This window comes from Conger conger, chromosome 4, assembly GCF_963514075.1.
Source record: "Conger conger chromosome 4, fConCon1.1, whole genome shotgun sequence".
NCBI lineage: Eukaryota > Metazoa > Chordata > Actinopteri > Anguilliformes > Congridae > Conger > Conger conger.
The window spans coordinates 11,936,280-12,078,887 of NC_083763.1; the positions used below are offsets into that span (position 1 = coordinate 11,936,280).

The 142,608-nt window shown below is 46.5% G+C and overlaps 7 protein-coding genes and 1 long non-coding RNA gene across 9 annotated transcripts in view; 6 read left to right on the top strand and 2 right to left on the bottom strand.

The window, feature by feature from the left end:
• The first annotated feature begins 5,914 nt into the window (after positions 1-5,914).
• On the top strand, positions 5,915-20,891 carry crlf1b (cytokine receptor-like factor 1b). 2 transcript variants are annotated; one of them, XM_061240129.1, is made up of 8 exons: positions 5,915-6,208; positions 8,893-9,171; positions 10,599-10,728; positions 11,210-11,379; positions 15,003-15,160; positions 16,972-17,140; positions 18,974-19,159; positions 20,479-20,891. In XM_061240129.1, exons 1-8 carry the CDS (start codon positions 6,151-6,153, stop codon positions 20,493-20,495), a joined length of 1,167 nt encoding a protein of 388 aa, XP_061096113.1. In that variant the 5' UTR covers positions 5,915-6,150; the 3' UTR covers positions 20,496-20,891. The 2 variants fall into 2 exon arrangements, with proteins under 2 accessions (XP_061096113.1, XP_061096112.1); XM_061240128.1 differs by having other exon boundaries at positions 18,974-19,155.
• Positions 20,892-21,707: 816 nt separating this feature from the next.
• rex1bd (required for excision 1-B domain containing) lies at positions 21,708-25,290 on the bottom strand. The gene is made up of 5 exons (XM_061240131.1): positions 25,064-25,290; positions 24,519-24,607; positions 24,188-24,392; positions 23,022-23,110; positions 21,708-22,282 (listed from the first exon to the last, which is right to left on the bottom strand). Exons 1-5 carry the CDS (start codon positions 25,064-25,066, stop codon positions 22,216-22,218), a joined length of 453 nt encoding a protein of 150 aa, XP_061096115.1. The 5' UTR covers positions 25,067-25,290; the 3' UTR covers positions 21,708-22,215.
• A 2,965-nt stretch (positions 25,291-28,255) lies between these two features.
• On the top strand, positions 28,256-33,647 carry sac3d1 (SAC3 domain containing 1). The gene is made up of 4 exons (XM_061240120.1): positions 28,256-28,364; positions 29,238-30,897; positions 31,632-31,914; positions 32,737-33,647. The coding sequence occupies exons 1-4, from the start codon at positions 28,339-28,341 to the stop codon at positions 33,198-33,200; spliced, it is 2,433 nt and encodes an 810-aa protein (XP_061096104.1). The 5' UTR covers positions 28,256-28,338; the 3' UTR covers positions 33,201-33,647.
• Positions 33,648-35,325: 1,678 nt separating this feature from the next.
• On the top strand, positions 35,326-98,464 carry cpamd8 (C3 and PZP like alpha-2-macroglobulin domain containing 8). The gene is made up of 43 exons (XM_061238710.1): positions 35,326-36,107; positions 39,617-39,768; positions 40,431-40,453; positions 41,160-41,325; positions 41,812-41,864; positions 42,612-42,629; positions 43,546-43,600; positions 43,704-43,817; positions 44,708-44,792; positions 45,017-45,125; positions 45,519-45,746; positions 47,381-47,551; positions 48,089-48,217; positions 49,003-49,195; positions 49,720-49,889; positions 50,848-50,997; positions 51,652-51,813; positions 52,838-52,980; positions 53,115-53,177; positions 55,057-55,288; positions 56,462-56,615; positions 58,014-58,153; positions 58,605-58,656; positions 59,342-59,640; positions 62,256-62,481; positions 63,166-63,342; positions 64,151-64,232; positions 70,211-70,367; positions 70,998-71,072; positions 73,842-74,007; positions 74,468-74,554; positions 75,154-75,290; positions 76,043-76,198; positions 77,418-77,480; positions 78,458-78,729; positions 80,382-80,469; positions 85,796-85,870; positions 86,303-86,408; positions 87,098-87,208; positions 90,822-91,034; positions 92,761-92,832; positions 96,581-96,767; positions 97,142-98,464. Coding segments are annotated over exons 1-43 (5,595 nt in total). The 5' UTR covers positions 35,326-36,024; the 3' UTR covers positions 97,143-98,464.
• A 1,987-nt stretch (positions 98,465-100,451) lies between these two features.
• Positions 100,452-104,920, top strand: cimap1d (CIMAP1 family member D). The gene is made up of 4 exons (XM_061237849.1): positions 100,452-100,491; positions 101,491-101,601; positions 102,493-102,606; positions 104,433-104,920. The coding sequence occupies exons 1-4, from the start codon at positions 100,452-100,454 to the stop codon at positions 104,918-104,920; spliced, it is 753 nt and encodes a 250-aa protein (XP_061093833.1).
• Positions 104,921-113,768: 8,848 nt separating this feature from the next.
• shc2 (SHC (Src homology 2 domain containing) transforming protein 2) lies at positions 113,769-133,743 on the top strand. Its single transcript, XM_061240103.1, has 13 exons — positions 113,769-114,503; positions 120,669-120,739; positions 123,764-123,824; positions 124,242-124,361; positions 125,068-125,121; positions 126,000-126,051; positions 126,598-126,724; positions 127,265-127,442; positions 128,557-128,653; positions 129,585-129,755; positions 130,390-130,682; positions 131,615-131,770; positions 132,390-133,743. Exons 1-12 carry the CDS (start codon positions 113,769-113,771, stop codon positions 131,741-131,743), a joined length of 2,088 nt encoding a protein of 695 aa, XP_061096087.1. The 3' UTR covers positions 131,744-131,770; positions 132,390-133,743.
• Positions 133,744-133,765: 22 nt separating this feature from the next.
• LOC133127317 (uncharacterized) lies at positions 133,766-134,903 on the top strand. The gene is made up of 2 exons (XR_009708613.1): positions 133,766-134,528; positions 134,625-134,903. It is a non-coding gene; the product is annotated as an uncharacterized LOC133127317 (long non-coding RNA).
• Positions 134,904-137,548: 2,645 nt separating this feature from the next.
• The window catches only part of ankrd24 (ankyrin repeat domain 24), a 24,130-nt gene continuing 19,070 nt past the window's right edge, over positions 137,549-142,608 (bottom strand). The window contains exons 19-21 of the mRNA XM_061237853.1: positions 142,003-142,143; positions 140,091-140,156; positions 137,549-139,486 (exon numbers count right to left, since the gene is read on the bottom strand). Coding sequence (XP_061093837.1) covers positions 139,412-139,486; positions 140,091-140,156; positions 142,003-142,143 — 282 coding nt within the window. The 3' untranslated portion in view covers positions 137,549-139,411. The remainder of the gene's footprint in view (positions 139,487-140,090; positions 140,157-142,002; positions 142,144-142,608) is intronic.

Genomic DNA, 142,608 nt, shown 5'->3' on the forward strand with positions numbered 1-142,608 from the left:
GGTATCCGTAGACGTACAGGGCAGTGTTTCAGTAGGATCCTTATCACAACAGCAAGGAATTGTTAAACGTGAGATAGCTACGTAAACATCAAACCAGAGGAGTGAGGAAACGCACCTGGCGGTTACGACATCTGTTCCGTGACGGACTGTCGCACGGATATTGCACAGATTTTACCCGCACACGTCCCAGAAATATTTCATTTGCGATAAACATTGTATCAAAATATTATTTTTTCGCTGGGAGTTACATTTCACATGGGTCTCAGTCAGGAACTACAGACATACTGTATGCTAATTCAAACCACATGATGTGGGCTGCTGGTTTCTGCCAGCTTTTTGAACTATAGTGCAGGAATCCCCACCACAGCAGCACTCACTAATGTGTTTTATGACACGATTTTACCCGTTTGCCCCCACAAATATCAAAATAACATAATAATGAAAATTGGGATCATCAACTGTACATATGACATGGTCAGGGAAACTGTTGTACGAAACTCTCTTACACAGTAAAATGTTCAGTGTTAAATTCACTCTTACAATGTGGTCCCTATTGGAGTCATGTAAACTCTGTTAGAGTTGAATTACCACATTTTAACACTGGGTTATTTTGACACTTGCACACACACACACACACACACTGCAGGGAAACCTTCCATTTCATAGCTATAAAAGCTCTGACCTTTCGTTGCAGGAACACGGCTAAAGTATAGTATTGGCTCTCTGTTCACACATATCAGCCATGGGTGCGTCCCAATACTCGAATCCTCCTTTCCTCCTCTCTAGGGGGACGGAGGGAGGAGACGGGTGGAGGAAGGGAGGATGCATAATTCGCGTATTGGGTAAATTAAAGTCCATGGTGGACAAGGTGCAGGCTGCCCTTCCCCACATGGCTACCCATGGTCTTCATCCCACTCCAGTACTGAGTAGAGAGTCGCAGCTTCAGAAGTTAAATGCACTACTTGCTTTGTTGCCACTTTCCTGCACAATGCAGCTGAATGTCTTACCATTAAAGTGACATTCATTCACATGTTATTGGTTATTTAGCTGACGCTTCTATCCACCGCAACTTACAGTTGATTAGACTATGCAGGGAATATTCCCCCCTGTAGCCAAGGCATTAAGGGGCCTTTTCCAAAGGCCAAACATCTGTGCAGATCTTATTATGGCTACAGCAGGGCTTGAACAAACCTTCCGGGTACCAGTCAAGTACCATAGCCACTAGGCTACAGCCTGCACTCATCCAGCTTAAAAGATGCAGTAAATCAGTGGTTCCCAAACCTCTCGCCTTTATCAGGGGTGCTTGAGACGGGGCACATCAAATACCTGGAATCCCCATGGGGGTCCCCGAGGAGAGGTTTGGGAATCTCGAACGGGGCTGGGTTCGATTCCACATTGTATGTTTTCTTCCTGACGTTCCCTTCCTGTGCTTCAAGGGGGGGGGGGGGATCCCCAAAATGCCAGGATGAAATATGGAGGCCACGCCAAGTAGGGTTTGGTTCCGAATTATGAATTATTGCTCCCTCTTTGTTCCTCCCTCCCACCAAGGGTGTAAAATGCAAGCTTCAAGGAAATCCCACAATGCAACATTCCATGCCTCAAGAAGAGGGGAGCGAATCAGTGCGCTTTCAAAATGAGATTTGAGAATAAATCATATCATGAGTGTATGTTGAGGAATGGGGGGGAGGGGCGATTAAGAACTGACAATGAACTGATCAGATACTATCTTTGTCAGATACTTTAGCCAACATGTTTCCGTTTCTGTTTTTGAGTGAGGTTTGTGTGTTTTTCTTATCACTAAAAATAAGCTAGAGTGGCTGTCATGAATTATTCATGAACATTCCAAAGCCAATCCGACGGAAAAATAAAATACTTGAGCAGGCAGCCGAGGTGACTTCCTAAATAGCAGCGCTACTCAAACTCCACGTCCAAATAGGAGCAAATACCAACAGTATGAGTAGCGCTGTTATATAGGTTGCAAGGCTGATTTGTTCATTGACTATCCTTCCTTGCAGAGCACCTGTTAAGTTCGCTTGTTGCACGTCACAAATTTAGTCAGGAAATACTAAAGCCAGGGAAGACAAAAAAAGAGAAAAGCTTTGAAATATTGCTGGTTATAGACACGTTTTCCAATGCCTGGACCTAGCTCGAGAAAAGCAAGGGAAGAGAATGTGCTGAAGTGGAATCGAACCCAACCATTAACACAGTGCAGTGGTCTCCAACACTGGTCCCGGAGAGCTACTGGGTCTGCTGGTGTTTGTTTTCACCTTAAAATCAGCACCCTGTTGAGGCCCAGGTAACCAGGTGAGGTGAGTTAACTGCCGATTAGATTTAGCAAATCATTAAATGGTAAATGGTTGGCATTTATATTGCGCCTTTATCCAAAGCACTGTACAATTGATGCTTCTCATTCACTCATTCATACACACACACACACCAACGGCGGTTGGCTGCCATGCAAGGCACCAACCAGCTCGTCAGGAGCATTTGGGGGTTAGGCGTCTTGCTCAGGGACACTTCGACACAGCCCGGGCGGGGGATCAAACCGGCAACCCTCCGACTGCCAGATGACTGCTCTTACTGCCTGAGCCATGTCACCCCCATAAATAAGAGCAGATCAAGTAGTTGTTTTTAATTTTAGCTACATTTCTTGAGATGTTCACAAAAGAATGAGTTGAGGACTGTTCCTGGGTCCCAAAATGAAACTTCTTATTTTGGAATAATCTGCGGTTAAACCAGCATAAGTGCATTCAGCTAATTCATTAATTTGACAAGTGTAATTGGTGACAACAAAAAGCTGTGTGCGGACACACACACACACACACACAAACACACACACACACACACACAGGTCCTGCAGGAACTGAATTGCCCAGAACAGTGGTCCTCACTCCTGGTCCTGGAGAGCCACAGGGTGTGCTGGCTTTTGTTGTTACTCAGCAGTTAATTGATCAATTAAACCCACCTCATGTGGCTCTTGGGTCTGAATTGGTTACTGAAATTAAGTCGAAAAACAAAAACTAGCACACCTTGTGGTTCTCCAGGACCAGAAATGAGGACCACTGCTTTAGAAGGTCTAACAATGTCCATGCCAGTTCTGTTTGTCTCCGAGTCCCATGGGGTGAGGCACAGAGGAAGGGGCTGGTTCTTCCCTGCCTAATTTTGAAGGCACGCCTCTCTTGGTTGATGCGATCACTCGCAGAGGTGTACAGTCCAGGGGTCAGAAAGTCCTGCCATGTGTTTCCTCCACCCGTAAATGCAGCCAAATGATTTCCACAATTAGTTCTACCTCCAGACTGAAGAATTGTGCTAATTAGGAAATCCACTTGATTGAAACAAAATACTGGGTATTAGGACTTTTAAATAGACTGCATTTATATAGCACTTTTTTTCCTGCAGCTGCTGCTACACAAAGTGCTCTGCGATCGATGCCTCTCATTCGCCCACCAAGAGCAGAAGGCAGCCATGCAAGCCACCAACCAGCTAATTGGGAGCAATTAGGGGTTAGGCGTCTTGATCGAGGGCATTTTCTGCCCTGAGAGCCAGGGGCTGAACCAGCAGCTCTTCGATTGTCATTCAACCGCTCCAACTCCTGCCCTAATGTCGTCCCGGAACCTGGCGGGTATATCATAAAGCTGGCTAACTCACTAAGCTTGACTTCTGCACTGAGTAAAAGCTGGAACCCTCTCAAATATGGAACGTGGACTAAAGTAAAACTAGCTGTTCAGGGTTTTACTCAGCGCAGAAGTCCGGCTTAGTGTTAGCCAGCTTTGTGAAATACCCCCCTGGATCACCTGTAGTTAGTCACTGCCAGCAGTGCCAGAAGCCAGGAGAAAGTTTGGGAGGTGATTAAAAAGTCAAACAAAATAAATTGTTGCAGTTGTCAACCAGTTTTACAAGTATGCCCCATGCTTCCTTTGACACCGCCATGGATAAAATATTGTACACTCTATGTAGACATTGAAAGTAAAAATCTGAATAATGAAACCTATAATTGCAGGAGCTTCATTCAGCAAGACCCTTAAGAGTGAGCATTAGAGTAGCTTGGAGCAAAGATGAGTCAAGCACTCCTTTTATGAAAACATGTGATGCACATTTGGAAGTGCAAGTTAAACACCATTTACCATAACATGACACAAATCATGTCACGATGCACTGAAGGTTTTCCAGGATGATTGACAGAGAAATAAAAACAAATCGTCATATTGTTCCAGTATGTTGATCGTGTTGATTATTTGATTCTCACTTTCAGTTGAATACTGAATTCCTATTCTTCTCCAGTTCAGCTGACAGAACTTGCGTGACAGTAATTCATCCGAAAACCGCAGGCCCGCACGTAACTGGGCCAAAGGGCTGCGAGAGCAACGGGCCGGGGCGACAGTTCAATGATGTCACTTGGTGATCTGGCAGATTCTTAAGGGTGAAAAATATCGACTCAGACGATGGAGACTTTCATATCCGGGCGAAGACAATCAGCCGGCGATCTGAATCATCCTTCTTGCCCACTCATCACAAGACGAGATGGACAGTAATGGCTTCCACCGGCTACAATGTCATCCACTATGCGACAAAGCCTGTCGTTGTTGTCCGGTCAACTCGGAGACCGAATGAGCATAATGGCTATTATATAAATATACACTTCCTCCACACTCACACTGGACCACAGTGACTAACTGGCCAAACTAGCAAATGAGAGTGGCCACATTGTTAGTAAAACATTAGTCACTGAGATCCGTTTTTTAGCCAGAGGCTTTTTTATCCTGAGCGAGAGCAGAATTGGGGGGCTTTGAACCTGAATAACAGACCTTCATTTATTTAGGTTTGGTGTCTAAGTATGAAACTCTGAGTCATCCCACATAATGTCAGAGTTCCCCACATGGAACTTGCTCATGTCTACATATCTCAGCTACTGTATGCATTGCACCATGGCCAGTGGAACATCTATCAGTGGGTTTATCGGAATTCATTTTTATTCCAGAGGCTTTGTACTGTTATACTGTTAAATGTGTCAGTGCCAAGTTTAAATGCACAAATGTAAGAATAAAAACTAAAAAATTAATGGTGGCAATTCGTATTGTCCATTAAACATTTTTAGCTGAAATATGGTTGGAATTGTATTACCTTATGACAATTGCATTAACCTGTCAATTTACTGTTCAATGTTTTAGTTTAAATTATTATAATTAAATAATTAGTGTGGAAAAAATTAGGAGGATGTAACTGGTCTGCATTCTTTCGTAAACTATTTTATTGAATTATTTTCCATGTAATGCAGGCCTAAAAACAGCTAATATGTGAATTGTTTTAATGAACTTATTCTGGAGACCTCGGTGATCTCATTAACACGTTGGGATATATTCGCAGGTTTCTTAGCGGGCAACCTTGGGTGCTGTTCATAGCATGCACGCTTGCTTGCAATTTACAGATGAAATCTGCGTTTCAATTTCGCAAAACTCGCTTAGGTTTGAATGATACGCTCAATCCCAATGAAGCAGAGATGTAATAAAACCGTATAGCCTTCGATGTCTCAACGTTGCCTCGGGCTAAAGATTTTTTTCATACAAAGAAAAAGAAAAGGAAAGATTACGCAATTTTATATTGTATGAAAGAACTTGCACTGTGGCTGTCAAACACCGCGCCGCACACTTTCGTGAAATATAATGACTCACGCGCCCACCAGGCAACATTGAAAATATTACTGGATTACGGAAAAATGCATAAATCAATGAGTCCTAAATTCATCCCGAGACGGAGAAGAAGGGAGGAACGAAGAATTAGACCAAATGAAAAGAAAGAGCAAAAAATGACTAGTGACTGTGTGGGAAGCTAGGGAGGGGCTTGAAAAGTATCAACTTGTATGTTTTAGCTGTTGAGGCGTGCACAAAAGCAAACCATTAGTTAGACCAAGGCTAGATAACAGCAAATTTACTAATACGTTAGCGAGGCAGCGATGATTTGAGGTGGGATAGACGTAGCCTAGCTCAATAAATACTCACCCGAGCGGCCAGACAGTTCACTTTCAAACAGGCTGTTGCACCAGCGCTGCTGGCAGAAGACTTTTTCCTGCAAGCGTGCGTAAAATTCTCAAGTCAGGGAGTAAGCAAGCAAGAGAAAAAAGACAGCGAAATTACTCTTAAAACTCCTTGAAATATGATCACCTTGTTTTTTCTCGTGATGTTTGTTCATCGTGTGCTATCTTCTTCGACACGTAAGTACGATAAATATTAATGCGTGATATTGATTATAGCCTACATGGCCGAGTACTGATTTTGCCGTATGTCTGTGTGTTTATGTCTGTGTCTTTTTTCGAGTTAATTATCGATATAGATTGTGCAAAAGTGAGCATCGCTTATGCAGAAAAGTCAACTAAACCTTTCTAGTTAACTAACGATAATGTGAAAATGATGATGGTAAGCTACAGATGGTATTATATAGGCTACTATGTCAGGCTATAATTACCTACACTACTGAATAATGCAGCAATACTAAACTTGAATATTCACACTATTTCTGAGAGATAATTAAGTAAATTCGATTCTCATTCAACTTTAATGAGCGACACATTAATTCAAACAACAGTATCAAACCACTTGATGGTTCCGACATCCAGGGGACCGTGGAGTACTGTTAGAACATGTTCATTAGGTACTTGGGACAATTAACACCTTAAAATATAGCCTGTTTCTATATGTGTTTGGACCACAACAATTTCAGGTAACGGAACTGTGATTTTTCATCCTGATTGTGCAAATAATTATGAAGTGAACAAAGTGGATAAATCATTTCAATACGGAAGGCTGGCAAACATTATTTTATTGATGGTTTTCCTACTGTAACATAGCGTTGCAATTCTATATGTCTTCAAATAAACAAATGAAAAGGAAAATAACTGTAACTCAAAATGTCTGGTAAATGAAGTACTGCTGTAAATGAAGTATTTGCGGAATATTTGGCGCATATAAAAATTATAAATCAAAACACAATACACCCTGTTTCTACGCTACTAGCCTACGTTTATTTCAACACAAATACCACGTTGTACTGTCACATCGTAGTGGGGTATATCTAAATATGAAGGTCTTTATTGGCTACTATATTATTAAAATGTCGATGATTATTTTTAATTACCCCCCTATTAAAGAGTATGTTAATTCACAAGTAACTTTATTTTAAGAAAAAGTGTTGTTGACTATATTATCACTATCTATGTATTTTACAGTTCTTAAGATTAGTAGGCAATTTTGTGTATGAGCTCAATCCAAATAACAGATGTTTTCTATATCACATTATATTATATCACATTTTGTCAATTCAACCGTTATTAGTGAAACAACGAGTAGGCTATAACATTATGTCAAAGCTTCAGTAACTCTTCCTCTCTTTGTTATTTCTTCCGGCCTATTCGCTACATTTGTATTTAAAAACATGCCACAGCCTCTGAATTTAAACTGCGGAACGACGATCTTTTTGTCCCTCCGACAAAGAAAATTTAGGTAGGCTTTTACTCCGAGGTGGAGGAGAACGCAGGATAAACAGAGTTGAGCAAACACAGAGATTAATGTCTTTCATCAGTCTCGGCAGACAGACAATACAAATAAGAGCAACTTTCACTTCATTTTCTTCACAGGACTGCTACACCGCAAAATGTTCAGGGTAGAATCAGCTCCAATGGAGCAGTACAATAAATCAAATAGCTTAGATGTGGTCCTTATTGGACCCACTCAAACTGTGTTAGAGTTGATTTAATACTGAGCATTCTTCAGTGTATCCAGTCATTTGGAATCTATTTTCGCGGTTCACATTATGTAGCCTACATTATATGTTTAACATATAATAAGTCAACCTATAGGTCTGCGATATTGTTATAAAGACACTATGTGTTAGCATACAATAAATATTTTTCCAGCTCACAAAGCAGTACATTTCTCAAGTTCAGCGATCCTTAAAAACCGCTAGGTTTTCCCCACCTGCTTCACCAAGGATCCAAACGATTCACACATTTAAACATTTCCTTTCCACCGGCTACAGCTAAATTGCTTGTTTCATTAAAACGTTTACTTTAAAAGCCTTGCTTATGTGTTACAGGCATTTTCAAAATAGCCTCTGGTTCTGACCACTTTGTTCTAATGACGATCTTTTTTTTTCTCTGTAATACAAGGGTCTGGCGTAGTTGCTCCTTTTGCTAGATTGCGTGCCATACAAGACTTGTTTGGAATAGTACAAGACTGCAAATTATTCTCAGCATTGACTTCAGTACATTTACAGGCCTGCATAGTGAACATAATCAGGCAATAGTTTGCCTCGTTCTTAGCTTGCTTATTATCTGTATAGTCATGAATTAATTATGAATATACAATACAAATACATACAAATATATGCGTATATATAATATATTATAAATATGACACATATTATATTTGCCATTTATTCATATATAACTATATATTATATACATATACCTGTATATCTTATTGCACAAACTCTGACCTGACCTCCGTCGGTCTATTGAAGCTAAATGCTGCATATTGGCCCATATGTTAGATAGCTTGTCCACCCACCCACCAAGAGTAAACTTAATAAACTTCCTCACATTAACCCTTAAGTCTTCCTGAAGGAACAAAGTGGTAACACATTACGAGGGTAATGTTTTTTCTGGGTGGGGGGGTGGGGGCTGGGGGGGGGCAGAGGGGTATTTCACATTAACATTAATCATACGGCGGACAGAGTTGAGAAAAGATCACGGTATGGTAAAGCGTTTATGAATTTGACAAACAACCTCACGCGACCTTTTAAAGTGATCTCCCAACTGTTTTAGCAGCGAAACCATAAATCCGCCCCGCATTACCGTGGGTCGTAAATATCGCCCCTCTTTCTGCTGGTCCTCCACTCCAGAGGTGGCGGCCATTTTCCCTCAGGACCCGTCGCAGCCAATCGGCTCCAGCCTGACAGCGACCTGCTCCGTCAGCGCCGACCTGGGGGTCCACGCCAGCACGCTGTACTGGACCCTCAATGGGAAGCGCCTTCCCAGCAGCACCTACAGCGTTCTGGGCCCCACGGCGCTGAGCGTCACCCTGGTCCACCTCAACGGCTCCCGGCAACAGTCCGGGGACAACCTCGTGTGTCACAACAGCGGGGGCCACGTCCTGGCGGGGTCCTGCCTCTACATTGGCAGTAAGTCTAAAACGAAATCTAAAATGCGGAAAAACATGAAATCTAAAATGGAAAATCTAAAATGCCAATCCGCTCTTCAAACATATTAACTTCTTATGGCCATCCTTTCAGTAATCTCTTGCTGATTGTCATGTACCACTAACTTAACTGCGCCTCTTTATGTGTTGCTTGCCTCTCTTAGTCACTGGTTGTTTGACTATCCTAGCTATGCTTGTGTGTTTTTTGCTGGTTACTCAGGTCGGTAGTGTAAGTATAATGATTATACTACTGGTTTTACAAGATAGTGGTTGCTTGTTTGATTCCCAGGTAGGGCTTTGCAGTGTAGTTTAGTAAGGTACTTAAGATGCTTCAGTGTATATCTAGATGTATAAGAGTATCTTATGTAAAAATGCCAAAGTGGAGTAAGTTGCTCTGGAGTGTGTCTGCTAAATGTCTGTTAGGGTTCATTATTAGCCTTTTTATTAATTGTTGGCTGTGGTGGTGAGGTCCTTCTGGTCCATGTCTACCTGCATCAGATCTGAACACAAAACCTGAGCACATTATTGGCGTGTCACCATTGTCGGAAAAGTCACAAGATAAATTTGTTTGTCGCTTTGTCTGAGCGCTGGTAGATTGGCCCGAAGACCATTCCAAACGACAGAGCTGTTAGTCAGTGACGTTAATGGGATTCAGAAAGCGCAGGCGGTATTGTAGGAAAGAAAGCAGAATAAACTGTGGTCCCCTTTCGAGAAGCTGCAGTATTTAATGTTTTCAAGGTGAACTCGGGATTACGCAAATGTTTTAGATCATTATCTGTGATGGCCGCCCTGCTCCTTTTCGGACTGCTGTGTGGTCCATTATGGTCTCAGTCACGAACACTGGAGGGTGACGAGCGTACAAGAGGGCAACTGTGCGACTGGAGCCTTTATACCCTGCGTCCTACGAATGGTGGCAAAATGAATAGCAAGGACACATGGGAAACATTTTTTAAGCAAACACTAAAGACTAAAGAGTTAGATGACTTCATTCTCCATTCAGAACGTAGAGGCGAAATCAGCGGGTCCTTTTGAAAAGCACAGTCACCGAAGCATCACTCGTGCATTACAGTAGTACACAATCAGCAAACTGACACCCTCGGTTAGCCTCTTTTTTTTCTCCCTCGTACATCTGTCTTCAATGGAAGGAATCTTGGAAAAGCTCCAGAAGTAAAATGAGGATGACAGCTGAAAACTCACGGCAGTGGTTTTTAAAGTTGAGGGTCAAAACATTATCCTCAGTGTAAATTTGGAGGAGGGGGCTACGGGCGTCTAATGTGGTCATATGGTTTCTGTCGTGGTTCGTAAATATTTGTAAATGGATTACTTTGGCAATGCATAGTAATAAATGAAAGCCTTGTCTTTTTTCGGCTGCCCCCCTCCTCCCACCCCCTGCCCCATCGCTGGTTGCAGTGCCTCCTGAGAAGCCGGTGAACCTCACCTGTTGGTCCCGAAACGCCAAAGACCTCACCTGCAGGTGGGCCCCAGGGGGCCAGGGAGAGACCTACATTAGAACCAAGTACACCTTGAAGTACAAACTCAAGTGAGTCCCGCGCATCTCCAGACAAAGCAGAGGATTGGCCCGTGTGGTTAAACCTCCATCCATTGTCCTACAGACCCTCATTTCAGCAGGAGTAGATACGACAATGCAGCCCTTAAATTTTATTTTACTTACATCCATTAAGCTTAACGAAAGCTCCACTAGCTGTCACCTCGTTAAATTAGATGTGTGCCCTGCAGAAGATTTAAGGTTGGATAGCCACATAGGGTGATTGTAGCAGCACTTTTCATCCAATTGTGAGCCTGAAGCAGCATGCACTCCGATGTCACTCGAGTCCACGTAACTTTAAGGGACATGCTTTTGAAAACAAACTAACGATCGGTTCTGAGATGGTCAGGTCACTTCTGAGAACTCTAGTGTAGAGAACATTGTGAGTCGAGACTAGGTGGTAGCAGCTGTTGGTTGAAGCTGCAGGGGTGAATTTTGGGGCGAAGGCTTGATTTGGGATTGGGTCGCCTCGCAGGTGGTACGGGAGAGAGAAGGAATGTGAGGACCAGAGCCTGGGCGAGCCCCACGCCTGCTACATCCCCCGCGACCTGGCCCTCTTCACGCCCTACGAGATCTGGGTGGAGGCCGTCAATCAGCTCGGGTCGGCCACCTCCGATGTGATCTCCCTGGACGTGCTGGATGTGTGTAAGTGAGGTGGAGCTGGCTCTGTCTCCACCTTTTTCTCCACTCTGTCTCTCCACTCCGTGTTTACCCTTTTCTCCACTCTGTTTCTCCACTCTGTCTACCCTTTTTCTCCACTCTGTTTCTCCACTCTGTCTACCCTTTTTCTCCACTCTGTTTCTCCACTCTGTCTACCCTTTTTCTCCACTCTGTTTCTCCACTCTGTATCCACCCTTTTCTCCACTCTGTTTCTCCACTCTCTGTCTACCCTTTTCTTCACTTCCTGTCTCACCTGGCGAGAACAAACAGGCCAGTGTGCAAACGGAGGTGCACTGAGACGACTGCGGCGGTCCCCGTCAGTCTAATTTACGGCTCCATCCTGCTAAGGAAATGATCCTTCTTTTCTTCATTAACAACTATCTCTCTCCCTCTCTCTTTTTCTCTCCCTCTCTCTCTCTGTTCGGTGTCTTTCTCACAGAGTGCGCCCGTGCCTCTGTGAGAACGAGATGAGAACTTTACGACCTCTCAGAAGATCCCGATAACATGAAACCCCCTTAAGCTAGCAATAGGTGGTTTAGGATTTTTGTCTGAGAAGGTCAGGCAAGTTGAAGGGCTATAAATTTCTTGAAAAGTGAAAAGCGGCAGTAACTCTCTGCCGTGTAGAATTACATAGGTGTGATGCAGTTTTTCCCTTCAGAGTTAATACCCAATTAACGTGATTTAAGAATGACTCACCAAAACAAAAGTACCGGCACCAAAGCAAATGGTTGACTTTTTTAACCCTTGTGTTCTGTTTATTTATTATTATTATTTATAATGAATTATTAAGCTGACACTTTTGCCCAAAGTGACTTGCAGTCTAAGCAGAGGAATATACGCCCTGGAGCAATGTGGGGTTAAGGGCCTTGCTCAAGGGCCCAACAGCTGTGCAGATCTTATTGAGGCTACACCAGGGATTAAGCCACCCACCTTTGAGGTCCCAGTCATTTACCTTAGCCACTAGGCTGCAGGCTGCCCCTTTAGGCTGCCCCTATTAGCACCTATGACACTGTTAGCATGGGCGAAGTATTGGGATTTCAAATGGGTTCAAATGTAGGACAGGTGGTTGATGTTTGGGAGTGTCTTGGGACGGCGGAAGAAAGTGTTGATGTAATACCCTCTGTAATCAGGCCAGCCACACCTTGGGTGGAGGTGGCAGTTTGGCAGGTAGGCAGGAACGCAGAGGTGGTAGAGACAGTGGAAGGTGTGAGCCTGACTCAACCCCGGACAAATGACGCACGCATCAGATGCTGCTATTTCACCACCTCCTGAGTAACGGAAATGTTACATTTTTGTGGGATTTTCCAATTTCCATTGGGTGTCCCCGGGGTCAAACCGAAAACAACCATCTGGGCAACCTGTAGCCTAGGGACTAAGGTACATGACTGGGACCCGTAAGGTTAGTGGTTCACGCCCCGGTGTAGCCACAGGAAGATCCACACATCTGTTGATCCCTTGAGCATGGCCCTTAACCCTGCATTGCGCCAGGGAAGGATTGTGCCCTATTTTGGATAAACGCTTCAGCTAAATATGAAATTAAAATTAAATAACCATCTATGTGCATCATCCCTAGGCTGGGAATGAAAACAGCGAATTGAGTGAGGAATAGATTGCAACACAGGATTTCACAAGTGGGCACTTTTAAGTTTTTAATGTGTCTCACCGTTGACTCCACCAACAGCACTTTGCTTCTTCATGAACCCTTTCGTTCTTTTGGAAAAGGGAAAACAAGAACACGTTTATTTTTTGTTCCATAGCAAAGTTAGACACGAGACTACATTCTTGGTAAAAGGGTGGTGCTCTTTCGAAGCTGATCTAATTACCCTTGTGGGACCGATAAACAGCATTAGGAGGGAGAGAGAGAGAGAGAGAGATGAAAGGCAGGGGAAAGGAGGTGTATACACTGTGAAATGAGAAAAGGAGGGAGACTCGCTGAGGCAAAAGGAAATTGCTCCGTCAGTCTGTCTCTCCGGTGCCCATTCAGCCAATGAAGACGCAGTGCACTAATCTGGCCCTCCATACCGAAGCCCAGGCTCAACATTCGTCATCATGTATTATTTAAGGATGTTGATGGTGGTGTCTAGAAATAGCAGCCCATTCTGCTTTTTACCGGGGGGGGGGGGGTTCTTTAAAAGCTGGACAGACGTCTCGGAGCAGTTTGAAGAGGTCACGGAGAGTGTGCCTGCATGTTTAAGCCTGAGAACGGGATGTTTTCACAGCAATACAGCGTGAGGCATGGTACAGGAAATCAAGTTGACACGTCCCTCGACACGCTCGCTGAACTTTTTCAGTTTTCTAATGAAATGTGACAGAAGCTAGACGGGATTAGCACCGTGTATAACAGAGACTATTATCAGAGGAAAATCATGCCAGAAACACGGCCGCATATTTAGGATTAATCACCAGGGGAGGGTTCAGTTGCGTTTTTAGCAGCTTATCCAGAGTGACATACAGGTATACATTTCTTAAATATAATCAATTCATACAGTTGAATATTTTACTGAAGCATTTAAGGTTAACCCTTTAACTATTTCTATGTGAGATCAGAAATGTGATTAGAATGTTCTGAACTGAACATTCTAATGACGATGTAATAATCACTACTGGTAATTGAAAGCAGCGGAGTTCTAGAACGCTGATGTAGAATTTTGAAGAAAAAAACATGGAAAAAAAAACTTCACTTCAAAGGGTTTGAAGTACCTTTCTCAAGAGTACAATGGTGATTCCTTGCCTTGAAATAAATCCTCAAACCTTTCAGTCATAAGCCATCTTTTGAGGTTGAGTGATTAGCAATATAATATACAACATTACAGAACTAGCTTGGTCACTATCTGCTCCCTTTCTGTCTGCTTCCTTGTGACCCTGTTAAAAGACAAGTGTGTTCTCTTACACTTAAAAGATTAGATGGATGCCCTAGTTATTTATAAACCAACCTGGTGAGGTGGCTCTGACTCGGAGCTTTAGCAACGTCCCCTGGGCAGTGCATCACAGCTACCTGAGGAAAGACTGTGGTTTCCACAGCAACAGCCTAACAGACTCCATCAGCACTCACTATGAGGTGGGCCAACTGCTTGCACAATTCAAGTGCAAGTAGACCTATGTAACATGGCCTACCATTTTTCACAACGGCGTCCACCAAATTTGGAGTCAAATTCCAGTCCAGTCCAAGTCAGTTCTGGAATACTGTATGGACAAACTGATAAAGGGCGGCCTGTAGTGTAGTGGTTAAGGTACATGACTGGGACACGCAAGGTCGGTGGTTTGATCCCCGGGGTAGCCTCAATAAGATCCGCACAGCCCTTGGGCCCTTGAGCAAGGCCCTTAACCCTGCATTGCTCCAGGGGAGGATTGTCTCCTGCTTAATCTAATCAAATGGATGTCATTCTGGATAAGAGCATCTGCCAAATGCCATTAATGTGATGCACTGAATTTTTAGTTCTGGTGTGTGGAGGACCAGAACTCAATTCAATGCAGGAAATGAAAGTCAACGTAATAACTCAAAAGATCATGGAAATCATGGACATTTTTTTCAAGCGGTGGACAGAATTTTAGTCCATTTCTGTTGTGGAATTGACCTCCGCTGCTCTGTCTCTCCGTCTGTCTCTCAGTGACCACGGACCCCCCCGCCGACGTGCACGTGAATCGCGTGGGCGACCTGGAGGACCAACTCAGCGTGCGCTGGGGCACGTCGTCCGCGCTCAAAGACGTCCTGTTCCAGACCAAGTACCAGATTCGCTACCGGCTGGAGGACAGCACGGACTGGAAGGTACTTACAGCGCCGTTAGCCGCTAACTACTTAGCTAGCTAATTAGCTGCTAATTCAGCTTATATGTGATACTTGCTACTTCAAAGCCGTCATAACCAGAGGATATGGCAGTGTGCTAATTTAACCATGTGTCACTTTACGTTTGGATAGATAGCAAGTTCCCATCCATTGCTTCTGTAGCTGTTGCCGTTAGCAGCGGTTTCAGCCACAACGGTAGAGAAATGTACAGCAATGTAAGAGGTTCCTTAGGTTTCCTTCGGTTTTGGAATGCAATACCCATCTCTATGTCTTTTTTATTGTGACATTTCAAAGCATAGACCCAATGGTATAACACAGGACATAGAATTGGAAAGTAATACAGAGGTGGGAAGTCCAGGGGTCAGGAAGTAAAAGTCCTACCATTAAAATAAGTTGTAAGCTACAAGAAGATCAGACCTTTGCAAATTATGCATTTGAAGTAATGTATCTCTTTTTAGGCTATTAAAGGTTGAAAGCCATCCTACAGGTCACTGACTTTCAATCTTCCTTAAAAAACAGTTTGACTAAACAAACTTCCAGACATATTAAAGATTCATTTTTCATTGTTCTGAATATTTGTATGAGATTTGAATAGTGTCTCTTAAATATATCCATAATCTGCTATGTTTTACTGGTGTCTAAAGGGTGAAAATAATTTGTCATGGTGCCTGGTAGCACAGCTCATGACTCTTGTAATTAAGGACACTTGAAATTGAATGTTGACAGCGATAGGCATGTATTTGAAATATAGATCTACATGTGTAACATTTTTTCTATGGTTTACACCTGGCTTATACCTCTGCACTGCCAACATTTTGATGGTGTAAAATCCAGCTGTGACCAGCTTGAAATTACTTGCTACCAGCTGTTTAAAAACATAGCAAGAATTGCTCACAAACCATGTTGAGTATGGAGTTGGTCTGAACTGGTCAACCAGCTACCAGCTGTTTCAAAACATAGCTTGAGCTGTTTTTTTCAGCAGGGTATAGTTTATAGATACAGAAGGCTGATGGTTTCCCACTGATACTGAATTAGAGAACATCTCCAATTTATTGCTTATGACGTATTTAGTCAATTGCACCTCCGAAGACAGTACTGACTGTACAGACAGATATTATTTTTAGATCTCCATACCGATTTCCCTGCAAATGGTGCACATTTCTATAAAAGCAGAAAATCACTGAAATGTAGAAAGGTATTAAAATTCCGGAGAACAGTAGCGTAACCTGGCCATCTGCCGCTTATAGCAATAAATTCTCATATGCTGTTATTTCTTTTTATTTGTTTATGAGATAGACTGAGTGATGTCGATGGTGGTGCCAAAAAGCTGTCTTGTGTTTGTGGACATGTGTGTCTACTGTTTATATTTCTGTCTGAAGGTAGCTTTTTTCTGTCTGAATTTGCATTAGATGCACGCGTGTGTGGCTCACAGCAGTTTTATTGCATTTTATGTTTGAGTATTTATTTTGGAGAATAACAGCCTCAATGATGTGCTTCTGAATGAGCGGTCTTGGTATCACAACCAATCACGGAAAGATGCCTATAAACACCGCAAACCTGGGCTGAATATGTAACTGTTTTGGATTCAAATACTTTTCTACACTTTACGGAGCTTGGTCTGGTGTATTGGAACCTATGAAATACTCAAAAAGTACAAACCCTGCCTTCAGGCCCTCTTGGTTGGCTCAACTGCACCAGGCAGGAACAATCGAGCACAGAAAAATATTTGAACCAGTAACAATTCCGTAAGTAACGCAGGTCTGATCCACTGGCCGGCCTTTGTATCCCTCCAGGTTGTGGATGACGTTGGCAACCAGACGTCCTGCAGGCTAGCCGGTCTCAGGTCGGGCACGGTTTACTTCGTCCAGGTGCGCTGCAATCCGGTGGGAATCTACGGATCCAGGAAGGCCGGGATCTGGAGCGACTGGAGCAACCCCACAGCTGCCTCCACTCCTCACAGTGGTGAGTGTAGGGCGGCGACATTTTGGGTAGGGGAACTTTCCAGGTCTAGACTACAACAACCTGGAACACACTCTCGCTTACTGGACATTTTGATTTGGTCAGATGGACTAGTTCATTAGGCTTATGGCGTTTCCTTCCAAATACCCATTTGGAATACTTTAGCCTTATTTATTACATATTTGTTTAATATTATTTCACATTAAAAACAAACATTTTTTGACATATGATTAGTAACATGTTCTGTTGGAAATTATCTGGGTTCTGCAGGAGTAATTTTATATTTATCTAGCGTTAAACTATTTACTATGCGCACTTGACCCAGGCCTGTTTCCTGCAGGAGCACTGAGCTAGGAAAACTGGCAAGAGTCTGGGAACAATGTGGACAACATGGACAGAATTTTAAAGGAACTATAAATACAATATTTGTACAATATGAAGATGAAAGCTTGTGCAAGTTAAACAAGCCTTTATTCTCCCTTACAGTGAGCCAGGTTCTCTGTGATCCTGTAAGCGAAAACATTATTTGGATTCCTTAATCTATTCTTAATTATTTCTAATGCTTCTAACATACAAGTTCTACTTGGTTGAAAGCAAAATGGCAATATGTTTTTGACTTAGCTACAACATCCTGTAAACATCAAACTTAATCCGCGTTTGACCCCAAAAAATAAGCAAACAAAACATCAAAAAAAAGAATGATTGTGATCTTTCATTAATGAATTATGAAGGACTTCGGCGTAATGGCAAAAAGGCTATGGGGGACATCTGATTGGGTTTCTTTGCCCTCAAATCTTCAAAGATTAATAAAGTTAACTGCAGCTGACTGACTACATTCACGTTGTGGTTGTCACCAGAGGACATGGGAGATAGAGTAGAAACAGACCCAGAAGTACTACACCCCATACTGGGTTACATGTTGTTTACTTGCGGGGAGGTATGCTTTACAAACTGCTGTTTTGCATGCATTCTTTGTTGCGTCAGCCCTGCAGTACGCTGGTTTCTCTTTCATGAGGGAGATAGAATAGATAGTCCTCCTCTGATCGGAGAGATACGCTATATTGCTTGCATATTTCCCGCTGGGTTTTTCCGCTGAAGTTATTCAGGTGCTGTGGTTTTGCTCAGGGGCCCGAGAGGATGCTTCATGCTAACTTTCGGCCCCTGTAACCTTCTCTGGTCCGAGTTCCTGCTCTGTGGCTGTGCTGCCTGGTCCATTCAGTTTGTATTATTTTGTCAGGCGACTTTTACAGAGAACTGTCAGAAAGACGCATTGCAGAGAAGCAGAAGGAAACTTAGGCAGAGACTGGGCTTGAACCCCCAAAAAGCAAGTGGGGTAGAAACTCCCCAGGGGTGAGAAGGACACTCAAGTGATGAGGAAATAAAAATCCCACGGCGAACTCTCGGGGGGAACTTGGTTAGAGAGAGGGAGTCCATCCACCACTGGCAAGCATGGCGTAAAGCAGGGCTCCTCAACCCCAGGTCCTGAGGGCCACAGTGTCTGCAGGTATCTCCAACCATGCACTACACCACCAGATTTCACTCATTATGTTACCTGCTTGGTTCAGGAAGTACGCGCATTGGTGAAATCGGGTGGTGTAGCGCATGGTTGGAGCCAATACCTGCAGACACCGCGGAGACCTGGAGCTGAGCAGCCTGGCTGTAAATAAAGGGTAGAATGGACAATAACAAATCTAGTATAAGGTGTCTATGAGGGTAAATAACCAAATGGGTTCCAGCAGGTTATAGTCTGAGATATGAAACTAGCTGGAACCAAACTGACCCCGTACCCCCGTACCCCCGTCCCCCGTCCCCCTCTCTCTCTCTCTCTCTCGACAGAGCGGCTCCTGAGCGGGACATGCGATCCAAAGTCGAGCGAGCAGAACTCTACGCTGCGGCGGGAGCTGAAGCAGTTCTTCGGCTGGGTGCGCAAACACGCCTACGGCTGCAGCGGCATGAGCATCAAGCTGTACGACCAGTGGAGGGTGTGGCTGCAGAAATCCCACAAAACGCGCAACCAGGTAGGTAAGGAGAACTTTCCCTCTATTCCTCCCCGTCCCCCGCCCCCCCGATGCCGCGCCCCGCCACCGGCCCCAAACACAGACGCAGACAGAACTTACCTCGCCGTTTAAATAAAATGCAAAATTCGGTGCACGCGCTTCGCTTGTTGTGGGTAGTGAACTCAACATGCACCCTGAGTCTCTGACCCCTCCGTTTCAATAGCCCCGCAGACTGAATTTAACGCAGCCATGATGTGGGAGAGGACATGCCTGTTTTCGGGAGGCATGCTAAACTAACTGTGCTGTTTTTATTTGCCTTGGCATGAAACAAAGTCGCATTCAGGTATTCAAGTGGTTTTCCGACTTTATTACCCCCGGAATACAGTTAAGAGTTCATTTCGGCCGTTTTCAAAGTCGCGCACTCGGCGTTTTTATTGCGTTTTTTTTCCAGCGGCGCAGAGATTTGCGATCTTCCGTCAATCACCACAACAAAGGGGAATAAGCATATAAACGTAATTAACGACCGCTTTAATGCGTTCCTGTTGTGCGCTGCGCGGCGCGAGGCGGGCCCCGCTCGTTTCATGTCCTAACGGAGCCCAAATGGCAGACAGCGGGCCGGGCCCGCCTGCAGAACCCGCTGCAAACCCACATCCTCTGCTCGCCCTCTGAACCGTATCGCCGCGGCTGCGCTACCGATCCAGCGCGCCGCCCAATTTCTTTTTTTGAAAGATTTTTTTTTTTTTTAAAGATATATATATATATTTTTTTTTTTTGCGCTTTTTCAGCTTTTATTGGGTAGAACAGTGTAGAGCAGGGGTCTCCAACCCTGGTCCTGGAGAGCTACTGGGTCTGCTGGTTTTTGTTTTCACCTTAAAATCAGCACCTGTTGAGACCCAGGTAACCAGGTGAGGTGAGTTAATTAATTTAATTAGAGCAGTTGATTATAGTTAATTGCAGGGTAAAAACCAGCAGACCCAGTAGCTCTCCAGGACCAGGGTTGGAGACCACTGGTGTAGAGAGACAGGGAGAAGTGGGGGTGAGAGAGGGGAAGACATGACAAATGTCCGGACGGCCGGATTCGAACCGCCGACGTCGCGGCTCGCGATGAGCACGTGGAGGGTGGTCGTCAGGCCGCGCCACCGAGACACCCGAATTTCAAACCTCACTCCCCCCCACCCCGGCTTATCGACGATTACACGGCATAAACCAAAAAAAACATTTAGTCCTCGAATATCGTCACGGGATTTATCAATTTTGTTGATGTTTTTAATAAATTAATGTATCCTACCCGTCTCTGAAATGGAAATCAAAGCTCATTAAAGTTTTTTTTTCTGTTTCTTTCAGATTCTACAAGGCGATAAATCCTAGCATATACCCAGCTCCTGTACAGAAATAATATAAAAAGTATAAAATGAACACAGAGCGTTTACGGCGGAGGAACGGGGACAGAGTGAATCGGGGGGAAAACGCTCCAGACTACGGATCCCGAGGAGTTGCTGGATCACACACACAGAGACTTCTCCTGCAGGAAACCACGTGGAACATTCAGAACCTACACGGGGGGGGGACACTGGGGCTTTTCTCTGACACGGACCCAGACCGAGACCTCCCTCTGCACAGAAGCTACCGATCACCAGAACTACAAAACCCCGCCAAGGAGAAACCCATCGGGACCGACGGATCTATTTCGGATTTCTTTTTTTGTTAATGTTTTTAAATGAGGACGATGCTCCCGAGGCCAGTTATTCGGAATGTGGCGTGAGTAGGTTTGTTTATCTCTCCCGTCGGCGTGGCGACGGAGGCGGGCAGCTGTGCGGCAGAACCGGGTCGTGGCAGAACCTGGCCGCGCAGACGGGCGGCTGGTGTGGATTTCACAGGAATGTTACTGGCATCGCGAGACACGCCCCAGAACCCCAGCCCAGACTCAGAGCCTCAGCGCTAAAAACAAAATGGCCGCTCTCGTATCCCTGCCGATCAGACTACAGACTCGCCCTTTAAGCAAAAGCGTGCAGAGGAGATGGGAGGGAAAGAATGTCAGCAATGTGTAATGGGTTAGAAGCAGATGATAATGATATACTTTATTGAAGCCCATGGGGAAATTTGTCCTCTGCATTTGACCCATCCTAGTTACTTAGGAGCAGTGGGCAGCCACACATTTTTTGTCACACATCTCTGTGCCAACTTAGTCTGAATTCACCTCTCATTACACGAACCGAACAGCGCACGTTAACACCCGAGTGCTCACGCCATCTGGTCCACAACAGAGCTAAAGGTGGCAAAAGGTGAGGTCACCTGACTCTTGATAGGAGACACCTCCTGTACAGCGCCCAATCAGAGGAGCATCGTTCAAAGCCCCGCCCCCCCTCCTTCAAGTTCCACTTACAGAACCCAACAAAGTGAAGAACCGACAGACACACACCCGCGCTGGAGCTGCTGACTGAGGAACAGTGAACGGTTTGTCGGTGTGGAACCCGTGACCCAGGACCGGGGAGCTGAACACTTTGCAGTGGCGGTCCACACCAAACGCTGAACTGCATTTGAACTGTGTGTGAATGACTGTACGTATGAAGACATTTTAGTTTCGCATTGCCTTTATTTTTGTATTGAATTGTATCAGCATATTTAATTATCTAAAGTCATGGTTTATTTGCTTAAGTTATGTGTAAGGTAGCATCAACGTCAGTGATATGTCAATGTTAATTGAGCAATAATTGCTTGTAGAACAAATAAAGCAAGGAGTAACGCCACCTGTGACGCGCTTTTTAAAGCTTTTTAAAGTGGTTTTAAAGTCTGCCGGTCGACGCGGTTTCCAGAGGAGCCGTAGTTGCAGCGCTGTGGCGTGTTGACGAGATGGCTCTCCGCCAACGGCTCAGACGATCTCAATGAAGTGACCTTTTCCATGCGGCACAAAACTGCAGCGGTCGGGGTAGGCGGCATTAAAGAGATTCAGGTCCCGGGATGAGAATCAATAACTTGGACAAATAAATAAAAAAATAAAAAAAGAGGAGTCGGGAAGCTGCGGCACGGGAGTCCATCGATCTCTGTCGGAGCGGCGGGAACGCTCGGGGGAACGCCTGTCCGTCACTCCTCGCAGTCGTATTTGAAGTCCTGCAGAACCTCGCTCAGGGCCTCCTTGGTCTTTATTATGCTGGGTAAAGAGGAGGAAAGCGAGCGTTAGCGGAGGCATCGATCCGCGCGCCGTCCCTCATTTGCACGGACGGTGACGAGCGCTTTTAAAACACGGCTGACAACGCACTGCAGAGCGGGGGCGCCCGGCTTTCGGACTTATGAGGAAAAAGAAGCACGTTCAAGCATTTTAAGCTCTGAAGAAATTCTACTCGGTTTGGGGAAAACATAAATCCCGTGACTGTTGGTTTCTGTTGGTTTCAGCACTCTTTAATACAGCCCTGCAGGCCAGTATAGATGTCCGATGGAGAACGCCATCGATTCACCCTGTAGCAGTGTGGGACCAGGACTGGCGAATCCAGGGATAAGTGCATGAAGATGCAGCACGTGCACAGATCAGCTCTGTGAGGGTGTATTTCAGCGTTACAATGTTATCTACATTGATGAAAGAGTGATGGAAGCACTACAGGCTATTTCTGCAGTGACAGACCAGCATGTGGTGAAAAACTGCACAAACTGGTGTGTGTGTGTGTGTGTGTGTGTGTGTGTGTGCGCGCGCACGCACTCGCTATTCTCTGCAGACATTTCAGATTAAGGAAATCACAGAGGGCTGTTTTTCCCCCGACGTACGGATCTCCGGGTGGAGCGCGTTTACGAAGAAGAAGAAGAAGAAGAAGAAGAAGAAGAAGAAGAAAAAAAACACAGGTCACGCTCTGTTGACGGCATCAAAAGAAGCGAAAAACGGTGACATCTGCTCTTACTCCTGTCTGATTTCTAGAATCTTCTCCTGGCAGCGCTCGTCTTCTGGGTGATCCTGGGCGCTCTGCTTCGCCAACTGCAGCTTCGCCGTCTGCCGAGAACCAAACGCATTGATCAAACGCCACGTTAATCAGCGCCAATGGTTGAGTCAAACACAAGATGACTGCGTGTTCCAAACACATCAACTCCTCCAAGATCATCTCAGAACTCCTCTCGCAGAAGAACCCATTATAGCATTACCCCCCCTAGTTCAGTCGGGGTTGAGTCATCATTGCTGTGCATTAAAATATGTCGCTTTCCTGTGCCAATATTAAAGAAGAACTCTTAATTACACATCAGTATCATATTTTTCTCCAGATTATTTTAAAATACAAGAATGCCTTCCCTATTGTTTCAGGAATAAAATAAAGTCAGTTAGAATTAGAGTGATCTGGCATGCCAAGCACCCATTTACTTATTTTCCTCTGTTCAGTTAACCAAAAATACATTAATAGTGTAGGCAAAGTAAAAGCCTGACCCCTTGTGGTGGAAAGACAGACTGACGGGGTGTATGAGACCAAAATCAAGCAAGCTTTTTAGCATTCAATTTACAGTCAGATTACACCACAAAATAAATTCATCAAAAAGGATCCGTGTAGGTCGAAAATGATCCGTCTCCGTGTAGGTCTTACAGACAATTGTTGACGATAACATCATTATGATGATGTCGCCATGACAACAGCTTGCTTAGACCGGCAAACTGCAGAGGGCCTGCGGCCAGTTTTAAGAACCACTTCTGCTGAGGGTGCACTTAGGTAAATTTGTCAACCGAGTGCGGCATTGGGACAGAAGAAAGCCTGTTCCCGTCATTCAAGTTTAAACAACACAGAACACACTGACCACAGGAGTTCCATATTCCGAAAGGCTGTAGTGTTTTGACACATCGGTCCCCGGGAAAACAATTTAATCCGTGGGTTCCTTTCTGTTAATGCAGCATTTGGTTCACTTCCAATACATTTTTACATAAATAAATAAAATCAGAGGCCACAAAGCTTACACAAGCAAGAGACACGGCTGGCGTTAGCCCGTCTCATGTTACTCACTCAGTACCTCCAACAGACTACAAAGCTCAGTGCGACAGAATATTGATAAGGATGAGAAACTGCGAGGTAAGTCAATGTCAGCCTACCAGCTCCAGTTTCTGTTTCTCTTTACACTGCAGCTTGTCGATATGCTCGGATAGGTCTGGCCGGTCAAACTCCTGGTGCAGTCGTTCCTTGATCTCCAGCACCTCTTTGGAGATCCCACTGAACCCCTGCGTAATCTCATGGACCAGCTGTCTGTAATGGTCAAAGTCGTAGTGGGGCCCCGTTCTCAGGTACGCCTCATGTCCCCTAGAACAGAAAGATCGCATGTTGAAATTGAAATAACGTAGACTATGGCACCCTACATTTTAAAATACTGCAGCGGATAATACTTGAATCGATCACTTTTTGCATATAGGAAAACGCATTACTTACTCCTCAAAGAGTTTGTACGCTTCTATCCGTTCACTCTGAAGCACATAGAACCTTTGGACCAACGTTTTAAATTCTGAAACGTTAGGTGACTACAAAAAAAAAAAAAAAAAACTTAGTTAATTTATCAATATAGATACAATGTTACAATGACACACGTGATGGAATGTTCAAATACACAATCCTCAAATACACAGAAGCATCAATTATACAGCGCTTTGGATAAAGGCGCAAAGGCGCTATATAAATTACAACCATTTACCATTTACAATCCGTGAAGCCATTTTCAAGCTGTGAATGCTACCTTTGAAATGCTCAACTGTCAGCCAAAGTTGCAAACTCATGTTTGCATCATCACGAGTATTTAGAATGAGCTTGCTAGCTGTATAAAATGAGCTTCTTTGGCATTAGTGTCTGGCGTTAACATCGACAATAATACAATTTATAATTTCAACATAAACATAGCACATAAACCTGTTTCAAAAGTTGTATGAATGTCTAGCCAGTTAGCTAATTATGACAGGCAGCTATTTAATAAAGAAACTCACCATGACAGTGTGTCCACAAAATAGAAAGCCAGTTCGCTGTAAATTATTTTTTCACGCAAAGGTCCCAATTATTTTAACTAGCCTATTAGCTACCTAACATTAACTGGTAGAACGAGATGTGTTATAACTTCTTGCCAAACATTCAGCAAGGCAGCAACCGCTAACAAGTAACACGCTAACCTTCCTGTGGATATCCGACACCAAAAGATTTCCGGTGAGAAACGATAGCAAATATTTTACCTATATTTAAACAATCTGGATACTTGACGGCTATTTATTTAGAACTGTTTGTGTATATTTTACATTGAATAAACATTTTACTTCCGAAATTGCTAACATTAAAGTGGTTTTCAGCTCCCCCAAAATATTATTCTAGTTGTGGCCACCCTCCGGACATAAATACTGTAACACAGGCGGCTCGTTTTGAAAAGGAAAGAAGTAGCTACATTTGACGGACCTCCCTTGTGAATTCTATTAAGTTGGATAATAACTTGGAAAATGTTTTACTACCCAAAATAACGTATTTTAATATATACTGGTTATTTCACAACACTGGAATGGCCACATAAAAAATAAAGCTGAATTAAATCGATGATAGAGAGTCAAATGTGAGCTGAATCTGATAAACTGCAATAACTTCTTATTGTGAAACCTGCTTATTGTGAATATTGCATGCTATCACTTTATGTAACCACAACAGCCATGATGATACTAATAAGAACAATGGGGTGAATTTATATTGTGTACCCAACTGTGGCATTTATAGCAGTTCTGCATGAGAACACAGAATGAAGACAGACAGTTATATGTTTACATTGTTTACATTGTCTTATGTTTACATCGTAATTTATTCTGGATAGTATCTGTGAAATGGCAGTGAGGTAAAATAGTAGGGTGAAGTTGTGTTATCAATGGTGACGAGTTAACAAGAAACTATGAAAATGGCCTATTTCTATCTGACAATACACAATAAACTTTATGATGAATAAATTATTGCAAGTTATGTAAAGCTATTATTAAAGTTACATCACACGTGTATCACCTGTGTGTTGCTGTCCCTATGATTAGTCGAATTTCGTTTTTTTTTTATGTTCCGTTGTAATGGTTAAATTTAAGGTCTGTTGTACAATGATATGAGCTCTCCTGAGTTATCCCTTTATAAACCTCACTAGACTAGACCAGACTAGGCTAGACAGATCTAATTAGTGCCATGTTTTCAGTGTGAGGCTGTGCTGGACGCACTGTTCTGTAATTGTATTTGCCCATCCAGAAGCTGCTAAGCTGCCTGTACACAAACATGTTACAATAGGCCAGACTAAATGATAGCATATGCTGCTTGTGTATCTGTCTGTGGAACACTTAACAAGTTTACCTTTGAAGCTCAAAGGCCTTCATCTGAAAGGTGCCCAAAGACAACGTGGTCAGGACACACCCCAGAACCCGCCCCTCCCCAAAGACACACACACACACACAAACAGCCCTCTGTACTACGTGTCAATCTGTCTGCATCTCTGTAGTTGTTTTTTTTTAAAGAGTTTTCTTTAAGAATAAAAATAAATAAATGTCAAAGTTGTCATGGTCTCCAGTCATATCTGTGAACAGGTGATGAATGTGGTAATTATAGAATGACAGGGACAGTTGTTACAGTTTAATAAATTGCAACTGTCCATAAAGCTAATACCTCTACAGAGACAACTTCTATCCCTAGGCCATTAAGATTCTCAGCAGAGCTGAGTTGAGCCCCTTCCCCCATTACCTGCCCCCTCCACCCCCTAGTCGCACCCCCTAACAACAAACAAACTGAATATTACCCCCACCCCCACCCCTCACCAACCACACTGGATATATATTATATTACCACTTGTTTTATTCATCTACTTTATTGTTTTCAAGATACTTTGTTTGTCCCTGTTGTTACAGCACTTAACGGGGAGATAGAAGGAAAATAAATCTCACTGCCATGTACCTCATTTGTATGTGACAAAAAAAGCTGACTTTGGCACTTTAAAATGCCAAGTCATTATTGTGCATGCTCTGCCAAGTTTCAGTAGAATGCTGACAGGTTGAAAGGCCTATTGTCAGCTTTGGGAAATGCAAATCAATGACAAAGTCACAAAAGACATCAAACAGGAGAAAATGTTTAAACTGCAATGGGTGTTACTGCAATTGTTAATGGAGACATTATTGAGTTTAAACAATTTATGTACTTAATTGCAATACATTTCTTGTTCTCCAGTAGAAAGACTCATGTATATATGGCCCTGTAATTTGTAGCAGTTGTTCCAGTGATTGACAACTTTCATTACAACATACAACAAATACTAAGTGGATTCCGTAGATTATATAAGAGAAAAGCTTTGAAGTAAAAAACATTTTTCTTCTCTGGGACAGAGATAAAGTAGAGACATCTGAAAGAAAGCATTGCTAAGAGTGCACACAAGGGACTAGGCCAGGGATTGACATAGCTGAAAAGTTGAGTGATAAGCAACTTCCAAGGTAGGATTAACAGATGTAGGGAGCTCACTATACTATCATACATGTGCAATAACAGTATATAACAGTTTTAAAGGCCCAGAAATGATTGAACAGGTACCGTTGTTGTGAAGAAAATTAGGGTTTAAATGTAGTTTGGCTGTATCCATGCAAAAAAACATTTGTTTTTTCCAATACATTATACATTTGCAGCACATTCAATTTAAAATGACGTTATTCCCCAAACTATTGCCCTGGGACTTCTTTCTGGCCGCGCTGGGGCCAAATTGCTTTTAATACTGTACAGTGGGCGAACACAAAACACTTGAGAGGGTACAATGAAGAGAGCCAAAGTAATCATTATCATGGGTTCATATGTAAACAGATTATTTTACTCAAGGGTTTTGGGAACTGCTAACTTTGTCATTACACAGTTGATGCCTAGCAGACCCTGAGTGAGACAGCGCAAGTCTAAATACAAGGTTACTATTGAGCAAAATAATGAAAGCAATGAGACAGAAGCGTATGAATGTCTACTGGAGGGGGCAGGTAGCTAACACACTGCCATGATGCAATATTAACTATACACATTTATTGATTAAATAGTTTCTACAAATGCAACGTTCACTAGTGTGTTGCTATGTTAGAATCTATTTTTATACAGTCTATGGTTTTTAGTCTTAATGTAGGCATCAGGCAGCGTTTTTCTCTCGGACCGGAAATCATCATGAAGTTGAGCTTTCAAAACACAGTTTATGATTGGAGCATTCACGCCGTGACGTCGCGATTTCAGACTATCGCCAATGAGCAGGAAAGCTAACTACAGCGTGTGAGTGTTGCCTTCTTTTCATGAGCGAAAATCGATATTGTTGACAGTAGTGTTTCGTTGCTGAAGTATTTCACAGACCTGTTTCTAAGTATGTTCATATTGCATAACGATTTGCTTATAAATACTCATATATATATTTAACTTCTAACCGAGTCCCTGTAACAAGCAGCTAGTTCGCTAATAACGTTACATTACAGTGGTTTGCTATAGCCAGCCAGGGTTACTAAATGGCTGTTATATGTTGCAAAACAAATCACATTCATTTTAACCGATTTAGCAAAGTGAGATAACTGAAGGGATAGTGTTCATTCCCGAGAATAGCAAGCTCTACACTACCACCTCTGGCTAACTTGCTAACGCTAATTTTAGCTTCAAACATATGACCTGTGTCATTCTGCAGAGCCCGTAATGTTAGAACTCAAGTTAGCCACAATAAGTGCGTAAGATTGCTAGTTGACCAGAATATTAAAGTAATGATGTCAACAGCATGGATAAATCCCCCAAACTGCCACTAATCTGCCTCTTTCAAAACCAAGAAAACACACATTGTATATTCTACTCCGTTGCTATTTAAATTAATTGAGTGAGGATGACAGTTTTAGGAGAAAAAGTAAACATAAGATGGAAGCCGACTTTATAATCGCACAACTGCATGTGAAATCTTGCGCTTTTTCTTCAACTGTCTCTTTGCTTTGTACTGATATGTGTACCTCACATCATTGATTTATCAGCCAACTGCGGGTGATGTACTGTGTAGCTTAGAGCTGTTGCTAGCTACATTTTGAATTACAATGCTGTTTGATTTACTAATAACTTGTGTTCTATTTGTGTGAAGAACCTGACACTGAAAATGAGTCTGCTTCCTGGTTACAGAGGGTCCCACTTTCGCAAAAGAGGGGAAGGAGGAAGTGGGGAAGGATGGGGCAGGGGTTGGCGACAGGAGCAGTATGAGGAGGAGCCAAGCAGGACGGAGGAGTTTGGGCCCAGAGGAGGAGGAGGGAGAGGAAGGGGCCGAGGGCAGCAACAGGAGCAGTACCAGGAGGTGCAGAGCAGGACAAAGGAGTCCAGGCCCAGAGGAGGAGGACAAGAAGAAGGAGTAGGAGGAGGAGGACAAGGAAAGGGCTGGGGTTGGCGACAGGAGCAGTATGAGGAGGAGCCAAGCAGGACGGAGGAGTCCAAGCCGAGAGGAGGAGGAGGTGGAGGAGGAGGAAGAGGTCGAGGTCGAGGGTGGCAGCAGGAGCAGAACCAGGAGCTGCAGAGCAGGACAGCAGATTCCGAGCCCGGAGGAGGAGGAGGAGGAAATGGCAGGGAGAGGCGACAGGAGCAGTTTGAGGAGGAGCAGAACAGGACAGAGGAGTCCAGGCCCAGAGGAGGAGGAGGAGGAGGAGGAGGAGGACAAGGAAATGGCAGGGGGTGGCGACAGGAGCAGTATGAGGAGGAGCAGAACAGGACAGAGGAGTCCAGGCCCAGAGGAGGAGGAGGAGTAGGAGGAGGAGGACAAGGAAAGACCAGGGGTTGGCAACAGGAGCAGTATGAGGAGGAGCCAAGCAGGACGGAGGAGTCCAAGCCGAGAGGAGGAGGTGGAGGAGGAGGAAGGGGTCGGGGGTGGCAACAGGAGCAGAACCAGGAGGTGCAGAGCAGGACCGCCGATTTCGAACCTAGAGGAGGAGGACAAGGAAATGGCAGGGAGAGGCGACAGGAGCAGTTTGAGGAGGAGCAGAACAGGACAGAGGAGTCCAGGCCCAGAGGAAGAGGAGGAAGAGGAGGAGGTGGAGTAGGAATGGGCTGGGGGTGGCAACAGGAGCAGTACCAGGAGGTGCAGAGCAGGAAGGAGGAGTCAGGCCCCAGAGGAGGAGGGAGAGGTGGAGAAGGTGGAGGAGGAAGGGCCAGGGAGTGGCAGCAGGAGCACTACAAGGAGGAACTGAGCAGAACAGATGTTTTCAGGCCCAGAGGAGGAGGAGGAGGAGGAGAAAGGGGCAGGGGCAGGGAATGGCGACAGGAGCTGTATGAGGAGGAGCAGAACAGGACAGAGGAGTCCAGGCCTGGAGGAGGAAGGAGAGGAGGAGGAAGAGGGAGGAGAGGTGGAGGAGGTAGACGAGGTAGGGGAAAGGAGTGGCGACAAGAACAATATGAGGAGGTGCAGAGCAGGGTGGAGGAGTCCAGGCCCAAAGGAGGAGGAGGAGGTGGAGAAGGAAGGGGCCAGGGTTGGCAACAGGAACAGTACCAGGAGGTCCAAATCAAGACGGAGGAGTCGGGGCCTAAGGGCACCTGCCTGACGATGTGCCCCCTGCGGGAGGTGCGGGAGAGGGAGGCGCAGCGGCTGCTGCACCGGTTCGAGGTCCTCCCCGGGACAGAGCGCGACCGGCTGCCCAAGGCCGACCCGTCCCGCGTGGTGAAGGAGTACTCTCGCCCCGCGGCGGGGAAGGACTGCACGCGGCCCGCCGACCTCCGACCCCCGCCCGTCCTGCTGAAGACCGTGTGCTTCCTCATCGACGACATCGCCGCCGACCCCGCACTGGAGCCCTGGACTGAGGCACGGCGCCGCTCGAATGTGACAACACCTTCTGCCCCCTGGCCCCAAAATGGCTGCCTGGCACCAGGCTTAAAGGCCAGTTTGTAGTCCAGTGACAGAGCGTCGCTGTGCCTGGCAACAGGCAATGGATGCTGCTGGTTACAGCAATGTTTGGTTATGTATTTATATACTTGTATATTTTTGCTAAGGACTTTCACAGACATTCTGCGATTTCAGTCAAACAGCACTCTGTCGCTGGACTCTGAACCGGCCTTTATAGTTCGGGTGTCCAGTCTTATCCGAAAAGGACCGGTGTGGGTGCAGGTTTTTGTCCCAGCCCAGCGCCAAAATGCACCCACATCGGCCCTTTTCTGGTAAGATTAGACACCCCTGCTTTAACAGAGTACCACTAATTCTCCTTTAATTGCCGCAATCATTTTCCACTGTTGGGATGCATTCATCAGATAGTCTATTAAAATACGTACTGAATCCTTATCTTGTGCTGTGAACAAGCTTAGAATCAAGGCTGGTGTTGGTTAGCAGACTGACATTTAGATTCAAGTGCGGTTGCGTTGTGGTCGTTGTTGAGCGTGTGGGGAGCGACTCCTTCGCTGCAGCGATGTCACTGCGTCCCCTGCGTTGTCATTTTTATTCTATTCTTTTATCTCTTCCAGAGAACACCTTGTGCTCTGTGCTTGTGAGATAATATAGCACTGTAATGTTGTTTTATTACTATCGTGCTGATGTTACGGCAGGTGTACGACTTCGTGTTCGACCGGCTGCGCTGCGTACGGCAGGACATGGTCATCCAGAGGGTCTCGGGGCCGGACGCCGCGGCCGTGCTGGAGCGCATCGTGCGCCTCCTCCTCTACGCCTCCTACCGCCTGTGCGAGGAGCCGCTGCAGCTCTACGACCCGCGCATCAACGACACCCACCTGCAGGAGAGCCTGAGCTGGCTGCTGGACTGCTACGCCGGCGGGGAGCACCAGCACCAGCGCCAGGAGGAGTTCCAGGCCCTCAGCCTGCTCTACAACCTGGGTCAGTCTGTTTAGTCTGTCTAAAATGATCTTTGGAAACTATTGTTTGTGTGTCCACTTTTACATTTTTGGCATATAGCAAACAGTCTTAACCAGAACAACTTCAAGACACACGGCTGACTTTTTCTTACATACAGTTTGGCAGAAAAAACAAACAGGCTTTCTGAAGCAATTCAAGTAAACCATTTCAGTAGTAGTTTTTTGTAAAAATGTTTTTCCTAAATTCTATGTCATTAATTTAGAACGCCGTTTCTTTCTATCACCAGCAGTGATCGTTATATCATCATTGGAATATTTAGTTAGGAAGAGCTTTCACTCACTCACACGCTCACTCGTGTGCACACATTTTGCAGGCTGAAATTTGTCCACAAGGGGGCACTATTAGCGCTCAAGTAGCTGAAATGGGTGACCCATGGGTATTTCTGGTGTGCCCTATGTTGCCCTCCACGTAAACGTTATTGTTTAGTACATCTGCTAAACTGTGGAGATGACTGCAGGTAATGTACCGGGGGTGCAAAAACCGGTGCCAAAGCATTTTTGTATTTTAATGAGACTTCATTTTACTTTTTTGCTAAATAAGACAAAAGGATTGCCGTTGAGGTCAGCTAGTTTGACTCACTTAAAGATTTACCAATGGGGTAAGGACATTTTTACTTGCCAAGAGTAACTAACAAGCTAATATTTTCTGCTTGAGAACTTAAAAGAGAACTTAAATCTTATTATAAGACTGAAACGCGTGTTAAGCGCTTGTTTTGCAGTGTGTATACTCGCATCATCACGTGCGGGGCGGTTTCTGACCGTAGCGCCGGTTGCCCTGCGGCAGGTTCGCCCCGCGCTCTCCAGCGGGTCCTGGAGCTCCCGGAGCGCGTGCGGTGCTCCCCGGCGGTCCGGCAGGCCCTGGCGCTGAACCGGGCCCACCTGGAGCGGAACCCGGTGCGGGCGCTGCGGCTGGCCCGGCGGCTGGGCTTCCTGCAGAGCTGCGCGGTATACCGCCACCTGGCCGCCGCCCGCCGCGACCTGCTCCTCCTCTACAGCCACGGCCTCAGCAGCCGCAACTGCCGCTACCCCCTGCAGCGCCTCGCCCTCCTGCTGGCCCTGGAGCCCGGCCCCGCCGCCCGGCTCTGCGCCGCCCACGGGGTGCCGGTGGACGGGGACTGGGTGGTGTTCTCCAGGGCCGCGTACGCGGAGCCGGCCCCCGGGGCCCTGCGCACCGCCCGGGCCCCCGAGCTGGTGGACAGGAAGCGGGGTGACGCCACTCTCAGCGCGGTCATACACGGCTGTGCCTGAGGCCCCGGACGGACCCCGCCTGGCCTGGCCCCGCTTTGTGGGAGCACGCGCTGCCTCTCTGCCGTTCTCAGGGACGCGCTGCTATAGCAGCTGTAATCACGGCATTTTGACATTATTATGGCTCGACCCAGAGGCGGAGGGTTTGGGTGTGTCATAATGACGCACTCGGATTTTGCCTTTGATAGCTAATAGCTGCGGCCTGTTCTACCAAGCGGGATTACTGAGTTAGCCGGATAACTGCGCTGAGTAAAACCCCCCCAAAGCTCTTTTTATTGCAGTCCATGTTCCAGATTTAGAGCGGGTCCAGGTTTTATCTGGGGACTTATCCAGCTAACTCAGTTATCCTGCTTTGTGGAACAGACTTTTGGTGTGATTGTAAAGCCTGTGGAGGGGATCACATCCCTTGTTTCTTGAAGTTGAATAAAATAAAGTTATGTATTGTTTTAATCTGAGTTTGTCTGTGTTTTACTTGTTTCTGTTCTATCACTGTACATACAGTCCCAGTGACAATCACAAACTGCTAAAATAAACTGATATTCTATCCTTATTGACTTAATTGCAGACATTTTGTGTGTTGGTGCAGCAGGTGATACAAAACCGTATGAACTTTGGCAGGCAAAAAAAAATCATGTTATGTTATATTGTAAAAGGTAATGTGGCTGATTTTTAGAACTCGCAAGCCACTCTGGTCAGTGGGTGAAAATGAAACGTGAAGCCCTGAAAAGTGAATCAAAGGCATCTATATCCTTTATGCAGGGATGCTTGTACTTGATTGTGTATCAAGAAACTTACGAAAGTGCCACTTGCACAGGAATGTGAAGTTAGCTAGCCGGATGGTTCACTTGAGAAAAATCATTATAATTTGGTGGTATAAGCAATTGTATAAATATCCTCTGGAGGAGGTTTCACAAAGCAGGATGGCTGACTTGGCTGGATAACTGCACTGCGTAAAACCTGGAACAGCTCTTTTTATTTCAGTCCATGTTCCAGATTTGTGAGGGTCCCGGGTTTCACTCAGTGTAGTTATCCAGCTAACTCAGTAATCCTGCTTCCTCCCCTGGACATGATTATAGTTTGTGAGACAGGCTACAATTGTGGGCAGGCTCTTCAAGGGTGGGTCGGTCATCTCATGTCTGACTGGAGAATGGTGTTGAAATCTGAGGTGTGAAACCTGTTAAATGAAGTTTACACACCTTTCCCCTCCCCTCCCTACTGCCCTGCAATTTGTAATTTCCCATGTATGTTGTATGCTGTAATTGTTGCACTTATGTATAATTGCACTATTTTTAGTGTTATAGTTGCTGTTCTATTGCTACTTCTTGGTCAGTTCCTGATTAATCTACACAAGTCTTCATTTTTTTATCTATTCGATCACTTCTAGCACTTGGGACCGTACTTCCCTCTAGGGTTTTCATCCCATTTGTCCCTGGTTATGATTAGCACTTTATTGTACGTCGCTCTGGATAAGAGCATCTGCCAAATTACAGTAATGTAAGAGTACAAGTGCTGTAACATGAGAATATTTAAGTGATTATTGCTTCTGAAACTGTCTATCTCATGGTGTTCCTGTTTAGATAACGGAGACGAGTTTTTAAAAAAATGTAGCAGCTGGCTGGACTAGTCCCTGGAAAAGGTTTTTTTATTTTCCATATTCACCCCTGTTTATTGTCATGCATGGTGCAACTGGAGCAGTAGCCCAAGCCCGTGTTTGTGACGCGTAATGCACGGTAACCACTTGAGGGTGCAATAGGGCTTAAAAAAAACAAACTTGTACTTCTCTGTGGTCGACTTCGTTTCTACATTAGTGGATCTGGACAAAGGCGTCAACATTACGTGAGATCACAGTTATGCAAAATAAAACACAATAATAAATAAACAGCTGAGCTTTGAAATGACATCTGATGTAAAATATTCCTCTCGTATCCAGTGAGAGCTTTTAGTAGCCAATATATCTGTCCATTCATTTGAGCACCACATTTAGTAGTGGAATTACTTTGTTCGTGAAGAAGTCACGAATATAATGTAATGTCTGTCAAGTTGCAGTCCCACTGCACTGGGAATGTCGAATCATAAGTACGGGTGAAGTCGCTTGGTTCATAGCGTATGCATTGCACATTTCGCTTTGTTTAGACAGGTTATTTTTTTCACGTGCTCTCTGCTTCCTATAGCTACACTGCGAGGAAAAAAAGCCAGTAGCCTATATAGTTTATGGGAGGGGAGAACCCAACAGCGAGAACCCGAGGTTTGTAGTGCTGGAGAAGTCTGCAATAAGCAGGAGCTGTTCTGACTCGCACCATTATTAGAAACAAAAGAGTCAGAAACTTCAAAGAGACGAAGAGGCGGCGAGGGGGAGACGCAGCGAGAACAGGATAAACTTTATGCGGCGCGTTAAGTAAATGAATAAGCACTATATCAACGGATACATCGCTTTCTTTATAGCGCGACTTTTCTGGGGGGTGGACGCAAATAATTTGTAATGCTGAAATATGAGAGAACGGAACTGAGGCGGGTGAATCGGGCACGCCAAAGAAGAGACAGTCTGTGTGCGTTGAGAGCAGTTAAGCTTACAAAAAATCCAGTTGCACCGTTGCATGGAACGGGATTTCTAAAAGTGGGGTAAAACAAAACTCCGTTTCCCTCGTTCGCGGACTCGAGGGAACATTAAGCGCTCATTCTCCTCTTTGATTCAATGGATACTTTAAGTGACTAGTACCAACTGCGCGTTTAACTGTATGTAAGAAAGATTCGAAGCCTCGTCTCTTTATAGAGGCTTCAGGGAAAACTTGTTGCCCCGCACCACGGCCGCGTGAAGATTATTGTGAAAATGAAGTCCCGCCGAGCATCGTGGATTCTTTCGTGGACTGTTTGCATCTGTCTTGTCAGTGGCAGTTATTCACAAGAGCGCCAGTGAGTAGCTGTCTCTCGTTTCTTTTATGTTTTGGCATTCATTTGTGTGATTAAAGGAAAGCGTGTTTCACTGGATGAGAATAAAAGTTGTGAATGAAGCCATCTGCCGTTTTAGGTTCAATTAAGTTCAATTTAATTAATAGTTTCAGGGATAAACTGCAAATACAGAGTGCAGTTTGTGTTTCGTCTCTGTTGTAACCTACTGGTTCTCTGTGTGTAAAGATTCAATGAGCTTCAACTTGTTTACCTCCAGAACCTCTTAAAATGAATCAGCGGGTGGGTGGCATGTTTAAGACACCACGTCTAAACGATTTGAATTATAGCTAGTGATTTTCACATGTGTAGAAGCTATGCAAAATGATCACACATCTTAATTCTATTTTGGATTCATGTTTGTCAAAGTTGTTCCAAGTGGACTAAGTCTTGCTTCCCTTCTCGTTTACGAGCCACGTTCGGTGCTGAAACAAAAGCTTTTGAATGCGAAGTGTAGGCTGCAAACTAGAGCCATTCGTGATTTATACAGTATCGTGGACTTTGGCTCTACTACGCTACTATTCTGGTCAATTTGAACAATTTTACGCCAGTGTCTCCTTGTTAGCAGGGCTGTGTAAGGGCTATGCTGAAGCAGAAGACACGGGACTTCTTTGCATTACTGCATGTGGTTTTGTTCTAGTTATTTGTGTGAGAAAAGACCTCACAGTTGTCAGCGCTGTGGTCAGCCCAAGCAAATGCTAATTCATTATATTGTGTTGGCTAACTTGGTTACGGTATATGACCACATTTTCTTTTTTTTTGTTGGTTCGTATGCGTGCACAGTGACGTGCAACTGTTGCAGGTACCAAGAGACTTCAAAGATCTTGCTTGGATCAAAGGACCATATTAAATACCTAGACGTAGCATGTGGGATTACACCAAGTTAAAGTTCAAGAGAAGGTTTGCAGTTCTCAAGGTCTGAAGTTAAGGGATTAAAATGTGCTCTTGGCAAGGCGGATGATTTGATGTGATCGCTTCGGATGGAGCATGCATGTACGGACCTTGCTTTTCCCCCTAGTTTTAAGAACATCTTCAGAGACAAGCTGATACGGGTCAGCGCCGTGAAAGTTGTACATCAAACCCCTGCAACAGTTCGGGTCTCATTTTCCATAGAGGAAAACATGCTGTTCCGCATACGCAAATGCCTTGAGGTCTTTCCCCGAATCTTTTTTTTTTTTTACTAGGTTCCTGCAGCCCTCGGTATTTGACAATGGACTTTCCACACGGTCTGTTTTCTTTTTAAAGCGTGCAGCAATCCCTAGGTCCCATGTAGGGTGATTGGTGTGACTTTGGACTCTATGATGATATCCGTCAGGCCGCTGTCAACAGCGTGCCAGAGCTAGAAGTCTGAACCGTGGAGAATTCTGTTGAGTTAATAGCGAAGGGTTACAGCTATGCTTGCTGCCAAAGAGTTTCACACATGAACGAAAAGAACTAGAGGGAATTCCTAAGGGGGTTATGCTGTGTGTAATATAGGCCTATATGTCTTTAGATGCGTCATCATGATCTACACCTTTTTCCAGAATCATCGAGAGGAAGCTTGGGAGGAAAATGAACGAGGTTTAGCTACTTCTGTAGCCTGCATTTCGCTGGTCATGTGTTTTAAGCACTCGATAAATGAGACCGAGTTGAACTTGCAATAAATCAAACGCCAAGAGTCAATTTCCTCTCATTATGGTTCTGCTCTCAAGGCCCCGAGTTCTAAAGGCTTTTCTCATGACTCTCCGGGACTGAAATTGCCCCTGGCTCCCAGCACTATAATGCTAACCACCTGATCTCCTACTGAGTGAACGGCGCGTGGGTCTTTGGGTCTGTTTTCTTGCAAAACTCCGTGTTTGAAAGCAGCGCCCCTGTCAAACCACAGTTTCAAAACTCAAGCCTATATCTTGCTGCTGCCGGTTTTTTTCTTTTGTGCATAGACCCTTCTTCAGGTGGTGAATATATCACATTTATGTCGTTTCAACTGAACCTTCACTTGTGAAAACACCCCCTCCCCCCACAGCTGCCCTCAATCTTAATAAGTAAGATATTTCAGAAATGTGAACAGGAGGAGGCCAAAGGAGAAAGATGCGTAAGCCTGAAATGAATATGTTGGAATGAAGTGATAAGACCAATATACTTTTGCATGCTTTCAGAATACAATGAGCTCTATTGTTTCAGCAAGTGTTTCTAAAAAATCTAGGGCTAGATACAGAAAAAATGCATGTCCGAAGCAGCTCCAACCCCCTATTATACTTATATAAGGTGACCTCTTCCAAAACAGGATCTTACAGTTCAATTGGTTCCTTTCAAAAATGCTCCTGCAGAGTAGGGGTTGACCTTTGCCCTTTGACCTTTTTGTGATAGCTGCCCTCTCCGCTCCTGGGTCTATGTCAGAGTGATTGTCTGGAATCTTGGTTTCCGTGTGTTGAAAACACTGACTATTGGGTTTCATCGGGGGAGAGGTCCTGGACCACCCAAAAAGAGTTCACCGGGATGGTGCTGTGACAGGTACTCTGTCCTCATGAAACCCGCCAATGAAATGGCCTCATTAAACCCACCAATGAAATGGCCTCATTAAACCCACCAATGAAATACAACCTGGCCACGTGAAGCTCTCAAAGTGTAAAATGGTTTAATTGCAGGTGAGTTCTTCCAAGCTTCGAGAAAGCTTTAGAAAGCCTGTAGGGGGACTTATACTTCAGGTAGAACCAGTCCGCTCTACGTCAGCTAGTGCAGGAGGTGGCCCACACTCAGGTTCGGCCTTGGGAACAGCTGTCACTAATGAGCAGGGAGCAGGGGGAGTGGAGGAACCGCTACAAAGCCCTCAACTGTTTCTCCCCCTCCTTCATTTCCTGTAACTTATTTCTTATCCTTTCTTATTTGCTTATGCATTTCTTCTTACTGACGCTTTGGCTTGCCTTAAAAAAACTGTCGTAGTGCACAGAGACCAGATGAAGTTACCTCACCGTCCTTCACGGGAGAAAGAAGTTTGTCTTGACTAGTATTATAGTCTCGTAATAAGACTTAAAATCACTTACTTTTTCGCTTGTCAAGTGAAATTGTCTTACCCCATTGGCAAATCTTGAAATTAATCATCATTTATTAATTTAGCATGAAAGCTCGTCTTCCTCAACCTTCGTTAGGAAGCTCATCGGTCCATACTCCCCTTCCTCCACTGCTCAAAAACAAAAAAAGTATTTTAGTCTTATATTGAGACTTAAAATATTGAGACTTTTACTTTTAAAAAATGCTAAATATTGCCATTGAGGTAAGACAGTTTGACTTATTTCAAGATTTGCCGATGGAATACGAAAATGTAACATGTAACTTAACTTAACATTAACTTAAATCGAGCTCACATTTTGTGCTCGAGAGAAAAAAGATCTTAAGTCTTAAGAGCCCCCTCTTATTACAAGACTGACTGTGTTAAGACAGTCACTTTTTGCAGCATTGAATGATAGTCTCTTCATTCCCGCTAAACCCCCCCCCCCCAGAGGCTATCTGATCGCGGCCCCGTCAGTGTTCCGTGCGGGCGTGGAGGAGGCGCTGAGCGTCACGATCTTCAACGGCGCGGAGGACACGCGTGTGCAGGTGCAGCTGTTGGCGAAGGGGGAGACGGTGGCTCACAGCCATGGCATCGTACGAGGTGAGTCACCGCACGCCCCCCCCCCCCTCCCCAGCGCCCCCCCCCCCCCCCTCCCCTCGGAGAGAACACACACACAGGCAGTGCCATGCTGTCCGACCTTTCACCTCTCACCTCTGACCCCGCCGGGGTGGGGTGACACTAATGGCTGATGAATACGCCCCGATGAGCTCTAAATCTACAGTGATGTCAGCCTTGATAAGATGGTTTATTGTGTGCCGTGGTATGTCTAACCTGGCTGTTGTGTATGTCTGGGTCTGTGTTTGTTTGACATCGCCGCTGATAGATGGAGCTGCTTGTGCCTCAATTGACAGATGAACCGCCCGCTAACACCCCGTGGTTGTTTTTCCCAGAATTCCAGCTCCCAATGATTCATCTCTCCAATTTTAACGATTCTTATCTTTGGCTAGTGTAGTATGTAATTTATTCTTTACTTTGACTTCAACTTTTTAACTAGGGAAAAAAACAGGGCACATAACAAATTGCTGTTCATATCTTGAATCATGAGGCATTTTTAAAATCTGTTGTCATTTGCCACTCCCTCTAATGTCATAATACTCTATAATACTCTCTCTCGGGATAGTGTTGTGTAACCTTTTTGATTTTGAAAAAAATCTTTTGTTGTGAATTGAATGTGATGTTTTACTGTTTGTTCTCTTTTTCAGATAAAGGCACAATTAAGCTGAAGGTAAGTGTATCTAAACTGCTGTTTGGAATGTTTCATTTGAGAAATGGCCCACTATTGGGCATTGTATATAATTCTATAATGGAGGGGGCCATTTCCTTCAGAAATTCACTATTAGGGTAACAGGCAGGACCCTGTTGCACAGTACTCCCATCCATACCAGTCTGTAAACACCGCACCAGCAAAATGGGGGGGAAAAAAACAGCGGGAATATAATTTACATTTCAGCATCTGTCTTTGCGCAGTACGGTAAGGTAACCAGCTGAAAACGACCGGCAGCTGCCGCCACACACAGACCTCGGCTCCGAGGGGCTGGAAGGGATCGGTTTGATGTCCGGGAACGCGTATCCGCCCCTCGCCTTATTTACGGCGTAGTTCAGCGGGCGGCGTTCTGCCGCGGTGGTCTCAGCTTTCACGCTCGTCTCTGCGGAACCAGCCGAAGCTCCTGTGTGGCCTCACCTTGCTGGGGTCGCCAGACGGTCCAGGTCGTCCGTCCGTTATACTATTTGTACAGGTACTCGGAACGCAAACAGTACCTGTGCAAATAGTTTGGAAAAAAAACGACGGAACGGATGGAGGGATTTTACTGTCTGAATTTTACTGAGGGAATCCCCCTCCTCTCCCCTCGACGTTGTTTGAGATCACACTTCCAGCTGTGCGTGTCGTGTTTCGACAAGTTCTAAACCTGGTGACCCGACTCGTTGCCCAGGTGCCCGCTGGCTTGCGTGGGCAGGCCCAGCTGAAGGTGTGGGGGAACCGCCATCTGACGGAGGAGGGCTACATCTTCCACAACTACACCACCGTCACTGTGGACAGCAAGGGAGCGGCCGTCTTCATCCAGACCGACAAGCCGGTCTACAAACCCGAGCAGAGAGGTGTCTATTCCTGAGGGTCTGGGATTCTCTGACTGGGCTGGTGTTGGTTGTCTAGCAGCATTGATTACATGGTCTTAATATGAACCCAAGCTGAATCCCAGTAAACAGAAAGGTTAAATTATACGTAACAAATGAGATATAAAGTTACATTCTGTCTCAGCAGGGTTAATTTTATGGCAGAAAATGGTATGTACAATTGAGCTGAATTGAAATTTGTGCGAATGCACTGTGGCCAAAAAAAAGAAGTAAATCTTAATAGGTATTTTAGTCTTGGTTTTAGACTTGGAATCTAATTTTAGCAACTTTTTGTTGCAATGAAGTGAGATACACTTCCAAATTTTCCAATGGGTAAGAAAAATATGATTTTAAGTCTCATTATAAGAAAGAAACACTTAAGACAGACTCTTATTTGCAGTAGGAGAGTTTCGAGCTTGTATGAAAGTATGTCTGCTTCATGTGCGATTGTCTGCTCTGCTCCCTTTCTAGTGCTCATTAATGTGTATTCAGTCACTCCGGACCTGAGGCCTGCCAATCACAAGGTAAGGAATCTCTGTCACTAAAATCAGGCATATAAATACATAATCCTTGCTGAAGCTGGAGGACATATCATAGATTTCACAAGGCTTCTTTTGCCCTTAAAGCCCCGTTCCTCAAATCGCGACTCTCAAGGGCTGAGAATGGCTGATCTTCCACCTTTCCTATATCTGGGAGTCAGGTGTGAAGACAGTCATTAGCGCTAATTGTTCAGTTAATGACCTGGGAGGAAAGAAAACCAGGGCCGGATTTGGATTCAAAGGCCAGAGTTCTGTATCCCTGCATTAAAGGGTTATGTCCCTCTGGCTTCGTCGACATTAAAGTAGCCCAGTGTTCTTTGCTAATCTTGTGGCTGTGCCTCACATCACTGAAGTTGTGCTCATCACCTTTAGTAAAATGGCTCCATTTTAGTGATGCTGCTTCGAGTAGTAAACTTGATATTGAATTTTTATTTATTTATTTAGTACAGAAAACTTGGGAGTCAGCATTGTGCAGGAATTTTCAAAAACAAGTTTCTAAAAATGTAGCAGGGTTGGGGCAGTTAGTGGGTAGCATCAGGAGACAGTGCGCTTATTGATGGCGGGGGTTGTAAAGGTCCACACTGACCCAGCCTGGCACTCATGACTCACAGACAGCGGATTGTGGGATAGGAGAGGGAGGTAAGGGTTGTGTCGTTTGGCCTTCGCAGTGCTGTCTAATGTGTGCTGGTCTTGTGCCCCCCTCCCTCCCCCCCACCCTCTCTTCTTTTGCAGATTGAAGCTTACGTTGTGGTGAGTGAAGGTCACCGGGGAATTGGGGGGGGGTGGGGGGGGGGTGGTGGTTGGGGGGGGAAGGGGGGGACCACCCTGGGTGGACGTAGCCACAGGCGTTACTTCCCAAAACAGCCGGAGATTACAGGGCTGCTCGCCCTGATGACAGGACGCTCTTCGACCGCTCCGAGCGCCGAACACGAGGGAGATGAAAGAGGCAGCTGACCCCCCCTCCCCTCTCCCTCGCCCCCCTGCGCCCCCCCCCCCCCCGGGCCCTGCTGTTTCATGACCCCCCACCCTCCGCACGGTTCACGCTCTCCACCGTACATCACAAAGTGATCCGACATCGCCCCCGAGGGGGAGCTAACGAGCTAACGAGCTAACGGTTGCGCTCGAGGAGCTGACGGCTGTGCTAGAACCCTGCATCCGACATGCTACTCTGTGCATCTGTAGTCCCTTTTCTTTTTGGAAGTTGGGGGTGAACAAGGGAACCGTCTCCCTAGAGTAGTGTTGCTTTCTCCCAAATCTGTTAACGGCACGTGTGGTTAGCACGAGGCCTCCAGCCTCCCGGCTCAGTCGGGTTAGCGGAGCCGCTATCGCGCCCTCTGTGTGGTCTCTTGTCATTCGGCCCAGAAGCCGGCAAAGGGCGAGAACGCATAACGTATTTTGTTTAGTAATCGTCTCCTCCGCCCCTGCCATCTCCGCTGCTTGAACCCACCCAGCTAGAACGGAAACAGAGCATTTTTCATCCCTGACCTCAGCCTGCTGGAGAATATTCGCCTGCCAGGGGTTACGCGTAAAAAAAAGAAGTTCTAAATTCCTTTCATTTTTTTATTTTGGAAGTGTGCTTTGTTTACCGGGACACCTGATTTAAAACACTTGCTTGGGTGGCTTTGATCCTTCTAAGCCCGAGCCCCTGTGATGTGATTGCTTTCAGGACCCCAGAGGGTCGAGGATGATCCAGTGGTCGGACCTCAAGCCCCTCTGTTGTGGTGAGTCAGATCACGCGAAATCTCGGGGTGTGAATGGTTTATGGGAGTGTGGTGGTGCCGGAGCGAGATTGAAAACAGACGGTGACGGTCTGCCTTCCCTCAGGGATTGTGAACATGAGCTTCCCCCTGTCGGACCAGCCCGTGTTCGGAGAGTGGTTCATCTTCGTGGAGATGCAGGGACAGACCTACAACAAGACCTTTGAAGTGCAGAAGTACGGTGAGTCGTGGACTAAAAAGTGAATTAATCCCCCCCCCCCCCCTTCTCTTAGGGCTGGTGACCTTTTAAGGTGTGACCTCACAAATACGCGATCAGAATTCTAATGCTCAATCACTACTGGTGATTGAGTTTGAGAACACTGGTTTATAATTTTGAAAAAGCATTCCAAATATACAGCACTTCAAAGAGTTAAACGGCATCTAAAGCTGTTTAACAATGAGTACACAATGAGAAACTAAGAGGGAAACTCAACTCATTCACCAGCAATGTATGGCTTCCACGTGGATTCTACAGTTTGGCCATTTTGCGCCACAAATGCATCCAGGGTAGGATTCATTGTGCAAGTTAAACTGGGATGTGATTGGTCAGTGAGATTGAGGAAGCCAGAAAGCCAGGACACCAGGTAACCCCATACTCATAAAAAGTGCCACAAGTTTTTATTGACCTCTGAGAGTTAGTCTGTGAATAATTAGACCTCCCACTGCACCAGGGCATTGATTCTACATTTGGACTAGAAGAAAGACTGCCCCCTCCTGGCCTGCCTGAGCAACTTCCCGTTACAACCAGATTTTTCCAAGTTGGCTTTAGTCATAGGTCAGGGTAAGGTCACTGGTTGCTATGGTTACTGGCTGAATGATTAGCCCCCCAAACCTGCTCAACTTTAAATGCTAGCTATGCTGGATCAGTGGGTCCCAAACTCTATCCTGGTGGTACTGTATGGCAAACATGTATGCTAATTTTTGTTCCAACCACAATTGCAATCCCAAAATCGTTACAAGCTGTTAACAGAGTTTGAGAACTGCTGTGCTAGAATGGACTGTGACTGAAATGGGTGGGCTTCTCCACTCCTCGTTGGAAAAGGTTCCACCGTTTGTTTCTCGCCCTCGCAGTCTTGCCCAAGTTCGAGCTGATAATCGAGCCCCCTCGGTATATCCGTGACCTCAACACGTGTGAGAAGACCACTGTACACGCCAGGTGATCATCATTTATTCTTCTCTAATTTTAATCATCTCTCTTTTACTTTGTCTACACATTTTGGTGAGGTTTTCAGGGAAGGGAAGAAGAACCTGTAGACAATCTAATAATTTAGCTTTAGAACTGCACATACGAACAAGCGTATAGGTCTGAATTTTGTATAAGATGGCTGACATCATGCAATGACAGTCACTGTCCTTTGACTTATTCCTGCTGTTCCTCAGATATACCTTTGGTAAGCCGGTCAGCGGGAAGCTTACTGTGAACATGACAGTAAATGGAGTCGGGTACTATCGGCATGAAGTGGGGCATCCAGTGGTTAAGACTATGGAGGTGAGAGCCATGGTATTTGAGGTTTCTCTGGGTGCTGCTGGTTATGACCTTCTAACTGAGACCTAGAAGAGGAGTCATTCAGACGAGTTGACCTTATTACTTATAGAATTGGCCTATCTACTTTGTGTACTAGACTTATGTTCATGGCCATACAACTGATTCTATGTGACTTGTACCTTATCCAACCTGTTATGTTGTTCGTTCTATGACCTTGATATGCATTCTTTTTTGTACATCGCTATGGAAAAAAGTGTCTCCTAAATAAAATGTAATGCAACGTAAAGTAACGTAATGTAATTCTACCCTGTGTTATAATGTTCTGGCTCGCTCCACAACAATTTGACTACTTCCGGGAAACTGATCTTAAACCGTGCTGTCTGCGGTTGGTCCTAGATCAAGGGCACAGCGACCTTTGACCTCTGCGTGAAGGACATGATGCCAGTGGACGTGGCGGATCACTTCCGGGGCACGGTGAGCATGTGGGTGTCGGTCGCCGGTGCGGACGGCGGGCGGCAGACCACGTTCGACGACTCCACTCCCGTCCACAAGCAGCTCATCGACATCAAGTACTCCAAGGACACGCGCAAGCAGTTCAAGCCTGGTCTGCCCTACAAAGGCAAGGTGAGAGAGAGAGAGAGATAGAGAGACACAAAGAGAGAGAGAGAGAGAGAGAGAGATAGAGACAGTGTGAGAAAGAGAGACACAGACAGTGTGTGTGAGAGAGAGAATGAGAGAAAGTGAGAGAGAGAGAGAGAGAGCGAGACAGAGACAGTTTGTGTGTGAGAGACAGTGAGAGAGAGATAGAGGGAGACTGTGTGAGACAGAGAGAGAGAGATATAGACAGTGTGTGTGTGTGTGTGTGTGTGTGTGGGTGAGAGAGAGATAGAGACTGTTTGTGAGAGAGAGAGAGATAGAGGCTGTGTGTGTGAGACAGAGAGAGAGAGAGAGAGATAGAGGGGTGTCAGTCCACCTGTGTTGCAGCTGCACCTGGACAGCAGCCTGAGTGTTGGCCGCAGTTTCCACAGTTGCTCTGGTGCCAGGCGAGCTTCTGTGTGCCAGCGCACTGCTCACTCCTAAAAAACCATCTGTCTTAACAAGTGTTCTGGTCTTGTAATGAAACATAAGATCTTGTTTTTTCTGTCTCGAGGACAAAATATTAGCTGGTTTTGAGTTACTTTTCGCTTAACAAGTGAAAGTTTCTTAGCTCATTGGGAAATCTTGAAATGAGTCAGTCAATCTATAATAAAAAAATAATAGAAATAAGATTTTAAGTGTAAGACTAAAAATACTGGTTAAGATTGTCTTATTTTTGTGCTTTTTTTAGTGCAGCTGTTAGGATGCTACAAGCTTGTGCTTTTTGAACATTTTTATCCTCTTGGTTCTTTATGGGTTTGGGCTTAAAAAATGCTCAGCTGATCTAGCTGCAGAAATGCCGCTATGAATACTGTCAGATACTCTTAAGTAACCAGAAAGCTTACAAACATGTTGTCATTTAAGGTAATGAATGGCTATTCTGATTGGATTCTGTTACTGTGATACTGACTGTTAATGTTGTGCAGTATGGTGGTTGAGTGGCATTGAGCATCACTTTATGTACTTTCCGTGTTTAAATTCATGGGCTTGTGCAGTGCCTGAGACAATAGGATTTGTAATTTTAATCCTGCTGTCAATTATGTCCTAATTCTTGTTGTTGTCCTTGTTTATCCTTTATCCAGTATGTTCTTGGTGTTACTTTGTGTTGTTTGCCTTAGCTATGGACGTCTCTGGACAAATCTGTCAGCCGGATAAACGTAAACTACAAATGTAAATTGAAGAAAATCTAGAGGGTTTCAGTGTGCTAAAGAAGTTCATGTAAAGCCAGATTAGGTTTATACGGCGGACCAGTTTACATTCTTACAGTGGTACTACTTCATGGGGCAGTGAGAAAAATCTCTTTCACTTCAAAGTTTTAACCTTGTTGTCAAAGCAGAGATGAGAAATGACAACAAGAACAAGTGACTGCAGATCTCTTTTCATTCTCTCTCTCTCTCATACTCTCTCGTTCTCTGTCTCTCACTCTCTCTCCTCTGTCTCTCTTTATGTCTCTTTGTGTTTCTTTTGCTCTCTCTCTTCTGTCTCTCTCTCTCTCACTCTCCTGTCTTTCTCCTGCTCTCCTCTATCTCTCTGTTTCTATCTCCCTCTCTTGCCTCCTGCTCTGTCGCTCCCCCGCTTGTTCTCTGTGTCTCTGTCCAATCACCACTCCTCTGCGCCCCCAGGTGGAGGTGTCGTACCCGGACGGCAGTCCCGCGGACGGGGTGAGGGTGCGGGTGAAGGCAGAGCTCACTCCCAAGGACAACGTGTACACCAGCGAGCTGACCTCCAGGGGGGGCCAGGCCATGTTCGAGATCCCCTCCATCCCCACCGCCGCCCAGTACGTCTGGCTGGAGGTCAGTGGGGCTCCGGAGGCATGGGGGGGGGGCTTAGGTGGCCACAGGACTGAACGGGAACATACATGTCACATGTTCTATAGAAACAGCTAGCCTACATTGTGATCCATAACCATGAAAGGTATTCTGCCTAACTAGAATCAGAAATGTTAGGTTTCACTTTTAACGTTAACCATTGATATGATTTGAACTGACCACTCTCTTGATTTTCTGGAAGCTCCACCAAAGTGTTCCCCTTGGAGGGTGAGCCTGGAGAGATTATGTTTTTGTGGGCATGTTCTCTCTTGCCGACTGGATGTATAGACTCATGAGATACCTTGTGTCACAGCCCCTGTAGATGCTCAGCTCCAGTGCTGTATTTTTACCATTGAATGCTCTGTCCCCCTACCACTGAAGCCTAAACTTTCCAATTCGATGCATCTTCTGAGAATTCCTTGAGGGTTGGGGGGTCAAAGACTGAACTTGGAGAGCTGTTGGAATCAGGAGTGGGTCTATAGCTGTTTGAACACCTGCATTATCTCCATCCTCTCCCCGCAGACCAAGGTGACTGCGATCGATGGCAAGCCGGCAGGTGACCAGTACCTACCCAGCTACCTGTCTATCAGCAGCTGGTACTCTCCCAGCAAGTGCCACCTCCAGCTCCAGAGTCCTGGTGTGGCTCTACAGGTACACCTCCCTGGACCCAAAATAACTGCTATTTCCATAACAAACCTGATTTATTTACATAGCACAAACACAATTACAAAATTATTTGCAATACAGGTCAGAAAACTCTCTTTTAACTACCACTTTATACTGTGTGTAGCTAATCCTGGCCAAGAAAAGCTGCCTTTAAAATTGGCAAACAATTAAAGCAGCTCATTAGCATGCCTCATCTGGTTACTCTGGTCTGAGAAGGTGAAGTGAAGGGCGGAGTAACCGTGACAACCCTACTCTACCTTAATGAGAGCATGATGCATGGCACCATGTCATGGGAGCCCTAGGACCTGTTAGTGTAATGATGTGTGCTGTTCAATATCCGTGGAGTGGTTCAGACCTGGGTCCAATACGTAATTGTTTTGGATTCAAATAGTTTTCTGGGTTCGACTGATGAAACAGCTGGTAGCTGGTAGCTGGTTGACCAGTTCAGACCAGCTCCCAGCTCAACATGGTTTGACCAGCTCAAGCTATGTTATGAAACGGCTGGTAGCTGTTGCTGAACCAGCTTCCAGCTCAGACCAGCACTAGCTGGTTGGCCAGCTCATACCCAGCTAGACCAGCTTTATGACCAACTCAATTTTCAAGCTGGTCAAGCTGACATCTTACAGCAGGGCAATACACAAGACAAGCTTGTGTAAAGTGATGTGTAGAAAAGCATATGAATCCAAAAACAGTGAAGTATTTGACCCAGGTGTGGTGTGGATCAGAGCCTGGTTACTCCCCCTGAGACAGTGGTTTGTCTTTGGCTCCAGATTGGCCAGGAGGCAGAGATATCCCTGAAGTCCACCTGTCCGTGCAACTTCACTCTGCATTACGAGATCGCTTCCCGCGGCAACATCGTCCAGTCCGGCCAGCAGCTGCCCAACATCACGGCACACCGTGGCAAGAGGGCCACCGTCACCTTCGACAAGAACATCCACACCACAGCGGCTCCTAGTGGCGCAGGTCAGTACCGCGGTTTCATTTCATGTTCGCAGATCAGTTGCATTTCCCTGAGGCGACTGGTTAATGGAACTACGATAATAGCTGATGGACATTGGCGTTTTCTAAACATATATCAAACATATATCAAATATCTTCACCATGAAGGTGAAATTATTTGCAGTTCACCACTGCTATGTTCTGCTTATCTTACACTATACTCTTCTACCTACCCGCATTGGTTTCTCTATCTCTTTGTCAGTGTGCCTCAGAAGTCTCTCTCTCCGTGTTGTCTCTCTTGTTCTCTGTCTCTAATTCAGTTACTGTAAATTCACAAATTGTTTATTTGCATGACATACTGGAATATTTCGCCGAAACATTGCATAAACAAACACTGTACAGGAACAAGCATGGAACAAGTGATGAGTGTGCTTACAATAATGTCGACCGTAATGCCTAAATAAAATTGACCAGGAATAGATTAGGGAAATCAATTTAAAACAAGCTCTTTTTCTGCCCCGCTCTCTCTCCCACCTCCCCGGGTTCAGCGGCCACCTCCTTGCAGGGCGAATCGGACATCTGTGTCTCTGTCCTCCGGTTTCCTGTCACCCACGCCATGGCCCCCCTCAGCCGGCTGCTGGTGTACTACGTGAGGGAGAACGGCGAGGGGGTGACGGACAGCCTGCAGATCCCCGTCCAGCCCAGCTTTGAGAACAAGGTCAGTGCCCTGGGAGCCAGGCCTCACCAGCTAGCATGGAGAAACTAGTAGTGAGAAGCTAACTTGGAGAAGTTAATATGAAGAAGCTAACATGGAGAAGTTAGTATGGAGAAGCTAAATGGGACACGTTGGTATGGAAAAGGTAGCTTGGAAAATCTATCAGGGAGAAGCTAGCATTGCGAAGTTGGCATGGGGAAGCTAGCAGGTAGAAGCTAGCATTTGAAATGCTAGCATTTGAAATGCTAGCATGGAGAAGCTATCATGGAGAAGCTAGCAGGGGGAAGCTAGCTTGGAGAAGTGGTTCCACAGCATGGGCTCTGTCTAGGACATGTCAATGGCAAATGGTCAACTAAGGTATTCATGAAAAGGAAAATGCCAGGCATACGCTCGCCTGTAGCTACAGTACGATCCAGTTCTACACAAATTAGCATCAGAGCCTGCTCTTAAGTGATCAATGTCGACCTGGAGGTTCTCTCATCCGTATGTCCACTGAACTCCTTCTTTCAAATACCGAAAGAGCTCAGAGAGGTTTTTTTTTGTTGTTTTTTTACTCTTTATCGCTTCACAGCATAGAGGAATGCTCAATAACACCAGGCCTTCGGAAGATTTAGTGGCTGCAGCTTTTTACGGCTCTCTGGTATGAGCTCGGTTTGGCGGGAGGAGGGTTGCGCGGCCGGACACGTGAGACAGGGCAAACAGAAGGTGTGGAAGATCTGAGGGCCCATTACGGGGAGGGGCAGAGGTTACAGTCGCGGTATGGCGAGAGGGTAACGGTGTCAACGGACCCACAAGTTCAAGTGGGTAATTTCCACAAGCGGGGAAAGCCTGGGTTGTGGAGAAAGCGGGGTTCGGTTACTCCCCCCCTCGTGCTGGGACGAGGGGACCGGGGTCTTGTTTCTGCACCCCCCCCCCCACCCCGGGAGCGTGCGCTGATGTAATTTCAAACCCTCGCTCACAGGTGTCCATCTCCCTGTCGGCCAATGAATCAATGCCGGGCGACCCCTTGAGCGTGAGGGTCAGAGGAGAGGGGGGCTCCTGTGTGTGTGTGGCCACGGTGGACAAGAGCCTGTACCTGCTGAAGCCGGGCTTCCAGATCAGCCCCGATAAGGTCAGTGCGTTTCCCCCCCCCCCGGCTCTGGGGTGACCTGCGCAGGTGGCTCCCTGCCCTGGTCTGTGCAGGGTCTGTGTTTACAGGGCATGTTACACAACACTGCAACAAACGTCTTTCTTAGAATCTTATTTTTCTTAAAACTTCTCTCACGTTTTGTCTTATTCAGCAAAACAGTAATAGAAATAAAAATGTAAAAAAAAAAATGTCTAAATATAAGACTAATATGACTAAAAGATTGACTTGTTTTTTGGTATTTTTTTGCAGTGAATGTTTAGCTTGCACTGCAAAAAAAGTCTCATTACAAGACTAAAACACTTGTTAAGAAATACATTTGTGCTGTGTACAATGTATTAGTACAGCTGCATGTTTATAGTTCAGGTTCAGTACCTCCCTCAAGGGTGCACCGGCAATGCCCCTCCTGGGGATCTAACCTGCAGCTGAATTAGCCCAGCTCCCTGACCTCTGCGCTCCACTGCTGCCCCGAGGAGTGGAGGGGTGCAGGAGTGGAGGGGTGGAGGGGTGGAGGAGTGGAGGAGTGAAGGGGTGGAGGAGTGAAGGGGTGGAGGAGTGGTGGGGTGGAGGGGTGGAGGAGTGAAGGGGTGGAGGGGTGGAGTGGAGGGGTGGTTTCTTACTGCGTCGTACTCTGCGCAGATCTTCAAGGAGCTGGCCGAGTTTGACGTCTCCGATGCCTTCGGCGTGCCGAAGGATGACGGCCATTTCTGGTGGCCCGGGCTGTCGTCACGGCGACGGCGGCGTTCCTCCGTGTTCCCCTGGCATTGGGACATCACCAAGGATGCTCGCTTCGCCTTCACGGTGAGGCCCACGGCCCCTCAGCGTCACTCTAAACCTGGGTCAAATCCTTAAATCCAGTACTTAAATCCAGTACTCTGAAATGTTTTTATAACTGCATTTGAAATGCAATACATTATTCTTAAATACAGAAAATTGGAACATTTTAGATTTAAATGGTATTGCAATATAGTTCATTATTGATTCATTTTGAAATCTTTCAGGGCATGTTGCCAGCGTCTAATCTTTGTGTCCTTCTGTGTTAACGTGTGTGTTTGTGTTGCTGGCTGTGTGTGTGCTTGTGTGAGTGCATGTATGTGTGCGTGTTTGTGTGTGTGCGTGTATGTGTGCATGTGTGTGATTGTCTGTGTGTGTACATGTGTGTGTGTGCTTGTGTGTGCGGTTGGGTGTGTGCATGTGTGTGTGTGTACGTGTGTGTGCGCATGTGCGCATGTGTACGTGTGTGTGTGTGTGCTTGTGTGTGTGTTTGTGTGCTCATGTGTACGTGTGTGTGTGTGTGTGTGCTTGTTTGTGTGTACGTGTGTGTGTGTGTGTGCTTGTGTGTGTGTTTGTGTGCTCATGTGTATGTGTGTGTGTGTGCTTGTGTGTGTGTTTGTGTGTGTTTGTGTGCTTATGTGTACGTGTGTGTGTGTGCTTGTGTGTGTGTGTGCCTGTGTGTCTGTTTGTGTGCTCATGTGTACGTGTGTGTGTGTGTGCTTGTGTGTGTGTTTGTGTGCTCATGTGTACGTGTGTGTGTGTGTGTGTGCTTGTGTGTGTGTTTGTGTGCTCATGTGTACGTGGGTGTGTGTGCTTGTGTGTGTGTTTGTGTGCTCATGTGTACGTGTGTGTGTGTGTGCTTGTGTGTGTTTGTGTGCTCATGTGTACGTGTGTGTGTGTGTGCTTGTGTGTGTTTTTGTGCTCATGTGTACGTGTGTGTGTGTGTGCTTGTGTGTGTGTTTGTGTGTGTTTGTGTGCTTATGTGTACGTGTGTGTGTGTGTGCTTGTGTGCGTTTGTGTGCTCATGTGTACATGTGTGTGTGTGTTACAGGAGACGGGCCTGGTGGTGATGACGGACATGGTGAGTCTGAACCACCGGCAGAGCGGGGGGATGTACACGGACGAGGCCGTGCCCGCCTTCCAGCCCCACACCGCCACGCTGGGGGCTGCCCTGCACTCCCGCACGGCGCCCAGGTACCCACCCCAAACCCCAAACCCCCCTCACCACGGTGCCCAGGTACCCACCCCAAACCCCAAACCCCCCTCACCACCATGCCCAGGTAGTGTTGCACTGTAAATTCATGTCAGGTTTTGTGTTTTGGTTCCAGAGCGGAGAAACGCAGGCGGACGTTCTTCCCGGAGACGTGGGTGTGGAACTGCGTCACCCTCAGGTAACTCGAGTCTCCTTCTCCCGAGTTTCGGCTGACTTAGCGCCTGGCAGACTTAGCCACCGCTAATGCCTCTTATGTCTGTGCTGCCTGTGGGCGGGTGAAATACTGCACTTATTTAACGTCAGTTTAAACTTTGTTCTCTGCCTGTACAATGAACGAGGAGTTCCACATTTTCATAGCAAAACACGATTGAGATCACCCTGCCCTGGGCCCTGTTTCTCGAAGCAGAATTACTGGGTTAGCTGGATAACTGCTCTACGTAAATCCCGGAACGGCTCTTTTTCCACCTGTCCATGTTCCAGATATGGAAGGGGTTCCGGGTTTCAATCAGTGCAGTTATCCAGCTAGCTGAGTAACCATGCATTGTGATGTGGGGCCTAGTGTGCGTCCGGTTCAGTTCAGCAGGGGTTGATGGTGTGACAGTGATGTGGTGAGGTCAAGTGAGCGCCCGGGGAGTTCACAGCGGTCGTGTAGGTGAGCGCTCGCCTTCTCGTCTCCGCGCTGGGATGGGTCGGTGGATGTTCGCCCGTGAGCTAGGGAATACAGAAGGCTACAGGGATTGCATGCCTTGGCTTGTGCCCAGGGGCCTAAGTGCTCTCATGTGTGAAAATAAAAACATTATTACTGGTTGTGCGCTGTGGTCTCAACAGAGTGGCTGGAGGCTGAGGGGTTGGGGGAGGGGGGGGGGGGGGGGGATTAGCTGCTGCAAATTGTGCGAGTAAGCAGGATTTGGAGGAGAGCCAGATCTCAGAGTGGAGGAAGAGTAAGAGTGAGAGAGAGCGAGAAAGAGAGAGAGAGAGAGAGAGAGAGAGGGATGGGGTCGGAGTGTAAGGGAGTCTCGCAGGCCCCTTGCCGTATCGACACAGATTAGAAGATTGCCTTACACAAAGTTCGCTTGGAATATTATCTGCTGAAACGTGATAAATCTGGCCATTCAACTCCACTGGCCCAGTGCTTTACTGTATAACAGAGACCTGGGGCCCGATTTGTAATTTATAATAAACACTTGTCATTTATAACACCTTATATGACCTTTATAAGACCTTTAGCATGTGCAAAACCTTTTAGCACAGGCAAAACCAATAACATCACCAATGATTGGTGCAAAGCTAATAACATGACCAATCATTGGTTATGTTATTGGTTTTGCGTGTGCTAAGGGCCCTTGGTTGATATGACAACTACATGACAGCTGCACTGATGTACATGACGGTTCTACTCAAATTCAGCCATCTCTGATTCACTTTCTGCTTTTGTTTGGCATTCATTTCATAACAGCCTGGAAGGGGAATTAATAACTGACCTCAGATTGCTTTTGGGGAGACTTTTATTTTTAAGCTTAACATTAAATGGCAAATGCAAGATAACTTTCGTGGTTGTCATTATTTTTGACTTGCTTTTCCTCTGTGTGACGCTGTACGTTTTTTAAAAACGGGCTTTACAGAGGCTTTGGCCATTTACGTGGTGAGGCTTAGCAATGATTTTCCAGTCTGCATTGGGCTTCCAGACTCTTAAGTCTACTGGAATACGATTGCGCGCGACTAAATTCTGTAAGCCCATTGGCAGTCTGATAAGCACGTTAGGCTTATAGGGTTAACTGGGAATAGCTCCAGACTCTTAAATGGAGCATATGAACAGGTCTGATTGGATTAAAAGCTGAGGGAGAAGAATTGGCCTCTTGTGTCACTGGACTTGTTTGTTTTGTCTGTAGTGGGGGGGCTTTCCCCAACATTAGTGAATACGCATATGGATGTTTACTAAAACATGAGGTTCAGCTTTGGGCCAAAGTGCCACTTACCTCATGTGAAAACACACACACACTCACATACACACAGCTGGCTAAATGGCACTTTGCTTTATATCTCCCCCGCCATTCAAGCGATCAGACGGGAGAAGCCGAGCTGCGATTGGACGTCCCCGATTCCATCACCACCTGGGTGACTGAGGCGATTGGCTTATCGCAGGAGAAGGGGCTGGGCCTGGCGCAGAGGGCGGAGCTGAGGACGTTTAAGCCCTTCTTCGTGGACTTCACTCTGCCTTACAGCGTGATCCGCGGGGAACAGACCAAAGTACCGCTCACCGTGTACAACTACCTACCCACCTGCACAGAGGTGAGTGCAGGGAGAGTGCACGTCATACCATTAATAACACTCATCAATCCCCCATGGGCCTCTCTGCTGTGAAATCCAGTTATGACCAGATCAAAATGACCAGCTACCAGCAGTTTCAAAACATAGCTTGAGCTGGTCAAACCATGTTGGAGTGCGGAGCTGGTCTGAGCTGGTCAACGTCAACCAGCTACCAGCTGTTTCAAAACCTAGCTTGAGCTATTTTGTTCAGCAGGGCTGACTTGAGAAAAGGGTTGGAAATTAGCCGTAGCGTTAATAGCATTTAGAAATCCCCCATAAGGCTACATTTCCTTGCATTAACTGCATTTTTACTGTATAACAATCCCCTCATAAGCCTAACCTAGTACAAGGGTTGGAAATTAGCCTTAGCTTTAATAGCATTTAGCAATCCCCCATAAGCCTACATTTCCTTGCATTAAGAGCAACTGTTTAGCAATTCCAGAGGTTATAGCCATGGCTATAATCTCACATGCTATGCAGCTGTTATCAGCCTTTTCCAATGCCAAGTTTAATTGTCTCCATCAACTGAACCAATAAATAAATAATTGTGGAGAGGTACAGGCCGAGATGGCAGGATGGGAGAATAGAGAGATGGATAGAAGAAAGGAGGGAAAGATCTCTTTTCTTCCAAAAACGGAGCTCCCTAATCCCTCGCGTGAGCAGGTCAGTTCTGCGGAGGTTCGCAGAGCTGATGTCACTAACCGACCGCTTCCTTGATGTGTGCAAAGGTCAACACATTTAGTAGTTTTGCGTGTGAAACTTACACGGCAAGTCAGGGTTATGTTTTTTCCCCAGTCACGCAGACCGCTTTATGTTGAACCAAAAACATGTGATTCTTATTTTTTATATATTACTTATTTATGACTTTCCGGGTGTGTGCGTATGAAATGCATTGAAATGTTGCTCACACAGCGCTGGAAGATTAACGGGAGTGATCCCTATGGAATAATGGTGGTATGAATCAGTCAGCATGGAAAATTTACAATATGACTAAAAACTCCCCTAAACCCATGTCAGATCCTTCTCAGGTCACACAGCATGAGGGAAATGATTATGTATTTGACACAAACATATCTTAGAGGTAATTTACGACAAAATTCCCAGAAAATTCTCAGAAAATTCCAACCTGTAAATGTTCCAATGTGTTCCACGCAGGTCCATGTCAAAGTCTCCGTTCCCAAAGGAATCAAGTTTGTGGGCCATCCTGGAAAACACCACCTGACCCGGAAAAAATGTGTGGCTCCGGGAGAGGCCACGCCCACCTCCATAGTCCTGTCATTCACGGAGCTGGGTGCCGCGAACATCACAGGTGAGACGTGCCCCTGTACCTGTTCACACACGCAGGTGTGACATCTGAGAAACCCGTACAGCTCTACACACAGTTGTCCTGTGTTGGATGCTATTCTGTACTTTCTGTATATTCTGTTTTCAGTTAGAAATGTTTTTCTTCAAGGCAACAGCCCTGAGGCAGCTTTTCCTATAATATATCAAAATGTAGTTTTTAAAAAAACACAACTCTGCTGTAAAATCCAGCTATGACCATCATGAAATTACCAGCTACCAAAGCTGTTCAAACCATGTTGAGTGTGGAGCTGGTCTGAATTGGTCAACCAGCTACCAGCTGTTTCAAAGCCTAGCTTTAGCTGGTCAAACCATGTTGAAAATGGAGCTGGTGTGGACTGGTCAACCAAGTACCAGCTGTTTCAAAATCCAGCTTGAGCTGTTTTTCAGCAGGGAAGAGATAACATCACTGGTGGTCAAGCTGGAGTATTTGCTCTGAAAAGCGACCTGAAGGATATAGGGGCCGGTTCTACAAAGAAACAAACAAAAACAAAAAAAACAGGAGCCGGACCCCAGCGGGGCCCCAGAGGGACGCCAGCGGGGACGTGGGCGGGGCAGCGCCGGGACACTCTGTGGCATGTTGATGAGTTTGCGGGTCACTGCAGGTCAATGGCCCCCCTGCGGGTCCCCCCCTGCCCCCTGGGCCCCTGACCCTTCCCTCTCAGTACACACACACAAAGGGCCGCATGAGAACCCTGCAACATCCCAGCCCCGCACCCTCGAACACTGTGTGTGTGTGTGTGTGTGTGTGTGTGTGTGCTTGTGTGCATGTGTATGTTGTTTGGCATCTGCATTTAAGTGCTTTGTTATTTTATTCTGTCAGTCATTTTAAGTGAACTGGCCCACAGCTGTGAAAGTTCTGCAATCTTGATAAATGAACGTTCACAGCGAGCTTTACATTTTTTATTTCATCACCGAGAGTTCCTTGTGAGTTTATTTTGAAGGGGTCACGGTCACGTTTAAGCTGTGGCTCATCATGTTAAGGCCCTGTTCCAAAGTGGGGATGTATTGAATTGGGACTCTGTTACCGCCAAATTTGGCCAGCAGCCCCATAAAGCAATGGATAATAGACTGTTGTCCATTGCCCAGGGAGGAAGGGATTTGGTCAGCAGGATTGGCCAGGTCTGGTCACCCTCTGGCTACCCCTCCTGGTCAATTGGACACCCGCGGTCAGCTTGCTCAAGCTACACATTGAGCATCCTCCCCCACCTTTTCTCTATGCAGGCTCAACCTGGCGACTGTGATGTGAAGAGATGCTGCTACCTGTCTTGTAACCTAAAGAAATCAGAGCATTAGTGTTAGTGTGAACTGAAATCCCCCCAAAATCGTGCCGAGGCCCTGACCGCGCCGGGTTGTGTTCCCACAGTGCGCGCCGTGGCCTACAGCGAACCGGGCTGCTGCACGGACGGACTGCAGCCGCTGAAGACGGGCAAAACCGCCGAGGACCAGGAGGACCGGAGGACTCCCGCCGGCATGGACTACGTGCGCCGGAGTGTCCTGGTGGAGGTGAGCGGCCTCCGACTCCGACTCGGATGGTGAATTTAGGTCATTGATTTAGCCCATCAGTGACCTGGCAGATAAGCAGCAAGTATCCATGTCCATAATCTAACAGTGGAGGTACATTTTCGTTCTTCCAGGATCACATTTTCCGAAAGTACAGTGATGTTCTCTTTCAGTACAAATGAGTATGTTTTCCAAGCAAGTAAGGTACATTATATATCACTGGCTAGGGGTACAATTGTATGTACCTACAGGGCCCAGTGACAAGGCACTTTTTATACCATTATTTCTGAGAGTGCAGAGCCTAACCTGGCTGCTTAATGAAAGAGAACCAGAAAAATGTGCAGACAGTGTGTCTCCCGGACTGGAGTGTGAGGCACTAACGCAGACCCCCAGGTTATTGTCACCTGGAAGGTGATGAAATGTAACCGACAGGTTTCCTGTGTTTCGTCCTCAGCCTGAAGGCCTGCCCCGGGAGTACACCTACAGCGTCTTCTTCTGTCCCAACGGTCAGTACCCATCAGCCTCAGCACCACGGCCTCAGTTATTATTATAAGACTACAAATATGTGATTAGGATGTTCTTAACGTAAGTTACGGATGTAAACGTGGTTCTGTGAATCCTGGATGACCGCCGGGGGTAGTTTGGACTGCCTCTGGCGGGCTGTGAGGCTGTGAGAATTAAATAGAACCGAACATGCTAATGCTAACGCTAGAAATCACTGCTGGTAACTGAAAGTGATGGAGTTCTAGACCAGAGATCTTCTGAACTGACTGACGGTATTACTGCAGTGGGATAGGCCCTCAAATACTGTATGTGTGGGCTTGCCAAATGGGAGGAACATAAAAAGCACCAGAGGGTATAAAAAAGAGACAAAATATTAAGGGGCAGTTCTTTGTTACATTACATTACATTACATTAATGGCATTTGGCAGACGCTGTTATCCAGAGCGACGTACAGTTGATTAGACTAAGCAGGAGACAATCTTCCCCTGGGGAAATACAGGGTTATGGGCCTTGCTCAAACCACCCACCTTGCGGGTCCCAGTCATGTACCTTAACCACTACGCTACAGGCCACCACATGATTAGATCTGATCTTTTTATGATTAGAGCCATGATATAAAGACAATGTTGGGGAGAGTATGTTGGTTACGTAGGATTTTGTTCTTGCTCTACACCGCTTCCTGCTCAGAGAGGATCCACATCTCCACGCCGAACAAGTACGAGTACCAGTACGTGAAGAAGCCGGCGCGCATGACGCACTTCGAGGTGGCGGTGAAGACGCACAACGACGCGCACATCGCGCTGTCGCCCAGCCCCCACGACAGCGCGGAGATGCTGGAGATCGTGCTGGGCGGCCGGCAGAACACCCGCTCCTGGGTGTCCCTGGGGAAGATGGGCGAGCAGCTGGCCAGCGCCCCCACGCCCGGCGTCCTGTCCTGGGACGAGTTCCGCAGCTTCTGGGTCAGCTGGAGGGGCGACGTCCTGCAGGTGAGCGTGCGGGCAGGGAGGAGAGGTGCTGCCCTGTGCGGTGCAATATTAGGGACTTAACAATACAGGGCTCTATGCTAACAATACAGGGCTCTGCGCTAATAATACAGGGCTCTACGCTAACAATACAGGGCTCTATGCTAACAATACAGGGCTCTACGCTAACAATACAGGGCTCTGCGCTAACAATACAGGGCTCCAAGCTAACAATACAGGGCTCTGCACTAATAATACAGGGCTCTATGCTAACAATACAGGGCTCTGCGCTAATAATACAGGGCTCTACGCTAACAATACAGGGCTCTATGCTAACAATACAGGGCTCTACGCTAACAATACAGGGCTCTGCGCTAACAATACAGGGCTCCAAGCTAACAATACAGGGCTCTGCACTAATAATACAGGGCTCTATGCTAACAATACAGGGCTCTGCGCTAATAATACAGGGCTCTATGCTAAAAATACAGGGCTCTACGCTAACAATACAGGGCTCTGCGCTAACAATACAGGGCTCTACGCTAACAATACAGGGCTCTACGCTAACAATACAGGGCTCTACGCTAACAATACAGGACAATACAGGGCTCTGCGCTAACAATACAGGGCTCTACGCTAACAATACAGGGCTCTGCGCTAACAATACAGGGCTCTACGCTAACAATACAGGCCTCTACGCTAACAATACAGGGCTCTACGCTAACGCTTTCAAATTAAATGGGTTACATTTCCAGTTGGCACACGACAATTGTCATGAGCAATTGTGTCCTGCAATGTCAGTTATCGTTAATTTACTGTGTTGACCTGCTGTATTCGCAAAATATACATACATACACTCTCAAAAAAAGGCTGTATCTAGTTAAATGGTTCCTTGTTGGGCGAAATGGCTTGTTGCCTGAGAGCGTTCACACTTTACACCTTTGATAGAGGGTTCCACACTGAACTAAGAAAGGGCTCCTCTGTAGGATCAAGAGTGTACATTATATACAGCGGTATATGAACGCACTTCAGGTCACGAGCCCCTGCTCAAGTTCACAGCATCTCACCTGGGAGTCAAACCTGCAATCTCCTGGACACAAGCCCAGTTTTTCAGCCATTCTACACACACACACACACACACTGTGCTGCCCCAGGGCAGGAAGTGGAGCCGGCCAATAGAGGCGCGGCGCGACTGACGCAGGGAGGAGGCTGGGCCCGTCGGAGGTCCTAGCGGAGGGGAACGCCGGCGCCCTTCCCAGGCGCCTCGGCTCCGGTTTAATGACACGCCTGTGAGGTCACGCGGGACAGGAGGGCGGCGATGTCACTCAGGACGCGCGCTCATCCGTGCCGAACGCGCTCCCGGGCCTCCCCGCCTCGGGACGTGAACTTCAGAGTTGGATACGCCGCGAGTCGACCGGAGGGGACGATAAAGAGACCCCAGCCATTGTGAAACATTGTTGCGTGCAATTAATTTTTAGATAGCTGGAGAGCAGTTTCTTCCCTCCTTGGAGTGTGAACCTCTCCGTTTTTTTAGTTTTACAAGCGGAAGCGAATACCAAGGGGGCCCTCTGTTCCTTCAGCTCGCTCCGAAACGGGTCTGGGATGAAGTACGCTGAAGTTGAACCGGCTTGCCAAAGCCTGGCGTCGGCTTTTTTTTACAAGAAGCTGCAGCTTGTAAAAGCCGTGTGCGGATGAAACTGCTTTTTAAGTGGAAGCTAATTTGCTTCCAGTGCTTTTGTTTTTGTTGGAGATCAGGCTTCTTCTGGTGGTTCCTTTCCTCCGCAAGCGGAGGCATGTTTTGAGTGTGACTTGTAATGATCACGCAGTCCTGTGGCCTGGCGTCCGTGTCGATGTGAAACTGGGAGCCTTTCCTTTCCTGTCTGCTTTTACTGGACGACCCGGGTTCACCCTGTTCAGGAAGCTGCCACTGCCGGGTGAACCCGCTCAAAAACAGGGTGTTGGAAACAAGACAGACACCTGGAAACAAGTTTTAAATCCTTGATGCTGCTCCACATTAATGGCTACAGGTTCATAGGGTTCGTTTACCTGTGGTTTTATGATCCCATATGCCTATTCTTGTCAACATGTTCTGATATGCAGAGAGCTTAATTAAAACACAAGCATAAGAATCAAAGCTATTCTAATGCTAACTGGAAACTTGTGCAATGACCTACAAGCCAAACCTGTTCCTGGAGATCTCCCATCATGTAGGTTTTCACTCCAACCATACCTCATTCAACAGCTAGAGATCTCACTGAGCTGCTAATTGTTAGAATCACGTGTGCCAGATTACGGTTGAAATTAAAATCTAGAGCCCTGTTCTCAAATCACAGTCCTCTAGGGCTTAGAACTGCTGGTTCTAACTGCTCCCTTTACCTGGGAGTCAGGTGAGAAGACAGTCTGGCCAATCAGTAGCACTACTTGTGCAGTTAATTACCTGGGAGGAAAGAAAACAGGGCTGGATTTGGAGTCAAGGGCCAGCTTTGAGTAACCCTGACCTATGGTAGGATGGTGGATCAGGATGGTAGATCTCCAGGACCAGGGTTGGGAACCACTGCTTTAAATGCGGGGAGAACAGCTTGCTTTCTTATTGGCTGGTGGTCTGGTCTGATCTGAGCTGATGATGCTGTGTGCGGCAGGTGGGTCACGGTTTGCAGCCGTCCAATGAGACGGTGCTCCTGCAGTGGGCCGGCCCCCTCACCACCCAGGTGAGGCACATCGGCTTCTCCACGGGGTGGGGCTCGGTGGGTGAGTTCAAGATCTGGCGGAAAGAGGACTCCGACGAGAACCACAACGAGGCCTTCACCCTGGGCGTGCCCCACAACGTGGTGCCCGGGTCCGAGAGGGCCACCGCTTCCATGATTGGTGAGAGGCCCTGTGATGTCACACCATTGTCACTAAGCGATTGGTCCACTGAACTGTCTCTCTCTCTCTCCTACTTCTATAAACTACCTCTGTGAGGTGTTTGTTCCATTTAACCACTTTTATTTTAACAACCTTGAAATGAGTCAGTGTTTTAACACACCGCTGACTTGTACTTTGTAAGTTTTACCATCAAAAAACATGTGAAAAACAGTAAGAAAATGTCATATGATTCAAAATGATATACTCTGTTATTCTGTTTAGATATGACCTAAATATACAGGTTCCAATTTCCATAATATTTGGCCCAGTAGAAAATTCAAGTCATACTGGTACTGTGCATTTTGTGATATTAATTTAGTTTAAAGGTAAAAACATGCTTTTTGTCAAGGGCAGACCTATAATGGGCAGACCTGGGTCAAATGCATACGGTTCCGGATACAAATACTTTCCTGTGTTTTACTGAGTTTGTCTGGTGTATTAGATCCTATGAAATACTCCCTGCCTTCTGGTCCTCTTGGCAGGCTCAATTGCATCAGACAAGATCAACTGAGCACAGAAAAGTATTTGAATCCTAAACATATAACTATCTGATGCAGGTCTGTTAATGCGAAACTGATCCTAGATCAGCAGCGGTACGCTCGTACGCTTTTTGAACATTGGCCCCTGGTTTTGGCTGTGTCCCAGGGGACGTGATGGGCCCCACCCTCAACAACCTGGACAACCTGCTGCGCCTCCCATTCGGCTGCGGGGAGCAGAACATGATCCATTTTGCCCCCAACGTCTTCGTGCTCAAGTACCTGCAGAAGACCCGGCAGCTCAGCTCCGAGGTGGAGACAGAGGCCACAGACTACCTGCTGCAAGGTGTAGTACTGAAACATTACATTACCGAGTGAAACCGCTACATTACCTACTGAAACATTACATTGCCTACTGAAACAGCTACATTACCTACTGAAACATTACATTACAATACCTACTGAAACCGCTACATTACCTACTGAAACATTACATTACCTACTGAAACATTACATTACCTACTGAAACCGCTACATTACCTACTGAAACATTACATTACCTACTGAAACCGCTACATTACCTACTGGAACCGCTACATTACCTACTGAAACATTATACTACATTACCTACTGAAACCGCTACATTACCTACTAAAACATTACATTGCCTACCGAAACCGCTACATTACCTACTGCAACCGCTACATTACCTACTGAAACCGCTACATTACCTACTGAAACCGCTACATTACCTCCTCAAACATTTCATTACCTACTGCAAGGTATAGTACTGAAACAGCTACATTACCTACTGAAACATTACATTACCTACTGTGAGATGTAGTAATGAAACCGTCCACTTCATTCTGGGGATATAACTTGATCAGAGTGTGAAATTAACACCCACCACCAGCCAATTGCTGGTCAACTTTTAATTGTGGCTGGTAAGACTTTCTACTCTAGCAGTCACTTCGGCAGGTAACCAACCAGGCGGTGTTATATTGGCAGATAAATGTTAAAAATGCACTAAGCCAATCCACAAGCCATTCTGGGAATCCGAGTGCGGAAAGCTTGGTCTCTGTACGTTCTCACTATGCTGTTCTGTGGTAAAGAGCGGGGTAAAAACACAGTACTGCCTTTCCTCTCCTCCTCAGGGTACCAGCGCCAGCTGACCTACAAGCGGCAGGATGGCTCGTACAGCGCGTTCGGGGAGAGGGACTCGTCCGGGAGCATGTGGTGAGTTTGGGGTGTGCGGTGTGCCAATCACTCAACCTCTCCGCACGTCTTACACCAGGGGTCTGAAACTCCAGTGCCTCCGGTCTCCAATGTCTGCAGGTTTTTGGGGGTTTCCTTCAATTAACAGGCAAACTTAGGCCTGGGCTACAAGTCGTGTGGACCAAATTAATGACTTAAAGGAAGGACTTTAAGTACCTGAAGGACTGGACTGAGATCATATCCTTATTATGTGGATATCAGATGATGTGGGCTTTACTTTCTGTTTTTTTTTTAGGCCTTCAGTATATTGGCGCACACAAAGACTATGTTCACTTGAGGTTAAAATAAGAAACTGCCTGCTTGGCTGTGACTTCATCTGTTTGTTTCTATTTCCATTGCATCCCAGGGGTTTGGCGTTATGAGTTGACTCATTTCTACACGGACGAGGGGGGTAGGGGTACTAGCGTTTCATAATATTTAAAATCCCGTCACAGACGGGGTGGTGAGGGGGTGATAAATGTCCGGCGCTCTTTTTGGACGCTCAAGCGGAACCGTATGACTTCATGGTCCGGCCTGTGCCGGGAGGATTTATTAGCCGGGAGTATGGGGGGCGGTTGTGATTATTTTTAATGGAGGCTCTCTCTGCAACACGTTAGGTTAAGTAAACCCCAGAGCATTCTACATAAACTCATAATTAGGTCTCTGACACATTCGGTGGGGGCCAGGGTGATTTATATGCACTTAAAGGCCAGGCGAGGGACACCCCCACACAGGGCATGGAGGGACCCCGAAATCTCTGCCCTCTGGAGCCTCCAACACGGGCTCCTCAAACCAGGAGGTGCAACCCCCTCTCTCTAGCAGGCCACTGCCAACTGCTAGACAGACCGGCTACCCCGTAGGCTAACTTCCAAACTGGCTGGCTACCCATTAGGCTAACTACCCAACTGGCTGGCTACCCATTAGGCTAGCTGCCCAACTTGCTGGCTACCCAGTAGGTCAACTGCCCAACTGGCTGGCTACCCAGTAGGCTAACTGCCCAACTGGCTGGCTACATAGGAGGTTAACTGTCCAACTGGATGGCTACCCTGTATGCTAAATGCCCAACTGCCTGGCTACCCTGTATGCTAAGTGCCCAATTGGTTGGCTACCCAGTAGGCTAACTGCCCAACTGGCTGGCTACCCTGTATGCTAACTGTCCAACTGGCTGGCTACCCGGTAGGCTAACTACCCAACTGGCTGGCTACCCAGTAGGCTAAGTGTCCAACTGGCTGGCTACTCAGTAGGCTAACTGCCCAACTGGTTGGCTACCTAGTAGGCTAACTACCCAACTGGATGGCTACCCATTAGGCTACCTGCCCAACTGGCTGGCTACCCAGTAGGCTAATTACCCAACTGGCTGGCTACCCAGTAGACTAAGTGTCCAACTGGCTGGCTACTCAGTAGGCTAACTGCCCAACTGGTTGGCTACCTAGTAGGCTAACTACCCAACTGGATGGCTACCCATTAGGCTAACTGCCCAACTGGCTGGCTACCCAGTAGGCTAACTGCCCAACTGGCTGACTACATAGTAGGCTACCTGTCCAACTGGATGGCTACCCTGTATGCTAATTGCCCAACTGGCTGGCTGCCCTGTATGCTAACTGCCCAACTGGTTGGCAACGCAGTTGGCTAATTGCCCAACTGGCTGGCTACCCTGTAGACTAACTTTTCAATTCCCTTGAGTAAGTTGTGCCTTTGAGCAAGGTGCCTCAACTGAATTCATTCTGTAAGGAGCCAGCTGTATGAACAGACACTATGTCAAAGTGTAATTCGCTCTGTATGGGTGTCTGCTCTATGCCTTACTTTTTTTATGTTAGGGGGTTGCAATCAATTTGTGTCCCATGGTGCCGCATATGGTGAACCTTATGTAAACCTCCCTGTGAAACTCTGTATTAATCCATTAGCAAAGTGTTTATTCACAAGAACAATCCACACCGTGTTTTTAGCACACAGTGAATCATTAGCTCAGCTAATTTATTGGCTGAGTAAAAACACCTTTAATGCTGTGTTAATGTGTCCCAGGTTATAAAAATTTACCATATCCAGTTTTCTGGAGAGAGGTGACTATGTCTGCAGAATGATTATTAAATGAAATGATTGTCATTGCATTCCATTATTAGCATTTCAAATCTTTGCTGATACAGCAGCATTTATTCATATAGCAACTAGGGCTACTCGAGGCACTTTACAATGAATGCCTCTCATTTACCAATTCACATACATGCTCACGCACCAATGGTAAACCAGCTCATTGGGAGCAATTTGGGGTTAGGTGCCTTGCTCAGGGACACTTCGACACACCCAGGGCGGGGGATCAATCCGGCAACCTTCCGACTGCCAAACGACCACTCTAACCTCCTGAACTAACGTCATCCCAAAAGGATTCTAAAGCCATCTCGCCAGCCGATAACTGTTGGCCCCGAGCACACCGATGTTGATACGGGCCCTTCAGCGATAAACGTGTCCTTGTTGTAGTAGTTTCGGGTATCTGGGGAAAGTTTGGGGGCACACAAAGCCAGCACACGCCCTCAGAAACAGTGTGTTTGTCCTGAAACGTTACGGTTTGCAGACCCCGGATACCCCTCTTCCGCACCGCGCACACGTGTGGAATGTCTGGATCCAATGAGCAGCACATGCTGTTGCGTGTAGCCGGCGGCGCTTAGCGCCCCGCTCCAGACCGGTGCCACATGATGCTGTGGTTTACGCGGCCCTCCCTTCATAACAGTCCATCATCCTGTGGGCCCGTGACCACCAGGCCTGCGGTCCTCCCCCTGATGGATTGCTCTTACTTACGCTCTGGTATGGAGCGCGTGTGTGATTCACGCAGCACGGCTGTCGGTAGCCGCGGTGTGGGTTTCAGTTTAAAGGGGAACGGTTCTCCCTAAAAATTCATAACCATAATATTCTTACTCTCTGGGAATCCATGCTCGAGGAGTTGTGTAAATATCCGAAAATAGCAGGTTGAGTATCCGGGCTGTTCGGGACCGTCCGCTGGCGTTTCCCCCTGTGAGCCGGTTCTCACGTTGGACCCGTCAACAAAAACAGGAACGTTTTAATGACCTGGACGCATCGCGAAGCGACGGGTGTCCAGGGAACGTTGTGAATCCATGGAAAACCGCTAGCAGGGAAGTTTCCTAATTCCGCAACTCGTAAAACTCGGTCACTGCAGGGAATAAAGTACAGCGATGTTGCAATGCCAAAGCACCCCCCCCCCATAAAAAAACCCCAACTAAATCCTAGAAATCTTTTTACGCGATTAAAATGGCCGACTATTTTGACCGTGCAATCAGTAACCACGGCAACAGCAACCTGGGCGATGGCTAAAGGAGTGGGGAGGTTGCGGAATGAGGGATGAGAAAAGCTGGAAAGGGGGTGACAGAAGCCAGGGTGTCTCCCTCCCTCCTCCGCTCACTAAATCATCTTTACACCTCTCCCCCAGGCCGGCCTCTTAAAGCCGGTGACACCGTATTACTCCTGGCTACGGCCCCGATCCCTTCTCCCTCTCTGGGGAAGAATAACATCCAGGGCCTGTCCTGGGAAGATTTAATACCGTGGTTTATTAGTGTTCCCCCCCCCATTTTATTTTTGGCTGGTTCTTCAGCAAAGCCCAAACATGTATTTAAAAACAAAAAAAACATAATGATTGCAGAAAATATGTGTTTTGCCTTTTGGTAAACCACTTGACTTGCCAGATATCTCCGGGAGGGTTGCCATAATGTCTTGTCATTCAATAATTCAAGTATATTTATAGTTTATAGTAATTATTTTTTTCAGTGTACTAGATATCCGTTGCTTTCAATAACCAGTAGTGTATTGTTTCATCAGCATTAGAGTGTTCAGGTGAGAACATTCTAATACACAGTGGTCTTACTCCTTAAAGGGTTAATAAAGTGGTCAGGTTTCTGTGAGGGCTGCTATTTACTTACGAGCCTGTTTATTGGACCGATGAGGTTCGCCTGTGTTGATTCGCCCGTCTCTGAATAGCCTGTATGTTTGTGTTTTTTAATTTCTCCTCCTAAGTTTTTACTACGGGTTATGCTCCGAGGGATTGGCTAGTAATTCCTGTCGGAATGAGGAATGCTACCCCAGATTGTCTGTTTATGTGAGCCGGGAATGCTGTTGGGATATTTCGGCATGCAGAAACATACTTGATTTGACATTGTGAAATTCCAGATTCTTGAAATGGAGCAGCTGCGGGATCCAGGGCTGTCAATCTTGTAGCCCCGCCTCCCCCGCGGTCCGATACCATCCCTTGATCTGGCGCCGTGTGCGGTTCTGGGCGTGGCATTGTGTGCAGTTCTGGGCGTGGCATTGTGTGCACTTCTGGGCATGGCATTGAATGCAGTTCTGGGCATGGCATTGAATGCAGTTCTGGGCATGGCATTGAATGCAGTTCTGGGCATGGTATTGAATGCAGTTCTTGGTGTAGCGTTGTGTGCAGTTCTTGGTGTAGCGTTGTGTGCAGTTCTTGGTGTAGCGTTGTGTGCAGTTCTTGGTGTGGTATTGTGTGCAGTTCTGGGCATGGTATTGAATGCCATTCTTGGTGTAGCGTTGTGTGCAGTTCTTGGTGTAGCGTTGTGTGCAGTTCTTGGTGTGGTATTGTGTGCAGTTCTTGGCATGGTATTGAATGCCGTTCTTGGTGTAGCGTTGTGTGCAGTTCTTGGTGTAGCGTTGTGTGCAGTTCTTAGTTCTTGTATTGTGTGCAGCTCTTGGCATGGTATTGTGTGCAGTTCTTGGTGTGGTACCAGTTTAGCAGACCGTGTGTGCCCTTGAGTCATTTTGAGTGATTGATGCTTGGGGTGAGGGGTTGCTGGGATTGGGGGAGTCCGCATATTTCTGCCATGTTTCAACAGCTGATGTAAATACTGAAACCTTATAGCACCTGTTTACCCTTTGCACTCACCAAGTCTACCACTGATATACCACGCTCTCTGTCTCCTTTTCTGTCTTGCTTGCTTTCTCTGTCTCTCTCTCCCTCTCTCTCACTCCCCCTACCCTCGCTCTCTCACCTTCTCTCTCTCCCTCTCTCTCTCACTCTGTCTCTCTCTCTCTCACCTTCTCTCTCTCCCTCTCTCTCTCTGTCTCTCCTTCTCTCTCCTTCTCTCTCTGTCTCCATTTCTGTCTTGCTCGCTTTCTCTGTCTCTCTCTCTCCCTCTCTCTCACTCCCCCTACCCTCGCTCTCTCACCTTCTCTCTCTCCCTCTCTCTCTCACTCTGTCTCTCTCTCTCACCTTCTCTCTCTCCCTCTCGCTCGCTCTGTCTCTCTCCCTCTCTCTCTCTGTCTCTCTCCTTCTCTCTCCTTCTCTCTCTGTCTCCGTTTCTGTCTTGCTCGCTTTCTCTGTCTCTCTCTCTCCCTCTCTCTCACTCCCCCTACCCTCGCTCTCTCACCTTCTCTCTCTCCCTCTCTCTCTCACTCTGTCTCTCTCTCTCACCTTCTCTCTCTCCCTCTCGCTCGCTCTGTCTCTCTCCCTCTCTCTCTCTGTCTCTCTCCTTCTCTCTCCTTCTCTCTCTGTCTCCGTTTCTGTCTTGCTCGCTTTCTCTGTCTCTCTCTCTCCCTCTCTCTCACTCCCCCTACCCTCGCTCTCTCACCTTCTCTCTCTCCCTCTCTCTCTCACTCTGTCTCTCTCTCTCACCTTCTCTCTCTCCCTCTCGCTCGCTCTGTCTCTCTCCCTCTCTCTCTCTGTCTCTCTCCTTCTCTCTCCTTCTCTCTCTGTCTCCGTTTCTGTCTTGCTCGCTTTCTCTGTCTCTCTCTCTCCCTCTCTCTCACTCCCCCTACCCTCGCTCTCTCACCTTCTCTCTCTCCCTCTCTCGCTCGCTCTGTCTCTCTCTCTCCATCTCTCTGTCTCTCTCCCACTCTCTCTCCTTCTCTCCCTCTCTCTCTCTGTCTCTCTCCTTCTGTTCCTCTCTCTCTCTCTCTCTCTCTCTCTCTCTCTCTGTCTCTCTCTCCGGCTCTCCGGTCAGGCTGACGGCCTTCGTGTTGAAATCCTTCGCTCAGTCGCGCGGGTTCATCTTCATCGATCCGGAGGAGCTGCGAGCGGCGAAGACCTGGCTGATCAACAACCAGAGGGAAGAGGGCTCCTTCCCAGCCATGGGCCGGATTCTGAACAAGGACCTGCAGGTACCCCTGACACCCCGGGGAGACCGCCCGGGGTAAAACAGCGGGGCAAACACGCAGTGGTTCCCAAACCGTCCAGGCCTGCAGGCCGTTTCATGAGCAAATACATCTTCTACAACCCTCTCCCCACCCCACTTCTTAACCTGCCCCAGATATTCCAATAATATGGAATTCAAATATTTTCTGCACATGTCAAAACAACTCCATACACACATAGCTTGTGCTTGTGCGGTATTTCATTAGCCTGTGGAAAGTGTGTAAATTACAGTAAGGTACAGAAAGCTATTTTTTGTTTAAAAATGTGGATCTCACGGCCCACCTCCACTGCTAAAAACACCTGCCAGTGAGCACAGAACCATGGATGATTGAAGACAGACAAATTAAAAAGGGGGGGGGGGGGGTAGTGAGGGGAGGGGTGGGCTGGTACGGTTGCCTGTCAGTCAGTCAGACCGGGCCCCTGTGTTTGCCACTGTGTTGGGGTGACAGACTGTGTTATGTGTCACTGAAGAAAGTTCCGGAGATATACAGCAGAAACGCTTTGAGGAACCAGATGTGCAGGCCAGCTGTTTAGCGGTCGATTGGCAGGTGTGTGCGGTCGCCATGGCGATTGTTGACCCCTGTTTTTCCTTTCAGGGAGGGATCCATGGGAAAATCTCCCTGACCGCGTACGTGGTGGCCGCTCTCCTGGAGACAGGAATATCCACTGAGGTATGACGTCACCCTGCCCACAAACACCCTTGTCTCGGTGCCAGTCTCAGTCTACACAACTCAATGTCCATGGAAGAATGAGGCCGGATTTGACGTGGGACCTTAGTTAGTTATTGAATATTCAGCAAATGTCTGTCGTAGTGATAAAGTCCTTTTTAGGCTAACCTTTGGGCAGTGGTTCCCAACCCTGTTCCTGGAGATCGACCATTCTGTTGGTTTTCACTTTGACCCTAATTCACCACACCAGATTCTACTAATTGGCAGCACAAGGATATCTCTAGTTGTTGAATGCGGTGTGCTTTGTTAGGGTTGGAGTGAAAACATACTGGACCATACTGGACTTCAGGTTTGGCCGTTTCCAGTAGGAACGGGGAACTGGGCATCTGACTGAGCCCATCTATGGCAGAGGTCTCCAAACCTGGTCCAAAGGGATCTGCAGGGTCTACTGGTTTTTGTTTTCACCATTCAAATCAGCACCCAGTTGAGACCCAGGTAACCAGGTGAGGTGAGTTAACTGTGTAAACAACTCCCCTAAATGATTAAAGTGCAGAGTAACAACAAAGACCAGCAGACCCTGTAGCTCTCCATGACCAGGGTTGGAGACCACTGATCTATAGCAACCTTTTCTCAAAGCCCACTCTACCTGATCCTAAGGCAAAGATCCTCAAATCTGAGCCTTCAATCCAAATCCGCCCCTGGTTTTCATTCCTCCCAGGTAATTAAACAAACAATTAGTGCTGCTAATTGGCCTGTAGACTGTCTTCACACCTGACTCCCAGGTAAAGGGAGGGTGGAAAACCACCAGTTCTCGGCCCTCAGGGACCGTGATTTGAGGAACAGGGTCCTGAGCCTGAATGGCACAAACAACCAGGCTCCAGGCCTTCAGCTTTTACTCTCAGGCTCCTGAGCCTGAATGGCACAAACAACCAGGCTTCAGGCCTTCAGCTTTTACTCTCAGGCTCCTCACCTTCTCACTTTCTGCAGGAGATGGATGTCCTGGCCTGGCCTCAGAATTATTTTATTATTCCCCCGTGATGGTAACCTAATAGCTTATCTCCCTGGCTATGTCAAATGATTTATACTGCCAGAGACAAGCAGAGACAGTCCGACCTGCAAAAGCTCACACCTGGTCCTGCATTCCTGCTCGTGAAGTTTCACGAGTTCCTTCCCTCTCCCCCAAAGCTTCTGTACTGTGTATCATTGAACTTCAGAAATAACAGACTTGACAAGATGACAATCTGGAACTTTTTTTTTTTTTTTGTGGCTGTCATTTAATACGGTCTCGAAAGCTGAGTAGTTGAACTTTGGGGATTTAGGGGCCAAGTGCGCGTTCTTCCAGACTTCCTTCGGCTTTGTGTCAGTGTGTCAGAATGGGGTAACCCAACACGATACAATATTCTCGATGACTGTTGCTCATCGAGAAGCTTGAAGCTGTGGATGTCTCTAACACAGATGGCACCTCTCGGTAGCTCGTCAGCCAATATCATGTAGTCACAGGGCAACACTGCGTTCTAGAATGTCAAGAAGTATGTACGATTGTCCTCCCTCTTCAAACAGACTCCCTAGCTGTTCCTTCTAAGTGCTCTGACTTCGAGGTACAAAATTAAAAGGCAATTTCACATCAAAGTAGGGGCTTTCTGTAGCTTAAACCTCACCTAAATTACAAGGTGATTGCTCACTCTCTTTTTCTTCAGTCGTATCGTCCAGGAACCTGCAAAGGGGGCACATCTGTATGGGAAGAAAGGCTGTGTGCTTTCACTGCCTGCAGGAATGTTAACCCTTTAAAGGTCCTGTTCTGCAAATCATGTTCCTCAAGGGCTGAGAACTGCTGGTTTTCCATCCTCCCTTTACCTGAGAGTTAGGTGTGAAGACAGTCTGGCCAATCAGTAGTGCTAATTGTTCAGTTAATTACCTGGGAGAAAAGAAAACCAGGGCTGGATTTGGATTCAAGGGCCAGATTTGAGGATCCCTGCTCTAAAGTGTCTTTATTGAACATTCTCATGCTGATGTAACGATCGCGACTGGTAACTGAAAGTGTGGAGTTCTAGAACACTGACACAATTTTGAAAGAGCATTCCAAAAAGCCCACTGTTGAAAGGGTTAATGAGCATTGTGATGAGAGTGTTGGAGATGTTGAGGCCTGTGAGTGAGCACTGGTGCAGAACAGATTAAAATGTTTTGGACGCCTCTTATTTCACAGTAAGATAAGAGATATTTGTGTGGAAAAGTGCAATGAGTGCATCTCACTTTTTCAAGCTTTGCGCAGGTGCTGCTGAAAGATAAGAGTGTTCACAAGTATAAGTGATGGCTATAGACTTGGGTCTTAAATATTAACGTACCTTTTCCTTCTGATGGTGAACTCCGGTTGGCTTGAAACCTGTTGTCACACTGTTCAGTGCACAAAATCTGTTAAAGGAAAATAGAGGATTACTGTAAGGGTTACACTTTCAAAAATCACACCTCTGACTATTCACAAATAAATTCCAGCTATTCTGCAATAGCTGCTATGAAGAATGATTTATTGGAAGATTATATTTGCTGTTGTGATATACTGCAATGTTAATACACTGTTACAGTAGATGTTATGATATTAGATATATTAGATGTACTGCACTAAAACATCTTAAGTGCTGGCCACCGTAAACTTGTAGGTTGTGATGTCATTATTATTCGATCATTGTTAAGGATGACAGTAATATTATTTGGTGATGGGATACTGTTTGTTCTGCTAATGAGAATTTGCGTGTGTATGTGTGTTCTCATTGACAGGAGGAGAAGATGGCCGTTGCCAAGGCCAAGGGCTTCCTGGAGACCAACACGTACTCTGCAGACGACCCTTACACCACCGCCCTGTCTGCATACGCCCTTGCTCTCCTACGCAGTCCCTACGCCCCGCTAGCGCTGCGGAGACTCAACCACATGGCTATCACACAAGGTACCTCAGAATCTCACCACCGTGTGTGTGTGTGTGTGCCCGTGCCTGTGTCTGTGTGTGTGTGTGTGTGTGTGTGTGTGCCTGTGTGTGTGTGTGTGTCTGTCTGTGTATGTACATCTCAACCGCATGGCTATCACACAAGGTACCTCAGAGAGACCCCACTGTGTGTGTCTTTCTTTTTAGGCACTCTAGAGACACCATATTTGCCAAATGTCAGTTGAGAACATTTCCCAGTTCCTTAGGCCCTATACTACATTTTAGCAACATACTGTATTTCGAATAGAACATTTTCTAGGGTGTCTGGAATACTATTTATTTTTTTCAATTACATCTGGGTCTCACAGGGTACGTGCACATCAAAGCACACCCTATTTCCCATGTTTATGTGGGCTGCTTGTTTTCTGCCGCTAACCCTGGTGTGATCCTGGCTCTCCTTCCTCACGCGTTCCTCTCTGTCCAGACGGCTTCACTCACTGGAGTCTGACCGGGAGCACGGTGACGGACGAGGACACCTTCATGGGCTTCAGCGACGGGCTCTCACAGTCAGGTACAGCCTCTCCACGTACTGTAGATGCACCTGCACCTCTCCACGTACTGCAGACACACCTGGTACTACACGATTATCCTCACAGACCTGCTACGTTTATGCTCACAGACCTGCTACGTTTATCCTCACACATCTGCTTGTGGCAGTGCTGCCAGGTTTCTGATTTCACCTGCACTGCACTACTGTTTGTCCAACTTCATAGTAATGTGAGCCTGACCAGGTTTACACTCAGGTGTGCAACGTCTACAGTGCATTCATTTTTTAAAAAAATACTTGGGGAACACTGTGGCCATTTCTTCTGTTTGTGAACAGAATTTCAGTTTGGTGGAATTGGGGAATTGTACACCCCCCCCCCCAATCCTGGTCAGAACAAGGTTGAAGGTTGATGACTGATGATTGATGGATTCTGGTTGACAGTTGATGGTTGATGGTTGAAGGTTGTTTGTTGACAGTTGTAATTTGAAGGTTTTTTATTGACAGTTGTTAGTTGAAGGTTGACTGTTGATAGTTGAAGGATGATGGTTGAAGGTTTAAGGTTGACGGTTGACGGTTGATGGTTGTGGTTTGTGGTGCCTGACATGACTGTGTGTCTGTCTCAGTGGTTTCTGCAGAGGTGGAGATGACCGCCTACGGGCTTCTGACCTACACCCTCATGGGTGACGTGGCCTCCGCCCTCCCCGTGGTCAAGTGGCTCTCCCAGCGGAGAAACGCCCTCGGTGGCTTCTCCTCCACCCAGGTACCCCCTCCGTCTACCCCCTTCTTTTCCTTGCCCCCTGTCACCGGCAGCCATTTTACCGCTGTTTTTGTGTTTTAGCCTATGCTGTTGATGGATGTGGTGCTCACTCCATCTCCTGGAGAGTCACAGCATGTGCTGGATTGTGTTTTCATCCAAAAGTCAGCAGCCAATTCAGACGCAGTAATTAACTGTGTAATCAGCTGCGATAATTAACAATGAGAGCCTGTGCACCCTGCAGCTGTCCAAGGCCAAGGTGGTTAACAACGAGCCACGATCGAGCTGAAAGGCCTCTGCGTTCTGTACTTTATTGTGTAACCGACATTGTCTTCTTCAAAAGCAACGCCAGTGTGCTCTACATTCATAAAACATCGCAGTGTAGGAGTACTGCTTGAGCATGATCTTTGCCTGGGAATGGACGAGGTTATGATATGGAGAAGAGGGATTGTGATCCGAGGTCAATACTCCAATTTGTGTGCTTTATGAGTGCAGTTACGTTGCTTTAGACCTCGGTCGAAGACGAGATTGTTTTGGATTCAAGTACTTCAACGCTTTACTGAGCTTGTCTGGTGTATTGGAACCTATGAAATGCTCTCAAAAACTGCAAGCCCCACCTTCTGGTCCTTCTGGGTTGGATTAGTTGCACCAGGCAAGATCAATCGAGCACAGAACAGTATTTGAATCCAAAGAATTTACGTTGTTTGACCCAGGTCTGCATCGCTGGCGTCTGTCAATCAATCATTTTTATTCTGCAGGACACATGTGTGGCGCTCCATGCCCTGTCCGAATACGCCATCCTTTCCTACGTCGGGGGGGTCAACCTCACCATTTCCCTGGCCTCTACCAACCTGGATTTCCAGGAGACCTTCGAGCTCCACAGGGACAACAAAAAGATCCTGCAGAGCGCTGTGGTAATGTCTCTCCTAAAGTGTCTAGCGACCCCTGCTGGCCAGAGGCGTGAACTGCACCCGCACGCTGACTGTACGAGTCCCCCGGGCTGGTGGCTCAGTCTGAAATGGGGGCAATTTCCTCGTAATATGAAGGCTAACGTAATGAGCGCAGCTTCTCAGTGTCTCATGCCCGTCCCCGCAGCGACAGCAGCTCCACGTGTTGCGCTGTGAACTCTTCGCCCCGCAGCGGAGAGGCGGGGTGCTGCGGAGAGCTCTGATCGTTTCGCCTGAACACTCAGACCCGGGGAGCGTGCTGAGGCTTGCCTGCAATTCAGTGTGTGCTCTCACCCCCTCTCTTTCTTTCTCTCCCCCCCTTTATCCCCCCTCTCGTTCCTCTTTCTCGCTCTTTCTCTATCTCATTCCCTCCCACCCCATTTTCTGTCCCTATCCCCCCTCTCCCTCTCTCTCTCTCCCCCCTCTTCTCTCCCTCTCACTCTTTCTTTTTCTCCCACCCTCTATCCCCTCTCTCTTCTCTCCCTCCCTCTCCCTTTCTCTTTCTCTCCCACCCTCTATCTCTCTCTATCTCCTCTCTCTTTCTCTCTCTTTCTCTCCCACCCCTCTCTCTCCCTTTCTCTTTCTCTCCCACCCTCTATCTCTCTCTATCCCCTTTCTCTCTTTCTCTCTTTTTCTCTCCCACCCTCTCTCTTGTTTTCTCTACCACCCCTCTCTCCCTCTCTACCCCCCCTCTCTCTCCTCTCTCTCTTTATCTATGTAATTCTGTAAATCACACACACTCCCTCTCTCTCCCTCTCTCTCCCATCGTCCTGTCGGTCCTGCTGCATTTCTGTGATTAACACCCGTTCCCGTTGAGTGGCGGTGCTGATTACGAGCAGCGCGTTTCCTCCGCGGTTTCTCCCTGCGCGGTTTCTCCCCGCGCGGTTTCTCCCCGCGGGGTTTCTCCCCTGGCGGTGCCGTAGGGGATTTCTTCAGGTGGGGGTCCTGAGTCAGGCCTCCCCCCCACCCTCTGCGTAACTCTCCCTGATAATTAGCCATGTCACTTTAATTGTGCGTAATTTAGCTGCCGCTGGGATGTTGCCAGAGAATGCCTGTTTCCTTATGAGCCTCCAGAACAAATGCAGTTCTGAATCTCTCTCTCTCTCTCTCTCCACCTCCACCTACATCCCTCTCTCTCTCTCCACCTCCACCTACATCCCCCTCTCTTTCTCTGTCGTTCTTTCAGATACCCAGCATCCCGACCGGATTGTTTGTCAGCGCAAAGGGAGAGGGCTGCTGTCTAATGCAGGTACAATCTGGCAACCTCACATCCACCCAAACCCACAGAGCCACCCAAACCCCCCACTCCCACTCTCACACCCCCGCTCCCACACCCACACCCCACCCAAACCCCCAAAGATGGAAAGTTTATTTTCCTGTACCTTGAATGTAAAAAACAAAACGGCCTTTCAAGGGTGTTCAAAACAACTGTGGAGTGAGATTCTGGACAGACTGTTCTGATCAAGCATTCTTCTCTGGACTCCCCAACAGAATAAACCCTCTTACATGATAAAATGTGAGGATCTGAAAATTATGGTATTTTCCCAGGTTAACTGAGGGGAAACAGTTTTCAGCACACACTGTAGTCCACTTCAGGGACTATTTTCTGTTATACATTTTGCTTTACTGAACCATGATTTGCAACCTGAAAAGCAAATGGGACTGTCCTGAATGGGAATTAACTTATTTTGTTTTAGTTTCAGGTCTTAGAAACATACAGTTTACTTTTATACATTTGGTTTAAAATGCTTTAAACCAATTGATGATCAATTGGTTAAGATCCAGGAAGTAATGAGCAAAGAGTATTTGTGTGTGTGTGTGTGAGATCTCACTGAGCTGCTACTCAGTAGAATCAGATTTAGGATTGGAGCCAAGACCTACAGGACGGTAGATCTCCAGTAACAAGGTTAGGCAGCCCTAAATGAAGGAAATATCCACTGCAAACCCCCCAAAATAAGTCAGTCTCAACACTTATTTTAGTCTTATATTTATACTTATTTCTATTAATTTTTTGCTAAAAAAACAAAACTCAACAAAAATATTGCCTATGAGCTGAGAGGGTTTTATTAATTTCAAGATTTGCCAATGGGATAAGAAAACACTTTGAACTTGAGAGAAAAAAACAAGTCTCATTTAAGTCACATTACAAGACTTAAACACTTGTTAAGATTTTTTTTGTGGTGTAATCTAAACTGCCCTGCTGTGTGTGTGCCATCGCCGCTCCAGATCGACGTGTCGTACAACGTTCCCGACCCCGTGGCCAAACCGGCCTTCCAGCTGACGGTGGACCTGAAGGAGCCGCGCCCCGAGAGACACCCCTCCCCCGCCTCCTCCCGGCCCGAGCCCTCCTCCTCCCGCCCCTCCGCAGCGCGCTCCCGCTCCCGGTCGGAGAACCGCTCTGAGCTGAGCCGAACTCGACGAGCTTCCACTGACGACGACGATCCCGCCGCCCACCAGGACCACCTGGAGTACCGCATCACTCTGGAGGCCTGCACCAGGTGAGGGCATTGCTAAAAAGTCTTAAGTATCACAAAAAGTCTTAAGTATCGCGTCACTCTGGAGGCCTGCACCAGGTGAGGGCATTGCTAAAAAGTCTTAAGTATCACAAAAAGTCTTAAGTACCGTGTCACTCTGGAGGCCTGCACCAGGTGAGGGCATTGCTAAAAAGTCTTAAGTATCACAAAAAGTCTTAAGTATCGCATCACTCTGGAGGCCTGCACCAGGTGAGGGCATTGCAAAAAACTTGTCTTAACAAATGTTTAGTCTCGGAATGAAACTTACAATCTTATGTTTTTTCTCTTAAGTAGAAAATATTAGCTTGTTTTATGTTACTGCGGGACAAGTTAATTTTTCTTATCCCATTGCCAAATCTTGAAATGAGTCAAACTATCTCACCCTATTGGCAATATTTAGTCTTATTTAGCAAACAAGATTTTAAGTCTATATATAAGACAAAAAGTCTTATTTTTTTACTTTGTGCAGGGTCAGGGAGCTGGGGCAGACAACAAATGACTGTCTTAATAAGCGTTTTACTCTTGTAATAAGACTTTTTTTTTTGCTCAAGTACAAAATATTAGCTTGTTTTAAGTTTGCTTGTCAAGTTTAACTTTATAAATCTTATAACGCAGGATTACTGGGTTAGCTGGATAATTACACTGAGTGCAACCTGCAACCCTCCAAAATCTGGGACATGGACTGAAGTAAAAAGAGCTGTTCCGGGTTTTACTCCAATCAGTTATCCAGCGAACTCAGGAATCTGAAATATTCTATCAGCCAGATTGTCGGCCGGCGAGACGATTTCAAGAGTGTTTTGAGAAGAAATTTTAATCAGTGCGAACAATCAACTTTCTGACAGCTGCCGTGGTCTCCGAGGTTCGACGTGTCGAATCTTGAGTCCGAAGTTAAAAACGGGACTGATCCACTCAATCAGCCTGTGAATGGTTGTCATGGAAGCTGTCGTCTGATTTCTCATTTCTGGGTGGAATGTGTAGCTACTCTTTTTTGGGGGAAGGTTGCCATTCTCGCTGTATGATCTGAAATGCGATTACTGTTCAGTATCTCCCTCCTTCTATCACTGCAGTCTCGAACAAACTTCAGCTCTTACTGCAATTCACATACCTGCACTATAAAAACAAAAAATATCAAGTATTTTAGTCTTATATTGAGGCCTAAAATTTTATTTGTTTAACTTTTTGGCTTAGTCAGGCGAAAATATTGCCAATGAGGTTAGACTTTTATCTAGGATTGTCTTCTGGCCACACTTGTTGAGCATTTCGATACAAGTCTAGCCTGCCACAGTTCATTTGGAAAGATAGTAATTGTAAATAGGTGTCTAGCTGAGGAATTCTGGAAACCTTTTATCCAGTGTGTGCCTCTATATATGTCCCTGATATCCTTGATTGACAGGATATGTTTGTCTGTTTCTGATCAGCTCTAATCGAGGTTGATTTCAGCTGTATCGCTACAGTAGAGTATGTTCTTTCACACTGATCCAGATCCAGAGATTTTCAGGGTGATTTGAGCTCTATGGTTGCCTTATCTCTCTGGCACTGTCCTTGACCCTGTGTAATTTAGTGTGATTTGAGTTCTATGGTTGCATTGTATCTAGGTTGAATTTGACGTCTGTGCTCTCCCTCTCCTTCCTCTTCAGGTGGCTGCACTCCGGTTCCTCCAACATGGCCGTGCTGGACGTCCCGCTTCTCACTGGCTTCCGTGCCGATGTGGAAAGCTTGGAGAAGGTACAGTATAAGTACCAGCTACTATCATGCGTGTTCACATGCGCACACACACACACACATTCACATGCACGCACACACGCACACACGCACATATACACACTCACATACTCACATATTCACCCACACAAACACTAGCACACACACATATGCTAACACACGTACATTCTAACCCACATATGCCTACATTTTCTTACACACACACACACACACACACAGACACACATATGCACACTCACATACTTACATATTCACCCACACAAACACTAGCACACACATGTGCTAACACACGTACATTCTAACCCACATACACCTACACACACACACTCTAAAAAGGGGAACTTGCGCACTCCCAAAGACACAAACAAACATATGTAAGAGGTTATTGTCACCAATGCCGCCTCAAGCCTCCCAGAAAAAAATAAGTATCAGTCGCCATGTGTGGGGTTGTGGGATAGTGGCTGACCCCGTTGAGTCCCCATGTGGGGCAGGATGTTTTTGGGTAGGAGGTGAGGGCGTACCCACCAGGGAGGGGTGTGGGGGGGGGACTGGCGCTCTTTTACTGCGTCTCCCAGACAGACAGACATCTTGTACATCTGGAGACCATTTCAGAGGAGGCAGAGTGTCGCGGAATTCATCAGCCTTCTCCTGCTTTCCGGCTGGACTCTTCTGCCCCCCTCAACCCCCCCCAACCCCCAACAAACACTAAACTCTCATTCTGTTTTTCTCCCTGTTGCTGTGTGTGGCAGTCACTCTGAGGAAGACTTGTTTGTCACCACGGCAATGGCTGTGTGCATGAATGTGTGTATGGTGTGTGTGTGTGTGTGTGTGTGTGTGTTTTGTACCGTATATGTGTGTACCTGAGTGCGTGTGCATGTATAGTGCGGTGTGTTGGGGTGTGTGTGTGTGTGTGTATGTGCGTGTGTACATGCGTGCGTGTATAGTGTGTGTGTATATGTGTGCGTATGTAGTGTGGTGGTGTGTGTGTGTGCGTATGCGTGTATAGTGTGTATGCCTGTATTTGTGTGTGTGCGTATTTACGTGTGTGTGTGTCTGTGTGTCTTGAGGAGATTACCTGTATAGCTCTACCCATAGACAGGCATTCAATACCCCCATAAAACTGCTCTAATGAGTTCACAAGTGTAATTTATGACCAAAGACAAAAACCGTTTTGTGTGGCCTTCAGCGCTTTAGGATTTTTGTGCTTATTGTGACCAGCTCATGGTCACTAAACCTGGACCATATTTTCTTAAGCCCATATGTTATTGCTTATGTTTATTGTGGCAGTAATATATATGTCGCAGTGATATATGTGCAAGCAGTATATGTGGTCGTAATGCATGCTAAATATAGCTTGTTTTGTTGCGCTTTAAATTGAACATTTTTACGATGCTGTCGTGCTCGGCGAAACCAGAGTTCCAATTTGGCATTGAAATACAGTTCCCATCAAGCCTTTCACCAACCTCTCATAGACATTATTATAGATGAACAATTTGCAATTAATGACTGTGCACATTATTTAACATGTTAGATGATAACATTTAAAATATCGAAACGTGCTCAATGCTTTAACTTGCTTGATGTATAAATGTACTTGCACATTTACATGTAAATGTAAATAACGACAAGTAAATGTAAATGTTAGGTGTAATTGAGTAATTAAGGCCAGAGGTTGGCATGAAAACTAGAAAGCTAAGACCAAATAACTATGGTCCTTGTTGCTATAAATTGTAGTGTCTGTTCTCTGGGTGTTTGCATTAGTGTTTGTGAGAAGTTAACTTCTGTTAACTTAAACCTGAGCCTGTGTTCATAACACACTGCTGAATATCAAGTGCTTATCTGAGATCAGGTTTCACGTGTCCATAACCGTGATTATGCCTCAGATAAAAAGACAAAACTGATCCTAGACCAGATGCTTTACACCTCGTTCACTGTAGATGGTTGATGACAACCTGGATAACAGTGGGTGACAGCACAACGGTAAAATTTGATTAGGATGGCAAAGAATGCCGTTGATGCCAATGGCAGATGGCACTTGTGTATGTGTCTGTGTTTGTATATGTGTGCATGTGTGTGTGTGTTTATGTGTTTGTATATGTGTGTGTGTGTTTGTATATGTGTGCATGTGTGTGTGTGTTGATGTTTGTATGTGTGCATGTGTGTTTGTACATGTGTGTGTGTGTTTGTGTGTTTGTATATTTGTGTGTCTGTGTTTGTATACGTGTGCGTGTGCATGTGTGTTTGTATATGTGTGCGTGTGTGGTGTGCATGTGTGTGTGTCTGTGTTTGTGTGCATGTGTGTGTGTTTGTGTGTTTGTATATTTGTGTGTGTCTGTGTTTGTATATGTGTGCGTGCATGTGTGTTTGTATATGTGTACATGTGTGTGTCTGTATTTATATATGTGTGCGTGTGTGTGTGTGTTTGTATATGTGTGTGTGTGTGTGTCTGTGTTTGTATATGTGTGCATGTGTGTGTGTGCATGTGTATTTGTGTGTTTGTATATGTGTACCAGTGAGCAGCATGCCCTCCCTGGTTGTGGTATTTTTAGAACCCAGGACAGCCCCACTGCAGTGTCGTTATTTGGGCCTCTCTGTGAAGAGGCCCATGAGCAGCCAGGACTGGCATCCTCAAGCAGGGGGTTTGGGGGGGCCGGGAGGTCGGGTTTGTTTACCTCCATCTCCCCTCTGAGAGTGACAGGAGAGTGGGACCCCTGTCAGCAGGGTGGTGGGGAGTGGGGTGAGGGGTTAGTTTAGGTCGCCTCCCCGGTCCCTCGTGAACCGCTGGTCACCCTCATTACCGCAAGGTTATGGACCCCGCTCAACCCCTGTGGGCACCCCCACCCTCCCCTTGTAAAGATCACCTTACCTGGGGGCTTGGGTGCGCCCTCCCCACTCCCCGGAATCCTCAGCCTCTCTGTCCCAAGCTATGGCACTAATGCTAACGAGGGCTGACGCTAACAAGCGGTAATGCCAATGAACGCTAATGCCCACGAGTGCTAATGCTAACGAGCGCTATCGCTAATGAGCGCTAATGCTAACGAGCGCTATCGCTAATGAGCGCTAATGCTAACTATTGCTAATGCTAATGACCGCTAATGATAAGGAGAGCTAATGCTATCGAGCGCTATCGCTAGCGCCATCGCCAGCTGACCTCCCCGCTGCCACTCACATTCCTCAGTTTATGAGACAGGAGACGCGCTTGTTTAGTTATGTCTCCTTCTCCTAGATGTTTGGGGGTTTCAGCGATTGTAGCCTTTGGGTTGTCGCCTTTTTATTTACGATGGGGGGGGGGGGGATGAAATATAATATAACAAGTCTTGCTCAACGCAATGAGAGACGCGTTGACGGTAACGAGATCCCTCGCACAGACACACTTGCGATCGTTTTTTTCTTTGTCTTCTCTCCCACTGTCAGTAACAGGATTTGGCAATGCTGCTCCTTTCTCGGGAAAGGTAGTTTAGAATTTGTCCGTTAAGAAGCGGATTTGGGCCGTTGGCATCAATACATTCCAAGCTGACCTCATGCATGGTGATGTTTCAGTGGGGGGGGGGGGGGGGGGACTTTGGAAATGGAACCAAAGTTAACACTCTTCATCTCATTCTTCCGTCTGTAGTCAAGCAACGGCACCCAGGCTGGCTAAGATAAGCTGCCCCGTTGTATATACAACAAGTTCAGCTGTTTTGAGCTATTTATGGAAATGTTTCAGATATATGAGATAAACATTTACACTGAGATGTCACCGTGGAGATGGGTCATGAGGGATGGGTCCCAGTTGGTTTGGGGGAGCCGGGCGATTTAATCTGAAGAGCCGTCTGTTTGGGAAATACACCAGGTCACCGGGAGTAAGAGTGTGTGTGTGTGTGTGTGTGTGTGTGTGTGTGTGGGTGTGTGTGTATGTGTGTGTGGGTGTGTGTTGACAGGGTGGAAAAGAAGGAGTAAATGTAGCATGAATAAATATGTGGTCCGTTTGTTCTGTGTGTGAGGGAGTGAGAGCCTGGGTGGGAAGAACACACAGACGGTCACACACACACACACACACACACACAGACAGACACACACAGACACACACAGACACACACACACACATACATAGACACACACACACACAGACACAGACCCACACACACACACATAGACAGACACACAGACACACACACATACAGACACACACAGACAGACACAGACAGACCCACACAGACACACAGACACATACAGACACACACAGACACGTATACTCTTGTTTCTCTTGCTCTATATCCTTTAACTTCTCCAACTCTTCTATCTTTTTCTCACTCTCTCTCTCTCTCTCCCCCCCCCCCCCCATCTCTCTCTAACTCGTTCTGACACACACAGTTAAATGCTGTTTAATTAAATTCAATGATGCTTTATTGGCTGGCCACCCACAGGGGTGTAGCCAAAGCATATACAAACATGTTATGTAACATCTGTCACACACGTACGAGCATACACACACATGTGCATACACACACACACACACACATGCATATATATACACACACACACACACACACACATGCGTTTACACACACACACACACACACATACGTATACACACACACACATGCGTTCACACACACACACACACACACACACACACATACATACATACACACATGCGTACACACACACACACACACACACACACACACACACACACACACACACACACACACACATGCGTTCACATACACACACACACACACACACACACACACACACACACACACACACACACACACATACACACAGCACAGTGTTTTGTACCTGGGGCAGAGCTGTCTGTGGTCCAGTGGCGCCAGCCCGTCCTGAGCACCTCGTAAAACCAGCCCTGTCCTCTGGCCTGCCACCTTCCCCTCAGGACCCCCACTCCCCTCCAGGACCCCCCACTGCCCCCAGGACCCCCCTCCCCTCCAGGACCCCCCACTGCCCCCAGGACCCCCCTCCCCTCAGGACCCCCCACTGCCCCCAGGACCCCCCTCCCCTCAGGACCCCCCTCCCCTCCAGGACCCCCCAATGCCCCCAGGACCCCCCTCCCCTCCAGGACCCCCCCTCCCCTCCAGGACCCCCCACTGCCCCCAGGACCCCCCTCCCCTCCAGAACCCCACTCCCCTCCAGGACCCCCCACTGCCCCCAGGACCTCCCTCCCCTCATGTGTGGGAATTTTGTTTCTCACCTCACCTTATTTTCCAGTTGTGTTTCTTTTGTTTGTCAGTATTGGGTGTTTAGCAGTGAATGGTGCCTCTGTAAAATGGGATCTAAAGGATATTTTTGGGGCCTTGACCACGTTCCCTTCTCACCGTCCCCACAGCTGCTCATGGACAAGAAGGTGGGTCTGAAGAGGTACGAGGTGGACGGCCGGAAGGTTCTCTTCTACTTCGATGAGGTGAGGAGTTTTCCAAATTTCTCCACGCACTTTGCGGTGTCCTGTTAACGTGTTTCCAATCTGATCATTTCTCTTATACCCCGCAATTGTGATTCAGTAGTGCTTTACTATAACTCATTATGTTCTTTAATGAAAACATTCAATGAGCAAATTCATTTAGTTCCATAAAGCTGGAGATATCAGTGGTGCCTATATCCATAACCTTTTTAACGAGTAGTATTCTAAAAATAATTATAAATCAGTGTTCTAGAACTCCATTGCTTTCAATTAACAGTAGTGATTGTGACATCAGCATTAGAATGTTCAGTTAAGAACATTCTAATCATATACATATTTGTGACCTCACACCTGAAATGGTCAAGTGAATGCAGCTTGGGGTGGGCTTTTAAGGAGAGAGGTTTTATCTTTTTCTCCCTCCCTCTCTCCGTTCAGATCCCCAGTCAGTGCATGACCTGTGTCAGCTTCCAGACCTTGAGGGAGTACATCGTGGGCAAGACTGCCCCCGTCCCGGTCAAAGTGTACGACTACTACGAACCAGGTATGACTCTCATCTCTTACCTTAGCACCAGTAGGTCTCTCATCTCTTACCTTAGCACCAGTAGGTCTCTCATCTCTTACCTTAGCACCAGTAGGTCTTTCATCTCTTACCTTAGCACCAGTAGATCTCTCATCTCTTACCTTAGCACCAGTAGGTCTTTCATCTCTTACCTTAGCACCAGTAGGTCTCTCATCTCTTACCTTAGCACCAGTAGGTCTCTCATCTCTTACCTTAGCACCAGTAGATCTTTCATCTCTTACCTTAGGACCAGTTGGTCTCTCATCTCTTACCTTAGCACCAGTAGGTCTCTTATATCTTACCTTAGCACCAGTAGGTCTTTCATCTCTTACCTTACCACCAGTTGGTCTTTCATCTCTTACCTTAGCACCAGTAGGTGTTTCATCTCTTACCTTAGCACCAGTAGGTCTCTCATCTCTTACCTTAGCACCAGTAGGTTCAGGTTCTTTGTTCTGTTGAGGTCACTGTGGCCTGTGGTCTGCCTTTGAAAGAGAATTATCTGGTGGCGGAGATGAACCCCATGGGAGTTTTGGCACACAGCAATCTGTAGATGCATTGATTCTGCTCGATAATGGATGGAGCCTAGAGTGCACTAACTCTAACTCTGTGTGTGTGTTTATTTCTGTGTGTGTGTCTGTACGTGTGTGTGTGTGTGTGTGTGTGTTCTGCAGCCTTCGAGGCCACGCGCTTCTACAACGTCAGTGAGAACAGCCCTCTGGCTCGGGAGCTCTGCGACGGCACCACCTGCAATGAGGTGGAGAGCTCGGCCAGCCGATGGACAGGTGAAGCCCTCCCCCGCTCTCTTCGCACCTTTTCTCTGTCCATCCATCTCTCTATTCCTCCACTCTGCTCTGTCCATCCAGCTTTCACCCTTTCTCTGTCCCTCTTCTACGTCCATCACCTCTACTGCCTCTCCGTCCGCCGGTCTTACTTTTCTCTGGCTGTCCCCCTCTTTTTCTCTCTCTCCATCCTTTTTCCTCTATCACTCTCTCAGTTTGATGTTCTTGGTGACGGTGGTGCGGATGCACTCTCACAAATAAGGTGACGGCGGAGGTACATTGTTGTTCTTCAAGGATCTAATTTCCCAAATGTACAGCGATGCTCTCTGGAAGTACAGTAATGTTCTCTTTGGGTAGAAATGAGTACGTTTTCCAAGCCAAAAAGGTAATATATTCATTATATATTTCTGGCTAGGAGCACAATTTTATGTACCTACAGGGTACCGCCCTAGTGACAAGCATTTGTAGCATTTTCGGCAGTTTTCTAGCCTGTAGGAGTGCATGTAGGAGCTGTAGGTGACCTCCTGCTTGTCCTGAGTGTGCGGAGCGTGTGCGGCGGGGGGGGTGGAGGGGTGCGGTGGTTATTGGGCAGAAACAGAGTGGCAGGCCCACACAGTTTGTCGTCCCCCCCCCGCCCTCTCCTTCCCCGCGACGCTCACTCGCTCACTCATTAGCGGGGGGTCCGTGTTGCTACAACAAACCGCGGAGTTTGCGGGCGTCTCCGTGACGACGGGCGGCCGGCGCGGGGGTTGTTGACGGAGCGTTTCGCCGCTGGGACCCCCCGCAGAGCGGCCCGCTGGCCCGGGGCCCTGGGGTTTGGAGAGCGGAGGCCAGCCCCTGGTCCTGGGACGCCCGGGGTTAGCTCACTCTCCCTGGGATGAGTCTCCCGCTCATCCTGGAACTCATTTCTCCCCCACTTTCTCTCGCTCTCTTTCCTTTTCCCCTATTCTCTCCTTTCTCTACGATTCTCTCCCTCTTTCTCTCCACTTCTTTTTCTTCTTTACCTTTCATCTCTTTTGTCATTTTTTTTCTCTCCGTCTCTTTCTTCATTACCTCTTCCCTCCATCTTATATCTATTCTCATTTTCTTTCCTCTTCACTCCTTTTTTGTTTTTTCTCCTTCTCTTTATTTCTCCCTCTCCCTCTTTCTTCTTCTCCCTCTCCCCCCCTTTCTGTCCTCTGCCTTTCTCGTTCACACACTCGTATTGCCAGTTCCCAGGGGCTTTATTAGGGCGACAGTTACACAGTTGCCACAGCAAAGGGTTGCAGACAACAATAACAACCAAGGAAAAGGTTACATAACCCACATCTGTAAGAGACACATCTGTGGGGTGAAAACATGTGGGCGCTCCTGGTTTAAATGTCTGTTACAATCACTCTGTATGTGATCAAAAGCAAACCTGAATACACACAAAGGAGAGAGCGATAGGTAACATACTCTCTCTCTCACTCTCTCAGATTCAAACTCAGAATGTTTTATTGGCAGAAAGTCCATCTGTAACCTTGCCAAATGTACAGCAACACGAACCAATCCAAACAAACACAGATGAACAATCTGTAAATTATATATGTAACTGCCACAACAGTTTATAGTAATAATAATCATCACCGTAATCAATTTCATGGTCAGTATGTGCCTCTCAGATTATAGGATCCAAACAGGATTTTCAGTTTGTATTCCTTGTGAGGGAAGTGAAACGCTGTGTAATTATAAATAATTTAGTATGGGAAGTATGGATTTTCTATTTCTCAATCTTTCACAATGTATGATGAAATGCATCTCCTCAAAAAATATGTCTGTCTCAACAGTCTTCTGTTTAGACTTAAAATCTTATTGATATTACTTCTTTGCTAAATAAGACGTGTTGCCAATGAGGGGAGAAAGTTTGACTCAATTCAAGATGTGCCAGTGAGGTAAGATAATGCCACATGTCAGGCAGACTTGAAACAAGCTATTATTTTCTGCTTGAGAGAAGAAAGTAAGACTTTAAGACTGATTACAAGACTAAAATGCTTTTTAAGAGCTTTTTTGCAGTGAGGTCTCCACAGAGATCACACTACAAAAACTTTTTCTATCAAGTAGAAAATATAACTTTTTTTGAAGTAACTGTTTGCCCAAGTGAAATTTCCTTACCCGGTGGGCGAGTCTTACCTGATTGACAATATTTTTGTCCTATATAGCAAAACGGATTTAGTAAATAAGATTTTAAGTCTAAATATGATCAATATGAGATGGACTTATTTTTACTTGTTTAATGCAGCTAGCTTCATTTGGTGCCCATGTTGTCTTCTGCCCTCTGTTTTAAGTGCAAGGTTGTGATCTCTGAGCCTGTTCTTGGTCAGGATCTGTCTCTGCTTTGTCTCTCTGACAGTGAGGAAATACCTAGCCAACACGCCAAGTCTCTTTTTAGGGTCCGATAGCAATCTACTTTCTTTTGTATTTTGGTTACTTCATTGTGATATTCCAGATAAGAGTTGTTTTGGTTTGCCTCATAATTTGCATTGCTCCGATTGGTTGGTGAGCGGTGCTGGTATGAAACTGGCATGTGCTTTGTGTTAGTCGGGTGAATGGGCTCATTACTGACTGACCAGGGGGTTCTAGTCATGTCATACAAACACACGCACACGCATACACACTCTCACACACGCAAACCCGCACGCACACACTCATGCAAGATCAAAATTGAGTTTAAATATGCTTTATTGGCATGACTAAAGCAGCAATTTGCATAAAATGAAGAACAACATCTTGAACATTATCATACTTACTTAGTTTCAGAATGCATGAGTAATGATTACTTAACCATGGGGAAAAACTGAAAACATAAAAAAAATAGTAATTATATCAATTTAAGTGTAGGTTGCCTGCTAATCAGTGATTCACAGACTGTGGCTCTCTATTAAATAGGCTACTTGGAAGACAAGTTTCTTTGTGTGTCCCAAAAGGATTTATATTTTCTGCCTGTCATCTAATGTTATGAGGCAGGGAATTATGTTTTCCGGTTTATTATTCATTATTTTCTAGTGTAAAAATATGCATCATGAATGTTGAATGTTTATCAGGCTCTTCCTCTTCTCTCTCTCTCTCTCTCTACCCATCAGTGTGTGGTTTTATGTCTCTCTCTCTCTGTACCCATTGGTGTGTTGGGCTCCATCTCTCTCTCTCTCTTCTCCTGCCCCGCCCCGCAGCGATTTCGGTACCGTGTTGTAATTTTATAGTGTCCTGTTGTGTTGGGACCTCCGACCGAGGGCTCTGCCCTTCTCTCTTTAGTGTGTAAGCATACCATGTTCCAGGAGTGGATAGTTCACCTCCATGCCAGGGATTGGAGGAATGAGAAATGTATAAGATGTGTGTAACATTTTACCCTCCTGTTTCCCTAAAGTGCTCATTCTTTCAGGATTTTAGCACCTTAAGGTCCTGAATAACAATAACATTATTTTGCACCAATCATTATTAGTTATTAGTCTGTTATTAGTCTTGCGTGTGCTAAACGGTCTTAGTAAATCAGGCCCTAAATGCATTGTGGGAATTGGCATCCGGAATAGTGGTGATTCACACTGTTGTCCAACGGTTAAATTTGAACCCCAGTCTCCACTTCTGTCTGCCCACCCTTCAGGCTTTGTGCAGGGGAACCAATGCAACAATGTCTTCGGTTGCCTGGAGGAGGAACAGTTTGAGCGCTGCACCTGCTACCGGGACTGCGGTTATGACGGCGAGCCGGTGTGTGGGTCGGACGGGCGGGTGTATCAGAACCAGTGCCAGATGGAGGTGGCGGCCTGCAGGAATGGAACCCGCATCGAGCAAGTGCCCATGGCACAGTGCCCCCAGGGTAGGCGCCCGCCATATTTGCACCATCTCTGCTAACACCGTCTGTGCCAACGCTGACTGTGCTAACCCCATCTGTGCTAACATCGTCTCTGCTATCAACGTCTATGCTAACACTGTCACTGCTAACATTGTCTGTGCTAACACTCACCCTCTCTGCTAATACCGTCATTGCTAACACCGTCTCTGCGAGAACCGTTTCAGCTAACACTGTCTGTGCTAACACCATCACTGCTAACACCGTTTCTGCTAACACCGCCTGAGCTAACACCATCTCTGCTAACACTGTCTGTGCTATCAAAATCTTGTGCTAACACCATCCCTGCTAACTCCGTCTCTGCTAACACCGTCATTGCCAACACTGTCTCTGCTAACACCATTTCTGCTAACACTGTCTGTGCTAACACAGTCTGTGCTAACATCATCTCTGCTAACACTGTCTGTGCTAACACTGTTTCTGCTATCAACGTCTCTGCTAACACCAACTGTGCTAACACCGTCACTGCTAACACCTTCTGTGCTAACAGCATTTCTGCCAACACCGTCTGTGCTAACACCGTTTCTGCTAACACCATCTGTGCTAACACCGTCTGTGCTAACAACATCACTGCTAACACCGTCTCTGCTAACATCGTTACTGCTAACACTGTCCTATGTTGTTTCATATGATGCCATTGTAGTTTATATACTTTGCAATGTTGTTGCAAAGCTTTGGCAACACATATCTTGTCTTATGTCATTTTTCAAATTTTATTGAACAGCAGAGGTAAGGAAAGTTTAGGAAGAGACTAGAGGGAAGGAGAGAGGGAGAGAGAGAGGAGAAAGAGGGAGAGAGGGAGAGAGAGAGGAGAAAGAGGGAGAGAGGGAGAGAGAGAGGAGAAAGAGGGAGAGAGAGAGAGAGCGGAGGGACAGATATAGAGAGTAGTGGAGTGTAGAGGAGAGAGGCTCTTGACGCAGTCGGAGAGGACACTCGTAGCGCTAACTTCAGAGCGCACGCGCACGGGGAAGACCCAGCGGCACGCTCCGCAGTGCCGACGGCGTTCAGCGATTAGTGCCGCGGCAAATGTGCCCAGACAGGCCCCCCCATACCCCTCATCCTCCCCTCTTCCTCGAAGAGGAGGAGGAGGAACAGAGAGGTGTGCGCGGCGAACGGGAAACAGCTGTTCAGGTGCAGAGGAAGTCCGCGAGGAGAGGCCCACCCCACCCCCCTGCCCCGCGATGCTATATTACAGGGCACCCCAAATGACAGAGTGCTTTTGTCCGGCCCTTTGAAAAAGAAGAAGAAGAAGAAAAAAAAAAAAAGAAAGCCCTGTCACATTCCTTTCCGATGCACAGACCGACAACAAAGAAAGCCCTCTTGTCACCCCGAGTGGATTTGGGGGGCAGAAGTGTGGGGCAGATAATAATGCCGGCCCTGGCCAAAGCGTTTGACATGGCGGGGTTTTAAAGGGCGGTGTTTCAAAGGGAGAGAGAGACAGAGAGAGAGAAAGGGAAGGCTGTTCTATTCTTGTTTGTTTGTTTATGTTTATGTTGATTTGGGAACATGCCCTGCCTCGTCCTTTTATGTAACGCCAGGCGGAACAAAGAGAACTGTGCCCCAAAAGAGTGCCCTCTGCCCCCAGCACACCCCAAACCCAGACACTGTGTGTGTGTGTGTGTATGTGTGTGTGTGTGTGTGTGTGTGGGGGGGGCAGTGTGCTCAGTCCTGTGATCTGTGTTCCTCTCTACAGCAGAGGCAGTTTCTGAACAGGAGCCACAGAAAGGGGGGCAAAAGGGGCAGGAGAAGGTCCCCGTACAAACAGGTACCCCCAACACCCCCATGTCTCACCCACAGACCCCCAACACCCCCATGTCTCACCCACAGACCCCCAACACCCCCACGTCCCACACCCACAGACGCCCAACACCCCCATGTCTCACCCCCACAGACCCCCAACACCCCCACGTCCCACACCCACAGACCCCCAACACCCCCACGTCCCACACCCACAGACCCCCAACACCCACAGACCCCCAACACCCCCACGTCCCACACCCACAGACCCCCAATACCCCCATGTCCCACACCCACAGACCCCCAACACCCCCATGTCTCACCCACAGACCCCCAACACCCCCATGTCTCACCCACAGACCCCCAACACTCCCATGTCTCACACCCACAAAGACACCCCCCCTCTCTCTCTTGCACACACACACACACCACCCCCCAGAAACAGTTTTTCTTCTCTTTCTCTCCTCTCACTCTCATTCAATCTTTCCTCCTTCTCTCCTGCTTCTCTCACTCTCCCTCTCTCTCTCTCTCTCTCTCTGATTGCAGTTTAGCCCAAATCGGTCGGTGCACCTTCTGCACATTAATTAGTGTTCAGCACACAGTCCGTGTGTTAGTGCTGCTTTAGCCTGAACACTGACGCACACAGACACAAGGCCTGTGTTCAGCTACGATAGCTCTCTGTGTTACCTGTGCTGTAGCCAGAACACTGACTAACACACAGGCACAGGGGACTGTGTTCAGCTACGATACCTGTCTGTGTTACCTGTGCTGTAGCCTGAACACTGACTCACACACAGGCACAGGGGACTGTGTTCAGCTGCGATACCCGTCTGTGTTACCTGAGCTTTAGCCTGCGTCCTGAACACATAAGCCCCTTTCACACATGCACCTTAACCTGTAAACCTTCCGGAAGTTTTCCCTGACGGCCTCTAGTGTGAACAGAGTCCGTTTTCTGCGCAAGACCTCAAATCTGCCAGATCAGGAGCGAGACACTCATTCACAGGCAGGAGGACTGTGTTCAGCCCGGATTCCTGTGTGTGAATTGGTGTTCAGCACAGGGTGCTAACATGCTTCGCCCAGAGTCCTGACCTCTCACTCAGGCAAGAAGTGGAGTCAGACACACGGCAGTCTGACACTGAGCAGCAGAATTAAACCTGACATCACATTCTCCAGGTTCCAGAAGATTCCAGAAGTCCGTATCTGCTCCCTGCCTGTCAGTCCGTTCTGTTTGTTTTTAGAGAGGGAGACAGATAGAGGGAGAGAGAGAAAGAAAGAGAGAAAAGCCGAAATAGTTTTATCAGCAGCGCAGATGGGGTGGAAACAGACATGAAAGAGTCCCTCCCCCCCCTTTCCTTCCCAGAATCCCCCCCCCTGTCCTTTTGAAAGCTCTTCTGGGCCTGATTACACAGTCTGTCGCGGGCTGTTGGGACTTGTCCCTGTCTGCTAGCGAGGGGAAGCCGAGACCTGCGCGGCTTTAGTGGAGCGGGGGGGATCGAGTGCAACGTGTAATCACCGTAGCCTGCCCGTGTGCTAGCTCAGATTCTTAAATAACCCAACAACACTGCAGTCAAAATACTACGATTCTTTTTTTTTTCTTTTTTTATGAACTTTTATTTTCTTTTTTTAAGCATTCCTTTCAGCAGTGTAAAATTATAGAGCTCTCATCACGTAGTAAGGGAGGTTCAGTTCACATGAAAGCAGTTTCAGCTTTCTGAATGTTTGAAGTCTGAAATGGAAGATGCTCATTTTCAGGCCTGTGTAGCAGCTAACTGTGTGTTTACATGGGTGCGTACGTGTGTGAGTGTGTGTGTGTGTGCGTATGTCTGTATGTGTGTGTGCATGTATGTGCCTGTGCGTGTGTCTGTGTGTGTGTACATCTCTATGTGTGCATGCATGTGCGTATGTCTGTGTGCTTGAGTGTGTGTGCGTGTGCGCGTGTGTGCGCATGGATGTATGGGTGTGTCTATGTGTGTGCGTGTGTGTGTGTCTGTATGTGCGCATGTGTGCATGCATGCCTGTGTGTGTGTATGTGTGTGTGTGGATGTGTGTGTGTGCGTGTGTCCGTGTGTGTGTGTGTGTGTGTGCGTGCGTGTGTCCCTGTGTGTTTGATGAGGTACTGCTGCCTGTGTAGACTTGTTCTCAGCCTGCAGCTCACAGTAGCTTTAATAGGACTCCACTCTGTCTAAAGGTCCCTTCAGTGCAGAGAATGGTGTGTGTGTGTGTGTGTGTGTGTGTGTGTATGTGTGTGCGTTTGTGTCAAGAGGTTCAGCTGTTTTTCAGTCAAAATGTCAGAACAGCGAAGAAATTTGATCTAAGTGACTTTGATGGTGGAATGATTGTTGGTGCTAGACAGGGTGATTTGAGTATCTTAGAAACTGCTGATCACCTTGGATTTTCACGCACAGCAGTCTCTAGAGTTTGCAGAGAATGGTACAGGAAAAAAGGTGACAGTAATGCAAATAACCACATATTACAACAGTGGTATGCAGAAGAGCATCTCTGAACACAAGGCGTCAAATTTCTAAGGGGATAGGGTACAGCAGCAGAAGACTAATAGGTCTAATAAATACCTAATAAAGTGCTCACTGAGTGTACATTCTTATACCAATGAAATATACTTGTAAGATATTCATTTTATTTTTCAAACACTCATTGTAACCAACTTCACGTTCTACTTTCAGTGTTGACCACTTAGACATCTGTGATTTGAGCTAAATGTGGTCTCAACACGTGAAGATAACGAGAGAGCATTTAGCTCAAAAACACTGGTGGCTGGTCTGTATTCAGCCTGACGTTTTTTGAGGGTAGAGTGCCCCCTACAGGTCAGATAGTTAAATGCGTGTTCCCTCACATCATGGCCAGTAAGACTGCAATGGTAATTATGGCTCCACTGCATGATAGCTGGACGCCTGCATTCAATTAGACTTTGTCCTCAACTTTGACTCGTAATTAAATGCAAGTGTCCGTGTTTATTTTTCCCTAGCGCAGATTGGCAAGTTCCGCAATCATTGGAATTAGCTCTCCATTGAAGAAAAAGATGCAAAACAAACACAGCTTTTATGCATTTGTGATGGCGTAACCACTAAGACGTTGACTCTTGCACTGTTTATGTGGACCCTGTGTTCAGGCTTTGACTGTACATACTGTTCTCTTCTCTATTTAGCTGTGCTCTTGTAGCTTAGTAAAGAATATCTAAATACGCATACGCACACATATACACTTGTCATATATAATCTTTTTCTACTGTGTTCGAAGTAATGGGATGTTCTCCACTGAACTACGCTGAAGGAAAAAAATCGAACACTTTTTATTGTGAATCGCAGTTAACCCTTTAAGGTGTGAGGTCAGAAAAATACCTTTAAAATGTTCTTAAGTGAACATTATAATGTTGTTGCACTTCTGGTAATCAAAAGCAAAGGTGTTCGAGAACACTGGCTTCGAATTCTTTTTAAAATATTCCAAGAAAACTACTCTTCAAAAGGTTAACTGAACATTCTAATGGTGATGTCACAATCATGACAGGTAATTGAACGCAATGGAGTTCTAGAACACATGATTTTAAACATTTCAAGAAAACTACTCTTCAAAAGGTTGCTGTTGTCACAATGGTCATTGAAAGCAATGGATTTCTAGAACACACTGACTTCTTGAACCTTGAAAAAAACATTCCAAGAAACCTCCTCTACACAGGGTTACGGACACATAAAACGTGAGTCCAGGCCACAGCGTGGCCTCGCTGAGATGCACTGACTCTCTGCTGCCCCCTGCTGCTGTAGGTGAAGAGGAGCCGGGGTCCCTGGCGGAGGTGTCCTACTACTCCTACGAATACGACACGGAGGCCGCGCCCTTCCCCCCGGAGGCGGAGGAGCAGTTTGAGCTGGCGGGGGAGGGGGGAGGAGAGACGGCGAAGCCCCCCGCCACCCAGCCACACACACTGGACACCAAACACACGCCTGAGCGATGGTACGGCCCCTCCCCCGCCTCTCCTGCACCGCAGCACTCAGATACGACTTTGTTATGCACGTCACATACATGAACATCACAGGATATTTGAAGTGATTGCTGATCAGTGGTAATACTTGCCCATTACGACAGTAACCAAGGACAATGGGTCAGATTCACAGACGCAGATTAAGCCGAATCCTAGACTAAATAAACATTTCAATGGAGATTCTCCATAGTCCAGGATTTAAATCTGTGAAACCCTGTAATTAGTAAGGTACTTCAGCCTAAAGCTTAACCTGGCCGAACGTACCCTCTTATACGAGGCATTTCCCCTGGACTCGCCCTGCTCATGCCTGTTGTTCATTGGCTGTTCTGTGCTCCTCCCCCTCCAGAATCTTCCCCCGGGCTGCAGAGAGAGAGAGAGGGAGAAAAAAAGAGAGAGATTACTGAACTGTACATTGCTTGTGAATATGATGGCGTGAGAGAAGAAGAAGGAGGAAAGAGCAAGGAGGCTGTTTGGGTTTGAGGGGGCGAGTGTGTGTGTGTGTGTGTGTGTGTGTGTGTGTGTGTGTGTGTGTGCATATGTGTGTGTATGTGTGCGAGAGTGTGTACTTGTGCGTGTAAACAAGTTGGCCTCCTCCATCTGTCTTTGCTTCTCTTTTGAATACTCAGTCTCTTACTCACCAAGTAGACACCATAGCTCCTGTTTATCTAGTGACTATATGTTGTTTTATATAATCTCTAGAGTAAATAAACACCGTATTTATGTTTGTAATTATACTTGAGCAAAAAAAAAAAAGAAATGTAATTTTGATTTTTTTTCTATCTGTGGTATTTATTTTTAGTTAGTACTTTTGATTGTTTACTTGTTCCATTGCCCCCAGCCCTCCTCCGCCCCTACCCTACCCCTCCTCCCTGCCACCTACACCCATGTCTTAATTTAATCCAGGATTATGGGAACTTGTGATGCATTCCTTGTCTTGGGGAATCCCTGTTTCTAACAGTGAGGTGTACAGCTGATCTTTAACTGGAGTCGAATCATCCATGCACTGCAAAAAAAAAAAAGTCTTAAAGTTAAGTGTTTTAGTCTTCTAATGAGACTTAAAGTCTTATTTTTTTTCTCTCAAATAGAAAATATTAGCTTGTTTTAAGTTACTGTTTGCTTTTTCTATTTGACATTTTTTTAACCCGTTGGCCCCATTGGCAAATCTTGAAATGAGTCAAACTAGTTTACCCCATTGGCAATATTTTGTCTTATTTATCAAAAAAGTAATAGAAATAATATTTGAAGTCTAAACATAAGACTTAAATACTTCTTGAGACTGACTTATTTTTATGGTTTGCAGTGTTTTTTTCTTCCTTTTTTATCCCCAGTAGAGGGGCATCACCCATGGCATAGCACTGAAAATAGCCCGTGTACGGGATGACGTAAGCAGAAAAAAAAGCTTGATTTTAAGCAGGTGCTCATATATAAAAAAACTAGATATTTCTGTTGCAGTCACCTTACTGTTCAACAAACAGGGATTTGATTGTACAGTGCATAAGCTATTTTGTTATATTCATGTTAGACTCTTTAACGACCGCTTAAAAAGGCCTAAAGCAAGTGAAGTCTGGAAATTACTGTAAATTAAGAAATTTAAACGAATGTAGCCCCAAACCATTTCAAGTACAGTGCTTTTTTTAATTTTAAATAAAGACAATAAACTTTGTATACAGTCATTGTGTCTGCTGCCACATTAATGCTAAATTTAAGGAGATGTGTGTCGACTTCAGCACTTTAAAACCACCTTCTAATGCTATGTACCCTTCTACAGGGTCTTCATATGGTCAGTAATTGCTTTAATGTGAACGCGAGAGCCAGGCAGTAAGTGTGGCCTCTGTACGGCTGATTGAATTTTATAATGTTTTTTAATGTTATCACCATTGTCCGATGGCAACCTGACACCGACGTCTTGTGTCTGTGTGTTACGGGTCAGCTCCTGTGTTTCCCCCCCGTTAATAACACGGCTTCAGGTTACCAATGCAGTCACCAGGAGAGAGTTAGAACCTGTTAATGATTCATGTCTCTACGCTGCCGGGGGTTCGCGGACGTGTTCCGTTACCGCAGAAACTTTCAGCATCGTCTTCAGCAGACAGTCCATATTCACACGGGGTGGGCTTCACCTCAGAACAACCTTGACAAGAAAAAAAAAAGGAAATAGTACCTCACGGGCCACAGTTCGGTCACATTAGAATTGGAAAGTGACCGGACGATGGAATGTCCAGGACGGTCTCCCAAGCAACTGCATACCTGGTCGAAGTGGGCTACTCTTTCTAATCTTTGTAATGAAGAGAGGGAAGGGATGATGGTGAAAAGAGAGGGATCTTTGTGTCTAGGATTAGATGGCATTGAGTTACACTGAATCCGAGTGATGACACTTTCTCTAAGTGTCGGTCTCCTGTCTCTACGGGATGATTTCATCGTCCGGGGTGCCGCAGGACGGACTAAGCGTAGGAGACGAACAGAAAAATGCTTTTAACTGCTGTGTAATATCCCATTTAAGGTCCTATCAGGCAATGCATTCACCAAGCAAACTTGAGCATTTTATTTAGCTTTTGTTTTCAGCAAGCGTGGGGTGAGATTCTTCATCACTGAACTGGTAATTCATTCGATAGAAGACTGCGAGTTTGGAGTGTTACCTGTCGGCAGGACAGTACCCCTGCGTACGGGAGACCTGGATGGGTACACAGCTGCTGCCCAGCCACGCAGTTCTGGCTGGGGATTCGTCTTCACGAGTCCATACCTACTTCAACCGCCTTTTATGAACTGCAACGGCCGCTGGCCTCATCCTTTCGACAAAAGCGTTGCAGGGTTGCTGACAAACGGTTAGAAGCTCGATTCAGTTAAGCTGCCGGATTCTGTGAGAGTATTTACTCTGCTTAGTGCTGTACGGCTTGAATGCTAATTGCAGGATGTGAGCCACTGAAATGAATCTTCGACTAAACCCATAACCTGGAGAGGAGCATCACATAACGCCTTGCTTCCTAAACCCATAACCTGGAGAGGAGCATCATTTCACATAACGCCTTGCTTCTTAAACCCATAACCTGGAGAGGAGCATCACATAACGCCTTGCTTCCTAAACCCATAATCTGGAGAGGAGCATCACATAACGCCTTGCTTCCTAAACCCATAACCTGGACAGGAGCATCTCATAACGCCTTGCTTCCTAAACCCATAATCTGGAGAGGAGCATCATTTCACATAACGCCTTGCTTCTTAAACCCATAACCTGGAGAGGAGCATCATTTCACATAACACCTTGCTTCTTAAACCCATAACCTGGAAAAGAAGAGCATCATTTCACATAACGCCTTGCTTCTTAAACCCATAACCTGGAAAAGAGGAGCATAATTTCTCATAACGCCTTGCTTCTTAAACCCATAACCTGGAGAGGAGCATCATTTCACGTAACGCCTTGCTTCTTAAACCCATAACCTGGAGAGGAGCATCATTTTACATAACACCTTGCTTCCGAAAGCCATAACCTGGAGAGGAGCATCATTTCACATAACGCCTTGCTTCCTAAACCCGCTCCCGCAGAAGGGCTGAGCCCTCCTGGGGTGTAAGATAAGAGCGCAGTGCGTGGCCTGCTGTACTGAACATGAGAGAAGTGTGAATGTTCTGTGTGTCTGCACATCCAACCACGGAAAACTGAGGACATGGAGAAAAAACATCCAGCCATCGCAGGAAAAGAGAAAGGTAAGCCTAGGAAAAGGGCACCCGTTTCACTACTATGAATTTTCTACACATAATCACTTTCTTTGAAGTACATTTTTTTATAGCGCTGTGCTAAGTCTTTGAGCCATTGTTGGGAGGTCAATAAATTTGGGAATGTGAAACTTTTTTTTGGTCGCATCTTTGGTAACATCATATTATGGGGTTATTAATGTTGACCCACGCGAGATTCCCATGAAAGGAAGTAAAGGTGAGTAGTTCATGAGTGGAGGCCCCTAGGGGGGTTGTTACTTAGGAGAGCACTGGCACTTGCCTGGACGTGCAGGGCCCTGTTTGACAGGGGGTTAGGTTTTCAGAGAGAAGGAATGTGCACTCCCAGTTTTTTTGCTCTTGCGGAGAGGTTTGTGTGCTGATGTAATGGTGTTCGCCAGGTTATATCACGGTATATCCCCAGAAGCAGCATATTTAACTGTTTAGTCAGCTGGAGGTGATGTGCAGATTGCATTCCTGATCGACTGTAGCCAGAGGGTGCTTCTATCCTTGGCAGAAGTTTTAATATGGATTTCACTCGCGTTAATATTTAGGGATTCTTAAATTACTGCATTATGAACTGTGACTGTCATTTAATTCACGGTTTAATGAATAGCAGTCATGGTGTGAAGTAGGGAAGAGTGTTTTTTTTTTTTTTTTGCCAGTGTTCAAGAACTCTGTTGTGTTAAATTACCAGTAGTACCACACATCAGCATTAGAATGTTCAGCTAAGAACATTCTGTTCACATATTTGTGATCTCACAACTAAAGGGTTAAATCCCCCCCCCCCCCCACACACCACCACCATTTTCTTTTTAAGGTGTAAGAAACATGTAATTAGAATTTTCTCAACTGAACATTCTAATGCTGATGTCACAATCACTACTGGCAATGGAAAGAAATGCAGTTCTAGAACACTGACTTAGAATGTTAAAACATTCTGAAAAATCTAAAGGTAAAAAAAAAAGTGTAGTTCATTTCATTGGCCAACAGGACCGGGACCGGGTCGCTACGCTCTTCCTCCAACCATTGGGTTCATGGGTCACGACTTCACCAAGCCAGCCAGCCCGGCATACACCTTCCATGGCCGGATGAACCACCACCGTGAGTGCCTTCAGAGGAAGAGTGACAGTCCCCACGGGAATTGTAACCTGCACTTAAGTCTCCCGTAGCCAAGCACATCACCAGCTGTGCTGTGTAAAACACAAAGCTGTATACTCAGGTTATTGGGTGCACTCATCCTGAAATAATATGAATTAAATGTACTACAGTTTATGGCCATTTCTATTTTTCTTCCGTGGAATATTTATGGAGATGAATCCATTTAACCTCAGCTATTGAGGAGTTTGTGTTTCATGAACTCTAATACCAAGCTGCAGCCACTAGAGGGAGATATCACAGTACAGTTTATCACAACCTGTACTATGTGTTTCAGTGCCACTGGATTCATTCACTTTCATATTTATTTACTGAAGAATAATGTGTTATTGACACTGAGCATACTCTCTCTCTCTTCCTCTCCCCCCTCTCTCTCCCACACACACACACACACACACACACACACACAATAAAACTAAAGCTCCATTGAACAAAATAACTTAAGCAAAAACTGGATACTAAAATGTTTAAATGTCACACTGCAAAAAAGTCTTAAGCGTTTTAGGCTTGAAATTTTAAGATTTAAAGATTTAAATTTTTTTCCTCTCTCAAGTAGAAATATTAGCTTGTTTTAAGTTAATTATTTGCATGGCAAAGGTCACATTTTCTTATTCCATTGCCAAATCTCGAGATTAGATTTGCTTGACATTTTCTTATGCCATTTGCAAATCTCGAGATGAGTCAAACAGTCTCACCTCACTGACAATACTTTTTGTATTGAGAAATACGATTCCTCAACGTAAGACTGAAATACATTTTTCGGGTTATTACACTGCAGCCCATTTCCCACATTCGGAGCCTAATGAACGCCCGTCTCGTTTGGTGTGAAATGTGCAGTGTCCTCCGTCCACTCGAACCCGGGACCGCAGTACTGCATCGATGCCCGAGTCACCCGCTTCGGCCGGGACGGCACGCCCGCCTACTCCATGCTGGGCCGGGAGAGGCGCCCCGGTGAGTGTGCAGGAGAAACCTCCACCTCACGCTCACGACTACTGTCTGTTCTGGCTCCACGGTGGTGGAACGAACTCCCTGTTGAGGTCAGAACTGTAGAATCTCTCCCCACCTTCAAGCGCAAGCTGAAGACACACCTCCTCAAGCAGCACCTCTCCCCATCCCTCCCTACCTCCCTGTGAACCTTAATTGTTGTCTCTGTGACTTGCTTTGTGTATCGGTATTTTTAGTTGGCTAGGTAAGCAGTGTTTGGATAGTTAACTTTGGTCACTTTTGCTGTTTGTTTGTTTATTTGTTCTCAAAAAAAAAAAAAAAAAAAAAAAAAGGCCCTCGTCCTTATCTTTGTTGTACAGGTAGCAGTTGAAATTGTACTTCCCTCTAGGGTCTTTCAGCGAACTTATCCCTGGTTATGGGTATGCACTTTGTTGTACGTCGCTCTGGATAAGAGCGTCTGCCAAATGCCAATAATGTAATGTAAAAATCTCTCACAGAGCTGGGATCTGTGAAGGCAAGGACAGCCATGCAGGACCGGGCTCAGTGCCCTTCAGACCTGGGACCAATACGCCATTGTTTTGGATCCAAATACTTTCCTGTGCTCGATTGATCTTGCCTGATGCCGCTGAGCCAACCAAGAGGACCAGAAGGCGGGGTTTGCAATTTTATAAAGAATATTGCAAAGAATATTTCATAGGTTCCAATACACCAGACAGCCTCAGTAAAGCCTAGGAAATTATTTGAATCCAGGACAATGACATATTTTACCAAGGTCTGGTTCCCTTACCGAACGTCAAATTACTTTGCATATCCTCCAGCAGAAAAAAAGTTCACAAAATAGTGTGACTTGTATGACAAAATATTTTATTGTTACTTAATGTCCTTTGAAATGTAGCTTTCAGCATCTTAAAATATAGGGGTTTTCAGATTAAGGCCAGAGGCTCGTGTCCCATAAAGGGGACAGATCTGAAATAGCAGATCTGAGGAGGACAGGGTGTTTGCTGCTGTTGCTGCAGATGGACAGAGATAGGCAGGGCAGTGACATTTCAGATATCGGCTGTGGTTTTCTGCGTTGCGCATTCCCCATCAAAGTGCAGCGGTTGTGTAGGCGTGATGAAAAAAAACCCGCTAAAAACTGACTGAAAGACAGGAAGAATATGCGCTCGATTTAACAGTGTGCAAAACAAAACGTTGGTACGCAGATGCGGTCCAATTTTTTAATCGACTACATTCTATTAATATCTATCAATTTTATATCTATCGATTTTAGTTTATCTGATTATAATCACGTGCCGATAAATCGTTACACTCGACGATGTGGTTGTTTGAGACCAGGTTGGCTCTGGTAGCTGGTGCTGGAGATTGTGACCTTGGTTCTTGTGGAAAAGAACACCGCATTGAGTCATTTTGTGTGATCCATCGATAGCCTTCACTTTACTCTCTTGTTCAAAAACTGAGGTCACGTGGGTGGAGGAGAAAGATTATGTGGATACGGTAATTCTGCCCACTCAACAGATCACAAATTACATAAATGACTCAGGTGCAGTGAAACTCCTGGCCTGGACAGTTGCGGCTTCCACCATTTCTGAATTCAACACATTGAAGAGCAGGTTTCATGGAATCTTTGTTTTCGTCAGTGTTCTAGACCTCTGTTGCTTTCAATTACCAGCAGTGATTGTGACATCAACATTAGAACATGACATGTTCAGTTAAGAATTTTCAACAAGTTCATCAACATGTTCAGTTAAGAATGTTCAGTTAAGAACATTCTAATCACAGTATTTGTGACCTCACACCCGAAAGGGATAACTCAGTTCTGTTCTGTTCTGTAGTGCGGATTTTCCAGACTCCTGGGCCGGGTGCCTACAACCCAGAGACAGCCCCCCCGCTGAACAGGCAGAGAAGACCCCCGTCCTACACCATGGGCTTTCGAAATCGCTACCGTCCCGTGGACACCGTGCCCCCTCCGAACAAATACACGCTCCCTGCCATCATGGGCTCCCAGGTGCCCACGAAGCCATCCAGCGCCAGCTACACCTTCGCAGGGCGGTGCAGGTCAGGGGGCCCGGCGGAAGACCTGTCCCAAACTCCAGGCCCGGGCCGGTACGACAGCACGGACCCCAGCGTCTACCTGTCCAGACGGCCCGCGTTCTCGATGCTCGGCCGACACAGTGTCCCCATCGACGGCACTCAGAAGCCCGGTCCTGGCACTCACAACCCGGAGAAGGTGACCCTGCACAAGCCCCGACCACCTGCCTTCACGCTGGGGATCCGGCACTCGGAGTTTGTCACCCCACTAGTGACGGACACGTCAGGCTGAATTTGACCTTTTAGGTTTCGTTTTCTTTTTTTAAGTGAAACATTACATTATTTCACTTCTGCCTTCTTGGTGATACCCCCATTCTGTGTCTCTTGTATCAGTCAATACTAAATACCACTATACAGATAAAGTGCGCTCACAAAGCGAAACCTATAACCCACGAAATGGTCCGACAAGAAAGAGTATAGCTGCAGAGGGTAAGGCGAACCGCGGAGCAGACTGGATAGGTGTTAACTAAAGTGGTGTTCGTTCTGTCTGCGTTAGAAAATGGGTGGGTGTGCAAGATAACCACACGAGGATCAATCCGCCACCGGGGGCACTGCGGGAGCAGACTGGGTACGTGATCGCGAAATGCAAGCATGCGGGACTGTCATCACTTTTGTAGTTTTAACCAATTCTGTATGTCCTATAATTGTTAGATGTACCTTAGAATGCTAATTCACTTACCTGCAAGCAGATTTTGCACGACCTAGTCATTAAAATCAACATGGGATATAAGAAAACATGTTCCGTTTATGCATTTAAATAAATAAATTGTTTCTAAACAATCGATATCTCAGAAGTCCGTAACTCTGAAGCAACGCAACAGTCAGCTTCGTCAAAGTCATGGTATGATGTACTGAACGTACATAGACTGGGGTTGTGCGCAAGGCATTTATTGTTTTGGACATAACACCAAATTGCTAATTTAGCTGTTTTTTGTTTCAACATTCTTCATGTTCATTGGACTCTTTTGTAACTCTTGGCCATAGTTGGCGTCACGTTTTATTAAATTTTAATAGCCTAAAGACACTAGGATGTGGACGTCCATTGATGGGAATTAAAAGAAAACGATTCGTATTCAAGTAAATGAACTTATTTTACAGAGAATCCATAAAAATGATTAGACTAATAACCCCATTTTATATAGGCAATATCGCATAAAAAAGTTCCAAAGGTAGTTAACTTGTCACTTATTTAATTTACTGGACCTCTGTATTAATAAACTAGCAAAACCTGTATTCCTGTCTTTCATGTATCGGTTTGGTATAATTGTTTCTTTAAATCTGTAGATAGAAAATGTTACAAAAACATGTACTTTGAACGTTGACATTTGAATGAGGCTTGATAGCAGATGAAAGAGAATGTCAGTCTGTTTTTTTTTTGGCAGAGGGTTACCTTTGAGACCGGTAAACCTGCCCACGTAGGCCACTGCAAAACACAAGTTTGCATCGGCTTTTTTTGTGTAGGCTATGTAGAATTTGTTGATGTTGGTAAAGTATGCAAAGCATATACACCCCCTGTTTGTGTTGGCAAAAATCTAATTTTTAATACGATATAGTCCTAAACGTTTTGAGGCTCGTGCATGTTTATGAGGTAGCCTAAATACGTTTGCTGGAAGAATTTGAAAACCGCGTGCAGCACAGGAAGTTCTCACGTGGTGAAACAAATAGCTAAATAAAGAAAATACTTAAATCGTGCAATATTAGCTGTGAACAGGAAGTGATTTAACTGTTCACGTTAAGGTATATGTGGCCTTACGACCTTAATCTCCGAGAAGGCTTGCTAAATAAAATTCACTGCATGTCCTGTCGAAATAATGTTGTAAACTGCGCACATCACACACTCAGGCCTGAGTCCGTTCTTACGGTCGGGGTTCAGGTGGAGGACAGCGGCTGGTGGTGGGTAAATACACATTTATTCTGCTCAATACCACTACCTACCTCGACGTGCCACGGTGAAGTACGCGTGTGGTGGCGCTCGGGATCGTGGTAAATAAGTAACGGTAGGGCAACTGCTGGAAGTTATGTGATAATCCTGGATGTTGTATAATTGTGTCTAATGCAAGCCCTGCCATTGAATCATACCTGAATAACACACGGACATCCCGTGTGGAGAATCTGGGTGACCTTCAGCACGGAGGGAAGACTAAAGAAACAGGATATTAGTGGTTAGATTAGCATATTCACATTCAAGCTAATGTAATTTTGACGTTATTTGAAGGCACGTTGAACTGGTCATTTTTAACTTCTTAGCACACATCACAAAATACTTTGTTAATGGAGAATTGGGTCATCACGGTAATTTTACTGAAAAATAAATAATTACTGCGAAATAATTTTAGGTAACTAAGTGTTAACTATAACATTCAAGCGACACAGATAAACCAAAACGGTAACATTTGACATTTGAAAAGGGCGCACACAGACTGTGGTTAGGTCAGTGCATAGTGTAGACTGCACACTGTAGACAGTTGTCAACCTGCCGGTTGTCAAAGGTCAGAGCAGCCTGTCATCCGATGCTGTGTGTTTGTGTTTGTGTGTGTGTGTGTGTGTGTGTGTGTGTGTGTGTGTGTGTGTGTGTGTCGGGCCGTAGTTTTGAAATGATGCTGGCTCTGCTACTGCAATCATTAACCCGCTCTCCATCAACTCAAAAAGACTACGTTGTTAAGGGGTGTATTTGCTCTGCACTGAACTACTGGATAGAGTCCACGGAATGCAATTACCTCTCCAGCTGAGGTTAATACACTGTGGGACATGACCTCAGGTTATTCAGCTCTCCCTTAGTTAGCAGTTACATATCAAATATTGACACCCCAATACACATTTAACACTTACCAAAAAATGCGAGAGGGGCAAAAAAATCGAAGCTTTTTTTTTAACATACCGCAAACAAGGAAGTGTGCCCGCGATGTGATTGGACGTTGGAGCCAAAGGCGGATGAGATGTGGTCATTGTGGCTTCTTCTGTCTCCATGCACTTCTGTTCATAGAGACACTTGTACATTTGCAGCCCAAGGCAGACTTCCACATTCTCAGAGCCTCGAGTTGTCCCCGTATTTCATTTTGTGTATGTGACCCAAGGAGACAGACAGGGCCTGCTATCTGACAACACTGCCAAACACTCAGAACTGGGTAAGCTCTTGCGCTGTGTTCTCTCTCTGTTTAAATATCTACTTTTATGAAATGCCTTTCTTGTGCCTGATGGAACCTGTCAGTTCTCTGGTCATTTCAGTTACACTGTTGTAGGGTAACGGTGGCATTTACTGTGCTTCAGCTTTTTTTTGTAGTGCATTGCAATTAAACCTGCTGATTCTACAGAAATGCCATTCCATGCTGTGATATGTGTGTCAGCAACCCAAGAACCTGATGGATAGTTATCACATGAATTTAGTTTTTTTTTTCCCCTCTTTCTGATGCGGAAAATGCTGACTGTACTATTCCTGTTTGCAACTTTCTATGATTATGTTTTCCTATAATTAGGTCTTTCTGTGATTATCTGCCTTACTGCATATGTGCAGTGAAATCTTGTTATAATTTAACTTTTAGGATTATCCAATCCTGTCTAATAAATTGATGTGAAAGGTATCATTCTGTGAAAGCTGAACGCGAGATTAAGCTGCATGACACTGAGTATCACTTGAACAGTTTCAAGCTGCAGCTTCAGCACAAAAATGACTGTAAGAGTATGCAGGTGCGCTTCCTTGAAGGAAGTCACACGTGTGCCTCTTCTCGATCAATGTAACAGCACCCAGCCGAGACAAAACGTTCTCACGGTGTTACCGGAACGTTTCGTCAATGTTACAACGTTGCCACTACATTGCAGCAACAGTTTTGAAAGTGTTTTGTGTGTGCTGGATCGTGTGCACACATTTTGGAAACGCTGTGTTTAAAAACAGATTATGGCAATACATGCAATATTTGCAACTCTCTCTTTCTGGATTAATGAATGAAAAATGAACAAATTTGCATTTGTGTAAAACAATGAATGATTATTGTAAATCTTATAATCAGCTTGGACATGTATTTATTTTTCAAGTATTTTTCTTCATAAAATTATAATATTCATGCAAAGAAAACCATTTTCTTCTTTTTTGGTATGTATACATTATTTAACATGACTGGCGTTCATATACGGGCCTATCACTCCTGGTGAAGCAGATGACTGTTTTGAACATATTTTGACAACAATGACTCTGGAAAATGGAAACAAAAGAAATGGCACAGATAAAAGTTTTAAGACTAAAGTTCTTTAAGCACAGTGTATCCAGCCCAGTACTCTAAAAAGGTTTTTGCCCCCTTCCTGATTTCCTCTATTATTGCATCCTTGTCACGCTGAATGGTTTGAGATCTGTAAAAGTGGACAAAGGGAACCTGGGTAGAAAAGAATAAATTATAATTTCATATATTTCATGAAAAATGTTATCAAACACCCATGTCACCCCTGTGGAGAAGTAATTGCCCATTTAAACTTAACTGGTTTCACCACATTTAGCAACTACAACTACAACTGCAATTAAACACTTCGTACAATTTGATATCAGGCTCCCTTTGTCTAATAGTAAAACATTTTTATTCATGTATTACTGGAGACAGACACCCAGATGAAGTATGCACACCAGGGCTTTAGGAATATGTGTGTAACTAGGGGTACAATTGATTGATTAATTATATTTAAGTAATTAAATGTTTAATAATTCAATTGTCATCATGCTTTTAAGTGCTGTCAGAGACACACTAAAGCAGGGGTTGTAACTGAAACGCCTGCATACTTTCTTCTGCTGTTGCAAAATAAAAGCAAACAAAAACACTTTATGATGTTTAAAAGCTTTTCTCTTGGAGTGCAAACCACATTTATTTTATTTTATTTATGTCATTAAACTTTAGTAATACGCCATGGTTTGTCAGATAATAGTTGCATCATTCCATGAAAAATCAACCATGTGTGTGGTGGGTGAACACTCAAATATTGCTAAAACTTTGTGTAAATGTTCTTTATATATTCAGCAGAGAACCAAAAAAGTCACTTGGTTTGTATCGATTTTGGGGCGTCATATCTTTGGCATTAAAGCAGGGTAAAACCTGGCGCAAGTTTCTGTCTACTTTCATATTATGAATTAAAAAATGTTTAATACTGCTCAGATATAATACCAGTTTAATACTGGTCATTCAGATATTTGGGTTAAGAACAGCCTCAAGAAAAATTTAGTGAAATTGATCATTTATTTAAAAAGTTAATTATGTCTTGGCATGCTTTGAGCGTTTCAAAGAGAATCTTAATTCTCAGTAAAACATACTTTGATGGCTTCCTACATCAACACCACTTGATATATGGTATCCAAACTTGAAATACTAGTAAATATCTTGGTTAAGAACAGCCGCAAGCAAAATTACGTTAATTAAGATTGAATAGAGTTGGGTCTGGCTGAAAAATACACATAAAGTGTCAGATATTCAACAAAGTAGATGGTAAGGTAGAAAGTTTCTAATCAAAATAAAAATGTATGTTCTTAACCGGCTTACTTTTGTCCAAACAATTGAATTGCATATTTTGATCGGTTCAAAGAGGACCTCAAATTATAGGAACAAATGTGTGAGTATAGAAACAAAGTAAAAGCTTTGAAAGCTTTTTAAGTTGCTTTGGATAAGAGCATCGTCTAAATGCCTGTAATGTAATGTAAACTGCAAATCTCAGATACTACAAAATTAAGAATCGCTTATTGTCTCCAGTGAAGACGTACTGTATTGCTTTATTTGACAGTTCTGCCTGAGTTTCTGGTAACTTTGCATTGGCTGCGCTATGAGGCTACCACCGCAGTAGGGACAGACTCAGAGGGGGGAGAGGCAGTTGTTTCTATCCGACATGATAGAAAGAGTGGCTTCAGCGCTTATTAAGCTTCTATTCTAATCCTGCCCCCCCCCCACCACCCCCTGTTAGAAGTGACCTTGTGCCGGATTCATGGAAAGATGCAGGGTTTTGTATTGGATTTTTTCCCAGAAAGGTGTGCATTTCAAATCCCTGTTTAACCCACTTAGCGGAGCCTCCAAAGCGCGCAATTCCCCACTTCACCCTTCACCGCGGTAACGAGGACGAGAGCGAGACGGGGGGGGTAGAGAGAGGTAGAGAAAGAGAGGGGGTAGAGAGAGGTAGAGAAAGAGAGGGGGGGAGAGGGCAGAGAGTTGGGGGGGAGGCCTGATCTCTCCCAGCCTGCCTTTTAGTACCTACAGTACTGTGTAGAAGTCGTAGGCACCCTAGACTTTATTATATATTATATATATATATATATATGTTTCTTTTTGTGTGTGTGTTAGTATAAAAGAACACATTGGAGATTTTCAAATATTAATTTTCCAAAATATTTAATTTTACAGAGACATTTTTGCATTTAATTTGAAAAAGTAACATTACTGTAAGCAATTGACTACTTTTTTTAACATAAAAACTTGATCAAGGCTGTCTGAGTTCAGAAGCAAGGAGCCAACCAAAGTCTGCAGAAAAACTGTGGCAAGTTCTCCAACATACTTGGAACAACCTCCCTGCTGATTGTCTTAGCCAACACTGTCCTGCAGTTCTATATCTCAGAGAAGTGATGCAGTTTTAATGCCAAAGGGTGGTCACAAAAAATATTGATTTGATTCAGTTTTTAGCTATTCAAATGACTAAAATGTAATGTAAAATGTATAGTGCGTTTATTTAGGACCTTCCATTGAATTATTTTTGAAAGAATCTTATCTGTACAGAATGTTATACCAGTGCCTAAGACTTTTGCACATTACTCTATAGCAGATGTCTCTCTTGGGAACAGGGTGAAGGTGTAGGGAGGGGAGTCTGAGATGGACACATATCTGGATGGTTCTGGCAGTAATTCTGTTAAGGCAACACTGTTCCTCACTTAGGCTGTTTATTGACCCCCCCCCCCCCCCCCCACACACACACACACACACACATACACACACACACACACACACAGAAGTCCACTCATCCTAATTGGAAGTGGCTTCAGTGACCCAGAATTACTGAGGTCCTGCGTACCTCTCAGAGATCGATTGAACGGGTTGAATACATTTTCAATAATAAAGTGTAACAAACAGACTGACTTGTCGTAATCAGGACACAGCTCCGCTTAAGACTATGCATCAGGATGATGACTGTGTCTGCCAGGTTAGTGGAGACTGTGTGTCTCCTGGCTGAAGAAGCTTCTTCTGGGGAAACAGCGCAGTGCATTCTGGGTAGACTCAGCCGAGTAATTCACTTAAATCGCTCCGTTTACTTTGTCGGCTAGCTCTATTCCCATTCAGAATATTTAGCAAAATCTGTAGGAATTGTAGGAAAATGTATTGTTCTGTAATAATAAGCCTGGTCATTGTTAAATGACCTACTGATTTGGTTCCTCGTGACCAGTATGTTGCAACAGATTGCGCATATAGGCAATATGTTGCAACAGTTATTTTAAATACCCACGTCACAGGAACGCGTTGTTTTCCTGCGGTGCGGTTGTTTGTTTTGACATGTTTTGCTGGGGACGACCGCACTTTCCAGACGGCCCGTTGGAGAGGTCGGACGCCCACGGCTTGATGTGGGCCGAGAGGGGCCGTCGGCCGCGCAAGAACGTCCTCTTCCTGCCTGTGACTGGAAAGGCCAGGAAAGTGAAGCGTGGCGCAATGTGGTGTCGCAACCACTACCGGCAGTTGAAGAGCAAATCGAGTTCTGGAACATAGAATTTAGAAAAGATTCTTGCCCTTCAAAAGGGTTAAATCGGCTCGTACCATTGTCTCTTAAGCAAGAGCGGAGTTTCCTGCTGTGGGCCTCCTGTGCGGCTGACAGAATAGGTCACAGAGCTTCCCTTACTGGCCCTGTGAAATGTTTTTGAAGATGTACTGACCCTTTTCTTGTACAGAACCACCTTACTAAATGTAAAAAATAATTTCCGCAGTCATAGAGTTTACCGCACGCCAGAATTTTTTTTCCTTGTGCTAAAGCTTCATTTGTGTAAATCAAAAAAATTATCTAGAAATGATTGAATGTTAGACAGAGACTTGGTTGTCCTTAGAGGTGGAAAGGAGACAGAAGGCTTGCATCTTGCACACTCTCCCCTTTTCCCCTATAATGGCATTCGAGATTATTAACCCTTTGAAGAGTAGGTTTTTTTGGAATGTTAACAAATTAAGAAGTCTGTATTCTAGAACTCCACTGCATTCAATTAACAGTAGTGATTGTGATTTCAGCATGAGAATGTTCAGTTAAGAACATTCTAATTGCGTATTTGTGATGTCACACCTTAGGGTTAAAGTAGTGTGCATTTGTGATGTCACATTTTAGGGGTAAAGTCAAGTGTGCAGTCGTCTCATTGTGAGTCTCATTGAACATTTGTGATGTCACACCTTAGGGTTAAAGGCGAGTGCAGTAGTCTCATCGAATATTTGTGATGTCACACCTTAGGGTTAAAGTGAAGTGTGCATTAGTCTCATCGCGTATTTGTGATGTCACACCTTAGTGGAGTGTGCATTAGTCTCAGACGGTTGAGGGGCTGTTTCCTGTTGTAAGTGTTGAGTGCAATGTAAGCTGCTCTCTGTGGTGGGGGGGATGGGGGAGGGAGGGAAACCCGGGCAGATGTTTGTTAGCTAATGCTATTGGAGAGCAGCTGGGCTGGGCAAGGCTAATAGATGAGCAAAAGCAGAATGACATCACTGGGAAAGGACAGAGGGGGAGGGAGGGAGAGAGAGAGAGAGAGAGAGAGAGAGCACGGAGCCAGAGAAAGCCGCAAGCAGAAAGGAGAGACAGAGCGAGAGGGAAAGAGAGAAGGAGAGAGGGAGAGAACGGGACAGCGCTCACTCAGCACAGAGAAGCGAGACATCTCTCTCAGGAAGATCTTCTCCTCTTTTTAATTTTTTTCGCTAATAAAAGAAAAACAAGATTTATTTTTTTATTCTCGATACGCCTCTTTCCCCCTTCCCCCCCTTCCCCCCTCTTCCCCTCCTCCGAAAAGAGCACCATCCTATCCTCCCCCAAACCCCCACCCACCCACCCACCCACCACCCCCTCCACTCCCCAAATCCCACCCCTGCTAAACCTCTGCCGCTCCCCCGGGCATGCTACTTAAGCCCAAGTATGGCCGCTTCCGCAACGAGTCTGTGACCTCCTCCTGCGACGACCTCATGCAGAGCCTGGCTATGAGCGGGAAGGTGGCGGTGACCACCCCGCTGGCCCGGCACCCGGCCGCCCACGCCTCGCCGCCCCCGCCCCCGCTGCCCCTCTCGGACCGCCGGCGCCCGGCCGGCCCGCCCAGCGCTGCGCCCCCTCCCCCGCCCCCGGAGGGGGACCCGGACCAGGACGGGGCCACCACCTTCTGCATGCTCATCCCGCGGATGCCCCAGTGGAAGTTCTCCAACGCGCTGCTCAGCCGGAGCCCGTCCAACTCCGGCTCGTCCGGATCGTCCGGCTCCTCCTCCGGCAAGGACTCCGGGCGGGGCGGCGCCGCGGCCCCCCAGGGCCCCCCGCTGGGGCCCGGAGGCATGCCCCTGAGCGGGCCCGTGGCGAGTTTGGCGGCGGTGCTGAACTCCTGTGACCCCGTGTGTGTCACGTCCTGTTCCCTGCAGGCCGTCGCCCGGCAACGCTGCTCCGGATCGGCGGGGACGGGACCGGAGGCGGCCGGAGCGTCGGGCAGCCCGGGGGGCTCGGGGATGAGCCGCAGGGCCAGGCTGGAGGGCATGCGTCTGGGCCGGGAGGACCTCAGCCAGAAGGGCAGCTTCATCCACAAGCCCTCCCAGGGCTGGCTGCACCCGGACAAGAAGATCACCGGCACCGGAGCGTCCTACGTGGTCAGGGTGAGTGCCCCTCTCCTCTCCTCTCCTCTCCTCTCCGCTCCTCTCCTCCGCGATCCCGCCCTACGCTAGCGTACCTTGTTTACAGCCGCGCTGTCGAGATAAGATCGGCGTGTGCTCCCTCTCGCAGCCCGTTTGCAGGAAGTCCTGTCTCGTATTTTCGTGCCGTTTGACAGTTTTACGGGGGGTCCTCATGGGTCCGTGCACCTGCAGGTGCATGAGGGCTCTCTGTCATCTCATTGGCTGTCGTCTCTTGTTGCTCTGAGACGCCGGGGCGCCTCTGCTTTCGGCCGTCGCTGAGCGACCTTTACGGAGCAACGTTTTTGAACATTGCTATTGTTGCTTTAAGCAAAAGGGATTTGTGTCCACCGCCCAACACAGTGTGTTTGCCTCAAAGTGGGTTAGGAGGAATATGAATTTGATGATGCGGGAGGAACCTTCAATGAATCGTTTGTTTCGGTGAATTATGCAGGAAGCGAGTCGGTGAATTTTTGACGACTACGACATTTTCCAGATTGCTTTGTTTTCATGTGTTGTGCGTATCACACTGCGTCAGCTTGGCAATATGGGAACATAAATAAGTGAATAGCTTAGCTAGAGGTTTATGTAGATAGACAAGAGGTTAGATCTTTCACGGGATTACATTGGTGTGTGCATATGGTTATGGGTATGAGTGTGTGATGTTGTTGTTGTTGATGTTGCTGTTGTTGGGTGGAGTAAATGCATCTGCATGGTTGTCCATCATCTGCGCTTGTGTTCGCTCTTATCTGAGGTTCGCTTGCACTACCAACCGAAAGACACACAGGTGTAATTAAACGCTGACTCCCATTTGCTTTTAAATGTTCGGTTGGTGAAACAGATTTTGTAGTAGCATGTCAACGCACATTGCTGTGGTTGTGAATCTTGTGTGTTGATTGCTTGACCAGTCTTTTTTGTGTTTGTTACGCACCGTTTGTTTGCATCTGTGTTTGTCCTTCATTGCATGTGCCAGACAAAACAAACCGGAGTTGTTTTTTTGTTTAGGATCTCACGACATTACTTTCACCCAGGTTACCATGGCTGCGGCGTACTGTAATTTCTGAATATTCGGGCAGCAGAGGTAATAAACGCTTTATCGCCCCGACGGGAAGAAGCCGCTCGAGTATCTTTGTATCATCGCCGTTGCAGCGCACGGAGATAAACATTTTCCCGAGGTGTCCCTCCGTCCCGATTCGCGGCGCGCAAGGGGTTACGTTTGGAAGCAGACCGCTTGACGTCAATGTCAGCGATCGTCCCCAGAGGAGCGCCAACCCCAGCCCCCTCCCGAAACCCCCGCCCCCACCCCCACCGAACCCCTCCTCCCGCCAAACCGGCATGGCTCTTTCACGGTCCCCGGCTGGGCCGGAGCTCGCAGTGTAATTGGGTTACGCAGGCAGCGTTCATTCCCATATTCAATTAGGTTTAATCACAGTCATTTGTATCACATGCGTGTTAGCGGGATAGCGGGAAGCAGAGGGTCCTGCTGATCTCGGCAGCCCGGCGGCGGGGGGGACGGGGGGCGGGGGACTGGGGGGGGCGGGGGACTGGGGGGGGCGGGGGTTCGTCTTCTCCTGAACGCGTTCAACTCTCACGCCCACTCTCTCCCTCCCCCGCTTGACTTTACCGAATTTTACGACCCCCTTCGGAAAAATTTCGCGGCACCAGAGTCGATTTAAAGCCGCGATACAATGAGACGAGACACGATGCTCACATGAGAGAGATTATACCCACGGCGTAAAATACGACAACGCAAAACACAGCTTGACACTATCGATTCCTGCTGCTGCCTGCTGTCCCCGATAATGTGGTACGGAGCTAAAAAAAAGTGGGTTCACTTCGGCCCTGAATGAGAGCTATATCTTTATATAATAAATTTACTATCATTTTTATATAAAATTCATAATAAATACACACTTGAGTCTGGAGGCAAACAACCCTAAACCACCATCTTACGGCAGTGTTATAAACTCATGTTCAACCTTATGTCCCCAGTAATTGCATTAATATGATGTTGACAATGCGTTGCTGAAATGGTTTCTGAGTTGTCATGGTGGGTGGAAGTGAGATCTTATGAAAGGTTATTGTTCCACACGACCGCGACATGACTTGATTTATAACCCAGGGTTTACAAAAGCCCTCCAGATTCAAAGACCCTGTGACGCCATTTTAGACACGTAATGATGGTCACAGTGACACTGCTGTGTGTACGCTCTCAAGTTCACCTAACATCCGGGGCAGGCTACTTCTCTCTCTCCACACTTCTCTGGAGGTGAAGTCCCAGCTTCAACCCGACCCCAGCTCGCTCCCGGAAATCGAAGACACGCTTTGCCTCTGTGACAAACATGCCAAGATACGCAGAAACAGACGTGTACAGTCATTTAAGCCTCCCGATGCTGTCGGTGCAAGGCCATAGATTGGAGGGGAACCGAGAATTGATTGAAAATTTGATACACGACATACACACCCACTGGTACACAATGATGTAAAATCTAAATTCAAATTATTTTCCAAGAAGTGGATGGAAAAGAGCTTTGGTGTGTAAATACACAAGTATTGCAATTTATGGAATATATACTTTAGGAAGGTGTTCATGTGGTTATGAAGAATTGAATTCAGCTTGTGTTTAAGACAGACTCTTTTTTGCAGTGTAGGGCTGAGACGTGTTCTGTGGATGTTTATTTCCTGGGATGCAGCTCAATGGGGAGGGGAGCACGGAATATTCCGGAGCTTTCCCTCTCCCTTTTGCCAGAACCGGGCAAGAAAAAGCCTTTTTTTCTCTTTCTTTTCCCATCCAGACGTGTTCTGTGGGTGTGTATTGGGGGTTTCCTGGAAAACTTTGGACCCTGGTTTCAGGACGGGGTTCAGGCGAGGGTTTCGGGCCTGGGGTGAACGTTCTCCGGGTTCTAGCCAAGGGTGTCCCTGTCAGACCTGGCTCAAATACTTCATTGCTTTAGATTCAAGTACCATTCTGTGCTCAATTGATCTTGCCTGGTGCTATTGAGGCACCCAGAATGTGGGATTTGCACTTTTTGAAGCTCCGTAAAGCCTAGAAAAAGAATTTGAATGTAAAAGAATGACGTGTGTGACCCAGGTCTGGTCCCTGTGTAGATGGATGTGGCTCTGTAATACAGGGCTGAGATGGTTCTGGTGGAGGAGGGGGACAATGGCACTATTGAGCCTGGTTCCCTGATGGGACCTTTCCCTCTGCCTCCTAATCTGGTTATGCACTCATTCAGTTCACTGGGAGAGGGGAACTGGCTGGAGCACGTACACACATTCACACACTCACACACTCACACACTCACACGCACACACACACACACGCACACATTCACACACTCACACACACAAGCACACACAAACACACACATGCACAAGCACACACACACACTCACACATACACAAGCGCACACACGCATACACACACACACACACTCACATACACACATTCACACTCTCACACATACACATTCACACACACAGACGTTCACACATGCACAAGCACACACGCACAAGCGCACACGCACATTCATATATTCATAAGCGCGCACATATACACACGCCGGCACACTCATACATATGCATACACATTCTCACAGACGTACACATGCACAATCATGAGTGCACACACACATTGTGTATGTGTGTGTGATCAGACGATCACACACACATACACACATACCTACTCATACACACATGTTCACTAGCACACACACACACACGCACACCTACATATACTGTACATCCAGATGTACTTCTGCATGCACACATACCCCCAAGCAAACACACACACACGTGCACACCCACACACACATATATAGCATACCCACAAACACATCCCCAGACATAGACACACACATGCACTACACACACTTATACTGTATGAACATACAACTGCATACACACACAAATGGACACACCCAGTTTAGAGTAAAGCAGTAAATGGCCGGTTCTCAGACAGATAAGGGCGAAGGTGTGCATGCATATGTATGTCACTGCAGACCAACCGGGGGCGTTATCTGCTCTACATCAGACTGCAGAGCCCTGCAGCTCTCTCTCTTTCTCTCCCTCTCTCTATCTCTCTCTCTCTCTCTGCCTCTCTCTTTCTCTCTATCTCTCTCTCTGCCTCTCTCTTTCTCTCTCTTTCTCTCTCGCTGTCTCCTCTCTCTCTCCTCCCTCTGTCTCTCTCTACTCTCTCCCTCCCTCCCTCTTACTCTTTCTCCCCCTCTCTCCCTCCCTCTTGCTCTTTCTCCCCCCCTCTCTCTCTCTTTCTCGCTCTCTCTCTCTCTCTCTCTCTCTCTCTCTCTCTCTCTCTCTCTCTCTCTCTCCACCTGTGTGTGTGGTGTAGGAGGCCTCGGCCCCACTGTACTATCGATGCGTCCCCTCGTTAGCCCGCGCGTGGGTGTGGGCCGCCAGGGCCCCGATGACATCATCACCAGCGGTCCGCCCGGCGCCCCTGGAGGTGGAATGACATCTTTTTAAAAGCCCCCCCTGGATGAGTTCATCCCAGCTGTCTCCCTGGCCATCTCGTCTCCTGATTGTTTCTGGGACCGCCCCCCCCCCCCCGCAGCGCCGTGGCTCCGCCCCTCTCTCCGGGGCGCTTTAATGTCTGCGCGAAAAACAAAAGAACGAGACGACGGGGTGCCGTTACCGTCGCTGGAGGAAATTAGCGCTCCGTTGCCACGGTCACCGCGCCGCACTGTTAACTGCATGGCAAGGTTTGTTCTCTGCTCTCCTGCGTAATTATAAATAATGCAGGAAAGTATGGATTTCTTATTTCTGAATCCTTCAACATGTAGGAGGAAGTGCGTCTCTAGAAAGATAAGTCAGTCTCAACTAATATTTTAGTCTTATATTTAGGCTTAAAATCTTACTTAAGTTTTTAAGTAAGTCTCCTGATCAGACTCTTCACTGGGCCTCTCTACACAGTAAAAAAGTAGCAGGTCTTAACAAGCGTGTTCTTCTTAGAATGAGACTTAGACTCTTACTTCTTCCCTTGAAGTCGAAAATAAGTGAAATGGCCATACCCCATTGCCAAATCTTGAAATGAGTCAAACTGTCTCGCTTCATTGGCAATATGTTTTGTCATATGTACTATTTTTGTCAAAAAGTTTAAATATACAGTAAGAGGAACATGCTTGTTATTTTGTGTTTTTTGCAGTGTTGTATTGGGGCCTACTTTAACTCTTTAGATGCTGGTATCAGTAAAAAGATAAACTGAAAACCCTCCCATGGATCCCCCTGAGATTTTGCAGTGCAACACAACACTAACCGCACTGCACAACCGTATAAAACAACAATTGCGTTTGGACTGCTTCTAAAAATGGATGTTGTCTTTTTTTAAACTGCCATGCCATGATGCTTTAGGTTATTTCCTACTCAGTATTTACGCCAGTATGTGTGTTTATTCCTCCTTTCCAAGTAAATGACAAAGACATAAGGAAATATATCTCTCTAACCCAGTTACCCAACATCTGTGCCTCTTCCCTTAGGGAAGCTGAAGCTCTACTGTGGGCTATTAGCCCCTGGAGCTCTCCTAATCTATTTATGAGCCAATTACCACCCTCCGAGTGTCAATTATGATGTCACTCCGAGGTTCCAGGAAGTAATGCACTACCAGAATAGTATAAATAATAAAGGCACTAAATCACATGGGAAAGCAGCGGATAGAGTGCGTGTTATACCAGAGAAGCAGAGTTATAAACATTACAGCCTTTACTTGGCAGTTGGGCCAAACCATTACTTGTGTGGCTCGGGGTGCATGTCTCGTGCTTGTTAGCGGGCCTGTCTTGTCTGTTTACTGTGACCTCAGTGAGTGGCTAGGCTAAGTGCCTCTGAATGGTGCTGTTTGGAGTTGTTCGGTGTCAGTTGGCCTAAAAGGGTGCTTTATCACGATCCGTTCTCCCTCAAATGGATCGGACGGTTGATATTCCTCACGTTGCGTCATTAACCCTTTCAAGGGTATGCTTTTTGGAATGTTTTTCTAAGTTCTAAATTCTAAGTTCTAGAACTCTATTGCTTTCAATTACCAGACAGTGATTGTGACATCAGCATTAGAATGTTCTGTGAAGAACATTTAAATCACATATTGTGACCTCACACCTCCGCCGCAGTGTAGAGTGATGTAATGCCTGTCTCTGTTCTTTCCAGTACATGGGCTGCATCGAGGTCCTGAAGTCCATGCGGTCCCTGGACTTCAACACACGAACTCAGGTGACAAGGTAAGACAGGGGTCATGCTGTCAGCCCATTTCTGTGGGTCAGGAGAATTGTGTGTCAGTGCAATGGCAGGTCTCATACTGGGGGTATACATGTGTGTATTCACACACACACACACACACACACACTCACACACACGCACACGTGCACACACGCACACGTGCACACACGCACACACAAACACACACACACACACACACACACACGCACATGTGCACACGCGCACACACAAACACACACACACACTCACAAACACACACACACACACTCACACACACGTGCTCGCGCGCACACGCGCACGCACACACACACACACACACACACACTCACACAAGCAAGCATATGCATATATGCCTGTGCACACATACTCATGCACACACATGCACACACACAATGGCTGGTAGATGCAGAGGTGAAAGAAAATCAGTTATGCGCCTCAGAAAGAGACAAGAGCCCTGAAAATCACTCCGGGACAAAAACAGTGTGACCAAGTGTTCCTGCTGATTGAGCTCATTGCCCCTAAATCAATGGCACAGTAAATATGTCCCTCTCTTCCATTGTTTACCGTGTGCTCACACGGCATAAACGCCCTCTGCTGGCGGAGCCAAAGCATTGCAGTCTCTTCAAAACCGGGACTGCGGGTGCGGGGCACTCCTTTTCTGCCATTCGGCGTCTCGGGGAGAGCTTCCAGAACCTTCCCAGCCCAGACGCACACGCACAGGCACACACACACACACACACACACACACACACACTCTCTCTCACACACACACTCTCACACACACACACACACACACACACACTCACACAATCCCTCACGCGCACACACACACACACACACACACACACACTCTCTCACACACACACTCTCACACACACACACACACACTCACACAATCTCTCACACACACACACTCACGCACACACACACACACACACACACACACACGCATCACAGGAGCTGCAGCACTCACGCGTTTCTCTCACCTTCCAGCGTTTTCCGCAGAGCCTGTGTGCGTGTTTGTGTTTATGATGAGGAGCATTCTGGCCCTGCCGTTTGGTGTGTGTGGGGGGGGGCAGGGGGGGGGGGGCAGGGCCCTGGAGCTCAGCTGAGACCCCCATGCACCCTCCCCCCCCCCCCGGCCTCGGTGGATCGATCGGCGGTAACGTGAGCCGGGCGCTCTGAGGGCTAAGTGCAGTGAGAACAGCAGGGCTGGAGTGATCGGGGGATGTATTATTGATGATGGGCCCTAATGACTGTGGAGCGATGCTGCGCGCTCTCAGAGACACACAGCAGGGCGGGGGCCGGGCCCCGCACAGAGCCGGGCTAGCGCTAGCCCACGCTCCCTAAAAATACCGCTCAAGTGATTACATCTCCCGCGTGATGCGATGTGTGATGAGAGGCCCTTTGAGTGATGGGCGAGTGGGTTCGGTTTGGACTGGAAAGAACCGGTCATGCTTCTGTGCCATCCTTCTCGGCCCATTTCTTGTAAATCATCCGCCGAATCTTGGGGGGGGGGAAAAGGTGTTCGGCAGAGATACCGCATGAAAACCGTGACAGGAGAGCATGGAGACACTGGGAGGAGAGGGGGGGGGGGCTCACGGTTACTGTGTTGTGTTAAACCGAGTGTATTTATTTCACCGAGGGGTCTGTTTGTCTCAGCAGCAGGGATTTCAGGCTCAATCAATCAGGGCACAGACAGGTTATGAACCACTTCTGTGTGCTCTGTTTTACAGGGAGGGTTATCTCCCACTGTTGCACTATACTGTTATAGACATACACACATGCGCACACACTCACACATACACATACACACACTCACACATACACACATGCACACACACGTGCCTGCACACACCCAGACATACGCACGCGTGCACACATTCTCGCACACACACACATGCAAGTACACACACAGACACATACATACTCACACACATAGGCAAGTGCATACACACAGACATATGCACACACTCATAGGCAAGTGCATACATGCACAGAAATGCACACACAGACGCACACACATACACACATTCACATATGCGCACACACTCACACAGATACAGACACAGAGGGGAGAGAGATTCAGAGAGAGATTGAGATTTGACACTTAAAAAGCTTTTATTCAATATTTACAGAGAGAGCACTATCACATCTACCTCACAAAGATACCGAGAGAGAAACGGTAGAGGGACTGAAAAAGAGCACAGGAAGTTCCCCTGACGAGCGCTGATGTTCGAGGTTTCCTCACCTCTAACTGCCTTTTTCGGCTGCCGTACCTCCTGCTCAGGCGGTGCATTACCTCGCTCACCCACCCCCTGTCCTGATTTGAGATGTGAGAGTTTCTGAAACAGAAACTGAACACTCAGTGAGGTCCTCTACACAGGACAAGTGCTGCTGTTGAAATATGTATGAGCCACTTGATCCCGGTCGGGTCCTTGACACAGACAGCTGCCAACTTTCACTGCTGTCAGTCCGGCGTGTCAAAGGGAACTGCAGCCAAGCGGAGATATCAGCACTGACAATGTGCAGGGTACCACTCAGAGAGAACTGACGTTCTGGGAGATATCAACACTGACAGTCAAGCGTGTCACATAGAACTGAAGCTTAAACTGAGTACTTATCAGTACTTACTACCAAGAACTATCACAGAGAACTGTAGCTAGATATCAACACTGACAATGCACCTCTTCGAGAACTGAAGTTAGACTTGGAGATATCAACACTAACACAACACAGGGTACTGTTCCTTGAGAACTGCAGTTAGACTGGGACCCTGCTGAAAAAATAGCTCAAGCTAGGTTTTGAAACAGCTGGTAGATGGTTGACAAGTTCAGACCAGCTCCATGTTCAACATGGTTTAACCAGCTCATGCTATGTTTTGAAACCGCTGGAGAAAGTGTTGATGTCCTCCAGAGCTAGAGATGGTGGTTTCTCAGGTGAAAGTGTTGATATCCTGAGAGCTGGTCGATGGCTGCCTGTCTGCTCTGGGCCTGACCCACGTGTCTCTCTCTCTCTCCCCCCAGGGAAGCCATCAACAGGCTGTATGAGGCTGTGCCGGGGGTCAAGGGCATGTGGAAGAAGAAGGTGTGATTAGTGTTTGGTCTGCAGAGCGTGTGTGTGTGTGTGTGTGTACTGTACCTGTGTATGTGAGTGTGTATGTGTGTTTGTGTGTGTGTGTGTGTGTGTACTGTACCTGTGTATGTGAGTGTGTATGTGTGTTTCTGTACGTGTGTGTGTGTGTGTGTGTGTGTAGTGTACCTGTGTATGTGAGTGTGTATGTGTGTTTGTGTGTGTGTGAGTGTGTGTGTGTGCATGCCTGTGTATGTGTGTGCGCATGTTTGTGTCTGTGTGTTATGTGTGTGTGTGCATGTGTATTTCTGTGTGTGTGCATGTGTAGTTATGTGTGTATGCCTGTGTATGTGTGTGTGTGTGCATGTGTATTTCTGTGTGTGTGTGCATGTGTGTGTGTGCATGGTGTGTAACCCCTCTTCTCTCTCTCAGGCCACTAACAAGGCCCTGCAGTCCATCATGGGGAAGAGTAACCTGCGGTTCGCTGGGATGAGCATCACTGTCAACATCTCCATCGAGGGGCTTGGCCTGCTCGTGCCCACCACGCGACAGGTACATCGACCAATCACAACACACCACCACTGCACAGATCCAATCAGCACAGAGCATTTCCTAACGGAACACAATCTATGTACGCATATATTTACTGAGCCCCACCTCCGTTAATATGGAGGCTGATGATTATTCAGATATGGAATTTATTAGATATATTATTTCCAGCTCCACTGCATACCAGCTGTACAGTGCATGTTTTAGTTTACTGTTGTAAATTACTATGTAAAGTGTAAAACATAAAACAAGGCCCACCCTAACCCCTCCCTTGAACGAGCAGTGGGTCACCCACAGTGTAAGAACCCCTACAGTACAATACGTCTTACAACAGAACGAGAGAAAACAATGTAACTCAGTGCTGCTCAGCTGAATTCAGAAACTCAGACCACAGCACAATTCCACACACCAATTACACGGGCAGATGTTCAGTGCTAATTCAAATCTAACAGAGTTCTCATTGGGGATCGCTGAGCGTTTTACCATACCGCGTTATACCACCAAATTAAGACCCAGAAGAGCCGACCTCAGCGGGTTTCGCTTGCACTGATGTACGGACCTCAGCGCCACAGGGCCTCACACGCGCGGCCGCACACGCTCCGCACACGCTCCGCACACGCTAAGGCCCTGGCTCCGTGGAGCCGCGCGGGATGGATTACGCCGCCATCGATCCTCTGAGGAATGACTCTCCGCTCTTCCCCTGTCCCAGGTCATCGCTCATCACCCCATGCAGTCCATCTCCTTCGCCTCCGGCGGAGACACGGTGAGCGAAGCGGTCACGCCGCGGTCGCCACGCTCACGCCGCGGTCGCCGTGTCGCGCTCCGGCTGCCAGACGCCAGCCGAGACGTCTCACTTAAACGGCGGCGCCCGAAACCTTATCTCTGTCTTCACCTGCGGTTATGTGTAACTGTTCAAGCACTCCTACGCTACAATAACCTGCTATTGTCTGTGAGGTAGTGCTGCACTACAATAACCTGTGGTTGTTTGGAACTGTTGGAGCGCTCCTACGATGCAATAACCTGCTTTTGTCTGTGAGGTAGCGCTGAGCTACAATAGAGTGCTATTGTCTGTGAGGTAGTGCTACGCTACAATAGCCTGTGATTTTTTTGTAACTGTTGGAGCGCTCCTACGCTACAATAACCTGCTATTGTCTGTGAGGTAGCGCTACGCTACAATAACCTGCTATTGTCTGTGAGGTAGCGCTATGCTACAATAACCTGCTATTGTCTGTGAGGTAGTGCTATGCTACAATAACCTGCTATTGTCTGTGAGGTAGCGCTATGCTACAATAACCTGCTATTGTCTTTGAGGTAGTGCTACGCTACAATAACCTGCTATTGTCTGTGAGGTAGCGCTATGCTACAATAACCTGCTATTGTCTTTGAGGTAGTGCTACGCTACAATAACCTGCTATTGTCTGTGAGGTAGCGCTACGCTACAATAACCTGCTATTGTCTGTGAGGTAGCGCTATGCTACAATAACCTGTGGTTGTTTGTAACTGTTGGGGCTCTCCTACGTTACAATAACTTGCTATTGTCTGTCACGGTTCAGGAAGCGCTACATTACAATAGCCTGTGATTGTTTGTAATGCTACAATAACTCTACAATGGCTGATATTGTCTTTGTACTTCCATTGTAGGACACGCCAGACTACGTTGCCTACGTTGCGAAAGATCCCGTCAATCAGAGAGGTACCACACAAAGCAATTACTCAAAAACCTTAACAATTTCTTAATCTCACACAGAATTGACTTGAATGTGACTTTTATATGATTGATTGTACATTCTGTTTAGTCGTATGTTTTGTTGACACTTTTCAGGAATATGCAGGGTTGTTCTCAGAGTACCACCGTCTAGAGCTAAGATTATGTCGAATATGTATTTGACCGGACGGTGCATGTTCGCCCCGTGTTTGCGTGGGTTTCCTCCGGTTACTCCGGTTTCCTCCCACAGTCCAAAGACATGCAGGTTAGGCTGGTTGGAGAGTCTAAATTGCCCGTAGGTATGAGTGTGTGAGTGAATGGTGTGTGTGCCCTGCGATGGACTGGCGACTTGTCCAGGGTGTATTCCTGCCTTTCGCCCAATGTATGCTGGGATAGGCTTCAGCCCCCTGCGACCCTGTTCAGGATAAGCGGGTTAGGATAATGAATGAATGAATGAATGTATTTGACCATGGCAGCTTGTAAACTCACTCGTGAGCGTGTGTGTGTGTGTGTGTGTTTCCCTGTTTCTCCCAGCCTGCCACATCCTGGAGTGCTGTGACGGTCTGGCCCAGAACGTGATCAGCACCATCGGACAGGCCTTCGAGCTGCAGTTTAAGCAGTACCTGCACAGCCCCCCGAAGGCCATCCCCACCATGGACCGGTGAGGATGGGCGCAGAAAACACAGACCACTGTCTTTACTTGCTGAACCTGGATTTTCCACCTCTGGACACCAATTAGCCACAATCAGTAGAGACACACAGACCACTAATGAGGCCACAATCACTAGAGACATTCAGTGTACAGACACAGAACATGGACATACAAGTGGTATCCAAAGGCCACGGTCCATAGAGAAACACAGCTCTAGAGGGGACAAAATCACTTCCTGATCATGTGACTGTAATCAGATATATGCCATTACAATTTAATATCTCTCCTCTAATGTTACTAATATCGAGGGAGCCGGACTGCCGCTTAAAACTAACGATTTTTGACGGCCCCGTGGGAGCGTAGGCCTCGACCGTGTTTCCTGGGTAGGTGGGAGGTACCTGGCTTCTTTCCTGTGCTCCGATTGGTCCCTCTCCGACAGGCGGCCAATAGCGGCGAGCGCTCTGAGCTTCCTGGATGCTGTTTCCGGGGCGGATGTGGTGGCAGTGAGATTGAGATCTGTGTCCGTGTTTCCCCCCCCCGCCGTGCCAGGATTATCCGGACGGATGAATCGGCGTGGGGAGACGACGATGACTCTACCGAGCACGACTACTACAACAGCATCCCGGGGAAGGAGCCTCCGGTCGGGGGAGTGGTGGACTCCCGACTGAGGCATTCCGGAGCCATGCTGGGCCACATCCACACCCAGCCCCAAAGCAAGACCCTGCAGGTGAGCGACCACCAGAGGGCGCTGAGGTGTAGCGCTACTGGTACGATGCCATAGTCTAGTGCAGGGGTCGGCAACCCTGGTCCTGGAGAGCCGCAGGGTGTGCTGGCTTTTGTCGTTACTCAGCACTTAATTGATCGATTAAAGCAGTGGATTACACAGTTAACAAGCCTCACCTGGTTTCTTGGGTATGAATCAGTTGCTGGTATTAAGGTGAAAACAAAAACCAGCACACCCTGCGGCTCTCCAGGACCAGGGTTGCCGACCCCTGGTCTAGTGCATTATGAATATACTTACATTAGCTCAGGAGGTTAAGAGCCGTCGTCTGGCAGTCTGAGGGTTGCCGGTTCGATCCTCTGCCCTGGTTGTGTCCAAGTGTCTCTGAGCAAGACGCCTAAACCCCCAATTGATGACAAGCTGATTGGTGCCTTCGATGGCAACCGTTGGCGTGTGAGTGTGTGTGTGTGTGAATGGGTGAATGAGAGGCATTCATTGTAAACTGTTGGGCCTTTGAGCAACGCATTTACTTTAACCCTGCATTTACTGTATTGTGAGCATATTATGATGCTTTATAGACATAGGCATCATAGAAAGTGTTACCGTGCTACTTAGTTTTGTGCCTAGGCCTCCTGCTTGGCGACTGTGCGAGCCAGGAATCTCAAACTGAGAGGAAGGGTCCTGCAGTGTCTGTAGGTTCCTGTGGTTCTGTTTGGTCAGTAGCCAATCTAGGACCTGGAAACAGGACTTTTTATCCAATCAGCGACTTCATCGTTGAAACGCGCAGAAACCCAGCCGAACCAGCAGCCCTCCAGGACGTCAGTTTTTGCGAGCCCTGTCGTAAGGCACAGAGATGATGACGAGACCGTGATAAGAGACAAAGGAAAGCTGCCTTCTCCACAAAATGGCTGCAATTAGTGCTGCAGACACGGGGCCAGAGTGGCGTTTTAATGCTCGTCTGGGCTTCCGAGCTGAGTAATGTCTTGTTGATGCGTCTGCTTTTACGGCTGTTTTAGATGCATGTCGTAATAAAATGTAATTAGCTGCCTGGAGGGGGACACATCGGCTGCTGCTTGATGAGTGCTGTCATGCTCATGCGTCCCGGCCCGTCTGCTTGCAGATGGGATCCCCGGCGAAGAGAGACACCACCTCCTCCCTGCCTGCAGTGCAGCTATGCTACGACGTCCACTGGGACACCGACAGCAACAGCAGCTCAGGTGAGACCCCTGGTGGTCAAAGCTGGTATTCACAAGTGACCATTTCTGACTAGGTGCCCTGATCTGAAGAAGATAGTATGCTGTAAGTATGTAAGTATACCTGGGGCACATACAATCTGAAATTTTGTTATAATGTGTTTCTTCCCGATGGCCTGCAATGTTTTGCGACGGGTTTTGAGGTATGTTCGCTCCCGTTTAGTGGGTGCGGCAGGGGGGTAGCTCGAATGACGCAGCTTTATGCTTTAAAGCCCAGAGAACGTAGAGTATAGCCTTCTCAGATACCATATGAGCAAACCATCCGCCCACGGTTTGCAACAGGAGGTTCAACACGCCACCGTTTCAGTTTAAATAAAAGTTTCGCTATGTTTTGTCAGGGCTGAACGCAATCCTAATGTATACTATTTTATATTGAAGTATAAGTAAAGTTTACCATTTTGTCCACATGGGGATGTATAAGTACAGTACACATTGAACATTTTGTTTCGGTTTAGATAAAGAACACGGGATAGAAATCCATCGCTTCAAGACTGCTTCTTGGCTCCTTCCTGTTGTATCCCCTCGCCTCTCCCCAAATGTAGTTCACTTGTTGCGGGCACTTTAATCCTCCCTCACTCCCTTACATTGAAAAGTGTCTCCATGGTTTTAATCCTCTCAGGACTGTGGTTTCTGCGAGCAGCTGTTTTCAGTGAAGGTTTTACCTGAAATGATTGCCATACGCCGCTGTAGCAGCCACTTTAGCTGAATGCGCTTCCAGTAAGCCGCTCTGGATAAGAGCCGGTGCCGAACGACTAAATAGAGGACTGTAGCGGTATGTTTCCACTGAACGGTACGAAATGTTCCTGAGAGATTTGACCACCGTGGTGTTCCTGAAAGCCGAATGTTTCCTGTAGGGGTGAGAGGGGGGTGAGTGAGTTGCTGTATTTCCCGGCAGGCCTGACCTCGGATGGATACCTCCGAGCCGATGGGCAGCCGCCTGGTTGCCGTGACTACGAGGAGCACCTGTACGTGAACACCCAGAGCCTGGACGGCTGGGAGCCGGGGACGGAGAGGGGCAGGGGCGGGCACGGCCCCGAGAGTCCCAAAAAAGACATCTTTGACATGAGTACGTCCTGCTCGCTGTGTGGGCTCTCTGGACAGGGACAGCTGAGGGCCTCACTCAGTCACGTTATACTGTACTATATGAAAGTCTTTACACAAACAACATGTGTGTGCGTGTGTATTTATGTGAGTGTGTGTGTGCGCGCATGTGTATTTGTGTGAGTGTGTGTGTGTGCATGTGTATTTGTGTGTGTATGGGTGTGTGTTTTTGTGTGTATGGGTCATTGTGGGTGTGTGTTTGTATGCGTGCATGCATATATGTGTGCGTATTTGTGTGAGGGTGTGTGTGCCTATGTATTTATGTGTGTATTTGTCTTTGTGGGTGTGTACGTGTGTGTGTGTATGTGTGTGTGTGTGTGTGTGTATGTACGTGTATGTGTAATGTGTGTGTGTGTGTAACGTGTGTGTGTGTGTGTGTGTTTGTGTGTGTGTAACGTGTGTGTCGTCCCCCGCAGGGCCCTTTGAGGATGCTCTGAAGCTCCACGAGGCAGGAGTGTGTGTATGTGTGTGTGTGTGTGTATGTATGTGTGTAATCTGTGTGTGTGTGTGTATGTGTATGTACGTGTGTGTGTGTGTAGTGCGTGTGTGTATGTACGTGTGTGTGTGTGTGTGTGTAACGTGTGTGTTGTCCTCCGCAGGGCCCTTTGAGGACGCTCTGAAGCTGCACGAGGCGGGGGTGGGTGTGTGCGTGCTGGAGGACCAGTGGCCCAGTCCGCCGCGCCGCCGGGCCCCCGTGGCCCCCACGGAGGAGCAGCTGCGCCGGGAGGCCTGGTACCACGGCCGCATGAGCCGGCGCGACGCAGAGAAGCTGCTGGCGCGCGATGGGGACTTCCTGGTGCGCGACAGCGCCACCAACCCCGGGCAGTACGTCCTGACCGGCATGCACTGCGGCCTGCCCAAACACCTGCTGCTGGTGGACCCCGAGGGTGTGGTGAGGGCCTCTCCGCCGTGTGTGTGACCGCTGTGTGTGTGACCACTGCCCTGTCACGTGTTCTGTTACGTTGAACCGCAGCCTAAAACAAGTTACCACTAAACCAAAGTTCAAAATGAAAATACAAAAAAAAAAACAGTACAAAAGAATCAACTGAAAACAAAAAACATGGCACAAAACACTTAACTGAGCCTATAAAATACACCAGTCCCAAAAAAAAACACAGGACTTCAAAAGGCGCCTTCAAAACTGACTCTTCACAAAGCCCCTTCAGAAAGTGTCCCTTCTAACTGCAGAAACTTCCACCTTTTGTTCTTTTTGGGCAGCTGAACATGACCGGCAATCGGTCAATTAGTCAACCGGCTGCACCTGAAGGAGCCAGCCACACGCATGCAGGGGGACGTAACAGTCCGACCGTACGTGAACGTACGTTAGCTTTATGTCAAAGGATTTGACGTGTATTATCAGGGGCGTTACCGTGACCCATAATAATACCTGTGTGTGGTGACAGAGGTGTCACAGGAACCTGTTCCTAACCCCTCCCGTCGTCTCAGTTGAACACATCTAAGCGGTGTCGTTTCGGAACTTGGCGATATTTACATTTACGTTTACATTTACATTTTTGCCATTTGGCAGAAGCTTTTAATCCAAAGCGACTTACAAGTGCATAGGTTCTTCAACAAGTTAAAAACATCACATCACATAAGTAGCAAAACACGCATGAACAGCTGTTCTAAACAAAAAAAGTGCAATTTAAAAAAAAAAGTTTTATTAAGGGTTAGGGTGAGACAAGAGGGATATTGGAAGGGGGTGAGGGAGGAAATCAGGAGGGAGGACTAAGGTATAGTCTGAAAAGGTGTGTTTTTAGTCTGCATCGATATTTAGGTTTTTTCCCCCTCACTGAAGACACTGCTGATTCCTCTCCTCGGTAGGTCCGCACCAAAGACATGCTGTTCGAGAGCATCAGCCACCTGATAAACTACCACCTGCAGAACGAGCTGCCCATCGTGGCTGCGGAGAGCGAGCTGCACCTCCAGCAGGTGGTCCGGCGGAAACAGTGACCCCCCCCCACACAAATGCCTGAACCGGTAAGAGTTCCCATCTAACACACTGCAGGTCAATCCCACTCTCAGGTATTTTAGTCTTACATTGAGACTAAAAATCTTGCTTTATTTTATGTTTTTGCTAAGTAAGACAACTATATTGACAATGAGGTGAGGCAGTTTGGCTCAATATTTATCAATGCGATAAGTAAGTTTCACTTGTCAAGCAAACAGTAACTTAAAATAAGCTAGTAGCTGAGAGGAAAAAATAAGATCTTGGGCCGGTTTCACGGGCACTGAATAAGCTTAGTCCTTGACTAAATTGAGTTTTGTATGGAGAATCTCCGTTCAAAAATGAATTTAGTCGAGGGCTAGACTTAATTTGCTAGCTAAATTAATGCTTGCTAATTTGTCTGTGAAACTGGCTCTGGCCATCTTATTACAAGACCAAAACAAATTTTTGCAGTGCAGCCCTTAAAAGTCACCAGCTCAGCGGTACACTAGATCCATCCATTTGAGCAGCGCCTCCCATAGTTCTGGTCCTCCAATGTCCTGCATGAGAACATTCTGTGCTCGCCTGCATTGTGTCTTGTTTGTGGTACATTCCTTTATGAAAAAAACAAACAAACAACACCCAGTAACACAGAGTCTTATCTCAAACCAGCGGTCCTGGGACTTGACGTTCTCTCCGTTGCTGGGCAGTGACATGATGTTGCCGTTCTGCCCCGTTGCCCAGGAGACAGAGACGGGACGTTCCGTGCTTGACCTTGCGCGGGGGTTCCTCCTTGCCTCGCCTTAAATAACTGACACTCGGGCCCCTGCCCCAGGGCCAGCATGGGGAGGGAGGGACGTATTGGCAAGGTCCACGCAAAGCCATTCATCTCAACAGAACAATCTGCATGCAGTTGTTATGTTAATGGGTGCTGTCTCTGAACCCTGACCCCGAAATCAGACTCGTGCGGACGGACTTGGGGAGCAGGCTGTCATATCGGAAGATGAGGACCTGTCAGAAAAGGAAAAGTTGCTCTTGAGGTCCCCGCAAGTCCCAAGTCCCCGCAAGTCCCAAGTCCTCACAAGAAGGAAACACACATTTTTGAATAGAATCTTGCACTAAACCTGTGCTGCAAGGTTGGGCTGGTTCTGAGCACAGTAACCATGGAGACGAATGTAAGGGACTTCCATTAATCCAGAGACTTTTTCGATGGGAGAATGTGGACACCGCTGAAAACACAACATTAAAACATGTCATTGTGTGCGTGTGTGTGTGTGTGTGTGTGTGTGTGTGTGTGGGATCTACGGCTCTGTTCAAATGTTTGTTGTGCAAAGGAAAAATCAGGCAGTGTACTACCCTTTTATTTCTCATTCATTTTATCATGTGAGGTTAAAGCTGCTCTTTTTGTGGTTTGTAGTCTTTCTTCCTATTGCTAATATGCTACAGATCGCTATTACATGGAAAGCACCATGGCCCATGTACTGTGAACAAAACGATGATGGTCAGCCATGTTGAGTGGGTTTATATAGCGAGGCACTTATATTGTACAGTATTTCTTGTGAATGTTATTACACAAAACAGTGTTCTAAAGAAATTGTATTTCCATAATTTTGTTTCTTTAAAACGTCGCCATGTTAATTTATTCTGACTTTACCTCGGGAGCCAACGCCGATCAATTTGTCGAAAGCCTCTCCTGCATGAAGAAACGTAAAGGTGTTTTTATCCCTGCAACGGCTGGGGGAAAAAACCAAGCCAACATGGAGAATCTGTAAAAATCAGGCCCCTCACTCTGTTTATCTCATAACCTCATCATTGCTTTGTGTTACACTGGAGTTCTGGAACATTCTGAACTCTAAAATGGAACCCAGTGAAAAAAGACAATGGTGACATTTTTTTCCTTCCCGTTTTCATAAATGCTATTGTGAATGCTAATGTTTTAACTGCAGGTTGTTTTTGCTCACAAATTCAGCCAGGTCTGCATATTTCAGTTCCACCGATTTGATTCTCCTGCAATGGCAGACACATCTTGAGCCTTGGTGTTGCTTGGCTTCTTCTTCTCATATCTGCTTCCTTGTATCCCACAATTCCTAGGTTATGACTCTCAGACCTCCTCTGTATCCCACAATGCCTGGGTTATGTCTCTCAGACCTTCTCTGTGAATGGCCCTGTCTTTGGCCGGGTAGTTGAATGGTGTTGATAAAAATAATGTTTTTAACCATTTGCTGGTTTGTGTCCTCCTGGGCTTCTGTAGGAATCGCAGAATAGCCCACTGGCTGTATATCGCCGTAAGAACACCATCCAGTTAAAAAAAAAAGTAGTAAAAAGTGCAGTGCCTTAATTGTCCTTTTGCTTTGTTTTACAGTGAAGTGACTTGTATCATCCAAACATCATCCATACTTAGTCCATCTGTGTTTCAGGCAAAGGCAATGCTGTCCCCTGGGTCTTCCTTTATGGCTGTCTTTACATCACAGGTCATAGTAGTCCAATGGAAGGTCACGCTTAGACAGGAAGCCTACAGATTGGGTTGTTCAGAGTCTCTACAAAGGTGCATATTAACCAAGATCTAGTCTGGAACCTTGAGGACCATCATTGCCTGCCATTGCTGTGTGTGTGTGTGTGTGTGTGAGAGAGAGAGTTATCTCATTGTTAGTCTCTCTATGGGCTTCCTGTACAAGGCTGAGGTTTGGTGGTATGCTAGCTCAAGCCCATGGACACACACAGTGCCTGACTGGATTGCTGCGAATGAGATTAACAGTGTCCCAGGACCCTATTGGATGAGGTGAATAGTGTCACGGGACACTATTGGATGAGGTGAATGATGTCATAGGACCCTGTTGGATGAGGTGAATGGTGTCACAGGATCCTATTGGATGAGGTGAATGATGTCATAGGACCCTATTGGATAAGGTTGAAGGTGTCACAGGATCCTATTGGATGAGGTGAATGATGTCATAGGATCCTATTAGATAAGGTTAAAGGTGTCACATGATGCTATTGGATGAGGTGAATGGTGTCACAGAATCCACATGCCCAGGAGGAAGAGAAATCGTAGAGGTGTGTGATGCAAAACAAAAACAAAAATAAGAACCCGGACCCCCCCCCCCCTTTGATGTCTCAGGACATTCTTGTATTTGCTCTTCTTTGAACTAAATGCTATTTTCAATAAAACTGTCAAATATTCAGGAAGATGTGTGACAGAGTGGATGATTTGAAGACCAATCCTACCACAATGGTATACACAGCCATTTTATGTGCATGGAAACATAATATCTGTCATTTCAACAAAAGCATAATGCTACACTGGTAAGGAAAATGGAAGCTTTTTCGCAGTTCCTGAAAGGTTTTTAAGATAAGAGGTTTTTGAGTGACACTAATCATATTAAGAATGCATATCAGGTCATTCTGTCCATCTTACCATGATGGCTTACCATGTATCAACAGACGAGAGAGCACCCAGCCTACACTCGATTACCCTGACTGAGGGGCTATGATGTAAGCACAGAACTCACCTTTAACCCTTTAAGTTGTGAGGTCACAAATATCAGATTTTGAAAGTTCTAAACCAAACATTCTATTGCTGATGATCTAACAACCACCATTACATTACATTACATTAATGGCATTTGGCACACTCTTATCCAGAGCGATGTACAACAAAGTGCAAAGCGCATACCCATAACCAGGGATAAGTGCACTGAAAGACCCTAGAGGGAAGTACAATTTCAACTGCCACTGGTAACTGAAAGCAATGGAGTTCTAGAACCCAGATTTAGAATTTTGAGAAAACATTTCAAGGAAGATATTCTTCACTGGGTTAATTGACTTCACCTGTGCCTCGTGTTGCGCAGACAGAACTCAACCCGAAACATATTTTGTAGTTCCTTTTTTAATCCCCTTTATGGATGAGAAAATGCAGCGCCCGCTATCAGGCTTAGTTTATTTTCTGCCACAGCGGACAGCTGTGAGTTTTAATATACAGTGGGGGCAATACTGGGGCAACACTGGCACCCCCCACGGCCCTCAAGACAGAAATAAAGACACCGGGCAGACACGGGGAGTAAGAGCGAGTGTCAAGTCTCTACAGGCATAATACGGTCACAGCCGAGGACTTTTATTAATCGGTTCCAGTAATGAATGTAACTGAGGACTGACCATTTTTCAGCGTAATCTTTGTAATCGGACGCTTTGAGTATGAGCGCGCGTCGGTTTCAGTGCGTTAAAGCCCGCGTCGACATCCAGGCGGTTTATGTATCGTATTTCTGTGTCGTTAGTGTGTGTGGATAAGCACCTGTGCTCGTGATCGGGTCTGGTTCCATAAGGCGGGTGGGAGACACGGGGAGACGACAGCGAGTGTGCGTTTCAGACAGCTGTCAAACACACATTCACACATATAAACACTTTATAAATACACAGTCACTAATACAGTGGTATGTAAAGCACAGATACAGACAACGTCTGTTATAAGCATTCCTGGGTGAGGTTTCTTTTTGGACTACTATAGTCCTTCAAACATGGGAAGCTATGAAAGAACCATGTTTTTTTCACCTCTACCCAGAGCGATTTTTCAAATACTTCACTTAATACACTTTGATTAGTAACATATTCTGTTGAAAGTTTTCGAGAATCAGCAGTCATGTTTTCAAATTGTACCAACATTGAAGAAGTCATAACATTTCCAATGTGTCTTTGACACGTTAAGAATGGGTCACTGTCCTGACTCCGGTGGGCTGCAGTGTCTGCGGCTTGTTTTCTCCTTAAAATCGTGAATAAACGTGCGGTGTTCCCGCTAAGGTGTCCAGGAGGATGATTGTGTGCAAATACATTTCTCCTCATGCAGAAGCATTTAGAGGTAAACTAGGTCAGGAAAAATTTGTCCGCTGAGGGGCAGGTCTAATGTTTTCAGCTGTCTTTTCTATGGAATCGCAATGACATGCAGATCACATCATCCCGAATGTAATCTTCCCCCTGCTGTCAAACCACGGACACCAGAAGAGCCCCGTCACCGTGACAGACACCGTCTAATGGAAATTCTCCAGCTTTTTGGAAAGGGGGGGGGGGGGGGGAGTGACCTCATCACATCCGTGTCTGATCCCCTCAAAATTGGGACGGTGAGCGGGGTATCAAGCAAACAATACAAAAATCAAACGCCTCCCCACCCATCTGTGTGTGTTCAGCTCAGGATGTGAAATATGTGCTATGAATGTTACAGGTGTGCAATCTCTCACACGGTGGGAGTACGTTATAATGAGCACATTTATCTAGAGTCACGGTAGCACCGTAGCAGCAGGTGCTTTCTAAGATAGCCAAAACTAGCTGTGCGGATAAACATGTTTATGCTCATAGGGAAGAACTTGCTCTATAAGATCAAGGCAGCTTGAGATAATTGGGCAGGGAAGCATGTTCTGAGCCCACAGCCCAAATACAGACCAAAACACAGCTTCTGTGATCCACCCCTTCTTAAAAATTCTGCCTGACCTTTGTTCAAATTTAGAACTGAGATGTTCTTTACACACGTGCCAAAACGACTCTGTGTGCACTTTGATCTAGTGCACGGTAACACTGTATCTAGTGCAATGCATGGAACAGGTGCAGTGTATAATCTGAGGAGTGTGAATGTCAGTGTATGTGTGGTATATACACCAAGTTTTTTCACGTGTGAACTTGTGACCCCCTCTCAGCCCCCCCCCTCCAACCCACCAATGGGTCCATAGCAGAATTAGCTATGGAGATCATGGTGTTTTTCAAAATGGCCGACAGTAAATCTGTTTACCCTGTGACACATTATTTAGTACAAAATGTCCTACAGTCCTTATACCATAACAATCAAGAAATCCTTCTGTAAGTGTTTTATTCAAAACCATCTTTTGCATTGGGAAGACAATGTGAATACTATAGGCAATGTATTCAAAGCTTAAGGAACAGTGCATTTTCATTACAATTCAATTGGTAGTAATTGTTATCTGTGTAACACATTGTCCATTACAGTAAACTGGAGTGTGCTAAACCGCCATTTCGAAAATATTCTCACGTTTTTTGGAGTCCAGCAGATTTCATTCCCTCGTTTTAATTCCCAGGGGAGGGAAGTTTGGGATTGGTGCACAGCATTCCAACCTAGTACCCATCTGGTTTGCCCTTTCCGTTACAACAGGCTAAATCTAGCACTGTTAGCTTCCCGCCGTTAGAACGAAGCGCCGTATGTAAGCTTTCTATAGTAAATGGCAAGTGCAGTAAAACCATGAAACTGCAATGACTCGCTTCGAACACTAGGTGGTGCCATAGCACGGCATAATGCTCTGTAGGTCAGGATCACAAAAAAGTGTTTGAGGTCTCCATTCTGAACAGTCTTACCAGCATGTAAATAGGATTCACAGGTCGGTTCTGTGAGACTGAGAGAGACACGTTTTTTTCTCGAACACAAGCGTTTTGATTTGGAGTACAGACGTCGGAATGGAAAAGAGGGGTTTCCTCATTTCTCAAAATGGCCGTCTCGTGGTTACAGCATCACCCAGGCTGGGTTTGGCTGGACATCCCTCACTGCATTATGCCACAGCGCCACACCTCGTGTTCACTGATTGGACACTCGTGACTGCAGCTCAGTTGACGGACAGCAGAGTGAAGTGACACAGGAGCTGACTGCACACTCTAGCGCAGGGATCTTCAAATCTGGCCCTCGAATCCAAATCCAGTCCTGGTCTTCTTTCTTCCCGTGAAATTAACTGAACCCATTAGTGCTTCTGACTGGCCAGACTGTCTTCACACCTGACTCCCAGGTTAACGGAGGAAAACAGCAGTGTGATTGGATAATCCCTGCTCTAGGGGATACTTATTAGTGTGCACCCCTTACATAGTCGCTGAAGACACTAAAGTGATGGAACAGGCCGAGGCAGTTACAAACTGAACATTCACAACTGGTAGAAGAAGGAAAAATATATCATAAAAAGTTTTGGGGAAAAAAGTCCAGTAAACCCATAGAACCCCACAATATAATATAATGACAATAATAATAATAACAATAATAATACAAATAATAATAAAAAAACAATAGGACTAAATGTCAACAAAAATGACAAAGCTATTTGTGCAAGGCAACAGTTATTACACTAGGCCTACTCATCACTTATTTATACATTTTCATTAAGTCACATATTCATTCATATTATATGATGTATAACAGGTATTATTTTCATCTGTACTAGTTATTAATTAGTGTATAGGCAACACATCTCCATCATGAAGTCAGACTGATGTGAAATTTGATGCGCTGCGTGGCTTGAGCCACAGCTCTGTCACTTCAGAGCCACTAATTCCCATTTTAATACTGAAGACTGCCGGACAATTCTGCGTTTGGGCTTTTCAGGTGAACCACACTTTGCCCTCTTCAAATCGGAAAGCACACAGCTGGGAAAAAAAGCAACTTTTTCATGCCTGGAAGATGGTTTTCGAAACGGAGCCGTAAGAAATCTGACTAATCACAGATCACCTGTGGACTGTTTCCTGTTTCGGGGACTTGTTCGTCTGATCCTCAAGCCCACTGCAGGATGAGGTCGTAGGTCATAGTCCAGTCCAGTCCATCTTCTAATTCAGTCTGATACCTGACTCGGTTGTTCCTGTGCATAGCTGTGTCCTCAGACTGGTACGATGCTGTGAATGGCTGTGTAGGGCTGTGCAGGGTTGTGATTGGCTGGGGGGCGGGGTCAATGGCCATGTCCTTTCTGCGTCATGCTCAGGATCTGCAGTAACAGTTCCTGCACCTCGTCATCCATCTGTCCCTGTGAAGCACACCACGCGCGATGATCCACACATTCATTATCACACAGTCATGCATTCATTATCACACATCCACACATTCATTATCACACATCCACACATTCATTATCACACATCCACACATTCATTATCACACATCCACACATTCAGTATCACATCCACACATTCATTATCACACATCCATACATTCAGTATCATACATCTCCATACATTTATTATCACACACATCCATCTATTCATTATCACACATCCACACATTCATTATCACACATCCATACATTCATTATCGCACATCCATACATTCATTATCACACATCCATACTTGCATCATCACACACATCCATACATTCATTATCACACATCCATATATTCATTATCACACATCCACACATTCAGTATCACACATCCATATATTCATTATCACACATCCATACAAACATTATCACACAGCCATACATTCATTATCATGCACAACCATACATCCATTATCACACACATCCATAATTGAATTATCATACACTTCCATACATAATTATCACACACATCCAAACATTCACTATCATACACAACCGTACATTCACGCACACACTGTGATGTTGAACAGACCTGTACAGCAGCCAGCAGGTGGGAGCGATACACAGCCACCACCGCCCGGTGCTTCCGTTCCCAGTCCTGCACAGAGGAGAGAGAGGCTACAGGGTTAACACACACCATTACATTACATTACATTACAGTTATTTAGCTGATGCTTCTATCCAAAGTGACTTACAGCTGATTTATCTCATCAGGGGCCGATCCCCACTGGAGAAATGTGGGGTTAAGGGCCTTGCTCAAGGGCCCAACAGCTGCTCTGATCTTACTGTGGCCACACTGAGGCTTGAACCACCAACCTTCCAGGTCCCAGCCAAGCATCTTAGCCTCAAGACTACAGGCTGCCCCTACACAACACACATGTCCTGACACACACAACAGATTTAACACACAACAGGTTTAACACACCATAAACATATCCTTACACACATACACACATTAACCATGGCCTGTGAAGCAGACACACACACACACACACATACACACACACACGTTAACCGGGGCCTGTGAAGCAGACACACACACACACACACACACACACACACACACGCACACATTAACTAAAGGCAGTGAAGCAAACACACACACACACATACTAACCACGGCCTGTGAAGCAGACACACACACACATTAACCACAGGCAGTGAAGCAGACACACACACACACACACATTAACCACAGGCAGTGAAGCAGACACACACATACACACACACACAGTAACCACAGCCTGTGAAGTAGACAGACACACACACACACACACATTAACCACAGGCAGTGAAGCAGACACACACATACACACACACACAGTAACCACAGCCTGTGAAGTAGACAGACACACACACACACACACATTAACCACAGGAAGCAGACACCTGTCGGCCATGCTGGCCCTGCGTCTAAACTCCCTCCCTTAAGCGCTGAGGCCGTAAAAACCGGAGCCCAGCGCAGCGGTCCGCAGCCCTCGTCCGGGAGAGTCGCAGGATCTGCTGTTTTTCCCCGTCACTCAGCACTTAACCCGGTCCGGGCAGCTGCTCCCTCAGTTAACTCCTCTACGCCTGCCTTTCCAGGGTCTTAAACCGGCTTCTGATTTTAGAGTAAAGTCAAAAACCCATTATCACAGGCTACGACTCTCCAAGGACAGGAGAGAATGCTGCTGGTTTAGAGAGAGGCCATCGCAGCCCAACGCTGGACACTCAAAGAGAAGAACGTTAAGTTCTGTTAATGAGGAGAGTGAAAGAGGGCAAACACCAGGCCTGAACTCTTATATAGCAAACAACTCCCCTGAACCCCCAACTCACCCCCAACTCCCCGATGGGAAGAAATCTCAGGAGGAACCCGGCTATAGAGGGCCATAGAGGGCCATAGAGGGTATAGAGGGCTATCTTCCGCTGGCCAGCGAGGTGTAACTCTACGTGTAAAAATGGAAACCAGCAGACCCTGTGGCTCTACTGGACCAGGGTTCTGGATCCCTGTCCCACTGTGTAGGTAGAGCTTATATTATACAACGTATAGAGACAGTGATGCCAATAGAAACCTATGGAGATGAATTCCATCACACAGGGCACCAGGAAGCGTAATAGTTTTGCTCACTGCACATGCAGGGCCTCGGTGATTAACCAATGAAAAATGCTTGCACGGTTGCCAAGCGAGGGTGCAAAGATTTGACATCAGAGCTTTTTCTGGGAAATAAAAACATCTATGTCTATAGGTCTATGTCTGTGTGCTCAGGGGAAAAATCAGACCTCAGAAAAAATAACAATGAAAAAAATAATAAATAATATGTTTTATTTGCTGTCAAACATAAATGGAGTCCAGTGGGAAAATAGGCTGTTAGAGCAAAAATACAGGTGTCACTAGGGGGTGACTTCAAATCGATAGCTGGAAAGCTGGTTGCTCGCTGCAGAGATGGACTCAGTGCTGCCCTCACCTGGAGCTGCTGCGTCAGTGTGGCCACCCTGCTCTGCAGCGCCGCCTGCTGGCCCGGAGGACCGGAGGACAGGCCCAGAGGAGGCGTCAGAGCCCCAAGCGCCTCCTTCAGACGGAACACCTCCTTAGAGAGCTCCGTAATCTGAGAGAGAGGGAGAGAGAGAGGGAGGGAGAGAGGGAGGGAGAGGGAGAGAGAGCGAGACAGAGAGAGAGAGGGAGGGAGAGAGGGAGGGAGAGGGAGAGAGGGAGAAAGAGAGCGAGAGGGAAAGAGAGGGAGGGAGAGAGAGAGGGAGAGAGAGGGAGAGAGGGAGAGAGAGCGAAAGAGAGAGAGAGCATAGACAGCTTAGGCGTCATCCTCCGTTTCACCCCGCCATTCCACCCTTTCATCAAACCCGCCATTCCGCGACTAATCCCCCCTCTCTCCCTCGCCCTTATCGCTGTCCTCTCCCTCCTCCGTTCTCCCCCGGGGGTTCCGCTCATCCCTTTGTGTTGTTATTTTCATGCGTGCCGTCACCCCGCCGGATCTATCGCACGCCTCCGCTCAGAAGCTCTTGGCTCCGTTGAGCGTAACCCACCCTCAGTAATACCCCTCGCTGTAGCCACAGAT

Bases quoted from the DNA above. Each gene is read 5' to 3' on its own strand.
- cimap1d (XM_061237849.1), top strand. From the start codon at position 100,452: ATGGAGAAAAAACATCCAGCCATCGCAGGAAAAGAGAAAG. The intron at 101,602-102,492 runs GTGAGTGCCTTC...TGAAATGTGCAG, and splicing joins TGGCCGGATGAACCACCACC to TGTCCTCCGTCCACTCGAAC. The intron at 102,607-104,432 runs GTGAGTGTGCAG...TCTGTTCTGTAG, and splicing joins GGGCCGGGAGAGGCGCCCCG to TGCGGATTTTCCAGACTCCT.
- crlf1b (XM_061240128.1), top strand. From the start codon at position 6,151: ATGATCACCTTGTTTTTTCTCGTGATGTTTGTTCATCGTGTGCTATCT. The intron at 9,172-10,598 runs GTAAGTCTAAAA...CGCTGGTTGCAG, and splicing joins GTCCTGCCTCTACATTGGCA to TGCCTCCTGAGAAGCCGGTG. The intron at 19,156-20,478 runs GTAGGTAAGGAG...TGTTTCTTTCAG, and splicing joins CCCACAAAACGCGCAACCAG to ATTCTACAAGGCGATAAATC.
- sac3d1 (XM_061240120.1), top strand. From the start codon at position 28,339: ATGAGCAGGAAAGCTAACTACAGCGT. The intron at 28,365-29,237 runs GTGAGTGTTGCC...TCCTGGTTACAG, and splicing joins AGGAAAGCTAACTACAGCGT to AGGGTCCCACTTTCGCAAAA. The intron at 31,915-32,736 runs GTCAGTCTGTTT...GCCCTGCGGCAG, and splicing joins CAGCCTGCTCTACAACCTGG to GTTCGCCCCGCGCTCTCCAG.
- rex1bd (XM_061240131.1), bottom strand. The intron at 24,393-24,518 runs GTAAGTAATGCG...TTTCTGTTCTAG, and splicing joins GCGTACAAACTCTTTGAGGA to GGGACATGAGGCGTACCTGA. The intron at 23,111-24,187 runs GTAGGCTGACAT...GGTTCTCGGCAG, and splicing joins AGAAACAGAAACTGGAGCTG to ACGGCGAAGCTGCAGTTGGC.
- cpamd8 (XM_061238710.1), top strand. From the start codon at position 36,025: ATGAAGTCCCGCCGAGCATCGTGGATTCTTTCGTGGACTGTTTGCATC. The intron at 44,793-45,016 runs GTGATCATCATT...GCTGTTCCTCAG, and splicing joins AAGACCACTGTACACGCCAG to ATATACCTTTGGTAAGCCGG. The intron at 50,998-51,651 runs GTCAGTGCGTTT...TACTCTGCGCAG, and splicing joins TCCAGATCAGCCCCGATAAG to ATCTTCAAGGAGCTGGCCGA.
- shc2 (XM_061240103.1), top strand. From the start codon at position 113,769: ATGCTACTTAAGCCCAAGTATGGCCGCTTCCGCAACGAGTCTGTGACC. The intron at 114,504-120,668 runs GTGAGTGCCCCT...TGTTCTTTCCAG, and splicing joins GAGCGTCCTACGTGGTCAGG to TACATGGGCTGCATCGAGGT. The intron at 129,756-130,389 runs GTACGTCCTGCT...TGTCCTCCGCAG, and splicing joins AAAAGACATCTTTGACATGA to GGCCCTTTGAGGACGCTCTG.